Below are 102,419 nucleotides of genomic sequence, written 5' to 3'. Positions count from 1 at the left end.
CATTATACATGGCACCCAGCTGTAAGGAGTGGCTGATGGGGCAGATGTGCCATCTTGTACTGACCTCCTACCTGCCTAATATATATATATAGGAGCAAAATAACTGTGGGCAAATCTCTGGGCAGAGCAGAACTTCTAGGAAACAAATGGCCGGGCCTATAAACTGATGCCGGATAGTGAGGGGACCTGCTGATCTGTTCCCATCTAAATCTCACCCGTCTGTAAAATAATATCTGATCATTTGCCCCTTTAAATCCCCCCCAGCTTTTAGAGGTTCCCATTAGAATGGGCATAGATAAAGCAGGGCCTTTGGGTAGTGGTATATGCCAGTTGTGATTGGTGGGGGCCCTCCTGTTAGAGAGCATGGCTACATAACATGAAGCGCTCAGCTGTTACTAGAACTCCCACAATCCCTTGCTCCAGCCCATGTGATGCCATCATTACTAGCAAGAGATACTGAGAGTCTGAGTGTTAAACAGAATGTACCAATACATGGGCCGGGGGGTATCAATCTGCACATAGGGGGAGTAGCAATAATGGCAGCTCTCAAATAGAGGGGATCCCATAGAAAGCGAGGGGAGGATTACAGGCACTTATTTGGGTTTCATGAAATATGTATGTATGTATAACATGTAGGCCAATGACAGTTATAGGACAACAGGCTGCAGGTCTGATAGGGGATGCTGGGACATGTAGGCCAATGACAGTTATAGGACAACAGGCTGCAGGTCTGATAGGGGATGCTGGGACATGTAGGCCAATGACAGTTATAGGACTAAAGGCTGCAGGTCTGATAGGGGATGCTGGGACATGTAGGTCAATGACAGTTATAGGACTACAGGCTGAAGGTCTGATAGGGGATGCTGGGACATGTAGGCCAATGACAGTTATAGGACTACAGGCTGAAGGTCTGATAGGGGATGCTGGGACATGTAGGCCAATGACAGTTATAGGACTACAGGCTGCAGGGGATGCTTCCAGTCACAAACAGTAAACAAACAAGCTGCCACCTTGTAAAACTCGACACCCCATCAAATATCAAGGGGAATTAAGGGGGACAAAAGTGGATGGAGAGGCTCAGGGGGTGTAGGGACCCGCGGGTAGGGCTGGTATTTTACAGTAAAACATGTTGTTTGATGCCAATGTTATTAATAGGGAAAAACATAAACATATAGGAAGGCCCTACCTGTGGGTAGCTCAGCTCAACTATCAATTGGCTTGTTGCTTCCAGCTGCCATAGACACTGTGACAGGGACATTTAATAGATTTGTAGCCAGTAATTAAAAAGGACAGCAATGTTTTGCCATTTCTAGACGCCATCATTGCTGGGACATTATGAGGTTAAGTGACTCTGTCCAGGGTCACAAGGTAAGGGGCCCAGTGGGGCCGGAGGTGCCTTACAATTGCTGGGGTATGAGTCAGATTCCCCCGTCCCAGGGGCTCTGCTCAATTTGCAGAGCTCCCAGGCAGGAATCGAACTCAAGCTGGCCCACAGCAGGGGGCAATTAACCACCGTTTGTCGTAGACCCATGAATGAGGTTTCAAACCGTGCGGCCTATTTGGGAATGGGGTGCTATGACTTATTTGAGGGGTGGGCAGTTAATTGCCCCAGCAGGGGGCAATTAACCACCGTTTGTCGTAGACCCATGAATGAGGTGTCAAACTGTGCAGCTTATTCGGGAATGGAGTGCTATGACCTTTCTGAGGGGTGGGCGGTTAATTGCCCCAGCAGGGGCAATTAACCACCGTTTGTCGTAGACCCATGAATGAGGTGTCAGACCGTGTGGCTTATTCGGAATGGGGTGCTATGATTTTTCTGAGGGGTGGGCAGTTAATTGCCCCAGAAGGGGGCAATTAACCACCGTTTGTCATAGACCCATGATTTGGTGTCAAACCATGTGGCTTGGGAATGGGGTGCTATGACTTATTTGAGGGGTGGGTGGTTAATTGCCCCAGCAGGGGGCAATTAACCACCGTTTGTCGTAGACCCATGAATGAGGTGTCAAACTGAGCAGCTTATTCGGGAATGGAGTGCTATGACCTTTCTGAGGGGTGGGCGGTTAATTGCCCCAGCAGGGGGCAATTAACCACCATTTGTCGTAGACCCATGAATGAGGTGTCAAATCATGTGGCTTATTCAGGAATGGGGTGCTATGACTTTTCTGAGGGGTTGGCGGTTAATTGCCCCAGCAGGGGGCAATTAACCACCGTTTGTCGTAGACCCATGAATGAGGTGTCAAATCATGCGTCTTATTCGGGAATGGGGTGCTATGACTTTTCTGAGGGGTGGGCAGTTAATTGCCCCAGCAGGGGGCAATTAACCACCGTTTGTCGTAGACCCATGAATGAGGTGTCAAACTGTACGGCTTATTCGGGAATGGGGTGCTATGACTTTTCTGAGGGGTGAGCCGTTAATTGCCCTAGTGGGGGGCAATTAACCACCGTTTGTCGTAGACCCATGAATGAGGTGTCAAATCGTGCGGCCTATTTGGGAATGGGGTGCAATGACTTATTTGAGGGGTGGGTGGTTAATTGCCCCAGCAGGGGGCAATTAACCACCGTTTGTTGTAGACCCATGAATGAGGTGTCAAATCGTGCACCTTATTCGGGAATGGAGTGCTATGACTTTTCTGAGGGGTGGGCGGTTAATTGCCCCAGCAGGGGCAATTAACCACCGTTTGTCGTAGACCCATGAATGAGGTTTCAAACCGTGCGGCTTATTTGGGAATGGGGTTGCTATGACTTTTCTGAGGGGTGGGTGGTTAATTGCCCCAGCAGGGGGCAATTATCCGCCCAAAGACTTAACATTGAGACCAACTTTGAGTCCCGCACTGTTTGTCGTAGACCCATGAATGAGGTGTCAAACCGTGCGGCTTATTCGGGAATGGGGTGCTATGACTTTTCTTAGGGTTGGGCAGTTAATTACCCCAGCAGGGGGCAATTAACCACCGTTTGTCGTAGACCCATGAATGAGGTGTCAAACCATTGCGGCTTATTCGGGAATGGGGTTCTATGACTTTTCTGAGGGTTGGGCGGTTAATTGCCCCAGCAGGGGCAATTGTGACAGAGAACTGAAGGAAACATTGTAAGATCGGGGCACAAGTTTTGCCACGGCAAGCACCACTCACATTTTCTTCAGGAAATGTACCTCTCTAGTAATTATTATTCTTCCGTACAAAAGTTCGGCGCGTAACTAGTCCCACACCGTTTGTCGTAGACCCATGAGTGAGGTGTCAAATCGTGCGGCCTGTTCGGGAATGGGGTGCTATGACTCTTCTAAGGGGCCCGCAGGGGGCAATTAACCAGTCAAAAATCCCATTGACTTAACATTGAGGCCAACTTTGACGGATTGTAGCGCAGAGAGGGAATTTTTTAGAAACGTGAAATTTACCACATTTGAAGAGGTTTGCAACCTGTGTCAGAAGATACCCTGCACAAGGGTATAAGTTTTACCCCCGGGGCAAGAGAGATACCCAAATATGCCCCATTGACTTATAATGGGGATTTTGGCGAATAACTAGTTTGTCGTAGACCCATGAATGAGGTTTCAAACCGTATTCGGGAATGGGGTGCTTTGACTTTTCTGAGGGGTGAGCGGTTAATTGCCCCAAAAAGTCCCATAGACTTAACATTGAGACCAACTTTGATGGATTGTAGCAGAGAGAGCGAATTTTGTAGAAAGGTCAAATATATGAAAATATGATGATTGTTGGATGCCCAAAAGTGGGCGGAGCTGTGAACAGCCAATCAGATTTTACCTATTGATTTGGCGGAAATTCAACCTGCTGTCATTCTCACAATAATAACACCAGGGTCCCCAAACTTTTTACACTTGGTCACTAGGGGACCGCAGTTTTAGATTTTAAAAGTGGGCAGAGCCACCATTAGCCAATCAAATTTCACCTATTGATTTTTATTGGTTTGATGCCAGAGTTCCCAAACTTTGCACTGTCAGTCACTGGGTGACTGGGTGAGTGGGAGGGGCCAACAACAACGAATCAAATTTTATCCATTGACTTTTATGGGAAAATTTAAACTGATGCCAATCTTACAGCTTTGAGGCGACACTCCCCAAACTTGAATCACACAGTCAGGGGCTCAGCCTGAATGAAAATATGATGATTGTTGGATGCCCAAAATTGGGCAGAGCTGTGTACAGCCAATCAGATTTTACCTATGGACTTGTGAAAATCCAACCTGCTGCCATTCTCACAGTAATAACCCCAGGGTCCCCAAACTTTGCAGGGTTATGCCCCAGGTAACTGTGGTTCAAGGTAAGAAAAAGTGGGCGGAGCCACCAACAGCCGATCAGAGTTTACCTATTGACTTTCAATGGGGAAATAAAACCTGCTGCCAAACTTTTCACAGTTGGTCACTAGTGGACTGCAGTTCTAGTTTTTAAAAGTGGGCGGAGCCACCAACAACCAATCAGATTTCACCCATTGATTTTTATTGGTTTGTTGCCAGGGTTCCCAAACTTTGCATAGTCAGACACTGGGTGACTACGCATTTAAGGTTTTTTGTATTTTTGTAAGTGGGTGGAGCCACCAACAGCCAATCAGATTTTACCTATTGACTTTAAATGGAGAAATTCAGCCTGCTGCCATTCTCACAGTAATAACACCAGGGTCCCCAAACTTTTCACAGTTGGCCACTAGAGGACTGCAGTTTTAGTTTTGGAAAAGTGGGCGGGGCCACCAACAGCCAATCAGATTTCACCTATTGAATTTTATTGGTCAGTCACTGCGTGACTTCGTACTCAAGGTTAGAAAAAGTGGGCGGGGTGAACAACAACCAATCAGATTTCACCTATTGATTTTTTTTTATGGGGATTTTGGCGAATAGCTAGTTTGTTGTAGACCCATGAATGAGGTGTAAAACCGTGCGGCTTATTCGGGAATGGGGTGCTATGACTTTTCTGAGGGGTGGGCGGTTAATTGCCCCCGCAGGGGCAATGTTGATTTTAATGTTTTAGCAACACTGAAGTGTGAAACATTGTGAAGTGTGAAACATTGTAATATTGTGGCACGAGTTTTGCCACGGCAAGCACCACTCACATTTTCTTCAGGAAATGTACCTCTCTAGTTTCTGCCATTATTTCCCTTAATGCCCCCCCCCCAGTGTATCAGTGCTCCACCCACCTCTGATCCCAGAAATAAAAATGAGAAATCAGTGCAAGTGCCAGAGTGAGCGTTGGTGGCAGGGAAATGGCGGCTGAGACCTGTCCCATAAATTAGGCTTTTTAAAAAGAGAAAGATACATTAGATGACGGCCCAATGATGGAGCCACAGTAGGTATAATAAATATAAAAATATCACAAAAGGTTCCCAGCGATGAGTTCTCCCCCCTCGGCTGAAGATTCCCATCATTCCCGACCCCTGACTTGCCGAGCGGTAACATAAAAGTTCAGGCACCATTGGATACCCCTGTTTGAGTCACTGGGATATTAGAGTTACAATAATGAGAAATAAACCAATTTAGAATTATGGTTGTGTTTATGATTTATTTTCCTATTAAACAGACCAACTGCATTAAGCTCACGCTGTGCAACACACTCACATCTGACATATTAGTAGAAATTGCCATATTGCTGCCACATCTGAGTGTTCATTCACAGGAGCATTAATTACTCTGCTTTCCTGGTGTCAATGAAAAATGGAAGAGGCAAGTGGTATGGCAGCTCCACCCAGCAAAGGGAGAGGGTAACATGGGGGCAGGTATGAGGCCAATGCAGGATAAAGGTGTTTTTGGTAGAGGTTCAAAAGTATTTTATTCTAAAAGGTTCATTAAAGGCCTTCCCAAATTACAGGGCACTTACATAAACCTTTATATACAGTAATTGTCACTTGAAAGCCAGGAAGTTTCTGTTGATGTTCCAGGTTTCTCCACTGTTAGAGCAATAAAAGTCTAGAACCCGGCTAACAAAAGAGCTGGTGGTATGCAATTTGTGATGCATTGGGGAGGCTCAGAGTGGCTAAGATGCCTTTAAAGCGGCTGAAAAGTGAAAAATTAACACATTCTTTAACTTTTCATTATAAACTCATATATATCCAGTGTGCCAGCAACAGTGATGTCTCCAAACGGTTGCATATTAATTGGATAGATTGCAGTTTTCTGCACAATTAAGAAAGTGTAAAAATATTTAAGATAATAAATGATTAAAGTCATTTTCTATGAAAAATATGTTATTATTGCCCACTTTGCCTCTTTCAATGAAAAGCCCTTAAATACAAGCAATGGGGAGCTCAGAGGGTTCTATCATGTTTAGTGAAGAGCCAATGTGGCCAAAAATGAGAAAAATTGTCAAAAGGCGACAATTTCACACGTCAGAAATCCCTGACAAAGCTGCTCTTAAAGGGGCTGTCGTGTCCTGAAGAATCAGAACTTGGGGAGCCAGTCACAGTGTCGCAGCCGCTCTCTGGTTCATCATCGGATATGCTGTAACAGTGACAGGAGCAGCCTGCTGTTAGGCCTGGGGTGCCAGAGGGAAACCAATGCTGCCGTGCTGCTATACACAGTGCTGGAATAGCCACTAATAGACAGAAATGATTGGCATAAAATGGTGTTCATAATAGGCTAATCTATCTCTTCAGGCTTTGGGTTGGGCCCGTAGTCCTGCCGGGGCCACAGGAAGTAGGTTAGAGGTGCCCCCCAGTTGTTATTCCCCGCTCAGTTCACTCACTCAGGAATATTCTGGAGGTTGGTTTTGACTTCTTCCAGTTCAGAGGGGATTGATGTTTGGCAGAAGCGCTGTTGGGCTCAGGTTGGGGTGACTGAGGATCTGTAGTAATCTCATGGCTGTCTCTCCAGGTGCCACCATTTTGGGAGGGCTGCCTAGCGAATGTTTCTTGCTTGGATGCCATGTCACATCTTGGCTTTGAATTCTGTTGCTCCCATCGTGCAGTCGGTGTGTTATGGAGTCAGGAGTAAATGTAGCAATAAGGTCCGGCTCGTAAAGCTGATAACCACAAATCGGTACACAGAGCTCTCATGGATGTGTCCGCTTAGCTTGCAGGGAAATGTGCTGCAGGTAAGTGCTATGGTACAGTGCTAAGTACCCAGGAACTAAAAGTGTCCCCACTTCCTTTACTTGTCATCCCCTATCAGACCTGCAGCCTGTAGTCCTGTAACTGTCACTGGCCTACATGTCCCAGCATCCCCTATCAGACCTGCAGCCTGTAGTCCTATAACTGTCACTGACCTACATGTCCCAGCATCCCCTATCAGACCTGCAGCCTGTAGTCCTATAACTGTAATTGGCCTACATGTCCCAGCATCCCCTATCAGACCCGCAGCCTGTAGTCCAACAACTGTCACTGGCCTACATGTCCCAGCATCCCCTATCAGACCTTCTGCCTGTAGTCCTGTAACTGTCACTGGCCTACATGTCCCAGCATCCCCTATCAGACCTGCAGCCTGTAGTCCTGTAACTGTCACTGGCCTACATGTCCCAGCATCCCCTATCAGACCTGCAGCCTGTAGTCCTGTAACTGTCACTGGCCTACATGTCCCAGCATCCCCTATCAGACCTGCAGCCTGTAGTCCTGTACCTGTCACTGGCCTACATGTCCCAGCATCCCCTATCAGACCTGCAGCCTGTAGTCCAACAACTGTCACTGGCCTACATGTCCCAGCATCCCCTATCAGACCTGCAGCCTGTAGTCCTGTACCTGTCACTGGCCTACATGTCCCAGCATCCCCTATCAGACCTTCTGCCTGTAGTCCTATAACTGCGATTGGCCTACATGTCCCAGCATCCCCTATCAGACCTGCAGCCTGTAGTCCTGTAACTGCGATTGGCCTACATGTCCCAGCATCCCCTATCAGACCTGCAGCCTGTAGTCCTGTAACTGCGATTGGCCTACATGTCCCAGCATCCCCTATCAGACCTGCAGCCTGTAGTCCTATAACTGCGATTGGCCTACATGTCCCAGCATCCCCTATCAGACCTGCAGCCTGTAGTCCTGTAACTGCGATTGGCCTACATGTCCCAGCATCCCCTATCAGACCTTCTGCCTGTAGTCCTGTAACTGTCACTGGCCTACATGTCCCAGCATCCCCTATCAGACCTTCAGCCTGTAGTCCTGTAACTGTCACTGGCCTACATGTCCCAGCATCCCCTATCAGACCTGCAGCCTGTAGTCCTGTAACTGTCACTGGCCTACATGTCCCAGCATCCCCTATCAGACCTGCAGCCTGTAGTCCTGTAACTATCACTGGCCTACATGTCCCAGCATCCCCTATCAGACCTGCAGCCTGTAGTCCTGTACCTGTCACTGGCCTACATGTCCCAGCATCCCCTATCAGACCTGCAGCCTGTAGTCCTATAACTGCGATTGGCCTACATGTCCCAGCATCCCCTATCAGACCTGCAGCCTGTAGTCCTATAACTGCGATTGGCCTACATGTCCCAGCATCCCCTATCAGACCATCAGCCTGTAGTCCTGTAACTGTCACTGACGTACATGTCCCAGCATCCCCTATCAGACCTGCAGCCTGTAGTCCAACAACTGTCACTGGCCTACATGTCCCAGCATCCCCTATCAGACCTTCTGCCTGTAGTCCTGTAACTGTCACTGGCCTACATGTCCCAGCATCCCCTATCAGACCTGCAGCCTGTAGTCCTGTAACTGTCACTGGCCTACATGTCCCAGCATCCCCTATCAGACCTGCAGCCTGTAGTCCTGTAACTGTCACTGGCCTACATGTCCCAGCATCCCCTATCAGACCTGCAGCCTGTAAACCTGTACCTGTCACTGGCCTACATGTCCCAGCATCCCCTATCAGACCTGCAGCCTGTAGTCCAACAACTGTCACTGGCCTACATGTCCCAGCATCCCCTATCAGACCTGCAGCCTGTAGTCCTGTACCTGTCACTGGCCTACATGTCCCAGCATCCCCTATCAGACCTTCTGCCTGTAGTCCTATAACTGCGATTGGCCTACATGTCCCAGCATCCCCTATCAGACCTGCAGCCTGTAGTCCTGTAACTGCGATTGGCCTACATGTCCCAGCATCCCCTATCAGACCTGCAGCCTGTAGTCCTGTAACTGCGATTGGCCTACATGTCCCAGCATCCCCTATCAGACCTGCAGCCTGTAGTCCTATAACTGCGATTGGCCTACATGTCCCAGCATCCCCTATCAGACCTGCAGCCTGTAGTCCTGTAACTGCGATTGGCCTACATGTCCCAGCATCCCCTATCAGACCTTCTGCCTGTAGTCCTGTAACTGTCACTGGCCTACATGTCCCAGCATCCCCTATCAGACCTTCTGCCTGTAGTCCTGTAACTGTCACTGGCCTACATGTCCCAGCATCCCCTATCAGACCTGCAGCCTGTAGTCCTGTAACTGTCACTGGCCTACATGTCCCAGCATCCCCTATCAGACCTGCAGCCTGTAGTCCTGTAACTGTCACTGGCCTACATGTCCCAGCATCCCCTATCAGACCTGCAGCCTGTAGTCCTATAACTGTCATTGGCCTACATGTCCCAGCATCCCCTATCAGACCTGAAGTCTGTAGTCCTATAACTGTCATTGGCCTACATGTCCCAGCATCCCCTATCAGACCTGCAGCCTGTAGTCCTATAACTGCGATTGGCCTACATGTCCCAGCATCCCCTATCAGACCATCAGCCTGTAGTCCTATAACTGCGATTGGCCTACATGTCCCAGCATCCCCTATCAGACCTGCAGCCTGTAGTCCTATAACTGCGATTGGCCTACATGTCCCAGCATCCCCTATCAGACCTGCAGCCTGTAGTCCTATAACTGCGATTGGCCTACATGTCCCAGCATCCCCTATCAGACCTGCAGCCTGTAGTCCTATAACTGCGATTGGCCTACATGTCCCAGCATCCCCTATCAGACCTGCAGCCTGTAGTCCTATAACTGTCATTGGCCTACATGTCCCAGCATCCCCTATCAGAACTGCAGCCTGTAGTCCTATAACTGTCACTGACCTACATGTCCCAGCATCCCCTATCAGAACTGCAGCCTGTAGTCCTATAACTGTCACTGACCTACATGTCCCAGCATCCCCTATCAGAACAGCAGCCTGTAGTCCTATAACTGTCACTGACCTACATGTCCCAGCATCCCCTATCAGACCTGAAGTCTGTAGTCCTATAACTGTCATTGGCCTACATGTCCCAGCATCCCCTATCAGACCTGCTGCCCTATAACTGTCACTGGCCTACATGTCCCAGCATCCCCTATCGGACCTGCAGCCTGTAGTCCTGTAGCGGTCACTGACCTACATGTCCCAGAATCCCCTATCAGACCTGCAGCCTGTAGTCCTATAACTGCGATTGGCCTACATGTCCCAGCATCCCCTATCAGACCTGCAGCCTGTAGTCCTATAACTGCGATTGGCCTACATGTCCCAGCATCCCCTATCAGACCATCAGCCTGTAGTCCTGTAACTGTCACTGACGTACATGTCCCAGCATCCCCTATCAGATCTGCAGCCTGTAGTCCTATAACTGTCCTTGTCCTACATGTCCCAGCATCCCCTATGCTGGGGCAATTAACCGCCCACCTCTCAGAAAAGTCATAGCACCCCATTCCCGAATAAGCCGCACGATTTGACACCTCATTAATGGGTCTACGAGAAACGGTGGTTAATTTCCCCCTGCTGGGGGCAGTTTTTGCCCAAGTGCTGATTTATTATACAGATATTAACCAATCGCTGCCTGTGCAGGAATACAGATCCGCCATTTCAACTGCCATTTGTATCTGTAACATGAAACCCATTCCCAGCTGGGGCTGGTCACGTGACTGGCATTGTTATTCCAACCCTATGTAACTATATGTATGTAACCCACATTCCCAGTCAGTTGCACATGTGATGTCACAATGGTTTGAACCTCACAAAGGTTGGAGCAAATGTAATAAGTGTTTGTTGTGAGTGATGTCGTTGTGATGTCACAATGGGCACAGTCAAAGTGCCCAAGCAGCGGCCAAACTGGCTCATTCTTGATCAGGCGACTGAGGTAGGTGGAGCTCTAGGGATGTTTGTGCCAACGTTAGCAGGAATAAGAGATAATAAGAACTAATCAGTTTAATACTGGCGCTGTGGGGGCTTATGTGGATTTTTTTTCAAAATGGTACAAAAATTCGGAAACAATTTGTCAAAAAAAATTGACGCACGCGTAAAACGAAATGTTGAGCGTCGTGTTTCTGACCCACACACTTTTTTTGACAGTTTCACTCATATTTTACTCACTAATTCTTGTAACTAAAGTGATATTTATTTTTGTCTCCATAGAGAGAAATTGAGAGAAAATGTTTAGGCGTTTAATTTCGTGGCTCCCTTGTGTGCCAAGGGTAAGAACTTTATTCTTTTTACTCTAATATCACTCATATAGTGCTATTCATTGCCTTGCTATATACAGGTATAGGACCCATTATCCAGAATGCTCAGGACCTGGGGCTTTCCAGATAAGGAGTCTTTCCGTAATTTGGATCTAAGTCAACTAAAAAATTATTTAAACATCATTTAAACCCAATAGGGCTGTTCTGCCCCCAATAAGGGGTAATTATATCTTAGTTGGGATCAAGTACAGGTACTGTTTTATTATTACAGGGAAAAGGGAATCATTTAACCATTAAATAAACCCAATAGGGCTGTTCTGCCCCCAATAAGGGGTAATTATACCTTAGTTGGGATCAAGTACAGGTACTGTTTTATTATTACAGGGAAAAGGGAATCATTTAACCATTAAATAAACCCAATAGGGCTGTTCTGCCCCAATAAGGGGTAATTATACCTTAGTTGGGATCAAGTACAGGTACTGTTTTATTATTACAGGGAAAAGGGAATCATTTAACCATTAAATAAACCCAATAGGGCTGTTCTGCCCCCAATAAGGGGTAATTATATCTTAGTTGGGATCAAGTACAGGTGCTGTTTTATTATTACAGAGAAAAGGGAATTATTTAACCATTAAATAAACCCAGTAGGGCTGTTCTGCCCCCAATAAGGGGTAATTATATCTTAGTTGGGATCAAGTACAGGTACTGTTTTATTATTACAGAGAAAAGGGAATCATTTAACCATTAAATAAACCCAGTAGGACTGTTCTGCCCCCAATAAGGGGAAATTATATCTAAGTTGGGATCAAGTACAGGTACTGTTTCTTTCTGGATAACACGTTTCCGGATAAGGGATCCTATACATATATATATATATATATATATATATATATATATATATATATTATTGTAGGGAGACCAAATCACTTGAAAATTCAGGGACACGTCTAATAAATACATGTTGCAGGGCAGCACTGATTGGAGTGTCCCTGAATTTCCAAGTGATCTGCTCGCCCTATTGTATTGCTGAATTCATTCTACTTTGCCTATTTGCTCGTTTCTTTTCATAATAAAACTTTTTATTCTTCACTAGAAACGACGGAATAAACCCCCGAGCGAATCTCTTGCGGTAAGCAGAGAATAACTGATTCACTCAGTATAAAAATCCCACATTACTATTTGCCCTATTCGAGCTATTGCATTTACAATTTGTTTGCCTCTTTCTCATTTATTTTGTAATAAAATGTGTTTTTATTCTTCCTAGATTGAAAACGATGAAGTTGGCGCGGTCGTCGCGGTAAGCAGAGAGGAACTGGTTAAATATAATGATCACTCTTTGCTCACTATTTGTGCTTTTCCAGCAGTTTCATTTACTATTAATTTTGGCCATTTTTGCTCGTTTATTCTTGTAATAAAACATGATTTTATCCTTCCTAGAACCACCAAGACGAACCCGCTGGCGACATCATTGTGGTAAGCAGCAATTTGTAAAAAACACAACTTTCCTGGTTATTTGTGTTATTGAAACCTTATTATTTACTGACCTATAGATTTATATGTGACTTTGTCACAGGCCCTTAATAACGCTGAGAATTTACTGGTATATTAACTACTGACCCCATTCCCCCATCATTTCTACTTTCTCACTTTTAAATCTAAACTACAAAATCATTCATTACCACAAACCATATATGGCACATTCTATAACATATCAATATATATATATAATAGATTATTATTGCTGGAACCCTTTTCAATATGTTTGGTTCCCTGGCAAGAGAGAGCCCCTTCCCCTTTGAATTGATATCACAATAATAAATTAATGTACAGGTGAAGGACCCATTATCCAGAATGCTCGGGACCAAAGGTATTCCAGATGAGGGGGCTTTCCGTTAATTTAACCCAATAGGGCTGTTCTGCCCCCAATAAGGGGTAATTATATCTTAGTTGGGATCAAGTACAGGTATTGTTTTATTATTACAGAGAAAAGGGAATCATTTAACCATTAAATAACCCCAATAGGGCTGTTCTGCCCCAATAAGGGGTAATTATATCTTAGTTGGGATCAAGTACAGGTACTGTTTTATTATTACAGAGAGAAGGGAATCAGTATTAAAATTCTGAATTATTTGATTAAAATTAAGTCTATGGGGGACAGTCTTTTCGTAATTTGGAGCTTTCTGGATATTGGGTTTCTGGGTAACGGATCCCACACCTGTACTGACTCTGCATTTATTTATACACATGAATGATATCTTCTCAAAAGCACTTTTTTCCCAGTACTAAACACATATTTTCAGTCATTTTGTGCCTTATATAGATCTTGATAGATGATAGGCCGTTAATTCTATAAAATAACATCACTTTGTTTATCCCATTCCCAGGCTCTTCCGGAGACCACCATCTGCCTGGTAAGCAGAAAAGGACCCCATACATTATTACTATTCGCTCCCCCTTTTTTATTTACTAATGTTCATATTTTGTTTGTTTTCATCGCACCTTTTTTAGCCCTAAAAATAGAATATTTTCCTGATTACACCATTTGTTTGTAATTTACCAAGTGTAAAAACACTAATACAAAATGGCGCTGTCTAAAAGCTGTCAGTGGGAGCCGCGCCGGCCAATCGTAACAATCTGTATTGGATTTTTGGCTCGAGAGGTTTTTGTATTGATTTGTATTGAATATTGTATATTGAATATTCTTGTGCAAATGAGGTTTTCGCACTCTTATTTGTATTCGTTCTGCGGTTTTATTCCTTCGTGTTTTTTACATTGGAATCTTTTAATAAATAAGAAATTTGTGAGATTTGTGCCGGTAACTCGGCCCAGTAACATGGTTCCCTGATTCCCTTCCATATCGGCCTCTGTGCATCCCATGTTTGTATCCCCGTGCCACTTTTCCCAGTGAATCTGATCTATTTTCCTCTCTTAATCAGGTTCCGTCGGTTGGATGTGGCGACACCACCTGCCCAGAGCCACCGACCCCTGGTACCAACATCTGCCAGGTAAGTAGTAAAGGAACTATTTTATTTTCTGAGTTAATTAATGATAATGAACTACAGAACTATAGTAAGTTGATCCCATAACTAATCGTATCGCTCTTCATCAGGAGGAGCCAGAGCAGGTTGCTGAGCCTGGCGAGGAGATTGAGGTAAGCATAAGGCTAATAGAGAGGGATAAACGCAAATCAAAGTCCCCTATCAGCCAATCGGCTTATTTACAACAGAAATCATACAACCTCGCTCATCTTTTTCATTTCCCTTTCTTACCCAGGAGCGCCCAGAAACACCCGGGGCTCAGACTCGCCAGGTAAGAAGAAATAATTGTTTCTGCTCTCTTACACTTTAGCAGTAGGGATGTAGCGAACCTCAAAAAAAAGTTTGGGAACGCGTTCGCGAACTTACACCAAAAAGCGCGAATATTCGCAAACTTTGCGAACCCCATAGACTTCAATGGGAAGGCGAACTTTAAAACCTAGAAAAGCCATTTCTGGGCAGAAAACTGATTTTAAAGTTGTTTAAAGGGTGCCACGACCTGGACAGTGGCATGCCGGAGGGGGATCAAGGGCAAAAATTTCTCTGAAAAATACTTTGTTGACACAGCGTTGCGTAAAACCGCAAAGGCAGCTGGCAGACCTAGCGGAAATACGCGGCATTTTTTGCTATGTCGCACTATTAGCACCATGGAAACGGGATTTGCTTACACCAGTACTAGGCTGAAAAACGCCATGTGTGGCTTGTGCGGCACTTTTAGGCCGAGAAAAAACACAGCGGAAAAAAAAACGCGGCGAACCCAAATTGCAAACATACGCAAAAAGTTTGTGAACTTGCGAACACCCGATGTTCGCCGGCGAACAGTTTCCCACATCTCTATTTAGCAGCCATATTAATGTCATTCCCACTGTGTCCCTTTGTGATATTTATACCCTGTCTCAAAATCCTCATTACTACATTGAATTGATCAGATCTGGGCCTTTTCTATTTCTTAACTAGGAGGAACCAGCTGACAATCCCTCCGACATTAACACCTGTCAGGTAAGTAAAAGGGAAGGGAGACATATTGTGAAAATGGCGCCACTCAGTATTATATTATTTTCCTTTATACAAGTTTTATCTCAGAATGATTTATGGGACTAAATTAATACAATATTATTCTTTTTTTCCCCAAATCTAGGAGGGAGCAGGCGACGCTCTGCCTCAGGTAAGCAGCACAATAGGTTACGTTTATATGTTGTGTTGCGCTGCAATAAGGAGTTTAACTGAACTGAGTTTAATCCCCTTTTTCTGTATTCCCATTAGGACTATCAGGAGCCTGAAAAGAGCCTTGATGACGTAAGCAGAAAAAGAAACCTTTTACAAACTTTGCATTCATTTGCCCTGTGAAATATTCATTTGTGATTTTCTCTCTCTTTTAACCAGGATGACTCCTCATCCTCCCACCATTCCTGTCACTGTGAGGTAAGCAGGAAATAATCAATGAACGGATGAAAGTGCAATGAAAGAAATGTTAAAGATTTGTTTTATCATATTCTGTACTGATCTGAGTTTTCTTATCTTAACCAGGAGAATCGAAGGTGCATGCCTCAGTTGGAGCCAAACAAACTCTTTGGGGTAAGCAGCAAAGACAATTATATTACAATTTCCATCCCGGCATCAGATCGCCCTACAGAACATTCACTTTAGCATCTTCTCTAGGGAACTGAGTTAATGTAGTTCTGTGGGGCTGAATTAATGGGAATAGTTTTATAGGTTGGGTTAGATTGCAACACGCAGACTGTAGTCTAAAGATTGTAACTGACTTTATTTTTAATCCCCTTTTCCTGTCTTTTCAACAGCCAACATCATCGGAGGACTCCAGTGACAGCGTAAGCAGAAAAAGAAACCTTTTACAAACTTTGCATTCATTTGCCCTGTGAAATATTCATTTGTGATTTTCTCTCTCTTTTAACCAGGATGACTCCTCATCCTCCCACCATTCCTGTCACTGTGAGGTAAGCAGGAAATAATCAATGAACGGATGAAAGTGCAATGAAAGAAATGTTAAAGATTTGTTTTATCATATTCTGTATTGATCGGAGTTGATCTCATAAAATAATGTTTTCTTACCTTAACCAGGAGAACCGAAGGGACATGCCCCCATTCGAGCCCTACTTTGATTCTGGGGAGTCAGAGGAGAGCAGTGACAGTGTAAGCAGAAAAAGAAAACTGTTACAAACTTTGCATTCATTTGCCCTGTGAAATATTCATTTTTCATCTTCTCTCTTTTATAACCAGGATGAACAACAGAGCGAGGAGGAAGCCCCCTCAGAGTTGATCTGGATGAGCTCTCTGGACTCATTGTTCTTTGTAACCAGACCCAGAGAGTAGCGGCAATACCATCAGCCCCCTGAGGTAGGGATAATATTACCTACTTTATTGTACCCATTATATATATTACTGGCTCATTTGTTGGGGAATTTGTTAGTTTTTCTACATTTAATAAACTCATATATCAAATGCTCTTCTTATTTATTAATAAGGAAAACTCTTTCAGATAAAAAAAACTTGAATACCTCGAATTTACTAATTTGTAAAAAATATGGCACGACTTTGCCCAGGGCAACTCCCATTTACTTCTATATAAACTCACTCGCATTTAGATGGTGAAGTTTTACATTGGAGTTTTCAGGTTTTTTGCACTTAAATAACAGACATTTGAGCTTTCGAATCATAATTCGAATTTGAGGTTCTTCAAGCGCGAAAAATCCTAAATCGTGAAAAAAAATCAAACTCGAACTATTTATAAATTCCCCATATATGTGAGAACCCGACTAAAATGTTACCTAAGATAATGGTACCCCAACAATGAATTATTCCTTGTCCTTTATATATTTATTTCAACATTTTACCAAATACACTGAATTCATATGATAAATCCTTTTTCTCTTCCTCAGGTGGAGCAAGAACATCTGCCGAGCTGTAACACCTGCTCTATCTAGTAGAATTAGGTCTGAAGCAACTGGACTTTTCCCAGTTCATCTTGGAAACGTTTCCCCAACTCATCCGAGCGGCTTCTTCAGTTCAGATGGCAGGTAGGGAATTCCCCGGCACTTGAACCCTTGAGGGTAGTACACTCACAGACATCCAATCACGGTGGTTCTGTTGAACGTGTTCAGTTAGGGGTTGGCTGAAACTGACAGGGGTAAGAAGGTGAGATCCAGTCACAGTGATACCATGATTCTTATTGATGAGGTAGTTAATCCTTCAAAGTACATGCCTGGAAGTGTAAACTGCTGTGAAAGCGCCGGGGTAAGGGTGTCAAAGCGCCATTGTATGTTGATGACAGAGTGAGGAAACGGCTGAAACAAGGCACCACCCTCCACAGCAGAACAAGGCTGAATCCAGAACAAGTTTGTTCCTTACTGGGCCTGTGTCTCAATACCTACTTCAAGCACAATGGAGTTTTCTATGGACAAAAACATGGTGGTGTTATGAGTTTGCCTGTGTCTCCAGTTGTAGGGATGTAGCGTACATCGCCAAAAATGTTCGCGAACCCGTTCGCGGACTTTCGGCAAAACTCGCGAACCCGTTCGCGGACTTTCGGCAAAACTCGCAAATATTCGCGAACTTTGTGAACCCCATAGACTTCAATGGGAAGGCGAACTTTAAAACCTAGAAAAGCCATTTCTGGCCAGAAAACGGATTTTAAAGTTGTTTAAAGGGTGCCACGACCTGGACAGTGGCATGCAGGAGGGGGATCAAGGGCAAAAATTTCTCTGAAAAATACTTTGTAAAAAAAACGCCCAAAAAAACCGAAAAAAAACCCCCAAAAAATAATGCCAAAAAAACCCGCAAGCTATTCCTATGTATACGCAAAGGCGAAAAAACGCGGCGGAAAAAACCGAGGCAAAAAAATGTGGCAGGCTGAATCCAGAACAAATTTGTTCCTTACTGGGCCTGTGTCTCAATACCTACTTCAAGCACAATGGAGTTTTCTATGGACAAAAACATGGTGGTGTTATGAGTTTGCCTGTGTCTCCAGTTGTAGTGATGTAGCAAACATCACCAAAAATGTTCGCGAACCCGTTCGCGGACTTTCGGCAAAACTCGCGAATATTCGCGAACTTTGTGAACCCCATAGACTTCAATGGGAAGGCGAACTTTAAAACCTAGAAAAGCCATTTCTGGGCAGAAAACGGATTTTAAAGTTGTTTAAAGGGTGCCACGACCTGGACAGTGGCATGCAGGAGGGGGATCAAGGGCAAAAATTTATCTGAAAAATACTTTGTAAAAAAAAGCCAAAAGATAACGCCAAAAAAAACCGCAAGCTATTCCTATGTATACGCAAAGGCGAAAAACCGAAGCAAAAAAATGCGGCGGAAAAAACCGAAGCAAAAAAACGCAGCACAAAAAAAAAACGCGGCGAACCCAAAATGGCGAACATCGCCAAAAGTTCGCGAATTTGCGGACTTGCGAACACCTGATGTTCGCGCAAATTAGTTCGCCGGCGAACAGGTCGCTACATCTCTAACCAGTTGTAGTGAACTGTTACATGAAAGAAGTGGAAAAGAAAGCCCTGGGCACCTTCAAGGGAACTGAAAGAGCAGTACTTGCTGTTTGATTCCCACCGCCCTTTGGAACATAAACTTGGCGTTATTAGGACTTGGCACCATTGGGCTGAAACTGTGGCACCCAATGCAGAGGCTGAAGAGAAGGAATACAAACCTCTAAAAGGAGCTCTGAGAACTTGTGGGCCCCCAGACTGGGCCTTTATGGAAACTAAATGAGAGACAGGTTGCGATGAGCAAGTTTTTTCGGCAGGCATGGATTCACAGCCATTGGCTCATCAATAAAGACAAGCAAAGAGACCAGGCCAACACACACCGAATAAGTTTAATGGAATCGTCGTGATTGGACGTCTGTGACTGTTCTGCTCCAGTCGTACTTTGAAGGATTAAAACCCGCATCAATGGGAATCATGGTACCACTGTGACTGGATCTCACCTTCTTACCCCTGTCAGTTTCAGCCAACCCCTAACTGGATACGTTCAATGGAACCATTGCGGTTGGATGTCTGTGACTGTTCTACCCTCAAGGGTTTAAGTGCCGGGGAATTCCCTACCTGCCATCTGAACTGAAGAAGCCACTCGGATGAGTTGGGAAAACGTTTCCAAGATAGACTCGGAAAAGTACAGTTGTTTTACACTTAATTCTGCTACAAGGCAGCCATCGGGGGGTGGGGTAGGGGCACAGGGGCCCATTTATCATCCTCGGGCCCCACAATAACATCTGGTCCCCGATGGCTAGCCTCTTCTGCAGCAAAGGAAAGAAATATGGAATTCAGAAAACACTTGCAAGCGTTTGTAAGTGCATCTGATGCTAAATCAAATAGAGCTTTGGAGGATACTCTGTTTGTTTTTACTCCTATACTACTACTGTACTGTAAGTAGCCTGCAGAGCGCAGGGCCTTTTATATTTATTAAACAGTTTTACACTATATTTGCCTCATTTTCCATTCTATATACATCGCTGAATTGGATCTCACTTCAATCAAAAGCCCAGCTGGGTGTGGTTTATATGCTCTTTTGATACGTTGTTCTGGTGAGCAGTTTGAACATATATATAGCTGGGGTCACATATATTGTGGTGTTCATCCAAAAGCACTCACCATATTTATTATTGTGTTCAGTATATTACTTTTTTGCACTATATATTTTATTTTTTATTTTCATGCGCTTCTATCAACATTCTGCACATAAATCAAATAGATGTTGCCCTTCAAACAGAGGACTGACAAAAATATTAAATCTTTTCTCTTTTTGTAAAGAGGCACATTTATACAATAAACGTTCCATTGTTGTGTGACATTGAGCGGCTCTGTTTGCTTATTAGAGAGACAGGGAAAGGTTGGGGGAACAGGGAGGGGGGACTGGAGTTTTGCTTTGCTGAGACACCCGAGAAACTATGGGGGGGCATTTACTAACCGGTGTTTTTGGAAACTCACATAAACTCCTGAAAGTTATTTGATTAAAAAAACAATCAATGATTTATTAAGAATCCTTAGTATTAATATCTAAAGAATAGCAGCAGTTTAAATGTAAACCAATGAAAGTCTGCAGTCTAGTGTCCAACTGTGAAAAGTTTGGGGACCCTGGGGTTAATACTGTGAGAATGGCAGCAGGTTGGATTTCCCCATTGAAAGTCATTAGGTAAAACCTGATTGGTTGTTCACAGCTCTGCCCACTTTTGGACATCCAACAATCATTATATTTTCATTCAGACGGACCCCATGACTATGTGATTCAAGTTTGTAGCTTCAAAGCTGTAAGTGTGGCAGCAGTTTAAAAATCTTCCCTGTCAGAGTCAATGGGATAATTGGGGGGTTCGGAGAGGCTCCCCAAGAAGACGGGGGCGGGATCCCTTAGAAACACACAAACAACCTGCTCTGCTATAGGGCGAAGAAGTGTGGGGAGTTTGGGTGTTGTACCCCTAAAACTGTAGGAGGAGTAGCGTTTAGAAAATAGGGGGCGCTAAGAATAGGAATCAGTGGAAGTGGGACAGTATTTGGGGGTTCCCAACCCAACACAATAAAAGGTTACATGGTTACAATTAGCCAGATAATTCCAACTTACATACTGGCAGGGTTCAGCTTGCCCTAGTGCCCCGTTGGACATTTGATTTGTAATGGAGAAAATGGCAGTTATATCTTACCCTTTACACACAGCACAGACACTGAGCCTCACCAGCCTGACACTCAACAGAAGTAAATCACACAATGAACACCTTCCATTGCCATAAACACCCCCTTTTTCCTTTCAAAGTTGCAGAGTTTTTTGAACTTTTTTCCTTTCAAATGCCAGGGGGGCTGCTGTAAGGTGCCATAGACAGTCACTATTTATTGGGCCTGGGGGGGTCTGTTTGGGCCTCTGTGTGCTTGAAATGCCAGGGGCTATTCTGAGTCTGGGCCTGGGTATTTATACAGTAGGCAGCCTGGTAGCCTTCCAAGGGCAGTGCCCTATAGTATCTCTCTATATAGGCTATGGGCACAGTTAGGGGGCTGTTCTTTCTGAAATAGACACACTGTCATGGTGTTACTGTATCTCCCCCTATATACAGGCTATGAGCAAACACAGAGGGCTGTTCCTGCTGGCTAATGCTTAGTACCAAGGAATACCCATGCTGGTATAGTGTTATGGCATCTCTTTGTACAGGCCACACAAACTCCTCATATTAGAATTGGTATCAAATTTGGCCCAGTCTGGTGCTACTGGTGCCATGTGCCATGGATGTGACAGTCAAAGTGATATTAAAGGGGCAGTTAGGAGAGTCAGGAACTCACCCAGACTGGCATTATAGCTTTGCAACAGCGCAGAGTTACATACAGGTGTATGTGAGTGGGAATTGCCAGCATCAACATCAGTAACACAAGTGAGACAGCATCAGGTTGTTCTTTGGGGCAGGGATGTGTATGAACCTCTATGGTCCTGTAACCTCTATTTCAGCTCAATAGCTGCCTTCCCGGACTAGTACCAGTAGAACATGGGTTACACTGTACTCTCTTACCCAGAATGGGCCTTCGCTAAGTGGAAGAGGAAGGTGAGGGTGTTGTGCAACTACACCTCTCTTGCTGCTATGCAGAAAAATGAAAACAGAGGGCGCCAGAGGTTCTTGCAAATAACAAAGTAATAAGTGTTTATTGAACATCCACAGGGTTTACTCACAATACAGCTTCAGAGGCCAGTGGTACAGGCAACACATACCGAGTGTATATTCAGACTCACACTCTCCTGCGGGCAGACTGGCAGGAATCTCCCTTCACCTCTGCGACACACCCTGTAGTGGATCCCTCAGGGAATTCTCTATCCTGATTCCCTATTCACTTGGATCCCTACACTACAGGCAATGTGGCCTGGGAGAGCTATCTCCAGAAAAACTGCAAATCCTATGCAGGAGCTCATGCTGCTCATTCTATCTCAGCCCTAACTGCCTTACACCCCTAGAGTGGTACTATAAAGGGAACTACACCTGCCCCTATCCAATGCCTCATTCACGGGGCCCTGTTCCCCGACTTCACTGGGCCTGGGCCCATGCCCTGGGCTCTCAGCACACACCCACCCTGTCCCTAAGGTGGAAGCAAACAACAGGAAGGTGCCACTCCTCTCCCAACACTATACCAAAGTCAGGCAGGATGTGGTCACTATACCTTCTAACCAATAGCACACATGTTAATGAACTCACTTAGATACATTCCCTTCTGCCCAGCAACTAAGGGAACTGAACCTGTAGGGATTTAAAGCCATAGGGACCATTTAACCCTATGGGTCCCTACAGTCCTATAGACTCCCATGACCCTTTACGCTTCTATAGACTCCCATGACCCTTTACGCTTCTATAGACTCCCATGACCCTTTACGCTCCTATAGACTCCCATGACCCTTTACGCTTCTATAGACTCCCATGACCCTTTACGCTTCTATAGACTCCCATGACCCTTTACGCTTCTAAAGACTCCCATGACCCTTTACGCTTCTATAGACTCCCATGACCCTTTACGCTCCTATAGACTCCCATGACCCTTTACGCTTCTATAGACTCCCATGACCCTTTACACTTCTATAGACTCCCATAACCCTTTACGCTCCTATAGACTCTCATGGCCCTCTACTCATCTATAGACTCCCATGAACCTCTGCGCTCCTATAGTCTCCCATGAACCTCTGCGCTCCTATAGTCTCCCATGAACCTCTGCGCTCCTATAGTCTCCCATGAACCTCTGCGCTCCTATAGACTCCCATGAACCTCTGCGCTCCTATAGACTCCCATGAACCTCTGCGCTCCTATAGTCTCCCATGAACCTCTGCGCTCCTATAGACTCCCATGAACCTCTGCGCTCCTACAGTCTCCCATGAACCTCTGGGCTCCTATAGACTCCCATGAACCTCTGCGCTCCTATAGTCTCCCATGAACCTCTGCGCTCCTATAGACTCCCATGAACCTCTGCGCTCCTATAGACTCCCATGAACCTCTGCGCTCCTATAGTCTCCCATGAACCTCTGCGCTCCTATAGACTCCCATGAACCTCTGCGCTCCTACAGTCTCCCATGAACCTCTGGGCTCCTATAGACTCCCATGAACCTCTGCACTCCTATAGACTCCCATGAACCTCTGGGCTCCTATAGACTCCCATGACCCTTTACGCTCCTATAGACTCCCATGAACCTCTGCGCTCCTATAGACTCCCATGACCCTTTACGCTCCTATAGACTCCCATGACCCTTTACGCTCCTATAGACTCCCATGACCCTTTACGCTCCTATAGACTCCCATGACCCTTTACGCTCCTATAGATTCACATCTGTTCTAATATTTGCATTCCGCTACCCTATTGCGCCCGGCTATGCACTTGCACTATTCCGCCACTAGGTGTCTCCCTTCCCCAGATGTTCGGTGTCCTCACATTTTCCTGCCTGCGACGTGATCCCTTTCTCAATGAAAAGCCGTCTCTAGGCTGCAATGACAGTTTCATCCCCAAAGCAACAGCAAACGGTGAGCGATCGATCCCACCTCCAGCCGGCCAAGCCAACCCTACCTGGGCCGACCTGTCCCCACCTGAGCCAGTGCCAAGCCGGCAGTATGTGCCCCTAACGCTGCAGCGGAGGATCTCCCGGGGGGCCGGCAACCTGACTGCCAATGAGTCGCAACGTTCCGGAGCTGTGACCCAGAGGGGTTGGATCCCCTGGGGTAGATGTGCGATCCCCCCACTGATGGCTCCGGCGGGGACTGTGGGAGATGAGGGGCGGTGCATTGGGTGCATAGGCAGAGGCTGGCAGGGGTGCCCGACAGCTGCAATGCCATGGGCAAGGTGGGCATCGCTGCTCCTCTTTGTGGCTGTGATGGCAGCTCTGCAGATGCCCGTACGGGCCATGGAAGGTAAGACTGGCACTAATGGGGGCCCTAATGTACCTGTGTAGTCTTGTCATATTGCAGCATTCCCCTATCTGCCCCATACACCGATACAGGCATATCCCAGTTACCCCCCCTTAGCCTGGCTGCTGCCCCTCTACCCCCATGCAGGGGCTTCTGTTTCTCCCACCAAATGCTTTTGTCTCCTTATCCCCAATGGTGTGCTACCTCCTGATGTTAAACCACAACTCCCACCATAGGCTGATGGGGGATGCTGGGAATTGTAGTACAACAGCAGCTGGCAATTAGACACAGATTGGGCAGATCTGAATTGAATGGTGCAAGCTTGGGGGTTGTGCCTGCACTGTGCCCTTATTGTATGCCAGCCCTGGCACCACTGTGTTGTACCTTCTTAGTAGGCATTTATTTGCAAGCATGTGTAACCACTACACAGCACTGATGGGGTTAAGTCAAACTGCACGTACAGAGTTAAAATTGCCATTATGTGTTGAATATATACAGTATGTGCCAGTGCAGGGCATGAGTGGCTATGTGCAGGGTGCCAGTGTGAGTATTGGCCCAATAGAATAGTCCCTTATATGATGAGAATGCCTGTCCCTAGGCTGTATATATGGGGCCTATTCACTATATGTGTAGCGTCTCCTGTGCGCAGTGTCTGTGCTGTGGGACCTTCCATGCTAAAACCCATTGCAGAGCAGAACCCCCCCAGGAGGGGCCTATAGGGCTTTATTGATGGGATCTATTCTTTATATATAGCAGGCATTATTCAGTGAGAGAATAAACTTATCAGAATTGGCCGCTTTATTCCTATTGGCTCCTAAACCTAAAGAATGGCAATATAAATACACATATAGGGGCTTGTGCCCCCCCCCTTTGCTTTGCTTTGCTTTGCTTGTGTATTGTATATTCTGGCACCTGATTTATTTAAGAGACTCACAGATACAATGATAAGAGCCGGCACTAATGGCTCTGTTTGTCCTGCTGCTGCCTGTAATTCCCATATCGGCCTCTGCCCAGAATGGAGAGACAAGGTTGGTTTTGGGGTAGGGCAGAAAGGAATTTCCTGGGGGGGTGTGGGTTTTTTTCTCAATGGGCAGTAGTCATCTTTGGCCACTTACAACTCCACTGGTTAGCCACATTGGCTATTAGAGCCAGGCAGGTCTGAGCACAACTGAATGGATTAGTCCGTTTCCCATAGGCAATGATTGGTGCCACTGGCAGAACTGGCTCGGCCCATCCTATCAGATCTTGCTTTCATTGATAAAGGTGATAAGTGGAAAGAGTTAATGTCAGTGTAGAATATATTGACTCAAATTATTCAGAGAGTTAAGAGGGGAATTATTCTCCTTTTGGTTTATGGGACATTTTCCATTGGTTTCAACACAGTGGCGCTTTGTATTGTATTTGACTCTGTTACCATTTGTATCCTCACTATTCCAATGCTCTGATTGGCTACAGGTTGGTTCTGTATCGCTGTTTCAACACTTTGGGTTTTATACACTGACACAGAACAAAGTGATTACTTGACAGTTTAGGGGCACTTGTAAAACACGCAAGTTGCAGGGCGTCTGCATTGAATGCAAGATCTGTAGCTGAAGTTTTCCCATGAAACAGCACCTCTAGTGGTCAACAAATAATACTTAGCAATCCTGATGCAAACTATGGAGAATGTTAGTTGGAGCTGTGGCGCTGAGTAGTGACTGGGGGCAATGCTGGGGGTGCCAACTGGGTCCTAGGTGCAGTCCTGGTCCCTCCCGCCCCCTCACCTACACATTCGGCACATATACAGGGCACATAGGAGAGGGCTACTTACCCTCCACCTCCATACACCCACCATGAATGAATAAATGAGATGAATGGTTCCATATTTATCCAAAAGTGTGGCAGGCACAGGGATTTTTAAATATTGCATTTTTTTCTGTATATGCACCTTGGGTGCCTATATAAAATATATGGCCCTGGCTGGAGAAGACCTGTCTGAAGGTGAGATGTGGGTAGAATATCAAGTTGATTATCTAGATACTCCTGGAAGCCCAGTTTGACAGTCACTCAGGGTAAGAACTGAAATGAACACTCACTTGCTGTTCTAGATAGTCCGGGAATTATGAGGGAACGGCCCATACAGCAATGTCTTCCTTCTAAGGGGGACCTGACCAAGATGGCGGCGGCCCACTCAGCAGAGTAGTACCTTGAGATGGTGCCCTTTTTAAAGAAGACGTTCACCGGACGGGGTAGGAGGTAAGACAATTAGTGTCGCTAGTGGGGAACAATTTCCCCCTCTATGAGCTGATATTTCCTTCTATTTAAATGAAGGAAGAGGCCATAGCTGATCCCTCACAGAGGGCGACACGTTGGCTCTTAGAAGGAGAATGTGCCCCCGGTGAGTAGGTGAGACCCATATACATGAATGTATTTTTACCTGCCAGTGTGCCAGTCATTACATATTTAGCAGAGGTTGCCAGGGGGCCAAAATCAGTTTATTAAAAACCACTGAGAGGTAGGAAAGTCCGCGGGCGATCTTATACCCGGGGCACAATTTCATGCTGTTATGATACCGGCAGTGGCATTGTACTGGGAATTTAACCATTAATTGTTTTATTGAATAATCATTCAGCCAATCAGGCTTCCGAAAAACATACAGGCATAATGACCGTAGTGTGTGTGAATGTGATAGGGACCTTAGATTGTAAGCTTCTCTGGGCAGGAACAGATGTGAATGATGAATAATCTCTGTAAAACACAGCGGAAATGTGTCGGCGCTATATAAATAACTGGGAATAAATAATAATAATAAATAAGGTTTCTGTTAATTTAGCACTGAGGGGAACCTGAGGTATTTTATGTCTCTAGAGCTGCGAAGGGGAATTAACCTATAGAGTGCCATGGAGGCATATAAGGATGCGGCCCCTTAGCGGAATAACTTAATTTGATTATTTTAACTACTTCCCATCATTTCCATTGCTAAACCCTCACCCCCCTGTGCCACTGTGTATCTTGGCAAATGAAAAACCTTTTCCCCAAACCGGTCCCCCCACGAGGGCCAGGGCCCACCAGACTAGTGCCCCAATGTCTTGGCCCCCAGTCAGACCCAGTTTTTCTCCTCGCCATGCTTTGCTCTGTATCGGGCACTGGATTTTTTCATTTTAAAAAACACACTGGCACTGCGTCGGCCTGGGTGCAGATACATGGGGCAGATATTGGCGTGAAAAAGGGCAAGTAGGCATCAGGCATCAGAGAAAGCGCAGGCGGAGAGAAGCAGAGGCACAGCTCTGTGTGCCATATAGTAAATGTGCCTGTGTGTATTTATATGTATATGTGTATATCCCCCTCTGGCAGCAGCCCCATGCACAGTTACTTACTGTCTCTTTAACTTCTGACTTTTGCCTATAGGCACCAGTGTTGCTGGGGAGAGGGGTCCGTTTGTATTCATGGGATGTAGAACTGGGGCCGTAATGGGCGGCACTATGGCTGTGGCTACATAGCCATATCAGTATGAAGGCAATGGAAACAAGGTTCCTACTATAACAAGCATAGGCGGATTTTCAATAAGGCTAGAGGGTAAAGCTGGCCATACACGCACCGATACTATCGTACGAAACCTCGTTTCGTACGATATTTGGTGCGTGTATGGCATGTCGGCGAGTCGACCGATATCGCAGGAAGCTGCTGATATTGGCCGACTCGCCGATCGGCCAGGTTAGAAAATTTTGATCGGGCGCCATAGAAGGCGCCTGACCAAAATCTGCCGGCAGGGCTGAATCGGCAGAAGGAGGTAGAAATCCTATTGTTTCTACCTCCTTATCTGCTGTTTCAGCCCTGACGGTGTGTGGCGGATCTGACGATGTTTCGTGCGACTGATGGTCGCACGAAACATCGTCAGATCTCCACGTGTGTGGCCACCTTAAGCCTCCCCAAACCTTCATTGGCACCTTAAAAAAAAAAACCTGGCTCCGTTTCTGCACTGCCCTGCAAATCTTCTCCGGGTTCTGCAGAAATTAGCTGTGCTCTGATCTTTTGACTAATCAAGGCGCAGATGCAGACAGGGATCGGGAGATTTTGCAAACTGGAGGCAGTGCAGAATTGAAGACTAAAAAAAGAAGAATCTGCAGGCTGTAAACTTTACCCAAGAACCAACTTTGAACTTTTGCTGCAGTTTTCATCCCACAGGTACTATACACAGGTACTATACTGTATATGTTCTAAAGACTGACCCACTAGCTGAAATTAAATTGTTTTTTGTCACCTGACATCTACAGTACCTAAGAGGCGGGGCATACAATGTATGATTGACATCTGGCATTTATTAATGAAGTTATAATTTGTATGGATGTGTTAATAAAAAATCATAATTTGGCTTTCATGTTTAATTTGAAAAGTACTTTTATTGTACAGCTTTTTATATCTGGGTGAGGGGTCCCCTTTACAAAATGTTAGTCAAGGGGAGTTTTTAGCACTCAATAATAAGAAATTCAAGTCCGGCTTGGGACTCCTCCAGTTACATGGGAGTAGGAGAAACAATAGGTTAGCTGAAAGCAGTTCTAATGTGTAGCGCTGGCTCCTTCTGAAAGCTCAGACTCAGGCACAATGCACTGAGATGGCGCCTACACACCAATATAAATAAAAGTTTAAATGGCAGAGGGAATTATTTCCCATGTAAACAGTGTAATTTAGAAATAAAAAGTACCCCATAAAAATCATGGCAGTATCCCTTTAAGGATGTCTGTAGCATGGCTGTCATTGGGTTTATATAGAGCTCAATTAGAATGATGCATTTTGGGACCTCCCCTAATCTGTCAAACTTGCTGCAGAGATTTGTAAGCTGTGCACCCATATAAGTTCCAAATATAAAAAGTAAAAATCTAATGATGTCATTTTACAGAATTTAAAAAATAATCCAGACACCACCTTTTATTCTTTTTACCTGCACTTATTCCAAGCCACACATTTTTATTTATATGATACCAGACAGGCCAGAAATACAGGGGAGCTTTGTGTAATACCATGTACAGACCCGGCAGCATTACTCTACTTGGCTCTTTGTATTTCTTCCCTCCATCAGCCCAGTAATGTTGTGCAAAGGACTTATAGTAAGTATGGTGTAATATGCACAGTGTAAATGCAGTAAGAGTAGAAATACAGTGCAGTGACGTTTCCTAGACCAGCAAGAGGGACATTTCAGTAGACTGTATCTTATACCAGACAAGCCAGCAATACAGTGTAATGCAGTGTTCTCCCCAGGGAAAAAGAGGGGCACAAAAAAATTGGGCTTATTGGGGGAGAGAAATATGTGCCTCCCCAATCCCTCCAGCGCTAAAATAATTGTTTTTACACACACCGATGCACTTCTGCACTGTGCATGATGTAAATACGAGTTCTCTATTTTGATGTATATTGGGCCACATGCAGCTTTGATCGTTTTGTAGTCAATTCTGATATTGTGGGGCCATTTGTATATATAGTGTATGGTTTATTAGACTTGCAGGTGGGACTGGGAGGAGTCAAGGATATAACCTGCAAGCTCTTGGGGCAATGACTTTCAACTTCAGAGAGACCATGTGTTCAGGTGACAGTCACCACTTAAGGATTGTGCCTTCATATAGTTTTTTTTTTTTTCTTTGTTGTTACATTATCTTTGAGTTTATTAGTTCTATACCATCCTATTGTTATTGCTTACCTAAAACTTTATAGCTGGCTGACCAGAAATACTCATAATGCCGTAATGATTACATACTACTCAGGCATTACAGACATGTTTAGGGTGTTGTGTTTGGGTTTATAGAAGAGCCTTTCCCAGCGCTTCTCAATGTTGTATTGTTATTCCTAAATAAATGTCAGACTGGTGCCTGCTGGTTGGCTACACTTGCTTTCTGAGGTTTTATAATTAGTTGATTATTGCTCTGTGCACTCCTGGGTAAAACTGGGTCCCTTAGAAATTCATGGTGGGGGGCAATATCCAGCCTGCAGTCCTTCTCTTGGGCAGCCCTGACATTAAATAAAAGGTATTGGGTGTGTTTGAGCAAAGCTGCTTACTGTATGCTTTTAGGTCACTGAAGGTTCTCTTTCATAAAGGTGCTGGATGTGTGAATGCCATATTACAATTACACATCCAGAGCGACTTAAACTATATAGTAGTTTTTATATAGTAAATTTTACGGAATGTGTTGAATGTTATTGCTGAATCGGTACAGGCAAAATGCATAAAAAACTGCTTGATACACGGATAGCCAAATTACCTGTAATTCTGTTCATAATCCTGTTATCTGTTTTCTCCCCACAAGGCTGCTGAATATGTTCCGGAAAAGGTGAAGAAAGCGGAAAAGAAATTGGAAGACAATCCGTATGACCTTGATGCATGGAGCATTCTCATTCGCGAGGCACAGGTTTAGTGACATAGGGTTACATTATGTATTCCCTTGAGTACCAAAGGTGGCTGTATTCAGGAGATTCTAAAATGTTTCCACACAGTCATAATATTGTAAATGCTGTTTATTTAAATTTTAGAATCAGCCTATAGACAAAGCACGGAAGACATATGAGCGACTTGTTGCCCAGTTCCCGAGCTCTGGCAGATTCTGGAAACTTTACATTGAAGCAGAGGTTAATATTTTCATTTTTTTTTCTTACTAATTGATTTTTTTATTTCACAAACACATTCTAGGTCTGAGTTGAGAAATAACTGGTAGGACACTATATTAGTTAATGTTCCTTACCTTGTAATCTGGGGCTGAAATTGCAAGCGCTGACTTTTAAGGTGTTTAACTGCAGCGATGATTGTTGCATAGTGTTTTTGCAACAACATTAAAACATTTTAATGGTATGGAGTGCTTTAGACTTTTATTTATTTGTCGTGTCAATTTATTGCCTCCTGTGTCGTTTATTTAGTACCGGTAATTCATTTCCTCTATATTTACCCCAACTGACTAATTTGAATGGTATCCTAAGTCTATTAGCCTTAACAATAAAATGGCATGATGTTCAAATGTTTCTGGGTGGGTTTTGTTTTAACATACTTAAATATTTTTAAGGTCTTAACATATAGAACATGCACTTACAAAAGAACAATTATAGGAAAGAAATGTTATCGGCATAATTTATTATTTACAGCAACCATTCTTGGAACAGGACAAATGTGTGGCTTACGGTGCATAGAATTACACTGCAAATGTAGACAATTAAAAATGATTGTATGCACAATATTGAAAACATGTTTGTATACTTGATTAATGCAGTTAACTATACGACTCATAATAAAACCACAGAGGCAGAAAATCTGGGAATTTGGTGTGCATCCTATGTTATTCTGTTATTCTGCTGCTTATGATGTCTGGTTAATCCTGTGTAGCGTAAATGGTTTTGTTCATAACTTTTAGGCACACTTTATATTTTCCATTATTTGAACATTATTGGGACCCTTTGGTTCTCATACTCTGCCTTCCCACTCCACCCATGTGAATAGTATTTTCTTTGGGATGCTACATCTATTTTATATTTTTATACAATATTAAAAGAAACTGTGATTGTAGGCTATACATACATCATTTATGGGAACTGTACTTTCTTTACACAAATACCATTAAAATCTGGGGCTAATGCTTGTGCTTACCCTTATTATTTTACAGTAATGTGCACAGCAGTGCGCAGTATTTAGTGACTTTTAAACTCACAATTTACTTTATCTAGTAGGTTACATCTGAAATATGCTTGTGTTTTCTTTCTTTTTCACCTATAAAACTTAAGAAACATTGGTAAGATATATTCATTTTTATATTAGTGGGATGCTGATGATTTTATAGTATCATTTTTATTACTGCTTAAGTGCTAAAATTTCTCAAAGATTTGCATTAAAAACTGTGTTGGTGGAATGTCTCTACTTTAACGCTACTTTAACGCTGCTAAATTGAGATGTATAAGGCTTACATATTCTCAATTGCTTTTGTTAATCTTTTAACTGAGAAACTTAACTTCCATACAAAATAAAAACCTCAGTCTGAAGTGTAACCTATAATTTAGTGCAGTGTTGGCCAAAGTTTTTGTCCTTGCCTCATAAAGCTGAGCCTTGTGAATTAGAGTCTTAAGGTGGCCATACAGGGGCCATTTTTAACTGCTGATTCAGCAGCTTATCTGCCCATGTTTGGCCCGAATGACAGGCCTGCCTAACCGACATCTGCCCTGAGATCAGCTAGATCTCGTTTGGCAAGGTTTGGTTTTTCCGTTAGATCGGGGACCGCATTGGCTCGTTGATGTGGTCCCCGAACCGACGGCACCTATACCTGCCATTTCTATTCGGTCATTTTGGCCCTAGGGCCAAAACGTCCGGATTAGCCCGATATTGCCCATTGGTAGGCATATCAGGAGAAGATCCGCTCACTTGGCAACCTTGTGTCATTAGTAAAAGCACTTACCCAAGGAGTTCTGTGACCAGGTCACTGGCTGAATGCTTTTGTACAGGACTTGAAACTCCAAGGGGACGTCTTTTATATTCATATTTTATGTGGGATACTTTTATTTTTATATGCTACCATTACAAGCTTCTTAGGGGTCATTTGGGATGTCCCTCAACTGAAGTACAAGAGCCATTACCCTTAGTGCCCATGCGCAGAGCACTTCTGGATGGTGAGTAGCTGCACTCTGCACCTTATTCACACGTGCAAGTTGGGGGTAAGGAAAGGGGGAAGCTTACATCTGTACTCGAAAGAGCTCAGAGACCTGCAGCAATTCAAGGAGAGAGGAAGGAAATAAATATTCAGTGCTGTAACACTAAGGCAGATTATCCATTGTATTATAGATGTTATGTTTACACAGAAGCAATGGCTTTTTGACAGACAGGGATGCTAGTAAAACATTTGCATGCATGTTAGAGCCTATGGTACCATTACAAAATATATAACTGTACATTTAAAAATCTTAGTTCCTGAAAATAACATTTTATATGCAACTGCATTCCTCCCATCCACCTTTTTTATTTTTTGAGGGGTTGCATTGTTTGCCAACTTGGTCTGAAGGGTCTGAGTTGCCCCCATTTTCACTATTACACTAAGATTGTACATTAGGCACATCAACCTCTATCATACACACACACACACTCGCGCGCACTCAAGTTTCTGTATGTATGAATGTTGGAGAACTTGCAAACATTTTGCAGATTGTCCTCTAGTTGGATTTAAAAGCTGGACCCCAATGCTGCAAGGCAGACTAAAGTAGACCTAAAAGGTTTTTACACACACATTGCCAGTTGTTTTTACACTTGGGATGGAAAAACAGTGACATTTTAAAATCATATTCCTAAATAAACCTGTAGCCCCCTGTCCATCTTTGTATTGTCTCTGCTTACATGGCCACTTGTGGACTTCTTTTCACTGCTCATTCTTACACTGGACTTATTCACTTGCCTAAAGCAATGTGCATTACAAGATGTGGACAAAGTCATAGTGCAAAAGGAAAGGTAAGTGTTGAACTCTTTGCACTGCAGCAGCCTCCTTTATCCCCTGTCATGTACTGCACACTTAAGACAACAGTAAAACTAGTTTTACTGACCATTTTTATTTCTCCTTAATGCCTACTGGCAAGTAAGATGAGTGTGAGGAAATATTACATATATTATGTGCTTGCACTACTTTGCTCCAGTTTTGCAAAGGCCATGTTGTCTTTGTCAGACTTTTAGCTTTGTGGATTTTAGGTTAATAATATTAAGAAAATTAGTACAAAATTCACTCACAAGAGTCTGTTCAGTCCTCTAGCTTGTATTTTAAAGTCTATTATACAACTCGTTGCACAAGTAAACATTTCTAAATTGCTTAATAGGCAAAACAAACATTTAATTTGTTTTTTGTTTTTTGCAGACTGCTGTGAATAATGAAACTAAAAGTAGTAGAAAATAATAAACGTATGATTTAGGCTGCTGACACGTGAGATCCTCTACCGCAAGTGACTGATCTCCTGCAAATACTTTCCCGCTGTCAATAAATTCAATTGATGGTGGGAAAACCTACGCTGCGCTTTATTCCGAAGTTGCCTTGTGAGGAAACTATTGGCAGCTTTGTAAAAACTAAGCGATGCATATATTTTCCCACTGGCGATTCACTTTATTGCCGGTGGGATGGCATTTGCAGGAGATTACGTGATAGAGGAGATTTATCGCAATAAACTCCCCTATAATCTTAAAAAAACCATTCAGAGATAGAGGAAGGAATGAGATCATTTATAAGAAAAATGTTCATTAGATTTAAACTAAAGGAGAGGGTAGAACTTTTTATTTAATTTATAATTATTTTGAGTACTTTGATTATAGGTTGATATTGCCAACTAGTTAGTGATTTTAATTACTAACTTAGTACTCTGGGTCACTGCTCCTCCTCCTTGCAGATCATATGCAACTGTTTTAGACCAATGAATGTGCTCTCCTTAGCACATGCACAGTACAGGAATATCTGTACTCCTGTACAAACCATTATTTTAGCTCAGGGGAACACTGGGCAGAAGAGTTGTAATGGCCACATTATATTCTGCATGAGCCATTTAAACTCTTACTTTTTCCCAACTTAGTGATCAGTACCCCCAGGGATTTTGGCTTTTATTGTCCTTTAAAGGGGAGCTCCAGCTTACGAACCAACATTTGTTAGAGCGCAACACAGAAACCCCTAATATACTTATCACTGTAACCTGTTCCTTCAAAAAGTATGAATACATAACATTTTTATATGCTGAAATCCAGGCGCAAAATCGTTCTCTTTCTGCATCATTTGCAATCTTGGCAGTGGAGGAGGGACTAAAACACTGATGTTACAAATTGTTACAACTTGTCCACAGCTTACAGACAGCATGCAGGGACTACGTAACCCACAATGCATTGCAATGTTCCTTTCCTTATTAACATTGTGTGTGCAGGGATTGGGGGGGATGCGCGCAGAGGACAACCAGCTACTGTAACATTTTATTTGAGTCTCAAAGTAGTCAGCCAGATCAACAGGGGGCGGGGCTTAGCTAACTGTTCCAAACTAGATTATTACATAAAAAAATTTCAGTCTTTTCATAATTTTTAAATTATGCTTATTGCAAAGGTGCTTGAAGTTACATTCTCTTTTCAAAAAGACTAAATTCTGTTTGGGTGGAGTTTGCCTTTAAACTACTGTGCATAGAGTTTAGATTTTATTCTTCAGTTGTAGTTTATGGTGGATATCTGTTTCCCTTTTAATGTGATTTTTTTTTCTCTCTACAATGCAAAGTACTAAGCGACCTCTCGTATACTGGTTCTAAACCAATGTTTGTGTTGTAAAGCACATACCACAGCTTACTTGAGAAAACATTTAAGAAACACTGCTGTAGAATCTTCCTAATTGTAGAAGGTTAGTCGTATTTTTACAATAGAAGTTTATTCTGCAATAAAAAGCTTTAATTACCATTTTGCTTCTTCAAAGAAATACATGCTGATATTGGAAATAAAAAGGAAAACTATGACCCTAACTGATTACTGTCCTTTGTATGGAGTTATTGGATATTTTTAAACCTAAGTCTAGGCATGATGCCTCCCTTGGAAAGGGGAATGTAAACATAATTGCCATAAGTGCTAATAGAATCACAGCTGCCTTGCCCTAACTGCTTATTATCACTATAATCCTGCCATGTCAGTAATTAGTCATTATTAGGAAGCATCTTCCTAATACTGAGGGAAAGCCTTTATAGCAAATTGCTGTCGGTCAGAAAGCACCATCTATATATCGGGGTTACCCCTTGACGGTATGGCCTCAGTCAGTGGGCAGTACACTCATTTTAAGGGTCACTGCGGGGTGCACATATGTATCAGACCAACCTTAGTGAATTCTTGGATTTGCACTGCCTTTATGCAACCCCTGAGTTGGCAAATGCACACCTCATACTTCACCATTTCTGTGTCATGACTCCTTTCTGCTCACTTTGCTCTTAACCTCCATCATTGCTAAATAAGTGAATATTTGTTTATTCATTTATATGATTTAACTTTCCTAACCAAAGTGTTTTCCCACTGGCTTTAGTGGTCATCTTAACCTTTTTTGTATCATTCTATCAAATGTTTCATCATCTTAAATGAGCCTGCTTTTTTTAATTTCATTTTGTACTTTTTAAATGAGCTTATCCACAAATATAGGAATAATCAAAATCTGGTGTTTAACTTGCCATTGTAACAGACAGGGTCACCTTGTATTATCACCTAACCTGGATGCCACCTCCTTGTTGGTTTCAGTGGTTTATGATGTTTACATTATATCTGGAGGAGCAGATGAAAAGAACTGTACGCCACAAGAAGCTGTAAGGTAGCAAGGAGATCTGGACAGTGGATGCTTTGTGAACTATCCTGTCAAGAATAGTGGAATATGAAGGTGTTATTTTCACCAGAAGAAAAGGAAATCTAAGATGATTGATGAAAACATGCTACTTTACTCCTACCAAGTAGCTGGCAAAGAAACAATCCCTTCAGTGGATCCCAAGACTTGCTCTTTCTAGGATTTGCAGCAGTCAAGAAGATATGGTCGAACTGGATCTGATGTGTATCACAGGATTTATTTAATTCATTTCAGTTCATTTGGAAATGTGACTTTTTTGAGGTCCCTTAAGATTTATGCTGAGCCTTCTATCTACAATATTTTGAAATGCCCAAATCGTTTGGCCAGCAAGCAGCTCTGCTTTAAGAACATTAAGACGGGCATGTACTAAAGTGCTCAACAAAAGTTTGAACAAGCGATGTTAGAACCTTGTGACACTAGTAATATCTTTTTATTCTTGCTGCCTCTGTTCCTTTGCATTAAGTATCGGTTCTAGAGATTGTTATTGGTTCTTCATTCTGTTGCCATATTTCTCCTTTTGCCAACATCAGTTTACAGAGTGGCACTCAGTGGGCAAAACTGGACGGGATGGATATCAAAGACTGTTTTTTGGATCTAAGTTCTCTGCATGGTTACATAGACACCATATCCCTCTTAATGAAAGCAACAGTTTTAACTTAGGCCTGAAGTTGGCCTTTGAGAACATGCCTGCTTTTATTTTCACAGAAAACATTTCATCACTTTTCTTGTGGTCTCGTCAGTCCTGGATTACATTTTTTGTTTTTAACCGCAATAATATTGGCTTTATGATCAGGAAACCGGTTGCAGAATAAGGGTTTATCCCACAGTGCAACACATATTAAAGGCTGTTTTTATCAATAGAAACTTGACTTTATGATTTAAGTGTCCGTCAAGAAGGATATTACTGAAGATATCTGGACTCCACTTGAGGAAGGTTTACTTGAGTAATGATATCTGTGACTATATGGCCTATGGACTCTGGAATACTGCTTCTGAAGATACTAGTGTTCTGTCCTCTAGGATTCCTACAATTTTCCAGTTTAAAACCAAAGACAATGGGCTCTTTATCCATTTCAAAGTTAATACAGTGAGGCGTAAAAATACAGGGAAGCTTTTCTTCACAATTTTACTGGACCAGAATGCTCTGCTCATGTTCCTGTCACATGAACAACAGATTTTGCAGGAGAGAGATTTGTGCTGGGGATCTTTCTTTCACAGCCATTCATTAAAGGTTACATCAGCTGATCCGTTGTGTAAGTCAAAAGCAGGCCCATATGTGGTCTGTCTTGAAAGGCATTTATTCAGCTGAATTTTTTTTTTACCATATTAATCCTTATAAGAATACATTATTTATTAAAATATAACCTGTGTCTGTTATATGTTTTGTCACATATCGGTGCCTCCATAACAACTGTGCCTGATGAGTAACAAAGCTAAAAAGGCCATATAAAACTGGCCATACACTTAGAGATATATGCTCGCTGGGTAAGGTTGGAAAAATAGGGTTGTCGAATTGTTGGTCGGGGCCAATACTAGGATCTTATTTTGGGCCTGTGTTGGAGCGAAGTTTGTATCAACATGTCTATGTGGTCCTCTCCAAATAAGCCAATATTTGCTTGGGTCATCAAATTAGTAAAATCTTATTCTGACCATATTTCAGGCTTGTATAGATCCAATCTACATGCCAATGTGATCCTGATACAATGGGATTTTTAAACCTACCTGTCTGATCAGCTGCTCTCTTGAGCACTGCATCAAGGAGCCAAATGAGAAAATCATTCCTGCCCGATTTTCGACCAGATATTGATGGTTGAGTCCCGTCTGCGGCAGATAAGCAGGTGAATCATTCTAAAGGACTTATATCGACAGCTTATATCTTCCAGTGTATTAAATGCCGATTTGGCTCCTTTGGTCCAATTCAACAGCTTTTATTTGCCCATGTATGAGACACTGGCGGGCCAACCTGACCGATATCTGGCCAAAAATCAGTGACTTCACCAAAACGAGCATATCATTCTTTGTATGGCCAGCTGTAACTTAAGGGGCTAGATGCCAAGTTATATTGGCCTATGTATGATCATCTTAAGTCAGTTCTGCCACTAGATTTATTGACTTAACCCTGTATGTGCTGGGTGCCATCAAGTAATCTGTTTCTTTTTCTGCTGCTTGCATTCTGGTCCTTAAATTGGTAAAGGAGCTGTACTGTCCTTGATTAACATGATCATGTTCAGTAAATGGTACCTGTACTGAACATATTTTTTCGTACTTCAATAACCCTGTTTAACGTATTTCTTACGCTAAACAGGGTTATTGAAGCTAAATGTTTGATCCTTGCAAGCTAGGTAGTTTACCAGTGCACAGATATTTCCTATTGCGCAATGGATTCCTGCTTGTCTGAGCACTGGTTACCTAGTTTTAAACCTCGCAAGGACCAAACATGGACTATCATCAATTTCCCTGTCTAGCTTTTTTTTCTTGTATAAAACAGGCAAAAGCTCTATTCATTGATTTCATGTTAAGCAAGGAGTATACTGCCCCTTTAAGGTATTTGTTCTAATAAAGGCAAGCAATTACACACATAAAGGCAATTACTCATTGCTGTGCAAGAAGATGCCACCCTAGGTTGCAAAGTATATTTTATGGAGGCAGTGTAATGTAATAAACAAGCATAACAAAACAGACACTGAATTAAGAATATACATTTTTTATAAAATAGATTTAATTGTAGGTGTGTAAAAAAAATATTTGCACATAGATCATCTTTAACACAGCACATATTGGGGTTTTCTGACCAATTGGCCCATGGGCTGTATAGCCATATACACTTTAATCTTTGTACCTTCTGGTTTTCTTTATCTTCCAACTACTGCTGGCACTGATAGGCAAGATTTGCTGTTTAGGCAGACTATCTGTTTTCAAAACTGCCGACTGAGGGTTCCATACATATAGCCATGATTGTAGAGTAAAGCTGGTCATACGTACATACATGATTTGTTTGGGTCTTTTTCCAGTAGGTGTATGCTAGCCCATACATCTGACCAATATCTAAATACCATAGATAGCGGTTGGTCCATAGGCGGAGGATGACTTTTGTGTTTGGGGAGGCTAAAGATGGCCCATACACAGACTGACCTACAGCTAATGTGACACTTAGTGGATTCACTGCTGGTGTAAAAAAATAACCTCCCAACTGACTCCCAGGGATACTGTGCAAAAGTGCGGGTGGGGGGGATTTTTTTAACCCTAAAATGCTTAGGATGTAAAAGCATTCATACGTGCACTTCTGTTAGGGGTTCTCTATACATTTGTGTTCAGTTAGGTTAAAGGGGTAGTTCACCTTTAAATTAACTTTTAATATGATGTAGACACTGATATTCTGAGACAATTTGCAATTAGTCCTCTTTTATTTTTAATGGTTTTTTGGTTATTTAGCTTTTTGTTCAGCAGCTCTCCATTTGGTATTTCAGCAGCTATCTGGTTGCTAGGGTCTTATATACCAGGTAGTGGTTTAAACAAGAGATGGGAATATGATTAGTTAGGGGGCCTGCATGGAAAAATAAAACTGTAGCTGCACAGAGCAATACTTTTTGGTCAGTGACCCTCATTTGAAAGCTGGAAAGAGGCAGAAGCAAAAGGCAAATTATTCAAAAACTATATAAAATTAACTAGGAAGACCAATTGCAAAGTTGCTAGGAATAGGCCATTCTATAACATACTACAAGTTAACTTAAAAGTTAACCTCCCCATTAGATGGGTTTAAGTTAGCTTTATAGAAAGTGAGGCAGCAGGTACTGACATCCCAGGCACATTATATACAGCGAGACACAGTCTTTATATACAAAACCAGCACATTATATGCCATGAGGAGCAGTGGGTACAGATGGCAGATATTCAGGCCCTGGCACTATAACACTGGCACTGATACACAGCATTGGCCCCACTGTAACTTACTATAAATGAAAAAAACAATGACAAAAGTAAAAAAAAAATAGAATGTGCAAAAAACCATAACAAATATATAAAAGCACAATGAGCTTTGTCAGGGGGAAAAATTAACTTACCCTCCATCTGTTAGGGTAGGGGATATTATAGAACATATACAGTATAGTACCTGTGGGATGAAAACTGCAGCAAAGTTCAAAGCTGGTTGATGGGTAAACTTACAGTCTGCAGATTCTTCTTTTTTAAGTCTTCATTTCTGCAGTTTGCAAAATTTCCTGATCCCTGTCTGCATCTGTGTCTTGATTGGTCAATTTTACTGTCTGTCAAGAAAGCTGTGCTCTGATTGGAGAATATACAAGAAGAAAGATCCAAACAGAGGACAGCTGATTAGAGCAGAACCCGGAGCTTGCAGGGACAGGAGAAGATTTGCAGCACAGCGCAGAAACAGAGCCAGGTTTTTTATTTTATATTTTTATTTTTAGGGTGCCAGAGCAGGTTTGGGGAGGCTTAGCCTCCCCTAGCCTTATTGAAAATCCGCCTATGGGTTGGTCCCTCAATCAGGTAGATTTAAAATCATCGGACAGTGAAGTAAAGAGGAGCTTTGACAACTCTTTGCATCGTGTTGTTTTGGTCTTTCGGGCCATCCATCTAAATGAGAAGTGCGATAGGCGGCTGTACTGTATGTGTGTGAGTGTGGCCCTTCATACAGTATCAGGGCATTTAGCTTGATATCTTCCAGTGTACATCCACCTTCAATCTTACACTATTTACTTTCAGCCATTCCATAGTGATTTATGGCAGCTTCTGTATATAGTCTCATTTCCACTTTGAAGTCACACGTTTAATCAAGAAAAGCTCAAATAAGTGATTCAGATCTGGTTTTGTCAGCTGAAACCTGTTTGCATTGGTATTCTTGCTCTGTATAGGATTGTGTTCTTAGGTCCCTTTAGTGAACATCTTCAGATGAACAGAGAAAAATACTTACTGGTGATGGTTCTCATCATGGCAGTCTCTTTCTGATGCCTCGTTACCTTAGTTACGTTGTTTTTGTCAATCTATAATCTATTTGGATATTGCTTGGTTTCTTTTGTCTTAAGCTGGCCATACACACACCAATAATTTCGTATGATATTCGGTGCGTGTATGGAAACTAGGCGAGCCGACCGATATTGCAGAAGGCTGCTGATATCGGTCGACTCGCCAATTGGGTGGGTTAAAAGATTTTGATCGGGCGCCTGAGCAAAATCCTGCCTTCAGGGCTCAATCCGGCAGAAGGAGGTAGAAATCCTATTGTTTCTACCTCCATATCTGACCATTCAGCCCTGAATGTCAGTGGAGGGTTGGAACGATGGTTGCATGAAAGATCGAAAATCGCCACGTGTGGCCAGCTTTACAGCTGTGGAATATATTGGTGCTTTACAAACTCGATAATATTAATACTTGTTTGTATCTGATTGAGAGAAGGGGGTCAGTAATATTTGTGGTGTCCTTGGGAATGGGAGCTGTAGTCCGTTCTATAGATTATATTATGTAAAGGTAAGAAAAATGGGGACATTTTATCACCATTTTTAACTTTTAGAGAAAAATTTAGTTCAGGCGCAACAGCAAATCTCATTTCTTGGGCTGCGATTTTTAGATGTTTATCAGTTTTTCTTGCCTCTTCTTGGCAAGACATCAATTAATATTATATTTCTGTACCATTTCTAAAATTGGGCTACCCTTCACTATCCCTCTCAGCAGTTTCTTTATGTGGGAGTCGGATATTGATTGACAGGTCAAATACCTCACTGGCTAGTGTTCCCTTTGCATAGACAATGTATAGGAGCTAATTGTCATTAGTTGCATGTTGTGAGACAGATTGCTTAGGGGGGCAGTGAAAGTTTATTGCCATGACATGAAATTTCAGATTTCATTTTTATAGCATTTCCCATTATAATGCTTATTGCAGAATGCTGCTGTCTACCAAAAACAAATGATGTAGTGATGCACTTAAGCCATGTTTTAGTTTGGCATTTGGGCGAATCCTTGCACTTTTTGCAGGTTTGCAGTTTATCTGAAATGAATCCAAACCTTTGTGTGCCTTTAAATCTCTGGACGGCCAGAACATGGCAATTTTTTGATCAGCATGAAAAAAGTTCTTTAGGGATGCAAAATAAGGGCTGTGATTGGCTTTTTGTAGCCCAATGTGGACTGGCAGCCTACAGAAGGCTCGGTTTCACATTAAACTTGGTCTTTGTGGCTCCAAAACTTGCATCCAAGTCATAAATATAAAATGGGCACCTACTTTGGGGCCACTGGGAGCAACAATAAAGGGGTGGTGAGTAACATATTGCTCCTGAGCCACTGGTTGGGGGTCACTGCTTTATAAAATGAGCTGTTTGAGCAGGTACAGCTATTGTATAACGGCCTTTAGCCGCAGCGAGCAAATCCAGTTACATGAAGCTGCCGTGCACTCTGTGCTCCATTTTGCCTTACTCTGGAATTAGATATCTGCTGTAAAGCCTCCAGAAGGAAGTTGCCTTGAGAGGAAACTTCCGCAATTTCGGGAATATGCCATCCCACCGGCGATTTACATTCAAGCCCGTGGGATGGCATATCGGGGAGATTAGTCGCCCTTGACAAAGGAGATTTGTCACGGGCGACTAATCTCCCTATCTGCCACAGCCCTTTGCAGCGAGCAAATCCAGTTACATGAAGCTGCCGTGCACTCTGTGCCCCATTTTGCTTTATTCCATTAGATATCTGCTGTAAAACCTTCAGAAGGAAATGAAGATGTAAAGAAAAGAGAAGCCTTACCCTATTTACCACAGAGCAAAGTGGTTTTTAATAAAGACATGGCATTAAGGAAAACAAATGTAATGTTTTAACATTTTTGAACCATTATGTTAAAATATAATTTGAACTTTTGCCATATTATACCCATGCTTTAAAAAAAATATTAATAGAATAATTGAGTAACAGAATAGAATTTTCATTGGTTTTTACAATTACAGGTATAGGACCCGTTATCCAAAATGCTCTGGACCAAGGGTATTCCGGATAAGGGTTCTTTCCGTAATTTGGATCTCCATACCTTAAGTCTACTGAAAAATCAATAAAACATTAATTAAACCCAATAGGATTGTTCTGCCCCAATAAGGGTTAATTATATCTTAGTTGGGATCAAGTACAGGTACTGTTTTATTATTACAGAGAAAAGGGAATCATTTAACCATTAAATAAACCCAATAGGGCTGTTCTGCCCCAATAAGGGGTAATTATATCTTAGTTGGGATCAAGTACAGGTACTGTTTTATTATTACAGAGAAAAGGAAATCATTTAACCATTAAATAAACCCAATAGGGCTGTTCTGCCCCAATAAGGGGTAATTATATCTTAGTTGGGATCAAGTACAGGTACTGTTTTATTATTACAGAGAAAAGGGAATCATTTAACCATTAAATAAACCCAATAGGGCTGTTCTGCCCCCAATAAGGGGTAATTATATCTTAGTTGGGATCAAGTACAGGTACTGTTTTATTATTACAGAGAAAAGGAAATCGGTTTTAAAATTCTGAATTATTTCATTAAAATGGAGTCTATGGGAGACGGGCTTTCAGTCATTCGGAGCCTTCTGGATAATGGGTTTCCGGATAAGGGATCCCATACCCATTATTTTTTTTCTCTTAAGAATGTACAAAAAGGAGGGGGCCCTCATCCATGTCATGTTGAAGGTCTCAGCCCGTACAAAATAGTGAGAAAACATTTCTATTTTATTTTTTTTAAGTGAAATAGGCAGTATGTCATCATGTTCATGTGGCGAATCCTAGGTAGAGCCTTGTAGGCTGTGGTACTCGGAACTCTGTCATTGTCATTCTAACGGTTCTGTTAAACAGAGAACATGCAAGGCATTGTGGGAATCTCCAGCGGAGGGGAGCTGAGTGCTGCTGTGTTGTTTCAGTGGTACATGTAGTCAGGACAGGCAGTGGGGGAATATCAAGGGAAAGACAGTTACAAGTATATTCATTTAACTAAAATAATCAAACTTTTTAATCATATCGAAAGTTACTAAATATTTTTTTTTTGTTGGTGTTGGGTTGGATCTTCTTTTTATAATTGCATAGTGAGTCTACTGTCTTTGGACTTCCAAAGCATTTAGACCAGGGGTCGGGAACCTTTTTGGCTGAGAGAGCCATAAACACCACATTGCAGAAATCCAAAAAATAGGAAAAAAGCTTCAGCAGGTTTACTGCAAAACATTAATTGTGTTTGGTTGCAGCACAGAACAACAACTAGGAACTAAAGCTTTTTTTCGCAAGTATTTTATACAAAGTTCACCAATCATTCTATATTTCCATAAACGCCACATATTTTAAAATGTAATTCATTGAGAGCCATACAATATGTTTGGCCGCGGATGCTGCGGGGAAAGGTAGGGTGGGTCCCAAAGATGCCAGATGTGGATGCGATGCGGAGGAGGGCGTAGAACACGTCTTCTATCTGCCGAGCGCATGCCATGCCCCCCGTTATTTTTTTTTTTATTAAAGATTTAGCAGCGAGCCAGATGCAGCCATCAAAAGAGCCACATTTGGCTCCCGAGCCATAGGTTCCTACCCCTGATTTAGAGATTTCATTATGAAAAAGCCTTCAAACATGTTTGCCTCTTGGCCAGTTGCCTGCATTGATTTTATAAATATGCCACAAATACTTATGTAAAGAGAAATACATGTTGATTATCCAGCTCTCTTTAAAAGCATATTTTGCTAATAACAGATGAGCATACAAGGGTGGGTTTCAACTTTGTCATCCTGGAATGTAACATTAACCCCCATTGGTTCATGAAATTTGCCAGCTGCTCTTGCCAGTCTTTCAGAAGATAAATTCAGGCTTTCCCTAAAGGTCAGTGGACCAGCAAGGCTTGGCTTCCCATAAATTACCTGCTTTTGAAGCTGCCCAAAAGCATAAGGATCAACTCATGAAGTTGACCATCAAGCCCAGACTTCAATAACGCACAGAGAAACCATTTGTTTTTGGATCTAGATTGCAGCTTTAAATTTGCATTGGGAATTGAGATAGGGAGATAAGGCGTCAGTGACATTCCTCCTTCATTAATTTGTCTCCTACAAAATAGAAGACAATTTTTGGATTATTCACAAACATTTCGGAGATATTTTTGACCTTTGTTCTTAGTGAAGATATGGTGTATTGCTTTATTATTGATTCAAAATGATAGTGGGGCATTGTGGAGAGAGAGAGTGGATGTATCTATTTTGAGCATTTTAATGAAGATGAGTTCTATGCACTGGTCAGCTCCTCGGTATTTAGCATCTGCCTTTAATGGGGCCTCCTTGGCCTTGTCAGAATGCAGCCTACTCCATTGGCAGTGCTAAGTACAATCCTCTGTATGTTTCAGTAACTGTAGCCTGTATTGATATGGTTCTGGCATTTTCTGTGTTTATGTTCATTTTGAAATTCCTAACCAGTGAGCTGCAATCATTAGGTGTCCAGTTTTTGGAATGGCAGACTAATTTCTGTGTATCTTCCATTTTTTTACATTCCTGATTGGTTGTTTTATATAAACACCTATATGTCACTACTTTCATGAAGGTCTTAATAAAAAATCGGGTGCAAGCACCCCCCTCGTGTATATCTCATGCTACTGAATCCTCCAGTTTGAGGTCTGATTGGGATTTTCTGGGGAACACAATTGTAGTTGTTAGATCTTTTTTTGACCCGGTGTCCTCTCTTTGACTTCCCTACCTGGTAGATATTTGGCGATATTAGTGCAAAACTTCCTTCCCAATTTTTGCCTCTTTTGAAAGTGTTACGTTGGGTACATCCCTAAGATCCCAACCATTTAATAAGCTGTCTGATCTCTGTGCAGTATCCATAAGAACCCATCTCTCTTAATGAACCTCCATATTCCATTTGATAAATCTCAAAACAGCAAGTCTGGAAATGTCAAAGTCAGATATATTTGAGCATTTCTTTTAATGTGATTTTTGTCAAATCACATAAACATGTTGTCCAATATTGGTACTGCTTTTGGTGATCTGCTTTTCTGCTGCTCCATCAAACCACAAAGTGAAGTATATTTAGTAACCAATCTAATTATACCTGTATTTTGAAATGAAAATGATCCATTTAATCCCTGGTCTAATCACTGGGACTGTAAATTGATGGTGCCGACTCTACAGTCCAAATTAAAGATAAGAATCCACGGAGAGAGTTACTCGCGATAGATCTCTGCTCTTAAAAGGGTTTCCATTGGCAGCAATAGAAGTCGTTGGTGGAAAGCCCTACACATCGCTTCAGTTTCCGAAGTTGCGCAAAGTTGCCTGCAGGAGGGTGAGCAACTTGCTCTGTGGGTTCTTGCCCTTAAATTAATTTTTTGTACGTTATAAAATGCCCTATTCCCAAATCTTTCAGTGTGGGTTCGGCGGGTTCGGTCCAACTCAAAAAAGTGGGTTCGGTGCATCCCTAGTTAAAATGCTACTGCTGGAAAGCAGCGTAACAAAAAACAAAATAACAAAAAAAAAATAAAACATGAAGATCAATTGCAAATTCTTAGAATATTCAATGTCTACATCATTTTAAAAGTTAATCTAAGGGCTCTGATACACGGGAGATTAGTCGCCCGCGGCAAAACTCCCTGCTCGCGGGCGACTAATCTCCCCGAGTTTCCTTCCCCCTGCCATCCCACCGGCGAACATGTAAGTCGCCGGCGGGATGGCAGACGCGGCGGCGCGATTTCGCGCAAATCGCAGAAAAAGACTCGCGAATTACATGTTCGCCGGTGGGATGGCAGGGGGAAGGCAACTCGGGGAGATTAGTCGCCCGCGAGCAGGGAGTTTTGCCGCGGGCGACTAATCTCCCCGTGTACCAGAGCCCTAAAGGTGAACTACCATTTAAAGTGCGTATTTTATGCAATCATGGGGATTTTAATCAGCCAACCATTAGGTTATACATTATTGCCTTTTGTTTCTACCTCCAAATCTGATAATTCAGCCCTGAATGTCAGTGGAGGGAACAAACGAAATTGGTACGTGTACGTGGTTTGTGTACTATAGATGAATGATTTGTGTGATTAGAGACCTGATGGTAAAAGAACAATACAATCCAGTAACATTTACTCCTCTCAGGGAGAACAGCGGCAGTAATGTTAGTATATTAGTATACAGGGACACTGGTACGTATTACAACTATATCAAACCTTATAAAAATGGCTGCATAAATTCTACATATAGGAAGATCTATTAATCTATGTAAGAAAATGGTCTGCGTGTAACTTAATCAGGGCAACTAATATAGCAAGGAACTGTACTAAAGGGTTGTGTACCAAAGAAATGCATTGTTTTCTGCCATTTTTTACATTTTCAGAAGCACACCAACTACTGTGAGTACAATGTCTTTGTCAGATACCATTCAAATTGTCTATTGTGGTAAATATAAAATGCTATTGATGTGTTTAAAACATTAGTTTTGGGATTATTGTGTCATTAATATAATAAACTTGAACATTAAATGGACTCCATGTTTATTGCTTATGCCTGTTTTTAATCAAGTGTATTGGTTCCATGTAGATATAAATATATTATACATTTTAAAAGCAATAGCTGCAGTTTTATTTCCAGTTGTCTTTTATTATTAAAGTTACCCTTTACAGTTCAGCTTCAGTATGTTATAGATCACTGTATTCTAAGCAGTTTTGAAGCTGGTCTTCATTTCTTATTTATCTGCCTTTCTCTTTGACCTTTCATTACCAACACATTTAAAATGCTATCTATGGAGAGTGATCCCAGAAAACAAGACTTTAATAAATTAGATTTCTGGTAATTTTTTTTTCATTTTTGTTTTGTTTTATTTAGGCCCTGTCTAATTATTTTTCCCTTATAAAAGAACTAAACCCTAAAAATGAATGTGGCTAGAAATGCTATCTTTTATTTATTTTGAACTTCACTTTCAGCATATCTATACTAGCAATGAGCCTTTATAGTTGTCACAGGAGCTCCCCATCTTGAATTTTGTAAGGAGTGTCACTGACACTGCACATGCTCAGTGGGCTCTGGCCAGTTATTGAGAAGCTAAGCTTAGGGGTCATTGCAAATTATCAAGCAGAAAATGAGATTGGCCTGTAATAAAAGATGAAGCTACAGGGCTGATTATTCAGTTCTGATGCAGACTGCAATGGTTTGAGCTGCTATGTAATGTGAACCTAAGTGAAATACTTATCAGCCTTATATAAATGGTGAGTGGGCCCCTAAGCTCAGTTAAGTGCCAGCAGCCCAGAGCATGTGCAGTGAATTAGCAGAAAGAAGATGAGGGGCTACTGGGGGCCATCTTAGGGGGCACTGATCTTCCCTGCTAAAGAGTTGTGGGGGCCTTGGACTGGAACAGAAGCCCCAAACAGAATGTGCAGCATTTTTTGCCCTATTTCTTAGTTAAGGTTTAGTTCTCCTTTAGGGCCAATGGCCCATTGTTTGATCTGTACCCTTCCTCTCCCTGAATGCCCAGGATTAGCCCATCATTGCACACACACAGCGCAGATGTCTGCATGGAAACATTAAACTATGAATTTTCATGACAAAATGTGCTGTAGGGCTGATCCTGTGCATGTTGGCACACACGCATTCAGGGAGACCAAGGCAAGGGACCAGTTTCCCCCCCACTGGTCACCAGTGTGCCATTAGCCAAAAACCACTAACAAGGTAATCTGTTGTTTCAAAGGCATTTTTTTAAAAGTCCTCTGAGAAAACAACTAGACCAACCGCGGCCCATGTACATAATAGCAAAAGCGGAAGCTGGACCTTTAACTGATCATTTCCATTTCCCTTGTATATCCGTGGCAATATTACTGGTGCTCCCAGTTTGCAGTGCTGCACGGCTTGCTCTGGGACTGCCTTTCTGAGCTCCCTGTAAAAATGCACAGAATTGTTCAAGAGCTTGGTCATGTATTTGTCAATATTTTGCAGTCATATCTTTCAGAAGTATTTTTATCTGAAATCAATTAAAATGGTATAATATGTCCTCATTCCCCTATTCCTACTCACTATTGCATATCTCTACCCATTATTAGAGTAATGGGAACAGGGATCCTTATTGTTTGGAACCCCTACAGTCATTTGTATGGTTCTTCTGGCCCTGTAAAGCAATGTTTCTCTCCTCTCTAAATACAATCTGTCTCTCTGACAAGTAATGTAAAGGCAGTGCTGCTCAGAACCATCACGAAACATGAGACTGGCTATAGGGGGTGTGTTAAATTCACCTTTAAAGGGCTTGTTCAACATTGAGTTAAGTTTTAGGATGATGTAGAGAGTAATATTCTGAGACAGTTTGCGATTGGTCTTCATTTTTTATTTTAGTTTTTTTTATTATTTCGCTTTTTGTTCAGCAGCTCTCTAGTGTGAAATTTCAGCAGCTATCAGGTTGCTAGGGTTCCAGTTACTTTGCCAACCAGATAGTGGTTGAGAGAGAGAGGACTATGAATAGAAGAGCAACGGAATAGTAAGATAAGTAATGAAAAGATCAATCACAGATCAAGTTTGTTTTGTCTTCTGGGGTCAGTGACCTCCATTTCATAGCTGGAAAGAATCAGAAGAAGACGGCAAATAATTCATAAACAATGAAAAATAAATAATGAAGTCAAATTAAAAATTGTTTAGAACTGAACATTCTATGACTTATAAAAAGTTAATTTAAAGGTGAGCCCCCCTTTAAAGGAACAGTTCAGTGTGAAAATGAAACTGGATAAAATAGACTGTCCAAAATGAAAAAAAAAAACCATTTCTAATTCCTACATTAGGCAAAAATGTAATCTATTAAGGCTGGAATGGACAGATGTCTAACATAATGACCAGAACACTAACTAAGAGGTTAGAAAGCTGAAAGCAGGAAGTAGTCAGTGACTTTAGGGGGGACCACATGGGACATAATTGTTAACATGGGCGTCCACAGAAGGGGGCAAGAGGGGGCACTTGCCCCCCCCTGGAAAAGTAGCAAAAAAACAAAAACCTTACTCCGTTTCTGCACTTTCCCCTCAAGCCCGTTTTTGCTGTGCTCCGATTGGATCTTTCTTCTTGTGGATTCTCCAATCAGAGCACAGCTTCCTTGACAGACAGTAAAATTGACCAATCAGAGCACAGATGCACACAGGGATCGGGAGATTTTGCAAACTGGAAACAGAAATGAAGAAGCTGTAACTTTACCTAAGAACCAACTCTCAACTTTTGCTGCAGTTTTCATCCCACAGGTACTATACCCAGGTACTATACCCAGGCACTATACACAGGTACTATACCCAGGTACTATACACAGGCACTATACACAGGCACTATATACACAGGCACTATACCCAGGCACTATATACACAGGTACAATACCCAGGTACTATACACAGGTACTATATACACAGGTACTATACCCAGGTACTATACACAGGTACTATATACACAGGCACTATACACAGGTACTATACCCAGGCACTATACACAGGTACTATACACAGGTACTATACCCAGGTACTATACCCAGGCACTATACACAGGTACTATACACACAGGTACTATACACAGGTACTATACCCAGGTACTATACCCAGGCACTATACACAGGTACTATATACACAGGTACTATATACACAGGTACTATACACAGGTACTATACCCAGGCACTATACCCAGGTGCTATACAGTTCTAAAGAATCACTAGCTGACATTAAATTGTTTTTTGCCTGACCTGACAATTAAAATAATATATAATCTATCCCCTACCCTAACACATGGAGGGTAAGTTAACTCTTTCCCTCTGAAAAAGCTCATTGTGTGTTTATATATTTGTTGTTGTTTTTTGCACTTACTATTTTTTTTTTTTTTTTGTCATTGTTTTGTTCATTTATAGTAAGTTACAGTGGGGCCAATGTTGTGTATCAGTGCCAGTGTTATAGTGCCAGGGCCTGAATATCTGCCCTCAGTACCCACTGTGTTTCACTGTATATAATGTGCTGGGTTTGTAAATACGGACTGCGTCTCACTGTATATAATGGGGAGTCAGTACCCACTGCCTTTCTTGCTATAAAACTAACATAAACACATCTAAAGGGGTGGTTCACTTTTAAGTTAACCTTTAGTATGTTATAAAATGGCCTATTCCTAGCAACTTTGCAATTGGTCTTCGTAATTAATTTTTTTGAATAATTTGCCTTTCTCTTCTGCCTCTATACAGATTTCAAATGGGGGCCAAAAAATATTGCTCAGTGAGGCTACAATTTTATTATTATTATAATTTTGTATTACTTATTTTTCCAAGTAGGCCCCTTAACTATTCATATTCCCATCTCTTGTTTAAACCACTACCTGGTTGCTAGGGTAAATAAGACCCTAGCAACCAGATAGCTGCTGAAATACCAAATGGAGAGCTGCTGAACAAAAAGCTAAATAACTGAAAAACCATTAAAAATAAAAGTGAATTTGAATGCGAACTACCCCTTGAAGCTAACTGATCACAAACACAAATGTTTGCAGATCCCCTAACAGAAGTGCGCGTATGAATACTTTTACATCCTAAACATTTTAGGGTAAAAAAAAAAAGCACCCCCACCCGCACTTTTGTACAGTATCCCTGGGAGTCAGTGGGAACGGCAAGAGGTAGTTGGGAGGTTAACTTTTTACGCCAGCAGCGAATCCACTAAGTGTCACATTAGCTGTAGGTCAGTCTGTGTATGGGCCATCATTAGCCTCCCCTAGTATCATCCTGCAAAAAAAAAATATATATTTATATATATATATATATATATATATTTGTCTGTTGCAGGATGATGCTAGCTTACTTGCCCCCCCTTGGAAAATTTTCTGCGGACGCCCATGATTGTTAAGTTAGTTTGTGAGCCCGCAGGTCAAATGCAAACTAACAGCAGTTTCGTCCCATATGCCCCCCCCCCCCGCAAGTCACTGATTGGTCACTGACTAACGGCTTAGAGGGTTGTAAAGGAGGAAGTAGAGTTCTGGCTATTATGTTAGACATCTGCCCGGTCCAGTCCTTATAGATTACATTTTAGCCTAACTATGTATATTAGAAGTAGGTGGTGAGAGGCAGCTAAAGGCATTTAGATGGCAACTATTATTCCTTTGTGTGTTGGTCAAACAGCACATTTAGCATCAGGCTAAGGCTTTCAGCGCCATTTTTGATAACCAAGGATTTGGAGCAGGGGTGGCCAGACTCTGTCGCGGTCGACCGGACTGACACGGAATGCGGAAGTGTGGCGTGAATGCGTACGTAGGCGATGCAGCGTATGTAAGCATTCACGCAGAAATCCACTGGGGATCGACTGGTGGACCGCGATCGACGTATTGGCCACCCCTTATTTGGAGCAATCATATAATACTCCCTACTGCAGATCCTGATGCACAAAAACTGCAGAATTAACTAGGATGCACCGAATCTACAACTGATTTAGCCCAATGCGGAAACGAATCAGAACTCTTATTTGTATAGTTACATTTGAGTAGAGTTAAACTGCTGCGCAGAATCCTTTGGGAACAGATATATACCGTTTTAATTTGTCTGGCGTATAAAGGCTCCTCAATGTAATGGTTCAGATTTGGTTTGGACGAACAGCTGCGTCCGAATCCGGCAAAAAGTTCTCAAATTCAGCTCAATCCTGAAATTTGTATTTGATTTGGTGGAACCCTGGGGAAAAATAACATTTTATTAAAAGCATGTTTAAGTTGGCCTTGTATGAAAAACTTTGAGTTGAAGAAGGGCATCCTTAACCAATTTTCTGTTCAATTTCACTACAGGTAAAAGCTAAAAATTATGACAAAGTTGAAAAGGTGAGTGTCCAGAGAACCTACTGCCTCGTACATGTATTTATACAATAATACGGCCCATCCAGTAAAACTGCCCATAAACAGGTGTGTGAGGTACGGCCTTCCCCCTGCATGGGCAGATGGGCTACTGTTTGTCTGATATCTTCAGCTGCTCCACTGTAATAAACAGTGTATATACATGCACATAATATGTCTGGGGAGCTCATACATGTGAAGAAAGGATTCACCATGAAATGCTACAGGTATGGGACCTGTTATCCAGAATGCTCGGGGCCTGGGGTTTTCCAGATAAGGGATCTTTCCGTAATTTAGATCTCCATACCTTAATCTGCTAAAAAATAATTTAACCATTAAATAAACCCAAAAGGATTGTTTTGCCTCCAATAAGGATTAATTATATCTTAGTTGGGATCAAGTACAGGTACTGTTTTATTATTACAGAGAAAAGGGAATGATTTAACCATTAAATAAACCCAATAGGGCTGTTCTGCCCCCAATAAGGGGTAATTATATCTTAGTTGGGGTCAAGTACAGGTACTGTTTTATTATTACAGAGAAAAGGGAATCATTTAACCATTAAATAAACCCAGTAGGGCTGTTCTGCCCCCAATAAGGGGTAATTATATCTTAGTTGGGATCAAGTACAGGTACTGTTTTATTATTACAGAGAAAAGGGAATCATTTAACCATTAAATTAACCCAATAGGGCTGTTCTGCCCCCAATAAGGGGTAATTATATCTTAGTTGGGATCAAGTACAAGTTAGTGTTCTATTATTACAGAATAAAAATAATTATTTTTAAAGAAGTGAATTATTTCCTTAAAATGGAGTCTATAGGAGATGACCTTTCCGTAATTTGGAACTTTCTGGATAACAGGTTTCCGGATAAGGGTCCATACCTGTATCTCTATTGAGAGAAATGTGTTCTTCAAGTATATTTATAAAAATAATAAATGTGAAATCCATAGAAAAGGAAACATACGTAGCATCTAGGGAACATATGGTTCCCATTAATATGTTTGCTCTGCAGCTTTCCAGTTTGGAATGTAAGGGTCTCATTTAAAGGGGCAGTATACACCTATGTACAACTATTTTCTTCATAAGCAAAAGGAAAACTACTTGTGCTAAAAATTCATTCTAAATTCATTCATTCTAACTTTACTTAAATTTAATTAAATTGTTTTAAGTAAAATGTATTTTGCCTAACTTAATATTAATTAGTTCAGCTAGTTTAACTCAGATACCGAACCTGGTCTCTTAACCCTTAGTTGTGACTGTTTTGTCTTACAACTAAACAGTAGTTCATTATGCAGAGGGATTATCTTCCTTGCAAGGACAAGGCATGGAGTGGCTCCTTTTTTATTGTCTAGAAATAACAATGCATAGGCTTTACACAATTAATACAATAGGTAAAAAGTATGTTCAGCACAAGGCCTTTTCATTGCCCTTATTTCAAAAAAGGAGTAAGCTGCCCATGTAAGAATTCCCTCTGACTATCAATGTTTATTTTAGTGATTCCCCGACTATCCGCTTGTGATCAACGTGGTGTTAAATTGTGAATAGCATCTTGTTGCTCATCAGAGCCCAAGTTGTTACTCTTAACAAATATATGGCCAAAGGTATGTGGGCACATCTTCCCAACATCTCATTCTGAAACCAATAGGTCTTAATATCAAGTTGGTCCTTGCTTTGCTGCTCTGTTGCTCCCCTGTTCTTATTAAAAGGAAGGCTTTTCAATAGATGCTCCATCATTGTTGGTAGGGTTTGCTTCTATCCATACTTAAGAGGCTGGGTGCTGATGTTGGGATCAGGCCTGAATAGGGATTCCAGTTAAGTTCAGAGGTGTTCAGTGGGTTGAGTTCAGGGCTCTGTGTCAAGTTCTTTCACTCCTGTCTTAGCAAACCTCTCTGTACAGGCCTGACTCTGTGCCTGGGGGCATTATAGTGCTAAAATAGAATAGAATAGGACCTTCCCCAAACTGTTGCTACAAAGTAGGAAGCACAAAGGAATGTCATTGTATGAGGCAGGGGTATGTGAGTTAGCAATGATGGCTGTGACTTAATTAGTCAATTCCAGTAATTAGAAGGGGTGTCAGGATGGTTTTGGCCATGTAGAGTAGTAGGTTCACCTTATGAAAACATGGCTGTTTCGGGTACTACAAGAACTAAAGGGTATATATTTCTCCAAAATGTTAGCCAACAGAACCCCCTCTTTGGGTGGGGGAAAAAATTCTGCCACTGACTTTTGACTGGAGCCTCAGCCGTTGTGCCCCAAACTTGTTGTTCAGCAGGTTAGGAGACCATTTGGGGCACAACTCCTCGGAACTTAAGTTGCTCATTTTATCTGTGGGTCCAACATTTTATTGAACCCTGGACTTGGGAAAGATTTTGTAAAAAGTAATGAAAAGGTTTGTTGTACCCTATATACACCATATGGGCAAAATTATTCATGCATCCCTTCTGATTACTGGAATTTAAAGGTTCTACACCCAAAAACTATTTTTTTTTCATGATGAAAATAGAATATATAAGCTGCTTAGAATTATATTACTAAAACTGACACAGGTGCTGCTACATTATCCAGTGTAATTCTTAAAGGAACAGTAACACCAAAAAATAAAAGAGCTTTAAAGTAATAAACATATAATGCACTGTTGCCCTGCACTGGTAAAACTGGTGTGTTTGCTACAGTAACACTACTATAATTTATATAATAAGCTGCTGTGTAGCCCCGGGGGCAGCCATTCAGGCTGGAAAAAAGGAGAAAAGGCACAGGTTTGCTTAGCAGATAACAGACAAGTTCTGTAGAATACAATAGTGTTTTATCTGTTATCTGCTATGTGCCTGTGCCTTTTCTCCTTTGAATGGCTGCCTCCATGGCTACACAGCAGCTTAATATATAAATTATAGTAGACTTTCTGAAGTAAACACACAACTTTTACCAGTGCAGGGCAGCAGCACATTATATTTTAGTTACTTTTATACACTTTCATTTTTTGGTGTTACTGTTCCTTTAACAACTCCATGCTTCCTACATTGGTCCCATTTTAGCAGGAAGATAACCCATCGTTTAAACAAGACTCATACAGAATGGGTTTGCTGAGATGGGAGTGGAAGAATTTTTATGTTCTATACCATATATGTCAAACACAAGGCCCGGGGGCCAAATCTGGCCCCCCTGGCTGTTTTATGTGGCCCTTGGTGAGTGTGTCTGACCATCCAGCCTGATCATTTTCCTCACATAGTAACTAAGACTAAGGGGTATATTTATCATGCTGTGTAAAAAGTGGAGTGAAGCATTACCAGTAATGTTGCCCAGGGCATCCAATCAGTAATCAGATTTCAATAGTAGCAAAGCATCTATTGGCTGCTATGAGCAACATCACCAGTAATGTCTTACTCCACTTTTTACACATTGTGATAAATATACCCCTTAGTATCTTACTAAGTATATTTATAAAAAATTTGGCCCGCAACTTAGCCTGTGTTTTAGATTTCGGCCCCCTTATGTGATTGAGTTTGATACCCCTGTATCTATACAGAAATCCCAAATTGGCTCAGATGTGAGCCAGACCTGATCCCTAACATTAGTGCCAATTTTCTTAGGTATGAATGGAGGCAAATCCTATTTTACAATGGAAAGTCTTCCCAGAAGAGTAGAGACTGTTTAAGCAACAAAGAGAGGTCCAACTGTGTAGTAATACAGAGCAGAAAGCAGATTCATTCTAAGTTTTTCATTATATCAATTTCTTATCAGAACCTGCCCTACTCATCTTTCAATTGGTCATTAAGACATTATCTAGGCTGCTAAGGTCCAAGGTGCCCTGACTTTAAATTCCAAAGCGAGAGCTGCAGAAAAATATACATTTGCAGAAATGCCTGCATTAACAAAGATACTGTATTTTCAGGTTACGTTATTGTCAGTGGGAAAAGAATATTGCTAGACAAAGTGCAGCTGGCAGGGAAGGGTTAATTCTAAGGGCAAGCAGTTTCAACAATAAAAACAAAAAATCCCAAATATAGCTTTACTTAGCTCAGTTTGAGCTGTTGCAAAATATTCCATTATCTGTATATGGTTTATAGGCATTGGTGTCTAATAATATCCCTATTTTATGGGGGGATTATTCACTAACATATTTTAAATTTAGGTTTGCTACCCATAATATTAGGGTACTTGCAAGCTACAATTCTATTATACCAAAGCCTTACTATATGGTATGGGCTAATCTCTGTTTCCTACTGGTTATCTCGCATCCAGCAACATTTATTCTAATGACTAGAGCTCCAGTGCTGTTAGCTTGAGGGGCCTTCCCCGTGTGTGCATTGGACCAGAGGCAAACTATCATTGGAAAAAGAAATCACCTATGTGCTTCAAAGTAAAACCGAGCATTTAGAGATTAGCATGGCACTGTATGTGTAGCCCATCGGCACCCTAATATCTGCATACTAGGCAACCAGCTGCTTGAAATGGGATTGTCTGGCTGCCTCTCTACACCCAATGTGTCTGTGCCAGGGGAGTGACCCCGTTTGAATCTGTAACTATATATGCTGTGTATCCCAAGTGAGCACGTGCTGCCCCAAATGATGTACGTTTTGCTGCAATTTCATAATCACCAGCTCAAACCAGAGATTCCAAATACCCACTACTTCTATAACATACACACATCAAACTTTTAAGGGTCTAAAGTTTTCTCCTCCAATTCTGTCCACAGCTGTTCCAGAGGTGCCTCATGAAAGTCTTGCACATAGATCTGTGGAAATGCTATGTGTCCTATGTGCGGGAAACCAAACGGAAACTGCCAAGTTACAAGTAAGTAATAGGCTGCAAAAATACTACAGTTTTCTTTCCTCCTGCCATGGGCTATATTTGCTACACCGACACCAAACAAATACAAGTCTTAGTTTTGTTTGGTTAGTTTAGCTTTGCTTCTGTACTGTAGCCCTCATTCTTGTTTTAGTACCGTCATAGTACTGTGCTTATCTGGTGTCTAAGTCTTTTCGCTATGGGGACCCTGGAGATACCACCAAGTCCAGGGAAGATTTCAGCCGTCTGTGGCAGCCGGGTAACATACTGAATCAACTGGAATTCAATGGCAATGAGCCACCTGAAAATGTAAATGTGCCCCTTTTTGGTTATCAGAAAATCACCATATTCCACCATAATCGGTTACTAATTTGTCATTCCGGCCAAGCACTGTGCGTGGCTACTGTAAATTGCAACTATAGCCTGTCTGTAAATAGGGTTTACATTATTCTGTTTCTCTGTAAATGTTTAGTAAAATATTGACACCTGTTATTCTGCAGAGGGAATGAGATATGTATCTTTATATTGCAAAGCAACCAGCTAAATCTCATACACAGGCTCCAATGAAACAGTGGCCTCTGGTGGAAAAAGTCATCTGCCCTCCATTTTAGAGACCTGAAACTCCCTTCACTAATACAGGGCTGACTGCGTTAGACAGTGCTGTATTAGTAATGCGTGGGGCGCATAGGCATTCCCCCTTCTGTCTTGTACATTTTGCCTCATTCAGAAGCATAAGGTACAGAGCAGCAGGAGGTGTGACCTGCGTTGGAGCTAGTGGCGCCTTCTGGCCCTGCGCTCGTCACTGAGCTCTGGATTTTTCATCTGGCACTCAATGCAGAGTGTGACGCGAAGGGGGACACCTGGCACTACTTTGTGCTCTTGCATTTGTGCCCCCAGGGGTCATGAATGACTTTTTCAGAACCTTTTTGTGTTCAGAACACCCTACATGTGTCGCACCGTGACTTGATGCATGTCACTTCCAACTGACATAAGGGAGGAGCTCTGCAAATGCCTTGCTCCCCTAATTATGGCAAGAACATTCACTGGTGACATTTTTTGGGCAAAAGGTAGAGGATGACCTGCATAGTTTCCATCTGATGCCAGTGGGTGATGTTAGTGCTTCAAAACAGCCAACATGGCTCTTTTTTTACTTGGGGACAGTGAGCACAGTTGGTTTCCTCACTGGCACAGAAACAGTTAAAAAAAACTCAAATACAAACTTTGCCCTACTTCATCTGTCCATCATTTGCCAGGACTGTATTAATGTCAACCTCTTTTTCACCCAGGATAGCCAGCCATTAAAGAGAGGGAGAGGTTCCGTATTGTGCCTCAGAGGCTATGAATCTTGCCCCTTTGTATACCAATGCTAATAATTGTTATTATGCTTTTTCTTCTAGGGAGAAAATGGCACAGGCGTATGACTTTGCGCTTGATAAAATTGGCATGGAAATCATGTCCTATCCGGTAACTCCTTGTTCTTTCCTCAAGTCATTGCCTTATGGCTAGGGCTGTGCCTAGGCTAACGTTGCCGTTCTTCTCTCTGCAGATATGGGTCGACTACATTAATGCAATGATGTAACGTTAAAGCTGAAATCAAACCCAATGTCGGGTCGTACAGCTGTGTGTGTGGCCAGCTTCACATGGGTCAGTTCAACTCTATCAGTCTGCGCTTCTCTTGATGGATCCAGTTTTAAGGTTTTACATTTCTTCCTATCACAGGACATGAACAACGCTAAACTGTTCAGCGATGAAGCTGCCAATATCTATGAGCGGGCAATCAGTACACTTCTAAAGAAAAACATGTTGCTGTATTTTGCCTACGCAGACTACGAAGAGGTCAGTATCTGTATTGGAGATTTACATGAACAGAAAGGACACGTTCTCTTGCAAAGAATAACATGGTTTTTAATAAATAGTTAAGGTTTATATAAAGTTGCTGGACATTAGGAATATGAGTGCGTCTATTTTATTTGAAGCTGTTAGTGAGACATGGCGACTTTAATCTTCTACTATTTCTGTCATTAATACTCAACAGCAGCCATAGCGTATTTACTCCAGCTTCACTCATAAATGCTGTGGTACCTGCCTGATGGCTCTGAGTTGTTCCAAAGGGCTGTCTGTTTCCATTTCACAGAAAAGGAAATAGTCGCTTGCAGGAAATGTTCATTTTATCACAACAGTTTTCTCGGTGAAGACCACGTTGGTCAAAACATCATTCATTTAAGTTTTCAGGCTATGCAGATGTTTGATATCTTGTATAGTTTGCCTATATATAGCTATTCCATATTTGCAATCTCTTGTGAACCTATATATTGAAAGTAATCATCAGCCATCAATATTATTTTATACAATCCTTGCTGATGTGCTGACATCTGATTGGTTAGGTCCCCACCCTCGGAACGTCTATTTATAGACCTGCACCTCACCTGCCCCATCTCTGATGTCACAGAGGAGGCGGGGCATGCCTGTGCCTATAAATAGACACTGCCAGAGCCGGAAGCGGGGCTCAGTTAGGTCGTGGGCGGGGAGAGCGGGACCCACAGGTTTGAGGCCGGCCCACACATCACTATTAGCTAGCTTTATTCTCTTGCTCAAACCTTCTATTCTCTCTCCAGAGCCGAATGAAGTATGAAAAAACACACAGCATATACAACAGATTACTCGCCATAGAAGATATAGATCCCACCTTGGTAAGACCGATCATGTTTTTTTTATTATCCATATTATCCAAATTATCCATGGCATTACTGCAGCACTGATCTTACCACAACGAAATTAGGTTTTTTGTAGTTGTTTGAAAAGGTTCTCATATTTCTTTGTTTTTCTGTCAGGTCTATATTCAGTACATGAAGTTTGCTAGGAGAGCTGAGGGCATCAAATCTGGGAGAATGATTTTCAAGAAAGCCAGGGAAGATCCCAGGACCCGTCATCACGTTTACGTCACTGCAGCCTTAATGGAGTATTACTTTAGCAAGGTGAGAGTAAATATACATTGTTTAACCTTCTCTTGGATCAGGGGCCCACCACTTGCAGTCCCGTAACGGCCATGGGAAATGATGTATCAGTCATGCTGTGGGCTGGGTCTAGGCTCCCCTCCTAATAACAATGTACCAGTCACTGGCAAATAGTGCTGCATTTCATCAATATGTAAGTGCCTCACATCTTGTGCTGGCAATTGGCTGTGTTTTGTTCACGGCAACAGGAATGTGTGCAAAGCCTTTGACATGTTATACAACATTTTATAACTGATCATGAAAACAGAATCACTATAATCAAAGACATTGTTTTAAAAGTTTTACTTTATCTTAATCCAGGATACATCGGTGGCCTTCAAGATTTTTGAGTTAGGACTAAAAAAATATGGAGACATCCCTGAATATGTCCTTGCCTACATAGATTATTTGTCTCACCTTAATGGTAAGTTACGTGAATACATTTCATTTATTGTAAAAGTGTAATGGTTTGTTCGCTTATGTCTTTGCAAAAGCTCTTACCACTTTCTATAATTGTATTAAACACAGGCCTCTCTATACACCACTGTAATAAATGTGTATTTCAAATAAACGGTAACTAATCATCTCTGTTCGTTTTTTTTTTCTAAAAGAGCAACTAAGACACCACTTATAATGCTTGCAGCGCTCAGTTCCCAGTAAATATGTGGTTTAAGAAGGTTGTTTATATGACTAACCTAAATGTTTGTAGCCTTAGGTGAAAAAATATATTTTACTGGCCCCTTTAAAAGTTCTGGAGCTACTGCTTGTAGCTTTCTAGTTTGTATGTGACAGGTCACATTTACTTACCTAAATGTGTGAAATAGTATGTTATATGTATATGTTTAGTAATTTAGGTGTGGTTTTATGATAAGTTAAATAATATTAAACGAATCCTAAATATTTTTTTTCCAGAGGATAATAACACAAGAGTATTATTTGAACGAAAAATCAGGGTGAGTCTGAATATAAACTTCGTATATGGAAGGCCAGTCATAGAAACTGCAGTGAGAGACGACAGTCTCAAGTCACGAACCTTCCCCTGCGCAGCCTTAAGCCTTTTGCTCTACACTGTCATGTAACACAGACTGCAGGGTTTATTTTATGATCCCTTTCCCAGTGCAGCATAAAAGCTTTACACAGTGGAGCCCTAAGCAGGCCTGTGCCCTCAGTTATATCATGGGAAACATCATATATTTATATGGTAGAATTCCAATAAAACTCTATTCAGTTCATACACTGCCCCTGTGCAAGTTTTGCTTCTCTTGCAACAGTATTGCCATTCCCCTGCTCAGATTAAATCCTGCCTGATCATGGCTCAGGCTTCATCCCCGTGCAAGTGTACAAGGACAACACAGGGGAAGAGGAAAGTGAAGAGGGATGGGAAGAACAGCAAAAGCGAAGCTGCATAATGCTGCTGTTATATGCTGAATGTGAACTTTATACAATGTCTGTCAAACTGGAAAGCTCACTTTGTCTCGGAATACTGAATTGTTTCTCCTTGTTTTTACCCCCCTTGATTTCTGCAGTGAGATTTGGGCACGCTTCCTGGCCTTTGAAAGTAACATTGGAGATTTAGCTAGTATACTGAAAGTGGAAAAAAGGAGATACACAGCATTCAAGGAGGAGTATGAAGGGAAGGAGACAGCACTTCTTGTGGATAGATACAAATTTATGGACTTGTACCCCTGCTCCACAAGTGAACTGAAAGCTTTGGGATACAAGGTATGTTGTGATCAGGGTTTGTACCTGCATATAGCTATCCCGCCTTTACTCTATTATGGGAATTATGTTAGATTCATATATTAACGTGGTGCTTGGGCTTATCTTTGGTCTCTAGTATATGTGCCGGCAGCTGCCGTCCTCTACCGCTCCCATGCCTTTATACCAAGCAGAGACACATTTATTTCTTTCACTCCCTTCACTTTTGCTTCTCTTTTTCAAGATTCTCAGGCAACAGCAAACTGCTGCTTGATTAAATAATAAAGGAACAGATATGGCTGATTGCTATTGGTGGTTTGCAGTATTGTCAATTAGCACAAGAAAATTTGTCTGCCTCACTCCTATCTTATTGACAGTAATATCTCATTCTTATTTCTAGGATGTATCGAGAGCCAAACTGGCAGCACTAATCCCAGACCCTGTGATAGCTCCATCCATAGCCCCTTCGCTGAAGGATGATGTTGACCGAAAACCAGAGTATCCCAAACCTGACACGTCCCAGATGATCCCTTTCCAGCCGCGACATTTAGCTCGTAAGCCTTTTTAAAGCTAATTGACTCATATTCATTTAACTAGGAAACCTTATGAGGACTTTTATTTGCTGATTCTAACTAGTTGCTTCTTTGTCTACTAATCCATTCCTGGGGGTGCCATGCCTCCATGCGCACCATGTTATCTGCCTGAGAGTCCTGCACATTGGCCCGCTGCCATTGGTCAATTTAGTAATCGCTCTCCCTTTCCTTTTTATAGGGCTGATAGAGTTGGATTGTAGAACAGCCGCGTGTATTAACTGCTAAAAACAATGTTTTTCTGTTCTGTAGCACCTGGACTCCATCCTGTTCCTGGCGGAGTATTCCCAGTCCCTCCAGCTGCAGTGATCTTAATGAAGCTGCTTCCTCCCCCCATTTGCTTCCAGGTTAGTGTGTCATTTTGCTTTTTTTGGCAATGTGGGGTTGTTACCTTTGCTTTGATACTGTAGCCAGGAACAATGTGAGAGGAGGAGAGGGCCGCAATGCGAAAAGGGCCGCAAAGGATACGTTGTTTTGTTTATGTTGATGGCCCCATCACTACTGGGACCAGGGCTTCCATCAGCAATCACGCAGCCCCATTCTAAGTTAGTAGGACCCGCCCCAACTATCAATATATTGGTCACCTGCGGCCCTTGGACTCTGCCAGCAAGAATAATGTGGCCCTAGTTAAAATAAAGTGACCTGCAGAAGGAAGCATGGTCACACCTCCTGATCCATCCCAGTCGCCCATTATACAAAACCCCTGCCCATATTTCACCCTAACCCTGTACACACTTGTGAGCACAAGTCTCTTGGGGCCCCCTCTGCCATGGTGCCTCTGACTGCAGTACCCCACTGATGTGGCCTTTACTGGGACCCTGAAAACTATTAGGTGTCATTATGTCATAGGGAATCCCAAATGTTGCACTTGTACTGAGCCCTGTAGAGAAACGGTTCCTGATGGTGGCAATGTGGGCTCACTACAGGGCACTGTGCCCTCCCTTCCCCTGCACTGCAAGTTCTACCCGGCCCTTCCCCCTGTCCCACTGGCTTTCTCTGATAAAGTTGGGGGGGGGATTCTCTACAGATATAGAGGAAGATGCTTCCCCCCCCCAAAAAAAACACAGGGTCTGCTTCCCCTATAGTTCCACCACTGACTGTGGGATGTGTCCCACTTTATAATAAAATGTGATACTTTGGGCAGCCAATAAACTGTTAGTCCTTAAAAAATAATTCATAAAATTCCATTTTATTTCTTTTCACAGGGCCCATTCGTACAGGTTGATGAGATTATGGAAATCTTGCGGAGGTGCAAGCTGCCGGACAGTAAGTGCTTTGTTGGTGCACCTATAAACCGAAGCTCCAGAAACACATACGCATTTACCTGCAGCTCTTTCAGCTCGGTTCTGCTTTTGCTCTTGTCTTGCTAAGGAGGATGGGAGTTAGATTTCCAGGGCTGCAATGGGTTATGGGTATTGTAGTTGAACAACATCTGGGTGGCTGCAGATTGCCCTTGGCTGAATGAGCCTTTTTCAATGTATGTGTATCTGTCTTTGCAGCAGTGGAAGAGGCGGTGAGGATCATTACAGGAAGCCAGGCAGAGATGAACATGGAGGGGAACGGACCAGTTGAAGTCAACACACTACTAAATAAATCTGTGAAAAGACCCAACGAGGATTCCGACGATGAAGAAGAGAAGGGGTCTGTGGTTCCTCCCGTCCATGATATATACAGAACCCGGCAGCAGAAGAGAATCCGGTGAAGATTTTGCTTTTCTTTAAAATTACAGAAAAAAAAATTCCAAACAAGAAACTTTTTATCGAACATTTCTGCCATCAAACCTTGCGCCATAAGAACCTCCATATTGTTACGAGCGTCAGACTAATCTGTGTTCTTGTGGTGCGGCTAAAAGGTTTCTGGTGTTATCAACAACAAATACTATTACTGTTGGTTTTTTTCCCCTTGAAGAGGGAGCGGATGGAAACATGTAAACGGCACGGATCCTAAAATCGACTTCTCTTTTCTTCATCTGTTTTTTTTATGCGCAGCTGGGAAAGCTTTGTCGGTTTTATTTCGAAGACTGATCAGCTTTGGGAACGTCCGAGGTTTGTTGTTTTTTTTTTTTAATTCACTTATTTCAGTTACAGTTGTTGGCCAGTTTGCCCAGCCTTTTTCCTGCCTTTTTTATTGCTGATAATACTACAGAGCTCTGTGGGTTTTTATCTCTAGCTCCGAGAGCTGATTTCCATCAAATAAAGGGGAGCTGCGCCGGCTGTGCCTACTCTACCCTTTGATTTTATCTCTGCACAATTGCTGCTATTTTTAAATGACACTGTGGATCTCCAATCAGCTGTCGGCTCCTCCCCAATACTTACTAGGCATAGCTTTTCTCATCCAGTCGCTTTTCAGGCTCAAGCAGTGTTGCCTTTTTTGTTTTTTTGTTTTTTTAATGTAATTGCATTGCAGAAAATGGTTCATAACTTAACCCTTTCTTTACTGACCGCAAAGGGTTAAAACGAAAGGTGGGGATTCACTGTATTGTTTCAGGAGGGAATGTTCTGCCTGGTAAATGGCGTCTTAGATTTGATAAACTGCAATGTTTGATTTTCAAGGAAACGTTGTTATTTTGAGGAAAAATAAAAAGAATTAACTTTACAAGAAGAGTTCTGAGTAGAATTCCTTTTCATTAAAAATAAACCCTTAATAACAAACCAATGTGTAGCTAATTGCAAACATTTGTATAAAGGAGAAGGAAAGGCTGAATTGCAAGGGGAGGGGCAAATTTTTAAGGCACCTCCTTCAGTGGTCATGTAGTGACACTCCTCCAGTGTCACGGTTTTACCCCAGACACCAAGTGCTCCTCTTCACTAAAAAAGCACCGGCCCAGGGTACTGTTCCAGTGAGTGACGCGCGGCCATCTTTCCTTTCTCAGTGATTCCTTGTGGCTGGGCGGTGCACATTGCTTGTAGATTGCAACGTAGAAGCTAAAGGCTGAACATTTACACTACTGAGCTCAGGGCCAGAGGGATGATCCAGAGAAAGGAAAAAGATGGTGCTCACTAGAATACAACTCTGGCTCTGAGGTAACGGATAATAATTACTGGGGGTACCTAACTAGTCAGCAAGCCAAGTGATTCAGTCTTTCCTTGTCCTTAAAGTGGCCATACATGGGCTGACCCATACTGGATGGAACAGGTGGATATCATACAAGGTATGGCCAGATTTATATTGTTCTTTATTTGCCATACATGCCCAGAGCGTCAGGCAAAATTAGCCAAAATGCCTCACCAGATGTGGGCATACATGGCAAGCTTAAGGCCCCATGCACAACGCTGGTTTTTGTTCATTATTGCAATCATTCGCACTGTCCTTACCAAGCTGCCGCATTTCAGTGGAGGTCACATGGGTACATGAACAGCATGCAGTCGATGTCCAGGCAACCAATCAAGCCTCATTTTATAAAAGGGGTTTTTACTGTAATATTTAGCTAAACATTTGCATTTTTAGACCAATCATTCTGAGCACTGTTGGGTGGGATTATGGATAAAAAGTGCTGAGTTTCAGTCTTACATCTCTTTACCCCCAACTTACACGGAAGGTTCCTATTTAGTAGTTGATACAGAGGAAGGCAGAAAAAAACAATCTGAAGTCGGAGCCAATTTGCCTCAGAGGGGGAAAAATTCCTTCCTGACTCCCAAAGGGCAATCGAACAAGTCCCTGTATCAACTTCTACTAATGGTTTATGTCAGTGTTGCTGTATTTTTACCTTGCTAAATGGCTTTGTTAAAGCTATCTAATGTTTCGGCAGAATTTTTAGTGGATTGTGAAGGGAGGAGCCTCTGTAGGGGGCTGTGAGGGGGTGTTGGAGCTGTGCTTGTCTGAAATGTAGATGTTGGAGGCTAAAGGCCCCCATACACGGGCCGATAGAGCTAATCGGCCCGTGTATGGGCAGAAATGTGCGGCCTGGCCGAACGATATCTGGCCTGAAATTGGCCAGATATCGATCGGCCAGGTTAGAAAATCCGGTCGGATCGGGGACCGCATCAGCTCGTTGATGCGGTCCCCGAACCGACTGCCCATGGCTGCAAATGTAATCTGATCGTTTGGCCCCAGGGCCAAACGTTCGGATTATTTTTTTCTACAGCAACTTCCTACCCGATATCACCCACCCGTAGGTGGGGATATCGGGTAAAGATCCGCTCGATTGGCGACATCGCCAAGCGAGCGGATCTTATAGTATATGGGAACCTTAAGACTGACGGTGGTGGATGCACTGTTTGAGCTGAGGTTGGTGGAACTGCAAATACTGTATGATGTATTAGTATGGTGGTCTGTTGGTAGAGGAGCAGCAGAAAAAGAAAGAGGGGCTGGTGGTGGAGCCAAAGAAAGAAAAGGAGAATGAGAGCTACAAAGTGAGGTGCCGCTGCTGGAATTGTGCTCTCTAAAAGCAGGAATCCAACTGGTGGAGCTGCAGATATTAAAATTGGGCTGGAGAAAAAGTGCCACTGGTGGAACTATGGCTGAAGGGGAGATAGAGATGATGGGTGGAGGTTGTGTATAGAGTGTTACATACACTGCTGGTGGTGTAGCTGTAATTGGGAGAGGAGACGCCACTGGTGGAGTAACAGGTATCTGAGAATTAGATACTCCTGGGGCTTCCGATGGAGGTGCAGCCACTGCGGCTGCAGCGCCCGCCCTGTCCGAGGAGCACACCCTTGGTCAGCCGACCATCAGGAGGCTGGAAAATAGAATAAAAGGGGGATTTTATTGATAACATAATATTCCCCGGGGTACAAAACCTGCAGCCCCTACAGCAGTAGCAGTGAGTGGGGCACAGTTTTACCCTCTTTTCTACTCACCTTATAAATATCAGAGAGGGGTCTTGATCCTGCCTCTCGCTGTGGGAAAAGAGAAAGATTCTGTTACATTCTATACTCTGTACATCCAGACCCTTCATTCAAATGTAACCGTAGCGGCTCCCTTACCTTCCTCCAGGGGGCGCAGGATGGCATTGCGCCCCGGTCTTCTTGCTCTTAAAAGAGCAGTTGGGTATAAAAAAGAGATATCAGCAGACGTCTATGGAAGATGTTATTTCCTAAGAAGCGTCAAAAGTGAGTTGGAAACTCGCTGAATATCTCACAAAAAAAAAAAATCACAAAAATTCTCGCCAGAGTCGCTCAGAATCGCTGACAATTTTCACTTTATGGGGAGAAGGAAAAAAGAGATTGTGAGCTCATATGTGCCGGCCCTCTCTGCTACACACATCAGGATACACTGCCTTATATAAGTACTCACACCCTCGACCAGTTCTCCCATTTTACAAACAGACCCTAAAGGATCTGACAGGGAAGCAGGGAGCCGTAGCAACAGCTGGGGGGCCACAGGTTGGGGAACTGACACTGTTATACTCCAATGCGCTCCTGTCATGCCTGGCATTATACATGGCACCCAGCTGTAAGGAGCGGCTGATGGGGCAGATGTGCCATTTTGTACTGACCTCCTACCTGCCTAATACAGTGGAGGAAATAATTATTTGACCCCTCACTGATTTTGTAAGTTTGTCCAATGACAAAGAAATGAAAAGTCTCAGAACAGTATCATTTCAATGGTAGGTTTATTTTAACAGTGGCAGATAGCACATCAAAAGGAAAATCGAAAAAATAACTTTAAATAAAAGATAGCAACTGATTTGCATTTCATTGAGTGAAATAAGTTTTTGAACCCCTACCAACCATTAAGAGTTCTGGCTCCCACAGAGGGGTTAGACACTTCTACTCAATTAGTCAACCTCATTAAGGACACCTGTCTTAACTAGTCACCTGTATAAAAGACACCTGTCCACAGAATCAATCAATCAAGCAGACTCCAAACTCTCCAACATGGGAAAGACCAAAGAGCTGTCCAAGGATGTCAGAGACAAAATTGTAGACCTGCACAAGGCTGGAATGGGCTACAAAACCATTAGCAAGAAGCTGGGAGAGAAGGTGACAACTGTTGGTGCGATTGTTCGAAAATGGAAGGAGCACAAAATGACCATCAATCGACCTCGCTCTGGGGCTCCACGCAAGATCTCACCTCGTGGGGTGTCAATGATTTTGAGAAAGGTGAAAAAGCATCCTAGAACTACACGGGAGGAGTTAGTTAATGACCTCAAATTAGCAGGGACCACAGTCACCAAGAAAACCATTGGAAACACATTACACCGCAATGGATTAAAATCCTGCAGGGCTCGCAAGGTCCCCCTGCTCAAGAAGGCACATGTGCAGGCCCGTCTGAAGTTTGCCAATGAACACCTGAATGATTCTGTGAGTGACTGGGAGAAGGTGCTGTGGTCTGATGAGACCAAAATAGAGCTCTTTGGCATTAACTCAACTCGCTGTGTTTGGAGGAAGAAAAATGCTGCCTATGACCCCCAAAACACCGTCCCCACCGTCAAGCATGGGGGTGGAAACATTTTGCTTTGGGGGTGTTTTTCTGCTAAGGGCACAGGACAACTTATTCGCATTAACGGGAAAATGGACGGAGCCATGTATCGTGAAATCCTGAACGACAACCTCCTTCCCTCTGCCAGGAAACTGAAAATGGGTCGTGGATGGGTGTTCCAGCACGACAATGACCCAAAACATACAGCAAAGGCAACAAAGGAGTGGCTCAAGAAGAAGCACATTAAGGTCATGGAGTGGCCTAGTCAGTCTCCGGACCTTAATCCAATAGAAAACCTATGGAGGGAGCTCAAGCTCAGAGTTGCACAGAGACAGCCTCGAAACCTTAGGGATTTAGAGATGATCTGCAAAGAGGAGTGGGACCAACATTCCTCCTAAAATGTGCGCAAACTTGCTCATCAATTACAAGAAACGTTTGACCTCTGTGCTTGCAAACAAGGGTTTTTCCACTAAGTATTAAGTCTTTTTTTTGTTAGAGGGTTCAAAAACGTATTTCACTCAATGAAATGCAAATCAGTTGCTATCTTTTATTTAAAGTAATTTTTTCGATTTTCCTTTTGATGTGCTATCTGCCACTGTTAAAATAAACCTACCATTGAAATGATACTGTGCTGAGACTTTTCATTTCTTTGTCATTGGACAAACTTACAAAATCAGTGAGGGGTCAAATAATTATTTCCTCCACTGTATATATATATAGGAGCAAAATAACTGTGGGCAAATCTCTGGGCAGAGCAGAACTTCTAGGAAACAAATGGCCGGGCCTATAAACTGATGCCGGATAGTGAGGGGACCTGCTGATCTGTTCCCATCTAAATCTCACCCGTCTGTAAAATAATATCTGATAGTTACATAGTTACATAGTTACATAGGGTTGAAAAAAGACCATTGTCCATCAAGTTCAACCCATCCGAGTAAACCCAGCACACAACCTATACTAACCAATCTATACACTCACATACATAAACTATATATATACAACCAGTAATACTAACTGTAGATATTAGTATCACAATAGCCTTGGATATTCTGCTTGTTCAAAAACTCATCCAGGCCCCTCTTAAAGGCATTAACAGAGTCTGCCATTACCACATCACTAGGAAGGGCATTCCACAGCCTCACTGCCCTCACCGTGAAAAACCACCTACGCTGCTTCAAATGGAAGCTCTGTTCCTCTAATCTATAGGGGTGACCTCTGGTGCGCTGATTGTTTTTATGGGAAAAAAGAACATCCCCCAACTGCCTATAATCCCCTCTAATGTACTTGTACAGAGTAATCATGTCCCCTCGCAAGCGCCTCTTTTCCAGAGAAAACAACCCCAACCTCGACAGTCTAACCTCATAGCTTAAATCTTCCATCCCCTTTACCAGTTTAGTTGCACGTCTCTGCACTCTCTCCAGCTCATTAATATCCTTCTTAAGGACTGGAGCCCAAAACTGCACTGCATACTCAAGGTGAGGCCTTACCAGGGACCTATAAAGCGGCAAAAATATGTTCTCATCCCTTGAGTCAATGCCCTTTTTTATACAAGACAGCACTTTATTTGCTGTAGTAGCCACAGAATGACACTGCCTGGAATTAGACAACTTGTGATCTACAAAAACCCCTAGATCCTTCTCCATTAAGGATGCCCCCAACACACTACCATTCAGTAGATAGTTTGCGTTTATATTATTCCTACCAAAGTGCATAACTTTGCACTTGTCAACATTGAACCTCATTTTCCAGTTTGCTGCCCAGTTTTCCCAATTTTGTCAAATCGCTCTGCAAAGCGGCAGCATCCTGCATGGAACTTATAGTTTTGCACAATTTAGTGTCATCAGCAAAAATAGAAACAGTACTCTCTATGCCCACCTCCAGGTCATTAATAAACAAGTTAAAAAGCAAAGGACCAAGGACTGACCCCTGCGGTACTCCACTAACCACACTGGCCCAATTAGAAAATGTTCCATTTACCACCACTCTTTGTACTCTATCCTTCAGCCAGTTTTCTATCCAATTACAAATATTATGTTCTAGGCCAATATTCCTCAATTTGATCATTAACCTTCTGTGAGGTACTGTATCAAACGCTTTAGCAAAATCTAAGTAGATGACATCAACTGCCATTCCAGCATCAAGGTTCCTGCTCACCTCCTCATAAAAGGCAACTAAATTAGTCTGGCAAGATCTGTTACGCATAAAACCATGCTGGCACAAACTAATAGTATTGTGAACTGCAATGTATTCAACTATCCTATCCCTTATTACCCCTTCCAGAAGCTTTCCTACTACTGATGTCAGACTAACAGGCCTATAGTTTTCAGGCTGAGAACGAGATCCCTTTTTAAATAACGGCACCACATTAGCAATCCGCCAGTCTCTCGGCACCATGCCAAACCTCAACGAATCCTGAAAAATTATGTGAAGAGGCTTGGCAATCACAGCGCTCAGCTCATTTAATACCCTGGGATGAATCCCATCCGGTCCTGGACCTTTGTTTACCTTTACATGTTCAAGTCTCTTTTGAATTTCCTCCTGAGTGACCCATGCGCCAGTAGCTAAATTACTAGCACTGGGTATATTACAAGGGAAGCCTTCATTATCTGGCTCCTCAGATGTATAGACAGATGAAAAATAAGAGTTCAAAATTTCAGCTTTTTCCCCGTTCTCATCAACCAACGTACCCCCCCGTGATAATAAAGTTCCCACCCCTTCTTGCTTCATTTTTTTACTATTCACATAATTAAAAAATAATTTTGGATTCTTTTTACTCCTAGCTGCAATATCCCTTTCCATCTCTATTTTAGCTTGCCTGATAGCTTTTTTGCATGCTTTATTTGCTTCCTTGTACCTGATGAAAGTTTCCGCTGTCCCAGCTAACTTGAATGCTTTAAAAGCACGTTTTTTATTACCAACCTCGACCTTAACTCTTTTATTCAGCCATAAGGGTTTTGCTTTGCGATGCCTCTCCTTGCTTACAAGGGGAATATACTGTTGTGTATACCTGCAAAGCAATGTTTTAAAGATGTTCCATTTTCCTTCTGTGTCTAACCCCATGAAAAGCCTTTCCCAGTTGACACATTGCAGAGATGCCCTTAAACTGGCAAAGTCTGCACGTCTAAAATTGAGCGTTTTAGTTACTCCCTTATAGAGCTGTCTCTGTAGCATTATCTCAAAGGAGACCATGTTGTGATCACTGTTCCCCAAATGCTCACCCACACAAATGTTAGAGATAAGTTCAGTATTATTAGATATTACCAGGTCCAAAATAGACTCATTCCGAGTAGGTTCTTGAACCACCTGAAATAAAAAGTTGTCATTTAGCATATTTACAAACCTACTAGCTTTTTCTGACTTAGCCACCCCATTACTCCAGTCAATGTCCGGATAATTAAAGTCCCCCATAATAACAACTTGACCCAATTTTGAAGCCTCCTCCATTTGCAAAAGTAGCTGGGACTCATCCCCCTCATCTATACGGGGTGGTTTATAGCATACACCAATGATCATTTTCTTTGTGACCTTCAGCCCTACTGAAATTTCTACCCAAAGAGATTCAACGTTTTCATTGGTAATGTCTTTATTACATGGCTTTAAATCTGACTTTACATAAAGACAAACCCCTCCACCCTTTTTAATCCCTCTGTCCCTCCTAAAAAGCGTATACCCATTTAAATTCACTGCCCAGTCGCATTTTTCATCCCACCAGGTCTCAGTGATACCAATTAAGTCATAATTTTCAATACATGCAATAGCCTGCAGCTCCCCTATTTTTCCCGACAAGCTACGCGCATTAGCCAGCATGCAGCGGAGAATACTACTTCTTCCTCTACAGCTTACATTAGCTAAAGGACAGTTAGAGCTAAGGTGAAAATTAGTCTGTTTCCCTTGTAACAATGGAAGCTCCTTATCTGATAAACTATATGCCCCCCTCACTCCTCCCCCACAACCCTTTACTGGTCCCACTGCCCCATCTACACTAGCTCTCCCATAAGAATCTAGCTTACCAACCCCCCCCTTGTCTAGTTTAAACACTCCTCCAGCCTCTTAACCATTCTCTCCCCTAGCACAGTAGACCCCCTTCCATTGAGGTGCAATCCGTCAGGGCTGTATAGATTGTACCCCAAAGAAAAGTCAGCCCAGTGCTCTAGGAACCCAAACCCTTCCTTCCTACACCAAGACTTTAGCCACGCATTTAGCTCCCTAAGCTCCCGCTGTCTCCCTAAACTAGCACGCGGCACCGGCAAAATTTCCGAAAAAATTACATTGGAGGACCTTTGCTTAATTTTAGAGCCTAGATCCCTGAACTCACTCTTTAAGGTCCCCCACCTACCGTTCATTTTGTCGTTAGTTCCGATATGTACCAAGACAGCCGGGTCATGCCCAGCCCCTCCCAATAATGTGTCGACCCGATCAACCACATGCCGAACCCTGGCACCAGGAAGACAGCAAACTGTCCGGTTGAAGCGATCCGCTCGACAGATTACCCTGTCCACTTTCCTAATGATTGAATCCCCTATAACCACCATCTGTTTAGGCCTAGCTCTGCTCTCCTCCCCACCACTACTAGAGAAACTGGTCTCCCGGCTGTTAGAGAGATCAGCCTCATCTAGAACCGCCAGTCCAGAGTTCACACTCCCATCTTCTTCACACAATCTGGCAAATCTGTTGGGATGCGCAAACCCTGGAGCAGCCTCCCTTTTTCTTTTCCCCACACTCGATTTTCTAACTGTCACCCAGCTTACTGCCCTATCATCCTTTCCTTGCTCCCCTCCCCCCATACTATCTGACCCCGCTAGTTCTTGTTCAGTTAGCAAGAGACTTCTTTCAAGATTGTCAATAGAACGCAGTGTTGCAACTTGTTCCTCTAGTGCTCTAACGCGAGCCTCTAAAGTGGCAACTCGCTCACATCCACAACAGAGGTATGCACTTTGGAACTGTTGTTCCACAACTGCATACATGCGGCAGGCTGTGCACTGTGTCATACCTTCAATGTTGCTGCCACTCATTCTCCCAGTTACAGAAACAGTTAAACAAAAATTGGTGAAAAAAGGCTATTAAATAAACAAAAAAATTTTTTTTTTTTTTTTTTTTTACCTTGTTTTAACTCCCTTAGTTTGTAACTCCTGTGATTATAACTCCACTTATAGAGCACCCACTAACTCCTGTGATTATAACTCCACTTATAGAGCACCCACTAACTCCTGTGATTATAACTCCACTTATAGAGCCCCCACTTAAAGAGCAATCACTTACAGAGCACCTACCACCAGAGCAAGCTCCACTGGAGTGCCAGTGGTTCTATTTCAACAGTCTGTTAAGGTCAACTAATCAAACCCCACCCCCTCAAACTGAGGGTAATTACAAAGGAATGTAACTCTGGCAAACCTGCTGTAAGCCTTATAGTTAACCAAACTTTGTAAATTGGCACCAAAAAGAGCAAATACTTTTGAAAAAATTTAAACCCAACAGTTAGAAAACACAGTGATTCTGAATAAAGTTAATAAAAAATACTTATCCCTTTTTTTTGTTGAATTGAAAAAGCAGTTGATTCAGTCAGCCACCAGCCTGTTAGTAAGCCAGCTCACAGAGTGCCAGTGGTTCTATTTCAACAGTCTGTTAAGGTCAACTAATCAAACCCCACCCCCTCAAACTGAGGGTAATTACAAAGGAATGTAACTCTGGCAAACCTGCTGTAAGCCTTATAGTTAACCAAACTTTGTAAATTGGCACCAAAAAGAGCAAATACTTTTGAAAAAATTTAAACCCAACAGTTAGAAAACACAGTGATTCTGAATAAAGTTAATAAAAAATACTTATCCCTTTTTTTTGTTGAATTGAAAAAGCAGTTGATTCAGTCAGCCACCAGCCTGTTAGTAAGCCAGCTCACAGAGTGCCAGTGGTTCTATTTATACAGTCTGTTAAGGTCAACTAATCAAACCCCACCCCCTCAAACTGAGGGTAATTACAAAGGAATGTAACTCTGGCAAACCTGCTGTAAGCCTTATAGTTAACCAAACTTTGTAAATTGGCACCAAAAAGAGCAAATACTTTTGAAAAAATTTAAACCCAACAGTTAGAAAACACAGTGATTCTGAATAAAGTTAATAAAAAATACTTATCCCTTTTTTTTGTTGAATTGAAAAAGCAGTTGATTCAGTCAGCCACCAGCCTGCCCCTTTAAATCCCCCCCAGCTTTTATGGGTTCCCATTAGAATGGGCATAGATAAAGCAGGGCCTTTGGGTAGTGGTATATGCCAGTTGTGATTGGTGGGGGCCCTCCTGTTAGAGAGCATGGCTACATAACATGAAGCGCTCAGCTGTTACTAAACTCCCACAATCCCTTGCTCCAGCCCATGTGATGCCATCATTACTAGCAAGAGATACTGAGAGTCTGAGTGTTAAACAGAATGTACCAATACATGGGCCGGGGGGTATCAATCTGCACATAGGGGGAGTAGCAATAATGGCAGCTCTCAAATAGAGGGGATCCCATAGAAAGCGAGGGGAGGATTACAGGCACTTATTTGGGTTTCATGAAATATGTATGTATGTATAACATGTAGGCCAATGACAGTTATAGGACAACAGGCTGCAGGTCTGATAGGGGATGCTGGGACATGTAGTTTAGTGACAGTTATAGGTCTAAAGGCTGCAGGTCTGATAGGGGATGCTGGGACATGTAGTTCAGTGACAGTTATAGGTCTAAAGGCTGCAGGTCTGATAGGGGATGCTGGGACATGTAGGTCAATGACAGTTATAGGACTACAGGCTGAAGGTCTGATAGGGGATGCTGGGACATGTAGGTCAATGACAGTTATAGGACTACAGGCTGAAGGTCTGATAGGGGATGCTGGGACATGTAGGTCAATGACAGTTATAGGACTACAGGCTGCAGGTCTGATAGGGGATGCTGGGACATGTAGGCCAATGACAGTTATAGGACTACAGGCTGCAGGTCTGATAGGAGATGCTGGGACATGTAGGCCAATGACAGTTATAGGACTACAGGCTGCAGGGGATGCTTCCAGTCACAAACAGTAAACAAACAAGCTGCCACCTTGTAAAACTCGACACCCCATCAAATATCAAGGGGAATTAAGGGGGACAAAAGTGGATGGAGAGGCTCAGGGGGTGTAGGGACCCGCGGGTAGGGCTGGTATTTTACAGTAAAACATGTTGTTTGATGCCAATGTTATTAATATGGAAAAACATAAACATATAGGAAGGCCCTACCTGTGGGTAGCTCAGCTCAACTATCAATTGGCTTGTTGCTTCCAGCTGCCATAGACACTGTGACAGGGACATTTAATAGATTTGTAGCCAGTAATTAAAAAGGACAGCAATGTTTTGCCATTTCTAGACGCCATCATTGCTGGGACATTATGAGGTTAAGTGACTCTGTCCAGGGTCACAAGGTAAGGGGCCCAGTGGGGCCGGAGGTGCCTTACAATTGCTGGGGTATGAGTCAGATTCCCCCGTCCCAGGGGCTCTGCTCAATTTGCAGAGCTCCCAGGCAGTAATCGAACTCAAGCTGGCCCATACAATCATACGCTGGGTATGAGTCAGATTCCCCCGTCCCAGGGGCTCTGCTTATTTTGCACAGCTCCCAGGCAGGAATCGAACTCAAGGCCCATCGGTGTAAAGCAGTCTCCCTACCGCTGAGCCATCCTTCCTCCTCCCACTTATACCATGTTGTTTCGTAATCTTGTCTTCTACATATTGGCGGTTGGTGTACCCTAACCGACTGACTGAAACACTCAGGGTTACAGCCTGCTGCTTGCCCCAAGCCCTATATAACTAGGGGGGCTGTCTTTTAAAGGGCATTCGGGAATGGAGTGCTATGACCTTTCTGAGGGGTGGGCGGTTAATTGCCCCAGCAGGGGCAATTAACCACCGTTTGTCGTAGACCCATGAATGAGGTGTCAAATCGTGCGGCTTATTCGGGAATGGAGTTGCTATGACTTTTCTGAGGGGTGGGCGGTTAATTGCCCCAGCAGGGGGCAATTAACCACCGTTTGTCGTAGACCCATGAATGAGGTGTCAAATCGTGCGGCTTATTCGGGAATGGGGTGCTATGACTTTTCTGAGGGGTGGGCGGTTAATTGCCCCAGCAGGGGGCAATTAACCACCAATTGTCGTAGACCCATGAATGAGGTGTCAAACTGTGCGGCTTATTCGGGAATGGAGTGCTATGACCTTTCTGAGGAGTGGGCGGTTAATTGCCCCAGCAGGGGCAATTAACCACCGTTTGTCATAGACCCATGAATGAGGTGTCAAACCGTGTGGCTTATTCGGGAATGGGGTGCTATGACTTTTCTGAGGGGTGGGCGGTTAATTGCCCTAGCAGGGGGCAATTAACCACCGTTTGTCGTAGACCCATGAATGAGGTGTCAAATCGTGTGGCTTATTCGGGAATGGAGTGCTATGACCTTTCTGAGGGGTGGGCGGTTAATTGCCCCAGCAGGGGGCAATTAACCACCGTTTGTCGTAGACTCATGAATGAGGTGTCAAACCGTGTGACTTATTCGGGAATGGGGTGCTATGACTTTTCTGAGGGGTGGGCGGTTAATTGCCCCAGCAGGGGGCAATTAACCACCGTTTGTCGTAGACCCATGAATGAGGTGTCAAATCGTGCGGCTTATTCGGGAATGGGGTGCTATGACTTTTCTGAGGGGTGGGCAGTTAATTGCCCCAGCAGGGGCAATTAACCACCGTTTCTCGTAGACCCATGAATGAGGTGTCAAACTGTGTGGCTTATTCGGGAATGGGGTGCTATGACTTTTCTGAGGGGTGGGCGGTTAATTGCCCCAGCAGGGGCAATTAACCACCGTTTGTCGTAGACCCATGAATGAGGTGTCAAACTGTGTGGCTTATTCGGGAATGGGGTGCTATGACTTTTCTGAGGGGTGGGCGGTTAATTGCCCCAGCAGGGGCAATTAACCACCGTTTGTTGTAGACCCATGAATGAGGTGTCAAATCGTGCGGCCTATTCGGGAATGGGGTGCTATGACTTTTCCTAGGGGTGGGCTGTCAATGGCCCCAGCAGGGGGCAATTAACCACCGTTTGTCGTAGACCCATGAATGAGGTGTCAAATCGTGTGGCTTATTCGGGAATGGGGTGCTATGACTTTTCTGAGGGGTGAGCTGTTAATTGCCCCAGCGGGTGGCAATTAACCACCGTTTGTCGTAGACCCATGAATGAGGTGTCAAATCGTGTGGCTTATTCGGGAATGGGGTGCTATGACTTTTCTGAGGGGTGGGCGGTTAATTGCCCCAGCAGGGGGCAATTAACCACCGTTTGTTGTAGACCTATGAATGAGGTGTCAAATCGTGCGGCCTATTTGGGAATGGGGTGCTATGACTTATTTGAGGGGTGGGTGGTTAATTGCCCCAGCAGGGGGCAATTAACCACCGTTTGTTGTAGACCCATGAATGAGGTGTCAAATCGTGCACCTTATTCGGGAATGGAGTGCTATGACTTTTCTGAGGGGTGGGCGGTTAATTGCCCCAGCATTGGCAATTAACCACCGTTTGTCGTAGACCCATGAATGAGGTTTCAAACCGTGCGGCTTATTCGAGAATGGAGTTGCTATGATTTTTCTGAGGGGTGGGCGGTTAATTTCCCCAGTAGAGGGCAATTATCCGCCCAAAGACTTAACATTGAGACCAACTTTGACTGAGTCCCGCACCGTTTGTCGTAGACCCATGAATGAGGTTTCAAACCGTGCGGCTTATTCGGGAATGGGGTGCTATGATTTTTCTGAGGGGTGGGCAGTTAATTGCCCCAGCAGGGGGCAATTAATCACTGTTTGTCGTAGACCCATGAATGAGGTGTCAAACCGTGCGGCTTATTTGGGAATGGGGTTGGTATGACTTTTCTGAGGGGTGGGTGGTTAATTGCCCCAGCAGGGGGCAATTATCCGCCCAAAGACTTAACATTGAGACCAACTTTGAGTCCCGCACTGTTTGTCGTAGACCCATGAATGAGGTGTCAAACCGTGCGGCTTATTCGGGAATGGGGTGCTATGACTTTTCTGAGGGTTGGGCAGTTAATTGCCCCAGCAGGGGGCAATTAACCACCGTTTGTCGTAGACCCATGAATGAGGTGTCAAACCATTGCGGCTTATTCGGGAATGGGGTTCTATGACTTTTCTGAGGGGTGGGCGGTTAATTGCCCCAGCAGGGGCAATTGTGACAGAGAACTGAAGGAAACATTGTAAGATCGGGGCACAAGTTTTGCCACGGCAAGCACCACTCACATTTTCTTCAGGAAATGTACCTCTCTAGTAATTATTATTCTTCCATACAAAAGTTCGGCGCGTAACTAGTCCCACACCGTTTGTCGTAGACCCATGAGTGAGGTGTCAAATCGTGCGGCCTGTTCGGGAATGGGGTGCTATGACTCTTCTAAGGGCCCCGCAGGGGCAATTTACCAGTCAAAAATCCAAATTGACTTAACATTGAGGCCAACTTTGACGGATTGTAGCGCAGAGAGGGAATTTTTTAGAAACGTGAAATTTACCACATTTGAAGAGGTTTGCAACCTGTGTCAGAAGATACCCTGCACAAGGGTATAAGTTTTACCCCCGGGGCAGGAGAGATCCCCAAATATGCCCCATTGACTTATAATGGGGATTTTGGCGAATAACTAGTTTGTCGTAGACCCATGAATGAGGTGTCAAACCGTATTCCCATAAAAAATCCCATAGACTTAACATTGAGACCAACTTTGATGGATTGTAGCAGAGAGAGCGAATTTTGTAGAAAGGTCAAATATATGAAAATATGATGATTGTTGGATGCCCAAAAGTGGGCGGAGCTGTGAACAGCCAATCAGATTTTACCTATTGATTTGGCGGAAATTCAACCTGCTGTCATTCTCACATCTGGTTTGATGCCAGAGTTCCCAAACTTTGCACTGTCAGTCACTGGGTGACTGGGTGAGTGGGAGGGGCCAACAACAACGAATCAAATTTTACCCATTGACTTTTATGGGAAAATTTAAACTGATGCCAATCTTACAGCTTTGAGGCGACACTCCCCAAACTTGAATCACACAGTCAGGGGCTCAGCCTGAATGAAAATATGATGATTGTTGGATGCCCAAAATTGGGCAGAGCTGTGTACAGCCAATCAGATTTTACCTATGGACTTGTGAAAATCCAACCTGCTGCCATTCTCACAGTAATAACCCCAGGGTCCCCAAACTTTGCAGGGTTATGCCCCAGGTAACTGTGGTTCAAGGTAAGAAAAAGTGGGCGGAGCCACCAACAGCCAATCAGAGTTTACCTATTGACTTTCAATGGGGAATTAAAACCTGCTGCCAAACTTTTCACAGTTGGTCACTAGTGGACTGCAGTTCTAGTTTTTAAAAGTGGGCGGAGCCACCAACAACCAATCAGATTTCACCCATTGATTTTTATTGGTTTGTTGCCAGGGTTCCCAAACTTTGCATAGTCAGACACTGGGTGACTACGCATTTAAGGTTTTTTGTATTTTTGTAAGTGGGTGGAGCCACCAACAGCCAATCAGATTTTACCTATTGACTTTAAATGGAGAAATTCAGCCTGCTGCCATTCTCACAGTAATAACACCAGGGTCCCCAAACTTTTCACAGTTGGCCACTAGAGGACTGCAGTTTTAGTTTTGGAAAAGTGGGCGGGGCCACCAACAGCCAATCAGATTTCACCTATTGAATTTTATTGGTCAGTCACTGCGTGACTTCGTACTCAAGGTTAGAAAAAGTGGGCGGGGTGAACAACAACCAATCAGATTTCACCTATTGATTTTTTTTTATGGGGATTTTGGCGAATAGCTAGTTTGTTGTAGACCCATGAATGAGGTGTAAAACCTTGCGGCTTATTCGGGAATGGGGTGCTATGACTTTTCTGAGGGGTGGGCGGTTAATTGCCCCCGCAGGGGCAATGTTGATTTTAATGTTTTAGCAACACTGAAGTGTGAAACATTGTGAAGTGTGAAACATTGTAATATTGTGGCACGAGTTTTGCCACGGCAAGCACCACTCACATTTTCTTCAGGAAATGTACCTCTCTAGTTTCTGCCATTATTTCCCTTAATGCCCCCCCCCCCAGTGTATCAGTGCTCCACCCACCTCTGATCCCAGAAATAAAAATGAGAAATCAGTGCAAGTGCCAGAGTGAGCGTTGGTGGCAGGGAAATGGCGGCTGAGACCTGTCCCTTAAATTAGGCTTTTTAAAAAGAGAAAGATACATTAGATGACGGCCCAATGATGGAGCCACAGTAGGTATAATAAATATAAAAATATCACAAAAGGTTCCCAGCGATGAGTTCTGCCCCCTCGGCTGAAGATTCCCATCATTCCCGACCCCTGACTTGCCGAGCGGTAACATAAAAGTTCAGGCACCATTGGATACCCCTGTTTGAGTCACTGGGATATTAGAGTTACAATAATGAGAAATAAACCAATTTAGAATTATGGTTGTGTTTATGATTTATTTTCCTATTAAACAGACCAACTGCATTAAGCTCACACTGTGCAACACACTCACATCTGACATATTAGTAGAAATTGCCATATTGCTGCCACATCTGAGTGTTCATTCACAGGAGCATTAATTACTCTGCTTTCCTGGTGTCAATGAAAAATGGAAGAGGCAAGTGGTATGGCAGCTCCACCCAGCAAAGGGAGAGGGTAACATGGGGGCAGGTATGAGGCCAATGCCGGATAAAGGTGGTTTTGGTAGAGGTTCAAAAGCATTTTATTCTAAAAGGTTCATTAAAGGCCTTCCCAAATTACAGGGCACTTACATAAACCTTTATATACAGTAATTGTCACTTGAAAGCCAGGAAGTTTCTGTTGATGTTCCAGGTTTCTCCACTGTTAGAGCAATAAAAGTCTAGAACCCAGCTAACAAAAGAGCTGGTGGTATGCAATTTGTGATGCATTAGGGAGGCTCAGAGTGGCTTAGATGCCTTTAAAGCGGCTGAAAAGTGAAAAATTAACACATTCTTTAACTTTTCATTATAAACTCATATATATCCAGTGTGCCAGCAACAGTGATGTCTCCAAACGGTTGCATATTAATTGGATAGATTGCAGTTTTCTGCACAATTAAGAAAGTGTAAAAATATTTAAGATAATAAATGATTAAAGTCATTTTCTATGAAAAATATTTTATTATTGCCCACTTTGCCTCTTTCAATGAAAAGCCCTTAAATACAAGCAATGGGGAGCTCAGAGGGTTCTATCATGTTTAGTGAAGAGCCAATGTGGCCAAAAATGAGAAAAATTGTCAAAAGGCGACAATTTCACACGTCAGAAATCCCTGACAAAGCTGCTCTTAAAGGGGCTGTCGTGTCCTGAAGAATCAGAACTTGGGGAGCCAGTCACAGTGTCGCAGCCGCTCTCTGGTTCATCATCGGATATGCTGTAACAGTGACAGGAGCAGCCTGCTGTTAGGCCTGGGGTGCCAGAGGGAAACCAATGCTGCCGTGCTGCTATACACAGTGCTGGAATAGCCACTAATACACAGAAATGATTGGCATAAAATGGTGTTCATAATCGGCTAATCTATCTCTTCAGGCTTTGGGTTGGGCCTGTAGTCCTGCCGGGGCCACAGGAAGTAGGTTAGAGGTGCCCCCCAGTTGTTATTCCCCGCTCAGTTCACTCACTCACTCGTGAATATTCTGGAGGTTGGTTTTGACTTCTTCCAGTTCAGAGGGGATTGATGTTTGGCAGAAGCGCTGTTGGGCTCAGGTTGGGGTGACTGAGGATCTGTAGTAATCTCATGGCTGTCTCTCCAGGTGCCACCATTTTGGGAGGGCTGCCTAGCGAATGTTTCTTGCTTGGATGCCATGTCACATCTTGGCTTTGAATTCTGTTGCTCCCATCGTGCAGTCGGTGTGTTATGGAGTCAGGAGTAAATGTAGCAATAAGGTCCGGCTCGTAAAGCTGAAAACCACGAATCGGTACACAGAGCTCTCATGGATGTGTCCACTTAGCTTGCAGGGAAATGTGCTGCAGGTAAGTGCTAAGGTACAGTGCTAAGTACCCAGGAACTAAAAGTGTCCCCACTTCCTTTACTTGTCATCCCCTATCAGACCTGCAGCCTGTAGTCCTATAACTGTCACTGGCCTACATGTCCCAGCATCCCCTATCAGACCTTCTGCCTGTAGTCCTGTAACTGTCACTGACCTACATGTCCCAGCATCCCCTATCAGACCTGCAGCCTGTAGTCCTGTAACTGTCACTGACCTACATGTCCCAGCATCCCCTATCAGACCTGCAGCCTGTAGTCCTATAACTGTCACTGACCTACATGTCCCAGCATCCCCTATCAGACCTGCAGCCTGTAGTCCTATAACTGTCACTGGCCTACATGTCCCAGCATCCCCTATCAGACCTGCAGCCTGTAGTCCTATAACTGTCACTGGCCTACATGTCCCAGCATCCCCTATCAGACCTGCAGCCTGTAGTCCTGTAACTGTCACTGACCTACATGTCCCAGCATCCCCTATCAGACCTGCAGCCTGAAGTCCTATAACTGTCACTGACCTACATGTCCCAGCATCCCCTATCAGACCTGCAGCCTGTAGTCCTATAACTGTCACTGGCCTACATGTCCCAGCATCCCCTATCAGACCTGCAGCCTGTAGTCCTGTAGCTGTCACTGGCCTACATGTCCCAGCATCCCCTTTAAGACCTTCTGCCTGTAGTCCTATAACTGTCACAGACCTACATGTCCCAGCATCCCCTATCAGACCTAAATCTTGTAGTCCTGTAGCTGTCACTGACCTACATGTCCCAGCATCCCCTATCAGACCTGCAGCCTGTGGAGCTATAACTGTCACTGAACTACATGTCCCAGCATCCCCTATCAGACCTGCAGCCTGTAGTCCTATAACTTTAATTGACCTACATGTCCCAGCATCCCCTATCAGACCTGAAGCCTGTAGTCCTATAACTGTCATTGGCCTACATGTCCCAGCATCCCCTATCAGACCTGAAGCCTGTAGTCCTATAACTGTCATTGACCTACATGTCCCAGCATCCCCTATCAGACCTAAATCTTGTAGTCCTATAACTGTCATTGACCTACATGTCCCAACATCCCCTATCAGACCTGAAGCCTGTAGTCCTATAACTGTCATTGGCCTACATGTCCCAGCATCCCCTCTCAGACCTGCAGCCTGTAGTCCTATAACTGTAACTGACCTACAAATCCCAGCATCCCCTATCAGATCTGCAGCCTGTAGTCCTGTAGCTGTTACTGACCTATATGTCCCAGAATCCCCTATCAGACCTAAATCTTGTAGTCCTATAACTGTCATTGACCTACATGTCCCAGCATCCCCTATCAGACCTGAAGCCTGTAGTCCTATAACTGTCACTGACCTACATGTCCCAGCATCCCCTATCAGACCTGAAGCCTGTAGTCCTATAACTGTCATTGACCTACATGTCCCAGCATCCCCTCTCAGACCTGCAGCCTGTAGATGTAAAACTGTCACTGACCTACATATCCCAGCATCCCCAATCAGACCTGCAGCCTGTAGTCCTGTAGCTGTTACTGACCTATATGTCCCAGAATCCCCTATCAGACCTAAATCTTGTAGTCCCATAACTGTCATTGGCCTACATGTCCCAGCATCCCCTATCAGACCTGCAGCCTGTAGTCCTGTAGCTGTTACTGACCTATATGTCCCAGAATCCCCTATCAGACCTAAATCTTGTAGTCCTATAACTGTCATTGACCTACATGTCCCAGCATCCCCTATCAGACCTGAAGCCTGTAGTCCTATAACTGTCATTGGCCTACATGTCCCAGCATCCCCTCTCAGACCTGCAGCCTGTAGATCTAAAACTGTCACTGAACTACATGACCCAGCATCCCCTATCAGACCTGCAGCCTGTAGTCCTATAACTGTCACTGACCTACATGTCCCAGCATCCCCTATCAGACTTGCAGCCTGTAGTCCTATAACTGTCACTGACCTACATGTCCCAGCATCCCCTATCAAACCTGCAGCCTGTAGTCCTGTAACTGTCACTGACCTACATGTCCCAGCATCCCCTATCAGACCTGCAGCCTGTAGTCCTATAACTGTCACTGGCCTACATGTCCCAGCATCCCCTATCAGACCTGCAGCCTGTAGTCCTGTAACTGTCACTGGCCTACATGTCCCAGCATCCCCTATCAGACCTGCAGCCTGTAGTCCTGTAGCTGTCACTGGCCTACATGTCCCAGCATCCCCTATCAGACCTTCTGCCTGTAGTCCTATAACTGTCACAGACCTACATGTCCCAGCATCCCCTATCAGACCTAAATCTTGTAGTCCTGTAGCTGTCACTGACCTACATGTCCCAGCATCCCCTATCAGACCTGCAGCCTGTGGACCTATAACTGTCACTGAACTACATGTCCCAGCATCCCCTATCAGACCTGCAGCCTGTAGTCCTATAACTTTAATTGACCTACATGTCCCAGCATCCCCTATCAGACCTAAATCTTGTAGTCCTATAACTGTCATTGACCTACATGTCCCAACATCCCCTATCAGACCTGAAGCCTGTAGTCCTATAACTGTCATTGGCCTACATGTCCCAGCATCCCCTCTCAGACCTGCAGCCTGTAGTCCTATAACTGTAACTGACCTACAAATCCCAGCATCCCCTATCAGACCTGCAGCCTGTAGTCCTGTAGCTGTTACTGACCTATATGTCCCAGAATCCCCTATCAGACCTAAATCTTGTAGTCCTATAACTGTCATTGACCTACATGTCCCAGCATCCCCTATCAGACCTGAAGCCTGTAGTCCTATAACTGTCACTGACCTACATGTCCCAGCATCCCCTATCAGACCTGCAGCCTGTAGATCTAAAACTGTCACTGAACTACATGTCCCAGAATCCCCTATCAGACCTGCAGCCTGTAGTCCTGTAGCTGTTACTGACCTATATGTCCCAGAATCCCCTATCAGACCTAAATCTTGTAGTCCTATAACTGTCATTGACCTACATGTCCCAGCATCCCCTATCAGACCTGAAGCCTGTAGTCCTATAACTGTAACTGACCTACATGTCCCAGCATCCCCTATCAGACCTGAAGCCTGTAGTCCTATAACTGTCATTGACCTACATGTCCCAACATCCCCTATCAGACCTGAAGCCTGTAGTCCTATAACTGTCATTGGCCTACATGTCCCAGCATCCCCTCTCAGACCTGCAGCCTGTAGATCTAAAACTGTCACTGACCTACATATCCCAGCATCCCCTATCAGACCTGCAGCCTGTTGTCCTGTAGCTGTTACTGACCTATATGTCCCAGAATCCCCTATCAGACCTAAATCTTGTAGTCCTATAACTGTCATTGGCCTACATGTCCCAGCATCCCCTATCAGACCTGCAGCCTGTAGTCCTGTAGCTGTTACTGACCTATATGTCCCAGAATCCCCTATCAGACCTAAATCTTGTAGTCCTATAACTGTCATTGACCTACATGTCCCAGCATCCCCTATCAGACCTGAAGCCTGTAGTCCTATAACTGTCATTGGCCTACATGTCCCAGCATCCCCTCTCAGACCTGCAGCCTGTAGATCTAAAACTGTCACTGAACTACATGACCCAGCATCCCCTATCAGACCTGCAGCCTGTAGATCTAAAACTGTCACTGAACTACATGACCCAGCATCCCCTATCAGACTTGCAGCCTGTAGTCCTATAACTGTCACTGACCTACATGTCCCAGCATCCCCTATCAGACCTGCAGCCTGAAGTCCTGTAACTGTCACTGACCTACATGTCCCAGCATCCCCTATCAGACCTGCAGCCTGTAGTCCTATAACTGTCATTGGCCTACATGTCCCAGCATCCCCTATCAGACCTGCAGCCTGTAGTCCTGTAACTGTCACTGGCCTACATGTCCCAGCATCCCCTATCAGACCTGCAGCCTGTAGTCCTGTAGCTGTCACTGGCCTACATGTCCCAGCATCCCCTTTAAGACCTTCTGCCTGTAGTCCTATAACTGTCACTGACGTACATGTCCCAGCATCCCCTATCAGACCTAAATCTTGTAGTCCTGTAACTGTCACTGACCTACATGTCCCAGCATCCCCTATCAGACCTAAATCTTGTAGTCCTGTAGCTGTCACTGACCTACATGTCCCAGCATCCCCTATCAGACCTGCAGCCTGTAGTCCTGTAGCTGTCACTGGCCTACATGTCCCAGCATCCCCTTTAAGACCTTCTGCCTGTAGTCCTATAACTGTCACTGACCTACATGTCCCAGCATCCCCTATCAGACCTAAATCTTGTAGTCCTATAACTGTCACTGACCTACATGTCCCAGCATCCCCTATCAGACCTGCAGCCTGTGGATCTATAACTGTCACTGAACTACATGTCCCAGCATCCCCTATCAGACCTGCAGCCTGTAGTCCTATAACTTTAATTGACCTACATGTCCCAGCATCCCCTATCAGACCTAAATCTTGTAGTCCTATAACTGTCATTGACCTACATGTCCCAGCATCCCCTATCAGACCTGAAGCCTGTAGTCCTATAACTGTCATTGGCCTACATGTCCCAGCATCCCCTCTCAGACCTGCAGCCTGTAGATCTAAAACTGTCACTGAACTACATGACCCAGCATCCCCTATCAGACCTGCAGCCTGTAGTCCTATAACTGTCACTGACCTACATGTCCCAGCATCCCCTATCAGACTTGCAGCCTGTAGTCCTATAACTGTCACTGACCTACATGTCCCAGCATCCCCTATCAGACCTGCAGCCTGAAGTCCTGTAACTGTCACTGACCTACATGTCCCAGCATCCCCTACCAGACCTGCAGCCTGTAGTCCTATAACTGTCATTGGCCTACATGTCCCAGCATCCCCTCTCAGACCTGCAGCCTGTAGATCTAAAACTGTCACTGACCTACATATCCCAGCATCCCCTATCAGACCTGCAGCCTGTAGTCCTGTAGCTGTTACTGACCTATATGTCCCAGAATCCCCTATCAGACCTAAATCTTGTAGTCCTATAACTGTCATTGACCTACATGTCCCAGCATCCCCTATCAGACCTGCAGCCTGTAGATCTAAAACTGTCACTGAACTACATGTCCCAGCATCCCCTATCAGACCTGAAGCCTGTAGTCCTATAACTGTCACTGACCTATATGTCCCAGAATGCCCTATCAGACCTGCAGCCAGTAGTCCTGTAACTGTCACTGGCCTATATGTCCCAGCATCCTCTATAAGACCTGCAGCCTGTGGACCTATAACTGTCACTGAACTACATGTCCCAGCATCCCCTATCAGACTTGCAGCCTGTAGTCCTATAACTGTAATTGACCTACATGTCCCAGCATCCCCTATCAGACTTGCAGCCTGTAGTCCTATAACTGTCACTGACCTACATGTCCCAGCATCCCCTATCAGACCTAAAGCCTGTAGTCCTATAACTGTCATTGTCCTACATGTCCCAGCATCCCCTATGCTGGGGCAATTAACCACCCACCCCTCAGAAAAGTCATAGCACCCCATTCCCGAATAAGCCGCACGATTTGACACCTCATTCATGGGTCTACGACAAACGGTGGTTAATTTCCCCCTGCTGGGGGCAGTTTTTGCCCAAGTGCTGATTTATTATACAGACATTAACCCATCGCTGCCTGTGCAGGAATACAGATCCGCCATTTCAACTGCCATTTGTATCTGTAACATGAAACCCATTCCCAGCTGGGACTGGTCACGTGACTGGCATTGTTATTCCAACCCTATGTAACTATATGTATGTAACCCACATTCCCAGTCAGTTGCACATGTGATGTCACAATGGTTTGAACCTCACAAAGGTTTGAGTAAATGTAATTAGTGTTTGTTGTGAGTGATGTCGTTGTGATGTCACAATGGGCACAGTCAAAGTGTCCAAGCAGCGGCCAAACTGGCTCATTCTTGATCAGGCGACTGAGGTAGGTGGAGCTCTAGGGATGTTTGTGCCAACGTTAGCAGGAATAAGAGATAATAATAACTAATCAGTTTAATACTGGCGCTGTGGGGGCTTTAGTGTAGTTTTGTTCACAATGGCACAAAAATTTGGCAACAATTTGTCAAAAAAATTGACGCACGCGTGAAAAGAAATGCTGAGCGTCGTGTTTCTGTGCGTCTTTTTTCATGTTTTGAAGATTTTTCGCTGTTTCACTTTTTTTGACAGTTTCACTCATATTTTACTCACTAATTACTGTAACTAAAGTGATATTTCTTTTTGTCTCCATAGAGAGAAATTGAGAGAATGTTTCGACGTTTAATTTCGTGGCTCCCTTGTGTGCCAAGGGTAAGAACTTTATTCTTTTTACTCTAATATCACTCATTTAGTGCTATTCATAGCCTTGCTATATACAGGTATAGGAGCCATTATCCAGAATGCTCGGGACCTGGGGCTTTCTGGATAAGGAGTTTTTCCATAATTTGGATCTCCATACCTTGTCTACTAAAAAATTATTTAAACATTATTTAAACCCAATAGGACTGTTCTGCCCCCAAAGGGGGTAATTATATCTTAGTTGGGATCAAGTACAGGTACTGTTTTATTATTACAGAGAAAAGGGAATCATTTAACCATTAAATAAACCCAATAGGGCTGTTCTGCCCCAATAAGGGGTAATTATATCTTAGTTGGGATCAAGTACAGGTACTGTTTTATTATTACAGAGAAAAGGGAATCATTTAACCATTAAATAAACCCAATAGGGCTGTTCTGCCCCTAATAAGGGGTAATGATATCTTAGTTGGGATCAAGTACAGGTACTGTTTCTTTCTGGATAACGGGTTTCCGGATAAGGGATCCTATACCTATATATATATATGCATTTTTTTGTACTAGCACCCAGGTTTTGCAAATGGTGTGCACCCTATGGACTATTTTATATATATATATATATATATATATATATATATATATATATATATATATATACATATAAATATATATGGGGGAATGGGGTCAGTAGTGAATATACCAGTAAATTCTCAGCGTTATTAAGGTCCTTTGACAAAGTCACATATAAATCTATAGGTCAGTAAATATATATATATCTTTGTCAAAGGCCCTTAATAACGCTGAGAATTTACTGGTATATTCACTACTGACCCCATTTCCCCATATACTGTATATACATATATATATTTATATATATATATATATATATATATATATATATATATACACATATATATATATATACACATATATATATATATACTGGAACAAGGACAGCACTCCTAGGATTTAAAGAATTGTGAGCAAAATGTAAATGCAAAAATAGAAAGGTTTATTATTCAACGTTTCGGTCTCACACAGAAACCTTCATCTGGAGTGAAAAACAAAACAAAACAAAACACTCCAGATGAAGGTTTCTGTGTGAGACCGAAACGTTGAATAATAAACCTTTCTATTTTTGCATTTACATTTTGCTCACAATTCTTTAAACCCTAGGAGTGCTGTCCTTGTTCCAGTATATATATATATATATATTATTGTAGGGAGACCAAATCACTTGAAAATTCAGGGACACGTCTAATAAATACATGTTGCAGGGCAGCACTGATTGGAGTGTCCCTGAATTTCCAAGTGATCTGCTCGCCCTATTGTATTGCTGAATTCATTCTACTTTGCCTATTTGCTCATTTCTTTTTATAATAAAACCTTTTTTTTATTCTTCACTAGAAACGACGGAATAAACTGAGAGAATCTCTTGCGGTAAGCAGAGAATAACTGATTCACTCAGTATAAAAATCCCACATTACTATTTGCCCTATTCGAGCTATTGCATTTACAATTTGTTTGCCTTTTTCTAATTTATTTTGTAATAAAACGTGTTTTTATTCTTCCTAGATTGAAAGCGATGAAGTTGGCGCGGTCGTCGTGGTAAGCAGAGAGGAACTGGTTAACACAATATAATGATCACTCTTTGCTCACTATTTGTGCTTTTTCAGCCATTTCATTTACTTTTATTTTTTGCTATTTTTGCTCGTTTATTCTTGTAATAAAACATGATTTTATCCTTCCTAGAACCACCAAGACGAACCCACCGGCAACATCATTGTGGTAAGCAGCAATTTGTAAAAAACACAACTTTCCTGATTATTTGTGTTATTGAAACCTTATTATTTACTGACCTATAGATTTATATGTGACTTTGTCAAAGGCCCTTAATAACGCTGAGAATTTACTGGTATATTCACTACTGACCCCATTCCCCCATCATTTCTACTTTCTCACTTTTAACTCTAAATTTAAACTACAAAATACTACAAAATACTACTACAGCCCCTTCCCCTTTGAATTCATATCAGAATAATCAATTATTGTACAGGTGAAGGACCCGTTATCCAGAATGCTCGGGACCAATGGTATTCCAGATGAGGGGTCTTTCCGTAATCTGGATCTCCATACTTTAAGTCTACTAAAATATCAATAAAACGTTAATTTAACCCAATAGGACTCCTCTGCCCCCAATAAGGGGTAATTATATCTTAGTTGGGATCAAGTACAGGTACTGTTTTATTATTACAGAGAGAAGGGAATAAGTATTAAAATTCTGAATTATTTGATTAAAATTAAGTCTATGGGAGACGTGCTTTCTGTAATGCTGAGCTTTCTTGATAACGGGTTTCTGGATAACGGATCCCACACCTGTACAGACTGCATTTATTTATACACATGAATGATATCTTCTCAAAAGCACTTTTTTCCCAGTGCTAAACATATCTTTAGTCATTTTGTGCCTTATATAGATTCTTGATAGATGATAGGCCGTTAATTCTATAAAATAACATCACTTTTGTTTATCCCATTCCCAGGCTCTTCCGGAGACCACCATCTGCCTGGTAAGCAGAAAAGGACCCCATACATTATTACTATTCGCTCCCCCTTTTTTATTTACTAATGTTCATATTTTGTTTGTTTTCATCGCACCTTTTTTAGCCCTAAAAATAGAATATTTTACTAATTACACCATTTGTTTGTAATTTACCAAGTGTAAAAACACTAATACAAAATGGCGCTGTCTAAAAGCTGTCAGTGGGAGCCGCGCCGGCCAATCGTAACAATCTGTATTGGATTTTTGGCTCGAGAGGTTTTTGTATTGATTTGTATTGAATATTGTATATTGAATATTCTTGTGCAAATGAGGTTTTCACACTCTTATTTGCATTCGTTCTGCGGTTTTATTCCTTCGTGTTTTTTACATTGGAATCTTTTAATAAATAAGAAATTTGTGAGATTTTTGTGGGAGAATTTAGATAAATCTGCCGGTAACTCGGCCCAGTAACATGGTTCCCTGATCCCCTTCCATATCGGCCTCTGTGCATCCCATGTTTGTATCCCCGCGCCACTTTTCCCAGTGAATCTGATCTATTTTCCTCTCTTAATCAGGTTCCGTCGGTTGGTTGTGGCGACACCACCTGCCCAGAGCCGCCGACCCCTGGTACCGACATCTGCCAGGTAAGTAGTAAAGGAACTATTTTATTTTCTGAGTTAATTAATGATAATGAGCTACAGAACTATAGTAAGTTGATCCCATAACTAATCGTATCGCTCTTCATCAGGAGGAGCCAGAGCAGGTTGCTGAGCCTGGCGAGGAGATTGAGGTAAGCATAAGGCTAATAGAGAGGGATAAACGCAAATCAAAGTCCCTTATCAGCCAATCGGCTTATTTACAACAGAAATCATACAACCTCGCTCATCTTTTTCATTTCCCTTTCTTACCCAGGAGCGCCCAGAAACACCCGGGGCTCAGACCCGCCAGGTAAGAAGAAATAATTGTTTCTGCTCTCTTACACTTTAGCAGTAGGGATGTAGCGAACCTCAAAAAAAAAGTTTGCGAACGCGTTCACGAACTTACGCCAAAAAGCGCGAATATTCGCAAACTTTGCGAACCCCATAGACTTCAATGGGAAGGCGAACTTTAAAACCTAGAAAAAGCATTTCTGGCCAGAAAACTGATTTTAAAGTTGTTTAAAGGGTGCCACGACCTGGACAGTGGCATGCCGGAGGGGGATCAAGGGCAAAAATTTCTCTGAAAAATACTTTGTTGACACAGCGTTGCGTAAAACCGCAAAGGCAGCTGGCAGACCTAGCTGAAATACGCGGCGTTTTTTGCTATTTCGCACTATTAGCACCATGGAAACGGGATTTGCTTACACCAGTACTAGGCTGAAAAACACCATGTGTGGCTTGTGCGGTGGTTTTAGGCCGAGAAAAAACTCAGAGAAAAAACGCAGCAGAAAAAAAAATGCAGCGAACCCAAATTGCGAACATACGCAAAAAGTTTGTGAACTTCCAAACTTGCGAACACCCGATGTTCGCCGGCGAACAGTTCGCTACATCTCTATTTAGCAGCCATATTAATGTCATTCCCACTGTGTCCCTTTGTGATATTTATACCCTGTCTCAAAATCCTCATTACTACATTGAATTGATCTGATCTGGGCCTTTTCTATTTCTTAACTAGGAGGAACCAGCTGACAATCCCTCCGACATTAACACCTGTCAGGTAAGTAAAAGGGAAGGGAGACATATTGTGAAAATGGCGCCACTCAGTATTATATTATTTTCCTTTATACAAGTTTTATCTCAGAATGATTTATGGGACTAAATTAATACAATATTATTCTTTTTTTCCCCAAATCTAGGAGGGAGCAGGCGACGCTCTGCCTCAGGTAAGCAGCAATGGGCACAATAGGTTACGTTTATATGTTGTGTTGCGCTGCAATAAGGAGTTTAACTGAACTGAGTTTAATCCCCTTTTTCTGTATTCCCATTAGGACTATCAGGAGCCTGAAAAGAGCCTTGATGACGTAAGCAGAAAAAGAAACCTTTTACAAACTTTGCATTCATTTGCCCTGTGAAATATTCATTTGTGATTTTCTCTCTCTTTTAACCAGGATGACTCCTCATCCTCCCACCATTCCTGTCACTGTGAGGTAAGCAGGAAATAATCAATGAACGGATGAAAGTGCAATGAAAGAAATGTTAAAGATTTGTTTTATCATATTCTGTACTGATCTGAGTTTTCTTATCTTAACCAGGAGAATCGAAGGTGCATGCCTCAGTTGGAGCCAAACAAACTCTTTGGGGTAAGCAGCAAAGACAATTATATTACAATTTCCATCCCGGCATCAGATCGCCCTACAGAACATTCACTTTAGCATCTTCTCTAGGGAACTGAGTTAATGTAGTTCTGTGGGGCTGAATTAATGGGAATAGTTTTATAGGTTGGGTTAGATTGCAACACGCAGACTGTAGTCTAAAGATTGTAACTGACTTTATTTTTAATCCCCTTTTCCTGTCTTTTCAACAGCCAACATCATCGGAGGACTCCAGTGACAGCGTAAGCAGAAAAAGAAACCTTTTACAAACTTTGCATTCATTTGCCCTGTGAAATATTCATTTGTGATTTTCTCTCTCTTTTAACCAGGATGACTCCTCATCCTCCCACCATTCCTGTCACTGTGAGGTAAGCAGGAAATAATCAATGAACGGATGAAAGTGCAATGAAAGAAATGTTAAAGATTTGTTTTATCATATTCTGTATTGATCGGAGTTGATCTCATAAAATAATGTTTTCTTACCTTAACCAGGAGAACCGAAGGGACATGCCCCCATTCGAGCCCTACTTTGATTCTGGGGAGTCAGAGGAGAGCAGTGACAGTGTAAGCAGAAAAAGAAAACTGTTACAAACTTTGCATTCATTTGCCCTGTGAAATATTCATTTTTCATCTTCTCTCTTTTATAACCAGGATGAACAACAGAGCGAGGAGGGAGCCCCCTCAGAGTTGATCTGGATGAGCTCTCTGGACTCATTGTTCTTTGTAACCAGACCCAGAGAGTAGCGGCAATACCATCAGCCCCCTGAGGTAGGGATAATATTACCTACTTTATTGTACCCATTATATATATTACTGGCTCATTTGTTGGGGAATTTGTTAGTTTTTCTACATTTAATAAACTCATATATCAAATGCTCTTCTTATTTATTAATAAGGAAAACTCTTTCAGATAAAAAAAACTTGAATACCTCGAATTTACTAATTTGTAAAAAATATGGCACGACTTTGCCCAGGGCAACTCCCATTTACTTCTATATAAACTCACTCGCATTTAGATGGTGAAGTTTTACATTGGAGTTTTCAGGTTTTTTGCACTTAAATAACAGACATTTGAGCTTTCGAATCATAATTCGAATTTGAGGTTCTTCAAGCGCAAAAAATCTTAAATCGTGAAAAAAAATCAAACTCAAACTATTTATAAATTCCCCATATATGTGAGAACCCGACTAAAATGTTACCTAAGATAATGGTACCCCAACAATGAATTATTCCTTGTCCTTTATATATTTATTTCAACATTTTACCAAATACACTGAATTCATATGATAAATCCTTTTTCTCTTCCTCAGGTGGAGCAAGAACATCTGCCGAGCTGTAACACCTACTCTATCTAGTAGAATTAGGTCTGAAGCAACTGGACTTTTCCCAGTTCATCTTGGAAACGTTTCCCCAACTCATCCGAGCGGCTTCTTCAGTTCAGATGGCAGGTAGGGAATTCCCCGGCACTTGAACCCTTGAGGGTAGTACACTCACAGACATCCAATCACGGTGGTTCTGTTGAACGTGTTCAGTTAGGGGTTGGCTGAAACTGACAGGGGTAAGAAGGTGAGATCCAGTCACAGTGGTACCATGATTCTTATTGATGAGGTAGTTAATCCTTCAAAGTACATGCCTGGAAGTGTAAACTGCTGTGAAAGCGCCGGGGTAAGGGTGTCAAAGCGCCATTGTATGTTGATGACAGAGTGAGGAAACGGCTGAAACAAGGCACCACCCTCCACAGCAGAACAAGGCTGAATCCAGAACAAGTTTGTTCCTTACTGGGCCTGTGTCTCAATACCTACTTCAAGCACAATGGAGTTTTCTATGGACAAAAACATGGTGGTGTTATGAGTTTGCCTGTGTCTCCAGTTGTAGGGATGTAGCGTACATCGCCAAAAATGTTCGCGAACCCGTTCGCGGACTTTCGGCAAAACTCGCGAACCCGTTCGCGGACTTTCGGCAAAACTCGCAAATCTTCGCGAACTTTGTGAACCCCATAGACTTCAATGGGAAGGCGAACTTTAAAACCTAGAAAAGCCATTTCTGGCCAGAAAACGGATTTTAAAGTTGTTTAAAGGGTGCCACGACCTGGACAGTGGCATGCAGGAGGGGGATCAAGGGCAAAAATTTCTCTGAAAAATACTTTGTAAAAAAAACGCCCAAAAAAAACGAAAAAAAAACCCCAAAAAATAATGCCAAAAAAACCCGCAAGCTATTCCTATGTATACGCAAAGGCGAAAAAACGCGGCGGAAAAAACCGAGGCAAAAAAATGTGGCAGGCTGAATCCAGAACAAATTTGTTCCTTACTGGGCCTGTGTCTCAATACCACCTACTTCAAGCACAATGGAGTTTTCTATGGACAAAAACATGGTGGTGTTATGAGTTTGCCTGTGTCTCCAGTTGTAGTGATGTAGCAAACATCACCAAAAATGTTCGCGAACCCGTTCGCGGACTTTCGGCAAAACTCGCGAACCCGTTCGCGGACTTTCGGCAAAACTCGCGAATATTCGCAAACTTTGTGAACCCCATAGACTTCAATGGGAAGGCGAACTTTAAAACCTAGAAAAGCCATTTCTGGGCAGAAAACGGATTTTAAAGTTGTTTAAAGGGTGCCACGACCTGGACAGTGGCATGCAGGAGGGGGATCAAGGGCAAAAATTTCTCTGAAAAATACTTTGTAAAAAAAAGTCAAAAAATAACGCCAAAAAAAACCGCAAGCTATTCCTATGTATACGCAAAGGCGAAAAACCGAAGCAAAAAAATGCGGCGGAAAAAACCGAAGCAAAGAAACGCAGCACAAAAAAAAAACGCGGCAAACCCAAAATGGCGAACATCGCCAAAAGTTCGCGAATTTGCGGACTTGCGAACACCTGATGTTCGCGCAAATTAGTTCGCCGCCGAACAGGTCGCTACATCTCTAACCAGTTGTAGTGAACTGTTACATGAAAGAAGTGGAAAAGAAAGCCCTGGGCACCTTCAAGGGAACTGAAAGAGCAGTACTTGCTGTTTGATTCCCACCGCCCTTTGGAACATAAACTTGGCGTTATTAGGACTTGGCACCATTGGGCTGAAACTGTGGCACCCAATGCAGAGGCTGAAGAGAAGGAATACAAACCTCTAAAAGGAGCTCTGAGAACTTGTGGGCCCCCAGACTGGGCCTTTATGGAAACTAAATGAGAGACAGGTTGCGATGAGCAAGTTTTTTCGGCAGGCATGGATTCACAGCCATTGGCTCATCAATAAAGACAAGCAAAGAGACCAGGCCAACACACACCGAATAAGTTTAATGGAATCGTCGTGATTGGACGTCTGTGACTGTTCTGCTCCAGTCGTACTTTGAAGGATTAAAACCCGCATCAATGGGAATCATGGTACCACTGTGACTGGATCTCACCTTCTTACCCCTGTCAGTTTCAGCCAACCCCTAACTGGATACGTTCAATGGAACCATTGCGGTTGGATGTCTGTGACTGTTCTACCCTCAAGGGTTTAAGTGCCGGGGAATTCCCTACCTGCCATCTGAACTGAAGAAGCCACTCGGATGAGTTGGGGAAACGTTTCCAAGATAGACTCGGAAAAGTACAGTTGTTTTACACTTAATTCTGCTACAAGGCAGCCATCGGGGGGTGGGGTAGGGGCACAGGGGCCCATTTATCATCCTCGGGCCCCACAATAACATCTGGTCCCCGATGGCTAGCCTCTTCTGCAGCAAAGGAAAGAAATATGGAATTCAGAAAACACTTGCAAGCGTTTGTAAGTGCATCTGATGCTAAATCAAATAGAGCTTTGGAGGATACTCCGTTTGTTTTTACTCCTATACTACTACTGTACTGTAAGTAGCCTGCAGAGCGCAGGGCCTTTTATATTTATTAAACAGTTTTACACTATATTTGCCTCATTTTCCATTCTATATACATCGCTGAATTGGATCTCACTTCAATCAAAAGCCCAGCTGGGTGTGGTTTATATGCTCTTTTGATACGTTGTTCTGGTGAGCAGTTTGAACATATATATAGCTGGGGTCACATATATTGTGGTGTTCATCCAAAAGCACTCACCATATTTATTATTGTGTTCAGTATATTACTTTTTTGCACTATATATTTTATTTTTTATTTTCATGCGCTTCTATCAACATTCTGCACATAAATCAAATAGATGTTGCCCTTCAAACAGAGGACTGACAAAAATATTAAATCTTTTCTCTTTTTGTAAAGAGGCACATTTATACAATAAACGTTCCATTGTTGTGTGACATTGAGCGGCTCTGTTTGCTTATTAGAGAGACAGGGAAAGGTTGGGGAACAGGGAGGGGGGACTGGAGTTTTGCTTTGCTGAGACACCCGAGAAACTATGGGGGGGCATTTACTAACCGGTGTTTTTGGAAACTCACATAAACTCCTGAAAGTTATTTGATTAAAAAAACAATCAATGATTTATTAAGAATCCTTAGTATTAATATCTAAAGAATAGCAGCAGTTTAAATGTAAACCAATGAAAGTCTGCAGTCTAGTGTCCAACTGTGAAAAGTTTGGGGACCCTGGGGTTAATACTGTGAGAATGGCAGCAGGTTGGATTTCCCCATTGAAAGTCATTAGGTAAAACCTGATTGGTTGTTCACAGCTCTGCCCACTTTTGGACATCCAACAATCATTATATTTTCATTCAGACGGACCCCATGACTATGTGATTCAAGTTTGTAGCTTCAAAGCTGTAAGTGTGGCAGCAGTTTAAAAATCTTCCCTGTCAGAGTCAATGGGATAATTGGGGGGTTCGGAGAGGCTCCCCAAGAAGACGGGGGCGGGATCCCTTAGAAACACACAAACAACCTGCTCTGCTATAGGGCGAAGAAGTGTGGGGAGTTTGGGTGTTGTACCCCTAAAACTGTAGGAGGAGTAGCGTTTAGAAAATAGGGGGCGCTAAGAATAGGAATCAGTGGAAGTGGGACAGTATTTGGGGGTTCCCAACCCAACACAATAAAAGGTACAGGAGACAGGAGTTGGGGGACTGAGTTTATTATTGGCCCAAACATGGAATTAAATGAGGATATTGGGAAATGGAACTCATCGGGCTGATATTATTGCTATGGGCCTTTGTATTCAGTTTCCCGGCCGACCCCCCCATCTCAGAACTTCCCTCCTTCCAGCAGGGGGAGTAACGTTATACAGTCAGTAGGGGGGATTCCTGCTGGATCAAACCAAAGCAATACTGGCGGGAGGGGAGAAGGGCAAGTTTAAACAACATTCAGGGGCAGGGATACCCCCCAGCCGCCTTCTCGTGGTCTCTTCTGGTTCTGCCTTATCTCCTTCATCCCTTCAGGCAGCTGGCAGTACTCCTATACTACTACTGTACTGTAAGTAGCCTGCAGAGCGCAGGGCCTTTTATATTTATTAAACAGTTTTACACTATATTTGCCTCATTTTCCATTCTATATACATCGCTGAATTGGATCTCACTTCAATCAAAAGCCCAGCTGGGTGTGGTTTATATGCTCTTTTGATACGTTGTTCTGGTGAGCAGTTTGAACATATATATAGCTGGGGTCACATATATTGTGGTGTTCATCCAAAAGCACTCACCATATTTATTATTGTGTTCAGTATATTACTTTTTTGCACTATATATTTTATTTTTTATTTTCATGCGCTTCTATCAACATTCTGCACATAAATCAAATAGATGTTGCCCTTCAAACAGAGGACTGACAAAAATATTAAATCTTTTCTCTTTTTGTAAAGAGGCACATTTATACAATAAACGTTCCATTGTTGTGTGACATTGAGCGGCTCTGTTTGCTTATTAGAGAGACAGGGAAAGGTTGGGGGAACAGGGAGGGGGGACTGGAGTTTTGCTTTGCTGAGACACCCGAGAAACTATGGGGGGGCATTTACTAACCGGTGTTTTTGGAAACTCACATAAACTCCTGAAAGTTATTTGATTAAAAAAACAATCAATGATTTATTAAGAATCCTTAGTATTAATATCTAAAGAATAGCAGCAGTTTAAATGTAAACCAATGAAAGTCTGCAGTCTAGTGTCCAACTGTGAAAAGTTTGGGGACCCTGGGGTTAATACTGTGAGAATGGCAGCAGGTTGGATTTCCCCATTGAAAGTCATTAGGTAAAACCTGATTGGTTGTTCACAGCTCTGCCCACTTTTGGACATCCAACAATCATTATATTTTCATTCAGACGGACCCCATGACTATGTGATTCAAGTTTGTAGCTTCAAAGCTGTAAGTGTGGCAGCAGTTTAAAAATCTTCCCTGTCAGAGTCAATGGGATAATTGGGGGGTTCGGAGAGGCTCCCCAAGAAGACGGGGGCGGGATCCCTTAGAAACACACAAACAACCTGCTCTGCTATAGGGCGAAGAAGTGTGGGGAGTTTGGGTGTTGTACCCCTAAAACTGTAGGAGGAGTAGCGTTTAGAAAATAGGGGGCGCTAAGAATAGGAATCAGTGGAAGTGGGACAGTATTTGGGGGTTCCCAACCCAACACAATAAAAGGTACAGGAGACAGGAGTTGGGGGACTGAGTTTATTATTGGCCCAAACATGGAATTAAATGAGGATATTGGGAAATGGAACTCATCGGGCTGATATTATTGCTATGGGCCTTTGTATTCAGTTTCCCGGCCGACCCCCCCATCTCAGAACTTCCCTCCTTCCAGCAGGGGGAGTAACGTTATACAGTCAGTAGGGGGGATTCCTGCTGGATCAAACCAAAGCAATACTGGCGGGAGGGGAGAAGGGCAAGTTTAAACAACATTCAGGGGCAGGGATACCCCCCAGCCGCCTTCTCGTGGTCTCTTCTGGTTCTGCCTTATCTCCTTCATCCCTTCAGGCAGCTGGAACTAAATAAGCGGGGGGGGGGGGCATGGTTACAATTAGCCAGATAATTCCAACTTACATACTGGCAGGGTTCAGCTTGCCCTAGTGCCCCGTTGGACATTTGATTTGTAATGGAGAAAATGGCAGTTATATCTTACCCTTTAAACACAGCACAGACACTGAGCCTCACCAGCCTGACACTCAACAGAAGTAAATCACACGATGAACACCTTCCATTGCCATAAACACCCCCTTTTTCCTTTCAAAGTTGCAGAGTTTTTTTTAACTTTTTTCCTTTCAAATGCCAGAGGGGCTGCTGTAAGGTGCCATAGACAGTCACTATTTATTGGGCCTGGGGGGTCTGTTTGGGCCTCTGTGTGCTTGAAATGCCAGGGGCTATTCTGAGTCTGGGCCTGGGTATTTATACAGTAGGCAGCCTGGTAGCCTTCCAAGGGCAGTGCCCTATAGTATCTCTCTATACAGGCTATGGGCACAGTTAGGGGGCTGTTTTTTCTGAAATAGACACACTGTCATGGTGTTACTGTATCTCCCCCTATATACAGGCTATGAGCAAACACAGAGGGCTGTTCCTGCTGGCTAATGCTTAGTACCAAGGAATACCCATGCTGGTATAGTGTTATGGCATCTCTTTGTACAGGCCACACAAACTCCTCATATTAGAATTGATATTAAATTTGGCCCAGTCTGGTGCTACTGGTGCCA

General features: G+C 42.9%; 1 protein-coding gene and 3 long non-coding RNA genes across 4 annotated transcripts; 3 read left to right on the top strand and 1 right to left on the bottom strand.

The window, feature by feature from the left end:
- Positions 1 to 13,775: 13,775 nt before the first annotated feature.
- Positions 13,776 to 15,648, top strand: LOC116410295. The gene is made up of 5 exons (XR_004222248.1): positions 13,776 to 14,466; positions 14,589 to 14,624; positions 15,308 to 15,349; positions 15,489 to 15,515; positions 15,614 to 15,648. It is a non-coding gene; the product is annotated as an uncharacterized LOC116410295 (long non-coding RNA).
- An 8,085-nt stretch (positions 15,649 to 23,733) lies between these two features.
- LOC100493745 (cleavage stimulation factor subunit 3-like) lies at positions 23,734 to 65,296 on the top strand. The gene is made up of 17 exons (XM_031900736.1): positions 23,734 to 24,006; positions 30,496 to 30,597; positions 30,719 to 30,814; positions 53,251 to 53,283; positions 57,992 to 58,089; positions 59,481 to 59,547; positions 59,630 to 59,658; positions 59,700 to 59,919; positions 60,699 to 60,773; positions 60,915 to 61,058; positions 61,398 to 61,500; positions 61,989 to 62,151; positions 62,603 to 62,798; positions 63,175 to 63,328; positions 63,617 to 63,711; positions 64,570 to 64,630; positions 64,864 to 65,296. Exons 1-17 carry the CDS (start codon positions 23,734 to 23,736, stop codon positions 65,064 to 65,066), a joined length of 2,112 nt encoding a protein of 703 aa, XP_031756596.1. The 3' UTR covers positions 65,067 to 65,296.
- Positions 65,297 to 67,496: 2,200 nt separating this feature from the next.
- Positions 67,497 to 68,855, bottom strand: LOC101731569. The gene is made up of 3 exons (XR_209235.4): positions 68,290 to 68,855; positions 68,164 to 68,202; positions 67,497 to 68,042 (listed from the first exon to the last, which is right to left on the bottom strand). It is a non-coding gene; the product is annotated as an uncharacterized LOC101731569 (long non-coding RNA).
- A 22,611-nt stretch (positions 68,856 to 91,466) lies between these two features.
- On the top strand, positions 91,467 to 93,504 carry LOC116410294. Its single transcript, XR_004222247.1, has 3 exons — positions 91,467 to 91,823; positions 92,579 to 92,605; positions 93,153 to 93,504. It is a non-coding gene; the product is annotated as an uncharacterized LOC116410294 (long non-coding RNA).
- The last annotated feature ends 8,915 nt before the right edge of the window (positions 93,505 to 102,419 follow it).

The sequence above is a fragment of the Xenopus tropicalis genome, chromosome 4 (genome assembly GCF_000004195.4).
Source record: "Xenopus tropicalis strain Nigerian chromosome 4, UCB_Xtro_10.0, whole genome shotgun sequence".
NCBI classification, from domain to species: Eukaryota; Metazoa; Chordata; class Amphibia; order Anura; family Pipidae; genus Xenopus; species Xenopus tropicalis.
Note: the sequence above shows the minus strand (reverse complement) of the source record. Positions and strands in the feature narration are given on the sequence as shown.

Excerpts from the sequence above, each read along its gene's own strand:
- LOC100493745 (XM_031900736.1), top strand. The coding sequence starts at position 23,734 with ATGTTCGGTGTCCTCACATTTTCCTGCCTGCGACGTGATCCCTTTCTC. Across the intron at positions 58,090-59,480 it reads CGGAAACTGCCAAGTTACAA|GGAGAAAATGGCACAGGCGT; the intron begins GTAAGTAATAGG and ends TTTTTCTTCTAG. Across the intron at positions 61,501-61,988 it reads TTATTTGTCTCACCTTAATG|AGGATAATAACACAAGAGTA; the intron begins GTAAGTTACGTG and ends TTTTTTTTCCAG.